The 143,767-nt window shown below is 46.7% G+C and overlaps 2 protein-coding genes and 2 long non-coding RNA genes across 5 annotated transcripts; 2 read left to right on the top strand and 2 right to left on the bottom strand.

The window, feature by feature from the left end:
* Positions 1-832: 832 nt before the first annotated feature.
* LOC135231517 (uncharacterized) lies at positions 833-7,390 on the bottom strand. The gene is made up of 2 exons (XR_010322208.1): positions 3,504-7,390; positions 833-1,040 (listed from the first exon to the last, which is right to left on the bottom strand). It is a non-coding gene; the product is annotated as an uncharacterized LOC135231517 (long non-coding RNA).
* A 39,681-nt stretch (positions 7,391-47,071) lies between these two features.
* On the top strand, positions 47,072-51,910 carry PTMA (prothymosin alpha). 2 transcript variants are annotated; one of them, XM_064286553.1, is made up of 5 exons: positions 47,072-47,312; positions 49,933-50,004; positions 50,235-50,331; positions 50,844-50,917; positions 51,169-51,910. In XM_064286553.1, the coding sequence occupies exons 1-5, from the start codon at positions 47,268-47,270 to the stop codon at positions 51,214-51,216; spliced, it is 336 nt and encodes a 111-aa protein (XP_064142623.1). In that variant the 5' UTR covers positions 47,072-47,267; the 3' UTR covers positions 51,217-51,910. The 2 variants fall into 2 exon arrangements, with proteins under 2 accessions (XP_064142623.1, XP_064142624.1); XM_064286554.1 differs by having other exon boundaries at positions 47,074-47,312; positions 50,238-50,331.
* Positions 51,911-81,842: 29,932 nt separating this feature from the next.
* PDE6D (phosphodiesterase 6D) lies at positions 81,843-135,909 on the bottom strand. The gene is made up of 5 exons (XM_003417914.4): positions 135,704-135,909; positions 86,409-86,497; positions 85,667-85,792; positions 84,885-84,990; positions 81,843-82,426 (listed from the first exon to the last, which is right to left on the bottom strand). The coding sequence occupies exons 1-5, from the start codon at positions 135,751-135,753 to the stop codon at positions 82,345-82,347; spliced, it is 453 nt and encodes a 150-aa protein (XP_003417962.2). The 5' UTR covers positions 135,754-135,909; the 3' UTR covers positions 81,843-82,344.
* Positions 135,910-135,953: 44 nt separating this feature from the next.
* Positions 135,954-142,674, top strand: LOC135231516 (uncharacterized). The gene is made up of 3 exons (XR_010322207.1): positions 135,954-136,504; positions 138,660-138,826; positions 139,673-142,674. It is a non-coding gene; the product is annotated as an uncharacterized LOC135231516 (long non-coding RNA).
* The last annotated feature ends 1,093 nt before the right edge of the window (positions 142,675-143,767 follow it).

Below are 143,767 nucleotides of genomic sequence, written 5' to 3'. Positions count from 1 at the left end.
TCAGTTAAAGGGGAGTTCCCTTGGGGGTATGGCCTGCAACCAATATGCATGGATTTTCTGGCAAAGCTCGCTTGCTGGCTTTTGCTCTGCTCTGGATCCTGCATTTGGCTCATCATCATCTGAACTCCAGTTCTTGGGACTTCAGCCAGTATCCTGCCATCCTACCTGTTGATCTTGGGTTCATCTGCCCCTGCAGCTATGTAAGTCAGAGCCCAAGGCCTGACCCACAGACTTGGGACTCTCTAGCCTTTAAGACCATGTGAGCTGTTTCTTTGTATGAATTTGTCTCTCTATATATACATAAACTTCACTGATTTTGCTGGAGAACTTGGGCAAGAATCAGAACATTAAGCCTCAGCTGCTCCATCTGTAAATGCTCAGTCACAGGCTCAAAGAAGCTTGGCCAACTAAATTAAGGCAATGACAAGAATAGCTACAGAATCTCCAGACCCAGTAGAAAAACAAACAAAAAGAGGGGAAGGTATAAGAAGGCTTTTCCTCTCAAGCCTCAGCAACAGTCACGTGATCACATGTTGTTGTTAGTTGCCATCTAGTGGATTCCAGCTCACACATGTCATGTGGATTCTTCTGATCACTAGATGCTTCCATCATACTGGGGCTGGAAAGTGCCTCAGACATCACCTAACCAGTTAGCCAGTTCTGTGTCACTTATGACATAGAACTCTGCTCCACAGCATTTTCTTTTTCCTTTGTAGTATTTTTTTCATGTTTTGTGTGTATGATAAAAACATAACAAAACATATGCTCATTCAATGATTTCTACATACATAACTCAGTGTCCACTGTTTTCAATGGCTGATTTTGTTGGAAATCATCAGGCCTTTCTTCTGAGTTGCATGTGGGTGGACTTGAACCTCCAACGTTTCACAAGTTAATCATTTGCACCACCCAGGGACTCCTCTGACATCAGCAAGACATGAGGAAGCTTGCCCAGAGACCCAGGGCCACAACGACAAAGTGAGCAGTTCCTGGCTCCTCTGAGCCTGCGAAGCTTTCCACTCGCCCAGCTACCGCTCGCCCTGTTAATCATAAAAAACGTTACGAACAGCAAGTATAACACAAACCAAAACTCTAACACATACAAGAAGACTCGTAGGAACCGTGCCAATTTTTCTAAACAGTAGTTGTCTTTGGATGGTGGATTTACTATTTTTTTCCATTTTCACAGGCTGTAAGTAATTTTGTGTTCTTAACCTCCCTATACTTCTGCTTCTCCATCTCTACCTGGTTATGAAAATTAAAGACACTTAAAACAAGGCCTGGTGTAGTATAGTCAATGAATGTCAGCTGTTATTTTTCACCAAAAAAAGTGTTATTTTAACAAAAATATTTTAAAATGTTTTACTGATCATTGCTCTTAATGAACGTCTCTTCAATGGAAAAAATACTTCTTCGAATCAGAGTCCTTACCCCTCACCGTAATCCGCATTCCTAAAGTGGAGTAGCAAGTTGCAAAATATTAATTTGCGGAGGGGGTCTGCCCTTTCCTTTTCCATGAAAAACTGGGAATCACACCCCAAAACCCGAAGACACTTTCTAAAGATCGACATCTTCTTGTAAGGAAGTTGGTTTGTTAAGTCGGGCTTTCCCAAAGGCGAGCTCTTCTCTCCGCAGAAAACAAAACGCGCCCGCCTCCGCCATTACGGCGCACGAAGAAAAATGGAGGCGCGGCGTCTTCCTTGCTGCGGCCGCCCGCGCGGCGCCTGCGCCCTGCACGCCCCACTCGCCCCGCCCCCAGCCCCGAGGCCGTTATGCCCTTGAGGGAGGTGAGGGAGCGCTCTTCAGCGCCCCCTTTCCCCTTCGGAGAGCTTGGTTCCGGCGAGCCCAGCTCCGGCCCTGGCAGTCCGCTCCGGGCCACCCCGGGCCGCGAGCCGCTCCGCAGGTGTAATCCGAGCTCCGGGCTTTCCCTCCAGCCCTTTGTGTCCCGGCGCGCGTCAGAGGGAACGCGGGAACGCGCGCCGCGCCGTGCGCCTGCGCAAGGGGGCGGGCGGTACGCCCTGCCGGGAGTCGGGAGTGGGCGCCTCTGCGGCCTCCCCGCCCCTCGCCCCGCCCAGCCCGCCATTTCGTGCTCTGGCGCCTCGCTCTCCAGGCTCGCGGCCTCCGCGTGATGGACGCCCGGAAGCCGGGGCAACAAAGGCCCGAGCGCGGGGGTTGTGCGGGCTACGGGTTCCTACGCTGCCCGCCGGGCGAAGATGGCGCCTTGAGCCGGAAGCTGTGCCGAATTTGGGGGAAACGGGTGCCTCTCCCAGTCGGAATGGGCCTTCAGGCTGGCCCCGGGTTTGCGTGGCCTCGTGCGTGCAGAGCCCCAGGGGTGCACCCTTCGTGTTTTCGCAACCTTGGGGACGTGCACACACCCTAGTGTACCGAAACACGTGTGAGCATACTCAGGCTGTTTGCACAGACATCCGGGGACGTAGATGTACGGGCTCCCGACTTGTTCAGCGCAGGAGTGTGCACGAACTTGGGGTGTGCACGAACCTGGGGCGCGTGCGGCTTCTTGCATGCATCAACCAGGGTTTTTTCACGTGTTGGTGTGTGCACGGACCTCGAAGATGTTCTCGGACCCGAAAAATCCGCCCTCGTGTTTACACTCCCTGGCTGTTCACACAGGTCCGGGTATCCATGGGCGCGTGCATTCCCGAACCTAGTGTGCGCTTGAACCGTGTTTGCATGGCCCCGGGGGTGTGCACCGACCTGCGAGTACAGGCCCCGCCTCCGCAGCCTGGGGCTCCCGCGAAAACTCCCGTTTCTGTCCTTTCTTGGAATCCCCTCTTTTCCCTGTTAACATCCAAAGCATAACCTGCCAGGCCCCCTGCACAATTTTTAAGCTTTAGTCTTCCCTAATCGCTTATCGGTCTTCTGCATCGGACCCGACTTTGCACCCGGGGCACGGAGTGACGGTGACACGGAGCGCGTGGCTCGCCGGTTGGGGGAAGCAGACCGAGGCAAGGCGATGCAGCTGTGATGGACCGCAGCCCGGTCGGGGAGGCCAGGGAAGGCTTCCTCAGGAAGTCCTGCGTCAAGGACAGTCCAGCTGCCAGCGCTTGGCGAGGAGAGCGAGGGGGTCAAGACCCACGTGGTGCTCAGGAGTGTGAACTTTTTTCTGGGAAGTATTGAAACAGGAAATGCAACCAAACTCGCATTTGAGAGAAAGCAGGGGACGGAAAAGAGTGGAGAGCCGAAACCCCGGGTAGAAAGCGCCCCGGGTAGAAAGCGCCGCAACAGTCTGAGGGGAGGGAGCCCTGAGCAGGGAACTGGCAGGCTGGGGAGGGAATGGGAGGAAAAGCCTGTTGGGCGCATGGTCGTTGAGCCTGCAAATCCATCCCCCTGGGAGCCCGTGCTGCCCTACACCCCACCGTTTACACTTTCCCGAGGCCTCAGCACACTCCTCCCCTCCCAGGAGAGGAACACATACCCCACCCCCAGCAGTGTCTGTTACCAGCTGGGTGCCTGGGCAAGTTGTTGGAGATAACAGTACTCACCTCAGTGCAGGTGGAGGGAGATACCGCACCGGAGAACAGGGCAGAATTCCTCTTTGTCTATCAAAGAAGCACCACCTCAGCGCGCACTTTACATAGGGCTACAGATTTACTCCTGTTGGAGTCCCTGGATGGTACAAACGCCTAATGGCTCTTGGCTGCTTACCAAGGTTGGCAGTTTGAATCCATCCAGAGGCACCTTGGAAGAAAGGCCTGGCGATCTACTTATGAAAAATCAGCTACTGAAAACCCTCTATGGCACAGTTCTACACTGACACACATGGGGTCGCCATGAGTCAGAATCGACTGGATGGCAAGTGGTTTTTATGCTTGTGGTACATAGGTACACTTGAAGGACGTAAAAGTCCGTCTCCAATGACGTACCTTTACATTCCCAATGCGAGCCGCTCCACAACATCCCCAAGACGGATCACGGAGCCCCTGTTTGAATGGCTCATGATGGAAAACAGCCCTTTCACAGGGCACCTTAGGTGGTATTGACCACCTTTTTTCAGGCCCAGATCTTGGTCCACTGCAGCGGAAGATCTGTTCTGTCATCCAGAAGGTATTTTTTGAGCACTTGCTATGTGAGGGGGTTGGGAGTTAGAGCTATCAACACAGTTCCTGCCTCTAGGGGCCCATAGACCCTAGTCACAGGACCTCAGGACCCACCCAGTAGGCTCTTCGTCCTGGCTGTAATAATGCGCCTGGGTTACAGTGCTGCAGGGGCTAGAGGCAGATGGGCAACGTGACCCCTGCCAACATGGAGAGCTGTATGATTGGGCACAGTTGCCTCAGCCTGGGGCAGGTCCAGTTAAGGCTGCCAGGGTGGGGAATGCAGAGCTGACACACCCTCAGGAGCACCCCGGACTTTAAGTAAAAAGACCCACAGGGACAGCCTGTCAGGTTGGGTGTCTCTGCTGAGCACTCTGCAGCCACATTTGGGCAGCTCTGCCAGCCTGGGAGGTGGGGCCTTAGGCCAGTGGACTTCTTGTTTCTGTGTCACTCAGGTTTTGCCACCGAGTTTGGTTTGGTTTGGTTTCAGTCCACCAGCAGGGTCATGGGTTGGGTCCTCCTAGGAAACCAGGCTTGGAGATGTGATCTAAATAAAGTCTGTGTACCTGGAAGCAGGTGAGGCGGTCCCACCCTCCTACTGCTGACAGGTAGTACCGGCTCACAGCTCCACCTTTCACACTTCCCAAAAGGCCGGGGATGAATTACCCAGTAAGCAAGGTAAGTACCTGCTTAGGGAATCAACAAAATAGGGGCACCAGTTGTCCAAAGACCCATAGATGCGAAGCAACAGGGCACAAGGAAAAGCAAGCGCTGCAGCGGGAGGGAACTGGCAGGGCACTAAATGAAACTGGTACCAGTTCCAGTGTGTGAGAACGTGCTGGCTGGAAATAAAGTGCACACAGGGTCATGAGGGCACCCACACACAAGGTTGTTTAAGCTGTGAGATCCCTACCACTTTAACACCTTCGTTGATACTTGTCCCCTATGGGCCCCTCCTTTATAATTGAAGCTCCTTATCTCCACTGGTCTCTTGGGAGTATACTCTTTCTTTCTAATAAACAAGAGGTAGAGGGTTGGTTGTGGAGTCTAACTCTTGCTACCTCCACCCAATCTGCAACTGGATCCAACTTGATCATTACTGGGAAAGGATGAATTATATTAACAGATAACAGGCCTCTATCCATTTTGAGGGAACTGTTTTTTACATCCATGTCTGCTGATCCAGCAACTCCAGCCAGGAGGGCCAGCAGTACATACATACATATACATATCATAACTCACATGTCCTGTTCAAATGTGTGAGTAAGCACAAGAGGGACACCACAGAGTATCAGTGTTTAGGGCCCTCCCATGCCTTAATCTGGCCCTGCAAAAGGCCCAAGAACCTGGGTGGTGTCATCCTCCCTCACCCACCCTGCCCTTTACCTACCACCCAAGCGGGGAACAGAACTGTCCCTCTGAGTGCCTCACTGGGCACGGGGTCCGTGCCCAGGAAGCACCTGCTGGGGAATCTCTGGCCTCCAATAGTAACCTCAGGGGCATCAAAGGTGCCACCCTTGGCAGCTTCTTTCTTACCTCTAGGGGGCCACATTTAAGAGAGGAAGGGTCCCTTGAGAAATGAGACTTTGCAGAAGGATAAATGCACCTTGTGCCCGCCAACTTCCTTCAGAGGTCTGTGGGCTTGTTCACGGCCAGTGTGACTTGTAAATAATTTAATGGAAAACTCCAGAAGGAAGGCAGCCCACGTGAGCCTGAACTTGCCCGCCAGAAGCAGGTTGTGAAATGTTTCTCTAAGCAGTGGCTGGGGGGGTCAGGACGCCTCCATTACAACCCAGGGAAGTGGCATTGCTCTGGGCTCCCTGGGGAACCACACTGTGGGTGGAGTTTCTTTAGGAAGATCAGTCTCCATGCCACTCCACAGGAACCCAAAGTCAGGGGTCTCTTTGACCCCAAATGTATCCTGCCCTCCTCCCTCGCCCCCAGCCCAGAGAAGGTCAGGGCGCTCTCTGGGCCTCAGAGCAAATGATGAGTCCCCACACCACCTGCCCTCCCTACTCCCCCGCCCCGGCCTCAGGGCGGTGCCTCTGGTCCCCACAGCCGCCGGTCTGGGAGGCAGCCTGGGCGGGGAGGGAGACAGAGGGAGGGAGCAAGCAAGCCGAGCTGCTGCCCAAAGGCACAAACATTTCCTTATGTGGTGGCTGTAAGGGCCGGGGCGGTACCCAGGGGGTTGCTGGGGACAGTAGGAGGCTGGACACGCCCAGGGTGATCAGAGACCCAGGCTCACAGAGGCAGGGCCGCTGCCAAACAGGATTTCAACCTTATGTCAGGGTCCAGACAAAGGAGGAAGGCCCCCTGCCCTGATGCTTTTGTCCCCCAGGAGGAAGTGGTCCTGGCGCCCATCCAGACCCTCTCCCAGAATTCCCCAGTGCACAAGGGCAAGTGACCCTGAGAGCGGTGCAGGCAGAGACCCCAGGCCTGGGCAAGGAGGTAGGGGTGACCAGACCTCTCCTACCCCTTACCTCCCCACCCCTGCTCTGGCTCCCAGGACAAGGCGGCAGCACCCTCATTTCCGGCTGGCCTCTGGAGCGATATTTGGATGAGGTGGTGAGCCAGTGACTCAGGGAGGGGTGGCATCCCTGGCAATGGGGCCATTTCTGTTCCCAGGCCCCTCTGGCCCTGGCTCCCAGACTCCATGACATCTGAGCATGAGGGCAGACGGGCCTTCCCACAGCCCGGGCAGGTCCAGGGCCCCTGGGCTGCCACGGTGTGGAACCTTGATCTCAGCGGACACCAGAGCTGCCCAGAGCCTGGTTAGCGTACCTCAGCTCTGACCCTTCATCTGGAATTCGGGGGGATCTACTCTGACCCTGAACTGCCTGCAGATCTCATTCTCCAGTATTACAGCCTTTATACAGACTAATATCTGAGAGTCCGGGCCCAGTGAAATTTTTTTTTTTAATTGTACTTTAGATGAAGGTTTACAGAACTAGCTTCTCATTAAACAGTTAGTACACACATTGTTTTATGACGTTGGTTAACAACCCCATGACATGTCAACAGTCTCCCTTCTCGACCTTGGGTTCCCTATTCCCAGCTTTCCTGTCCCCTCCTGCCTTCTAGTCCTTGCCCCTGGGCTGGTGGGCCCCTTTAGTCTCGTTTTGTTTTATGGGCTTGTCTAATCTTTGGCTGAAGGGTGAACCTCAGAAGTGACTGCATTACTGAGCTAAAAGGGTGTCCATGGGCCATACTCCCAGGGTTTCTCCAGTCTCTGTCAGGCCAGCAAGTCTGGTCTTTCTTTTTGAGTTAGAATTTTGTTCTACATTTTTCTCCAGTTCTGTCAGGACCCTCTATTGTGATCGCTGTCAGAGCAGTCAGTGGTGATAGCCAGATACCATCTAGTTATACTGGACTCGGTCTGGTGGAGGTTGTGGTAGATGTGGTCCATTAGTTCTTTGGACTAATCTTTCCCTGTGTCTTTGGTTTTCTTTATTCTCTCTTGCTCCCAAAGGGGTAAGACAAGTGGATAGCCACTCATAGGCTTTTAAGACCCCAGACGCTACTCACCAAAGTAGAATGTAGAACGTTTTCTTTATAAACTATGTTATGCCAATTGAGCTAGGTGTTCCCTGAGCCAGTGGTGTATTTTTTAAGTGGGGCTTTTAATGGGAAATGTGCTTACCCCATAAATCACTAATTGGTCTAATTTCAGGGAGTCTAACTAGAGGCTGCAACCCAGAGATAATCCCGGGCCAGAAGGCCCTTGGCATGCCTGTACCCCTTCACCCCCTCACCAGCCAGTCAAGCAAGTAGAAAGCTCCCAGTACTGGCTCCGGCCCTCCCGGGTGGAGGAAGCTTAGGTGTTGTTGGGTGTTGTCAATTCAATCTATGACAGAGGGTGTACTGGAGTGGGAGTCCCTGCATGGAGCAAACAGTTAAGTGCTCCGCTAGTAACCAAAAGGTTGTAGGTTTGAGCCCACCCAAAGGCACCTTGGAAGAAAGGCCTGGCAACCTACTTCCAAAAGATCACAGCCATTGAAAACCCTGTGAACACAGTTCTACTCTGACACACATGAAGTTGCGAGGAGTTGGAGTCAACTAGACAGGATACTGGAGTAAGGTGGGTCCTAGTGCCAAAGAAAGGTGATCCAACAGAAGGCAGTAATTACTGCACTATGTCGTTGATACCACTCACATGTTAAATTTTGCTGAAGATACATCAAAAGCAGTTGCAGCAGTACGTTGAAAGAGAACTGCCAGAAATTAAAGCCAGATTCAGAAGAGGATGTGGAACAAGGGATATCATTGCTGATGTCAGATGGATCCTGGCTGAAAGCAGAGAATACCAGGATGTTTACCTGTGTTTTATTGACTATGCAAAGGCATTTGTTTGTGTAGATCATAAGAAATTATGGATAATGTTGCAAAGAATGGAGATTCCAGAACACTTAATTGTGCTTATGAAGAACCTGTGCGTAGACCAAGAGGCAGTCTTTCAAAGCGCACGAGGGGATACTGCATGGTTTAAAGTCAGGAAAGTTATGCATCAGGGCTGTATCCTTTCACCATACATAGTCAGTCTGTATGCTGAGCAAATAATCAAAGAAGCTGGACTACATGAAGAAGAATGGGGCATCAGGATTAGAAGAAGTCTCATTAACAACCTGCATTATGCAGGTGATACTACCTTGCTTGCTGAAAGTGAAGAGGACTTGAAGCACTTACTGATGAAGATCAAAGACTACAGCTTTCAGTATGGATCGCACTTCAAATTAAAGAAAACAAAAATCCTTGAAACTGGCCCAATTAACAACATCATGATAAACAGAGAAAAGACTGAAGTTGTCAAGGATTTCATTTTACTTGGATCTACAATCAACATCCATGGAAGCAGCAGTCAAGAAATCAAAGCACACATTGCATTGATCAAATCTGCAGCAAAAGATCTCTTTAAAGTGTTAAAAAGCAAAGATGTCGCTTTGAAGACTAAGGTGCACCTGACCCAAGCCATGGTGTTTTCCATTGCCTCGTGTGCATGCAAAAGCTGGACAGTGAATTAGGAAGACCGAAGAACTGAAGCCTTTGAGTTATGGTGTTGGCAAAGAATATTGAATACACCATGAACTGCCACAAGAACAAAAAAATTTGCCTTAGAAGAAGCACAACTAGAAATGCTCCTTAGAAGCAAGGATGGCGAGACTACATCTCACATACTTTGGACATGTTATTAGAAGGGATCAGTCCTTGGAGAAGGACATCATGCTTGGTAAAGGGTCAGGGAAAAAGAGGAAGACCCTCAGAGAAATGGATTGACACAGTGGCTGTAACGATGGGCTCAAACATAGCAACGATTGTGAGAATAGCCCAGGACCAGGCAGTGTTTCGTTCTGTTGTACATAGATAGGGTCGCTATGAGTCGGAACTGACTTGACAGCACCTAACAACAAAAATGCAATATGAGTGATGTCATTATAAAAAAAGAGACACAGAAGGAAGATGGCCATGTGAAGATGGAGGCAGAGATTGTGTGATGCTGCCACAGGTCAAGGGGTACCTGAGGCTACCAGACTCTAGGAGATATGAGAAAGAATCTTACCCTAAAGGCTTCAGACTCCTAGCCTCCAGAATTGTGAGACAATAAATTTCCGTTGTTTTAAGCCACCCAGTTTGTGGTATTTTGATACAGCAGCTCTAGGAAATGACTACAGTAGTCATCTCATTCAACCCAACTACCCAAAGCAGGGAAACTCTGGTGGTGCAGTGGTTAAGAACTATAGTTGCTAACTGAAGGGTTAGCAGTTCAAATCCACCGGGTGCTCCTTAGAAACTCTATGGGGCAGTTCTACTCTGACACGATGGCAATGGGTTTGGGGTTTTTTTTTTTTTTTTTCGGACCTAAAGCAAAAATCTCTTCTACAGCGTTCTTTGTTTATGCCTCTAAACCAAAAACAAAAACAAAAAGAACAACCCATGGCCTTGGAGTCTATTCCAACTCATAGCTGTAACCTTTATGGAAGCAGATTGCTACATCTTTCTCTCGCGGAGCTGCTGGTGGGTTTGAACCTATGACCTTTCAGTTAGCACTGAGTGCTTAACCACTGTACCACCAGGCCTCCAGAGGCTGAGAGGCAGGAAACTTATTACATAGAGCAGCAGTGCGTTACATTTTATGTGGAATTTAAATCTGTCTTCTTTGTCTATCTGATCTCATGGTCCTACTTCTGCCTGCGTCCTATGAAGGCAGAGTCCAGGTGTGGGTTTATGCCCCACTGAACCCCAGTGCCTCCCACAGTACTGGAACACACTGATGTTTGATGATACGCGTGGACAGAATGAATGACTGAATTCTGAACATTAGCCAAGGTGCCACCTTGAGGCTATCTACTCTAAGCTAAACATCATTCTTTCTTTCCCACCATTTCCACATATGTCAGCTTTCGGAACATTCTTCCTCCTTCCTACCCTGCTACGACATCCAGTTTGCAGTGTCTCTTCTAAGCAGTGGGCCCGTGGGTGAGCTGCATTCTCCAGGTGCACCCTGAACGCACAGGAGGAGAGTGGGATGTGCCCTCCTCAGTCTGGTCTCTGCTTCTGTCCCTGCAGCTTGACCTGGAGAGGCCATATTTTTAGCATCAGGCCGTGGTTGCATTCTCTGAGCCCCAGGCTGCTCCTTTGTGTGCCACAGCTGTGGCTTTAACTTGCACAATTTTAACAAAAAGGAGGGCCCCTTGTTCCATATGGCAGTAATTCTGTGCCCTAGGATGGCCCTTGGTCCCAACTGGCAACACAGGAGTCCTGAGCCAGGGCCAGCTCCCTGGGGCCAAGACTCTGGTTGTGAGCAGAGAAGAAGATGCTGGCGCGCCCTCACGCTCAGCTTTCTCAGTGAGCAAGACCTGGCTGTGGGACTCTCCCTCAGCCCCCAACTAAGATCTATCACCAGGTAAGGAGCAGGCCCCTGATAGGGGTTGATGGAGACCCCAGGGACGTCTGGGTGCAGCGGCCCAGCATTGGCCTCCCACACAACCAATGCGGGCAACTGTGAACACACAGCTGAGGTGACTCTTAGATGGTCAACGGTGGGGAAAAGCTCAGGCCCATGGCTCGCAGACTTCCTTCATACCTGGACACCTGCCCCCGCCCTCCTCTGCTGTTTGGGGCCAGGTCAGACTGGCACCCCTTGTCCCAGCCCTCAGGTTGTGGATATGATGAAGAGTGCTGAAGTGGGAGGAAGGTCCGCTCCCGAGGCTGCCCTGGGTGGGCTCCTGTTTGTGGCCTGGACCAGGCCTGGCCTGAACTTGCAGACCACAAGGTGGTGGAGGGTGAGGTTCACAGAGAGTTCCTGAAGGGACCTGGGACTTGCGCCCAGAGAGGCTGTCCTCCCTGAAGAGGCTTCATGCCCACGCCCAGCAACCGCCCCCTCCTCAGAATGCCCTTTTTAGGGAGCGGGAAAGGACATCATTCCAGGCTGCATCAGGGGCCTCAGGCTGGTGGCGGGGGGTGTGTCCAGGCGTGAGGACATGAGATATGGTGAGGAAAGGAGACACCAGAAATCAACAAGGTCAGGGCAGGGCAACGGAAAGGAACATAAAATTAGCCCAAGACTGAAAAGGAGAGGCAGGCTTCTCAGGATTGAGGCCTTGTGATGGGATTTTCCTTGAACTTCAAGCTCCACAGGCTCCCATGGATGCCACTTCAAAGTTCTGTGTGGCCAAGGTCACTCAGGTCAGCAGAGTCCAGCTGTGTCCTAGGGCAGGGAGGGCATTGGGCACCTGGCTCAGCTTGCCCCCAGCCCCCACCACCACAGGGCTCACCAGGTGGCCGAGAAGGCCCCTGCCCACATGTGCCAAGGCAAACAGTACCCCACGCTGGCCCCCTCACATCAGGGTGGCTCCTACCCCTCACACCTGCCCCCAGCTCTGCCATGCATATACACACACACAGACACAGGTGTGTACCTCAGACCAAGCATGCACGAACACATATTCATTCCATCTTCTCTGCTCTGCTGACTTCAAATTAGAGGCAGGTGGCCCACGGCCCTTAATTGCTGCCAGCGGTGCCGATCTGCAGGTCCAGCTACTCCAAGGAGCTGCCTTTTAGACCCAGGCCTCAGGGCTGTAGACCCTTGGGTCCTGCTCCAGGCCTTAGTGAGGAGGGGGCTCTGCCAGATGCCCACAGCCCCCGGAACGCACCTACCTTCCGTGTAAGGCTGGCTGTAGGTGTGGGAACCGAGCCCTGGATGGTTCTCCAGGATTGGGTTCAGGTCCAGCGAAAGGCTGGCAGTTTGAACCCGCTAGGGGCTCCACGGGAAAAGATGTGAGTCTGCTTCCATAAAGATTTACAGCTTTGGAAACCCTATGGGGCAGTTCTACTCTGTCCTATAGGGTCCCTATGAGTTGGAATCAACTCAACGGCAATTAGATATAAAACAATATGCCCCCAAATATTGATAAACGTTACCTCTGAGTGATGAAATTGAGTGGTTTTTACTGTTTGTTTTCCTTTTTTGTAGTTTTTCAGCTTTCAGCTATGGTAGGTGGAATTCTAAGGTGGCCCTCAAGAGCTCTACCCCCAGTGTAAAAAACCCCCAGTGTACACACCCCAGAAGTGCCTGTGACCTGGTGCCTGCCATTCGCAGAGGGGAGCAGACTGGGGATACAGGAGCACTGACCTGCCCCTGACAGTGACACTCAGGGCATTCTGCCCCTTGGTCTCAGTTCTTGTGTCCTGTGTCAACCCACAGATTGTTGGTGGCGTCCATCCCCCCAGGCCCAGAGCAGAATGTCTTTCAGTGGGGCTGAGTCAGCCCTTTGGGTCTGGGGGCTGATGTGGCAAAGATGTCTGAGGAGCCAGCTGGTGACTCCCTGTCAGGGGGACTGCATGGCTTTGGGCAGGGTTCTCTGTAGGCCAGGCCTACAGGCTCTTTCTTGCATAGAAAACCCTGGGGTGGGAGAGGAGTGGGCTTGGGACCCTGCCTCAAAGGATGCTGGGCAGGGTGGCACCAGCATTGGGGGCAGGGGTGGCCAGCCCCTGAGGCTGCTGGTAGGCAGCTGGACCAGTGGGGCCCTGGGGACACCCAGATGTTGTCTCTTTTCAGCTCACTGCTTCCCAGGAGGAGGCTGGGGAGGCCACAAGGAGGAGTCAAGAGGCCCCCCGGGATTTACTGAGGAGCGGTCAGGAGGGAGATCTGACCATCTGTTCCCCAGGCTGCAGGCTTCAAGGAGCAGAACAGGACTGCGGGGAGGGGCTCGCAGCCCTTCCCCCTTCCCAGTGCCAGCACCGGGATGCCCTCCAGGTGGAGCTCCAGACAGCCAGGTGGTTCGTAGGGCTGAGTGGACTGAGCAGTCAGGTAGCAAAGTGAGCCTCAGTGGAACCTTGGGAACCAGGAAGTGGGGAACAGGAGGACCTGAAGGGAGGGTTGGTTTCCAAGGGCAGATGGGGGCCCACCCCAAGCGCCTCCCCTCCCCCCGCCTGCTGTGAGCCAAAAGCACCTTAGGCATGGACCCACCTCACAGTTTCAAAGCCCCTTCAGGCCTTCGGCAGGGGCAGAGGTACCCATTTTACTGAAACCCTGGTTTTCCTCCCAAACCAAAGAGCCTGGTTCTTGAGGGCCCTTGAAATCCCTTCCCCAACAAGAGCTGTTGAGGAAGGCGGCATGGGGGGTACAGATCTTCGGTACCCCAGGACCCAGCCCCTGAAAAAAAAAAAAAAAAAAAAGAGGCATGCAAATCTCCTGAAGGGCTGTTTCAGGGCACTGCCCCCCAATCTGCCCCCTCAACCCTATGGCCTGTGGATTTCACCACTCTCTCCCTTCCCCCACCCCTGACTCCCTATCCCACCATTCAGGTCCCTGAAGAGGAGAGCCCTCTCCCCTTTAGGGCATCCCACTTCCTGCCTCTACCACCTGCAGACAGCTGCCCAGGCCTGTCCCCATCCCCCTTCCCCAGTGAGGAAGTGGAGGTGTGATATGACCCCTCCTACCCAGGCTCTCCCCACTCCTCCCAGCCCCCCCACCCCAGGTTTCGGTCACCTGATTCCACCTGGCTTCTTCCCATCAACAAGGGAGCCCACCTCAGTCCCTCAAGTTAACATGAGGTGCCTGAGCCTACCTCCTTCCTGGCTCCCTTCCTTCACAGCCACCCTCCCCCCTTCCTCATTGCTTAGCCATGGCTGTGGGGGAAAACTGCTCATAGGATCTCTTTGGCAGCACTGCCTCCCGTGAATCCCCATTTCTCAGGTAGCCACCTCTCTGGCCACTCCTGTCTTCACCATACACCCCTCTACCTGCCCGTGCCTTGGTGCTGGTGCCCCCCCTCGGTGGGCGGCAGAGGATGGGTGGCTAGTGACTTTCGCTGGGTTCAAAGAGGCCTCACTAGCTACCAGCTGGGTGGCCTTGGTAAATTCCTTCACCCTGTGCCTCAGTTTCCTCAGCTGTAAAATGGGGATGATACCATGGAAGCATTCTGTGAGGGCTTGGCAGCACGTGTGCACACTCCCATATGGCACCATTCTGAGCTCTGCCCACCAGACCCTGGCACCAGTGCGCTCTTCAACAGCCAACCGGCCAGATGACCAAGCCTAAGTTTTGACGGATGAGGTTTTGCAGCTCTTTCAGGCATTTTCACTCCTCTGGGACTCCTGAGGGAGGATGTGAGAGGCTGTCACGTGAACACTCACAGGCCCCAGCACACTCCCCTTCCTGGGTGGGCATGGGTGGGAACATTTCAAGGGACTCGGTCATTTGGAGGAGACACCATGTTCTCCCTCTGCTGCCAAGGCTCCCAGGCTCCCAAGTAGGTCAAACCCCCCCACCTCCACCCTACCCTGGGCGTCTCCACTTACAACTCCAGGCCTCTGGGCTTAAGGGGTAGAGGACAGGCAACAGATGGGTTAATGCTTGGCCTGACTCCTCTAAGCCATGCCTCATGGGCACACAAGGTCACCAGGAATCCTGACCTTTCCTTGGGCCTCAGAGTCACGGGCGCCCCTCCCCTCATCATACCCCCGATTAGCTCCCTGGGACTGAATGGGACAGAGAGCTCCCCCAGGTGGCCAAATGTGCCAAGGCCAGAAGCAGGAGAATCTTGCAAGCCTGGCTGCAAACATCTTGCCCCTTTGGCCCCATAAATACATTTGCCTGATCAGACCAGGTGTTCCGATTGGAGTTTGAAAAACCAGGTCACCTGTATGTGTAGTGATGTGTGTATGAAATGGCAGTGTTGTGTCTAGGTGTTGCAAAGCAATCTTTGCCAGGCCATGGGGAACTGCTCACAGCTCTTCCAAATGTGGGTGAGGGATTATCTGCAGGCCAGGCTGTGACACTCTGCCTTGTGTCAGGTATCACAGGTGTTATGGGTGGACAGCACTGGGTTCTGGGATGGGTGAAATCGTGTTCCCCCAAAATTTGTGTTTTACATTACTAAAAATGACGAAGAGAAACCAGATAACTGAAAGCTCCTAAAAATCAAACACCTACGCTCATCTAAAGACTTCACCAAAAGAGTAAAAGACACCTACAGATTGGGAAAAAATTTTCAGCTATGACATCTCTGACCAGTGCCTGATCTCTAAAATCTATATGATTCTGTTAAAACTCAACCACAAAAAGACAAATAACTCAATCAAAAAGTGGGCAAAGGATATGAACACGCACTTCACTAAAGAAGATATTCAGGCAGCTAACAGATACATGAGAAAATGCTCTCGATCATTAGCCATTAGAGAAATGCAAATTAAAACTACGACGCGATTCCATCTCACTCCAACGAGGCTGGCATTAATACAAAAAACACAAAATAATAAATGTTGGAGGGGCTGAGGAGAGATTGAACTCTTATACACTGCTGGTGGGAATGTAAAATGGTACAACACTTTGGAAATCTATCTGGGGTTTTCTTAAAAAGTTAGAAATAGAACTACCATACAACCCAGAAATCCCACTCCTCGGAATATACCCTAGAGAAATAAGAGCCTTTACACGAACAGATAGATGCACACCCATGTTTATTGAAGCTCTGTTTACAATAGCAAAAAGCTGGAAGCAACCAAGATGTCCATCAACGGATGAATGGTTAAATAAATTGTGGTACATTCACACAATGGAATACAACGCATCGATAAAGAACAGTGATGAATCTGTGAAACATTTCACAACGTGGAGGAACCTGAAAGGCACTATGCTGAGTGAAATTAGTCAGATGCAAAAGGACAAATACCGTATAAGATCACTATTATAAGATCTTGAGAAATAGTATAAACTGAGAAGAACACATTCTTTTGTGGTTACAAGGGGGGAGGGAGGGAGGGTGGGAGAGAGTTATTTACTGATTAGTTAGTAGATAAGAACTACTTTAGGTGAGGGGAAGGACAATACTCAATACATGGAAGGTCAGCTCAACTGGACTGGACCAAAAGCAAAGAAGTTTCTGGAATAAACTGAATGCTTCAAAGGTCAGCGGAGCAAGGGTGGGGGTTTGGGGACTATGGCTCAAGGGGACTTCTAAGTCAATTAGCATAATAAATTCTATTATGAAAACATTCTGCATCCCACTTTGAAGTGTGGCGTCTGGAGTCTTAAATGCTAACAAGCGGCCATCTAAGATGCATCAATTGGTCTCAACCCACCTGGATCAAAGGAGAATGAAGAACACCAAGGTCACATGATAACTATGAGCCTGAGACAGAAAGGGCCACATGAACTAGAGACTTACATCATCCTGAGACCAGAAGAACTAGATGGTGCCCGGCCACAACCGATGACTGCCCTGACAGGGAGCACAACAGAGAACTCCTGAGAGAGCAGGAGAACAGTAGGATGCAGAGCCCCAATTCTCATAAAAAGACCAGACTTAATGGTCTGACTGAGACTAGAAGAATACCGGCAGTCGTGGTCCCCAAACCTTCTGTTGGCCCAGGACAGGAACCATTCCCGAAGACTACTCATCAGACATGGAAGGGACTGGACAATGGGTTGGAGAGAGATGCTGATGAAGAGTGAGCTACTTGTATCAGGTGGACACTTGAGACTGTGTTGGCATCTCCTGTCTGGAGGGGAGATGGGAGGGTAGAGAGGGTTAGAAACTGGCAGAACGGTCACGAAAGGAGAGACCGGAAGAACAGAGCGGGTTGACTCATTAGGGGGAGAGTAAATGGGAGTATGTAATAAGGTATATATAAGCGTATATGTGACAGGCTGACTTGATTTGTAAACTTTCACTTAAAGCACAATAAATATTATTAAAAAAAAAATCTGTGTTTTAAATCATGACCTCTATGCCTGTGTTTATAATCCCATTTGGGAATGGGCTATCTTTGTTACGTTAATGAGGCAGGATTAGTGTAGCCATGTATCTTGAGCCAATCTATTTGGAGATATAAAAGAGATTAAACAAGCCAGCAGAGGAGAGAGATTGGATAAGATAGATGCCAAGACACATGGAGATCTCCAAGGAACCAGGAAGCAAAAGCTGAAGAGACAAAGATGTTCCTCCGGAGCTGACAGAGAAAATCTCTCTTCCCCTAGAGCCAGCGCTCTGAATTTGGAGTTTTAGCCTCCTAAACTGTGAGAAGATAAATTTCTGTTTGTTAAAGCCATCCACTTGTGGTATTTCTGTTACAGCAGCACAGGATAACTAAGACAACAGGACACAGAGACACACGGACAGGAAGGCCAGCAGAGGCCCAGCTAGAAGGCCAAAACACCAGCAACCACCATCATTCATTAGATGCTTTCTGTGTGGCTGTTACCACGCTCAAAGCTCTCCATCCTTCGTTTCATTAACTTCTCACAACAGCCTAGGAGGCCGGCATTATTACTATCCCCATATAACACATGAGGAAATGGAGGCTCAGTGAGGTTAAACACCTTGTCTAACCTCACATAACCAAGTGAAGCCCAAATTAGAATTCGGACATGCCTGACTCCAAATTCCTTGGTCTTATGCAAGCCTGCCTATACACAGGGAGATGATCTGACAAAATAACCAGGAGAGACATGAGTTTGATCATGATATGCTTATGAATGTTGTCATGGATAGAATTTTGTCCCCCAAAAACTCTTGTCAACTTGGGTAAACCACGATTCCCAATATTGTGCGGTTGTGCACCATTTTGTGATCTGATGTGATTATCCTATGTGTTGTAAATCCTGGTGTAGTGGTTAAGTGCTACAGCTGCTAACCAAAGGGTCGGCAGTTCGAATCCACCAGGCGCTCCTTGGAAAGTCTGTGAGGCAGTTCTACTCTGTCCTATAGGGTCGCTATGAGTCGGAATCGACTCGACGGCACTGGGTTCTGGATTTTTCTGGTTATTATGTTAACGAGGCAGGATTAGAGGCAGTTATGGTAATGAGGCAGCACACAGTCTACAGGATTAGGTTGTATTTTGAGTCAATCTCTTTTGAGATATAAGAGAGAAGGGAGCAGAGAGGAGAGGGACCTTATTATCATCAAGAAAGGAGCGCTGGGAGCAGAGCACATCTTTTGGACCTGGGGTCCCTGCGCTAAGAAGCTCCTAGATCAGGGGAAGATTGATGACAAGGACCTTCTCCCCAGAGCCAACAGACAGAGAAAGGCTTCCCCTGGAGCTGGTCCCCTGAATTCGGACTTGTAGCCTCCTAGACTGTGAGAGAATAAATTTCTGTTTGTTATAGCCATCCACTTGCAGTATTTCCATTATAGCAGCACTAATGGTTAAGAGCTATGGCTGCTAACCAAAGGGTCGGCAGTTCGAATCCACCAGGCGCTCCTTGGAAACTCTATGGGGCAGTTCTACTCTGTCCTGTAGGGTCGCTATGAGTCGGAATCGACGGCAGTGGGTATAGATAAGTAAAATAAATGAGAACGCACCACTGCTGCTTACCCCGGAGCACACACTTCGGGTGCTGAGCAGAGGCGTGTGACTGACAGACCAGTTACACAAGCACAGTAAACACATACACGTGAGACAAAGGGAGAGTACACCCAGCCTCCCTTGCAGGTACACACACGGGCATCCATGTGGCCTGAGACCTGAGGACAGCAAGCTGTGTGCAAGAAGACTTGGGCCTTAAGTATTGGTCCTTTTAGATCATGGAGATCCCTAGGCATCGGTGTGTGCACTAAGATCCAGAAAGTTCCAGTGATGGGCTGTGGCCCAGTCTCTGCTCATTGACAAGGTGAGTTCCAGCACGCTAAGACCCAGACAGGTTACCAGGGACAGCCATAAGCAAGCAGGGGACACTTACATAAACATGAGCTCAAGCTCACCGGCCCCACCCACACATATATTTTCCCAGGACAGAATCTGCTCCTCCATCTGTTCTGGACACAGTTGAACACTTGGCGTCTCGGTCACACAGTCCAGCCCACACTGACAAGCACACAAACACACATACCGCTACTATCAGAAAGGAGGGGAGAGAAAACTCAAGCTGGCTGAGTGGCCAAAAGTCCCTGTAGCCCCGTAGACCTTTGGCGCCTAAGCCCTGAGACATCTTCCTGGGTTGCAAACTCTGGCTCACGGTGCAGCCTCCTACCTTCCCACGCCCTGGGATCTCTTCAGCCCTCTCATTTTCAAGGTTGGGGCAAGACCCGGAATGCCCATAGTGACCACCAGGGGGCGCATGAGCATTGAGTAATCCCCTCTGCCCAGCTTTCTTCCGAAAACCTCCTCATTCATTCCTAAATATGTATTATGCACCCACTTTGTGCCAAGTGCTAGGACACAGAAAAGAAAGGTAGGGAGGTGGGGGGAAGGTGGTTAGAGCTTGAGCTTATAGTTTGATGGAACTGGAGTTTAGATTGTGGGGAAGGTGTTGGCAAGGGGGCTGGGTCAAAAATAACACTAGCCTGTGCTGAGTAGCTTGGAATCCCTGGTGGCATAGCAGTTAAGAGCTGGGCTGCTAACCAAAAAGTCAGTAGTTGGAATCCACCAGGTGCTCCCTGGAAACCATATGGGTCAGTTCTAATCTGTCCTATAGGGTCGCTATGAGTTGGAATTGACTCACTGGCAACACGTTTGGTGTCGTTTCATTTGGTGCTGAGTACCAGCTGTTTCAGGCTATTCCACATGTTTGCCACGCATTAACTCACGTCACCCACAGCTGTATGAACTAGGTACTGACATTATTCTACTAGTATTATGGATGCAGTAAGACAGGCATAATGGTACTAATGGTTCCTACCTCATAGTGTCGTTGTGATAGTGTTGTTGTGAGGGTTAAACAGGCCAATATCAATATGTATAAAGCATTCAAGGTGCCCTGGTGGAGCAACGGTTAAGCGATTGCTGCTAATCAAAAGGTTGGTGGTTCAAACCCACCCAGTGGCTCTGTGGGAGAAAGACCTGGCGATCTGCTTCCACAAAGATTACAAAAAAACCCAAACCCTGGCTGTCAAGTCAATTCTGACTCATAGCGACCCCACAGGACAGAATAGAACCGCCCTATAGAGTTTCCAAGGAAGGGCTGATGGATTCCAACTACTGACCTTTTGGTGAGCAGCCATAGTAGCTCTTAACCGCTACATCGCCAGGGCTCCTTTGTAAAGATTACAGCCTAGGAACCCCTTTGAGGAAGTTCTACTCTGTCACATAGTGTTACTATGAGTCAAAATCGCCTCCACAGTACTTAAACACAACATAAAGCATCAGAACTCTGCTGAGCTGTTAACATCATTCCCCATTTTACAGACGGGGAAACCAAGGCACAGCTACTAAGGAGCGGAGCCAGGATTCAGTCCTGAGCAGACTGGCTCCAGAGCGTGTATGAGCTCTTCTCCAGTTGCCAGATCCCCCGGCAGGTCCAACATCAGGGGTCCTGGGGGCAGTGGGAGCCACTGGAGAATTTTAGCAGGGGAGACAAAATCCAGTTTGCATTTCACACTGGTTGCAGTGTGGGCCAGCGTGATGGCAGGGAGACTGGTCAGCTGGGATGCTGTCGCCAAAGTCCAGCTGTAACCAGGGTGGTAGTGGAGGGGCAGAGAGGAAAAGGCAGATTTGAGAGACATGAAGTCCTGCAGCTATGAGTCAGAATCCACTTGAAGGCAATGGGTTTTTAAGTCCTGCAGGCCTTGGTGACCAATTTTATGCTAGAGCTTGGGGGCAGGGAGGAGGCAGGAAGTAGTCGATGGGGCTGCAGAGTGGGGAACGGTAGGGGCTGGTTTGAGGGGTCCCTGACCTGCCCTCTGGCCTTGACCTCAGAGAGGGAGAGGAGCTCCACACCCCCAGGGCTGAAGATAAAGGAAAGGCAGCCCCTAGGTCTCTCTGCCCCATCTTTCTTGGAGAGCCTGGGGACGGTGTGAGCGTCAAACAAAACAAAACACAAGCCTGTTGCCACAGAGTTGATTCCAACTCCTGGCGATCTCACGTTAGAGTTGAACTACTCCACGGGAGCCCTGGTCGCACTGTGGTTAAAGTGCTCAGCCACTAACCAAAACGTTGGCGGTTTGAATCCACCAGCTGCTCCACGGGAGAAAGAGGTGACAGTCTGCTTCTGTAAAGGTTACAGCCTTGGAAATGCTACGGGGCAGTTCTGCTCTGTTCTACAGGGTGACTAGGAATCAGAATCGACCTGAGAGCAACGTTTTTTTTCGGTTAATCTTTTGGAAGTAGATTGCCAGGACTTTCTTCCAGAGTGCCGCTGGGTGGGTTCGAACCTCCAACCTTTAGGTTAGTAGTTGAGTGCATACCTTTTGTGCCACCCAGGGACCTTGGTTTGAGGGCCAGATCAAAACTAAACCAAACGCCTTGCCTTCGAGTCAATTCTGACTCATAGCGACCCTACAGGACAGAGTAGTACTGCCCCATAGTTTCCAAGCAGCTCTGGGCGGTTTCGAACTGCTGACCTTTTGGTTAGCAGCGGTAGCTCTTAACCACTAAGCCACCAGGGCTTCCGTTTGAGGGCGGGGAACCCTAAATTCTGGGCACACAGCCTTAGGCCTTCTCCGGCCAGCAAGCTCAGTCAGACATCCAGATCACGTGTTTTCTTCCGGCAGGGCCAATGGGGTCTAGGCTCCATGAGGGCTGATGCTGTGCTGGTCGATCTTGTCCCGATCTTGTCTCTTTTGCCCACACGCAGTACCCAAGGACTCCCTGTACTCCCTGGCTGCCAGCCCCTGGGCATGGAGGCAGAGTGATAACATCCCCCCAACACGCGCGCGCGCGCGCGCGCGCACACACACACACACACACACACACACGCTGAGGCTTTACTCTCAAAGCCTTCTCCTCTGCAGGAGCTCATTTAATCCTCCCAACAACCTGGGAGATAGGCCCTTATTATCTTGGTTTTAACAGCCTAGCCCACTTCCAGACTTTTGCTGCAAATTCTTGGCTCTCTTCCCTCCTCACATCATAGGCTCTAGGTGGCCCTCGTGGGGAGGTGGAGGCCTAGGGAGGGTCATGGGGGCAGAGCCAGGGTCCGGCTTCCATCCAGGAGTGGGGGAGCAAGGGGAGGAAGGGAACCGGCTGGGTGGGGCTCCGAGCCTTCTGGAGGGTGGGGGTGGAATGGGGCGTGCCTGGGCAGGCAGTGGGGACAAAGAGGTTGCCAGCACACCTGGCAGCCCGCAGCCCGCGCCCGCCAGCCCAGATTCAAAGTGGCAGCTGAGGCTGTGATTGGTGGCCGGCCCCTCGCCCCACCCCTTCTCCCTCACCTCCCAGGCAGCTGGGGGAGAGGGATGGAGCTGAGAAGGCCGCTCATCTTAAGTCTTTAAGTACGGAGCAGTGGTCTGGCCCTCAGTTAACTCCCTCTCGTGTCCAAGCCCTGCTGGGGCCCTCTGTCCGGCGTCCTGGCGTCGCCAGCAGCCCCCCTGAGTACCTGACCTACCAGGCCTAGGTGGCCCGGGCCTCCCGCCATGCAACCACGCCTCCTCTGGGCCGTCCTCCGGCCTGCGGCCTCCCTCCACTTACTCCTTTCACCCCCAGCCCGCCCTCTCCCAGTGCAGCCACCAGGTCTGGGTCAGGTCCCCGGGAGAGTCAGCTTCCTGGGCTCTCGTCCCTTTCCACCTGTACACCCGGCCCTCCCGTGCCCGGCGACCCCGGCCCCGGGGGACCCCGCGCAGCTGGGCCGGGGGCAGCGAGAGGACTTTGGGCGGGGAGGAGGCAGTGGGGGAGGCCCGAGCCCAGGTTGCGGGGCTCCTCGCGGGGTCGACGCGGGGACTGGGCAGGAACCCGACCCCGCCCGCGCCCCGCCCCCGGCGCAGATGGCGCGGGTAGGGGGTGGGTCTGGGCCGGCTCCGGACTCAGGTTTCGGCCGCGAGGGGCGGGGCGAGGGTGGGAGGGACCCGCGGGGCCGCGGCCAATCAGCGGCCGCCCCCACCGCCGCCGCGTCCTTTGTTCCCGCTCGCCCCGCGGCCCCCGGAGCGCCCCCTGCCGCCCGGCTCCCAGCCCTGTGACTTCCGGCCGCACTGACCGGGGTGTGTGCACGCGCGTGTGCATTCGAGGGTGTGCGCGGGGTGTGTGCACCGAAGCATCACGGGTCCCCGCCGGCAGGCATAGGTCCTCTCACGGCCTTGCATACTCGCGCTGCAGCTCCCTAGGGCCCCCGGAGGGCCGGCCAAAGCTCCGGAAAGCGACTTTGCGAGGCTGAGCGTTACCACAGTGGGAAGGGGCGGAGCTCTGGGCGCTCTACTCACTCCTAATCCTCTTTACCCGCTGCCTTTCCTGATCAATCCCCCTAATGAGCACGAAATCTTCTTCCAGACCCAACATAGAGGTTGCCGCCTCTGGGAGCCTCACGTGCCTGCCCCCTGGTGCCAGTACCCCGCAATGGCCCCTCTTGGCTTCTGTTGGCATCCCCAGCAGTGAACTTCCTGAGGAGCAAGGGGCTCTGAGCTTGGGGGGGCAGCACACAGTGGGGCTCCCTGCGAAGTTATGGGAAGGAAGGAGGAGCACGACTGATGGCGGTTCACACAGCTGGTTCAGAACTCACCAAGCTGAAGCCACGGTTTTCTCATCTGTGAAATGGGAAAGTTTGTAGTACTGGTGTGCACTTGTTAACCCAGGGTTGTTATAAGGATTAAAAGAGCTAAAACCCGGGAAGGACAGCGAGTGCACCACACGGGCCCTGGCAGCGCTGTGGACTTGCTCTCCCAGCGCCCCCTGCCACTTCCTGATCCCTAAATCGAGTAGACATTCCTGGTACCCGCTGCTCTCCCTCCTCCTTGGAGTCCCCACCCTTGGTTTCTAGACTTTCTGCAAGGACTCTGGCCTCAGCCCCCTTCTCCCCTCCTTCCCTCATCCACCCCCAGACCTCCACCTGCCCTGCTGGACCTCATTCCTGGGGCGCGTTCCAAAGCTGGAGGCCACCTGGGCATCCTGCAAGCACCTCAAGCCCCGTTTATCCCAAACTCAAGGTCCTCATCACCACCCAAACCCCAAACCTGCTCCTGTCTCTGTGAAGGCTGCCATCCTCACCATAGCCAGACCAGAGACCTGAGGGGCTCTTGTCAGGTCCCCATCCCCACTCCACTTTGCCCCAGCATCCACCGTGACCAAGTCTGGAGCTCCCAGACCTGGCCTCCCAGGGCCACAGCCTCGGCCTAGCTATTTTTTTTTTAATTATATTTTATTGTGTTTTTGGTGAAAGCTAGTCTGATCACCTACCTAACTGGCCTCCTAGATCTCCCCTCCTCCTCTGAGTGCAGGACCTGCTGCCGGCTGAGTTCCTCCACCCCTCACCCTTGGCATCCAGTCCCGACTTCTGCGTCCAACCGACAGCACCCTACCATCTGGCCCTGCCTGCCTTTCTTGTCTCAGTCAAAGACACACAAAAGTAGTGGCCACAGACACACAGGGCCCCCTAATGGAAGCAGATGTCAGGAGGCACTGTGGTGACTGGAGGAGCAGCCAAGGCTGGGGAGCATACTGGCTCTGCAAACCGGCACCACTGAGTCTGGGTCCTGGCTCTGCACTTGCCTGTTCTGATTTTGGGTCAGTTACTCATCCTCTCTGGATTTTGTTACTCACCCTCTTGCCTCTTCAAAGGGCTGGAGGGGAATTTAGGGGCCACAGGTGGAGGTTGTGCAGGGGACACTTCCCTCCCAGGGGACACCCCAGGGCTGTAGCTTCTAAATCAGCTGGGAGTGGGTAGGGGGGTAGGCTTGAAGGTGGAAGAGCCAGTTGGGCAGGCTTGGGAAGGAGGGAAGGGGCAGGAGGGAGAAGGGGGAGGGGAGGCCAACAAAAGAGGCCAGCTGCTGTTTGCACACAAACCCCAAGTTGATAATGAGTAGAGGACGGGGGCGGGGTGGGGAACGTCTTGGCAGGAGCCTCTGCCAGCTGAAGGGTCTGCCCAGAGTGGTGCCCCTCCCCCACTCCCACCCAGGGCCCTCACCACCCACCCCCAACGCATAAATCTGCTCCCTGAGGACCTTGAGCAAGACTGAAACCCCAGAGAGCAGGAAGGGCCCAGTGCCCCTCGGCCCAAGGCTGGAATCCTCCTCCTTGGGCCACATGGGTTGGTGTCCCCCCCGCCCCCGCAGGAGCACCCGTGCCACAGCCGGCTTCTGCCACCCGGCTGCGGGCAAAGCTGCAGGCTGTGTGTGTACAAAAGTGCTGCTCTTCGGTTCAAGTTATCCAAGAGGGGGTGGGGGGGCAGCTCTCAGGCACTCCCTCTGCCCCGCGCCTCCTCTGCCCTGCTGCTCAAGCTCCTGCCAACACTTGTTCCGGGAGAAGCAGTCAGGTGCTGGGCTCCCAGGAAAGCGGCGGGACCATGGCACCTGTGCAACGGGGCTGAGCTTTGTGGGGAGAAGCAGGGAGGAACCCCAGGGCAGAGCAGAAGAGCAGGACCGGTCCTGTCCTGTTAGGTCCCTTTTCCATAGATGAGACGAGGTGAGCAGGTGGGAGGTGGGAGGCCAAGTGGCCCAGGAGTGGGGGCTCACACCGAGGGTAGCGGAGGGCCGGGTTGGGGGGGCTTGATCACCGGGGTGAGCGGGGATGTGTCCTCGAGTCAATGGAGCCACGAGTTGGGCAGGGTGATGGGAAGACCACGGGCAGTGAGGAGGGCAAGTGGGACTGGACAGGGGGCAGAGCAGCCGCCACGGGATAGGGGAGCCTTGGGGTCCATGGGGTCAGATGGGCCAGGTCTGAGCTCCAGTTCTGACCCGGAGCCTGTGACCGAGGTCTCCGGGCCTCGGTTCCCTCCATGTAGTTTGGGGACCAGAGAATGACCGGCCTGTCTCTCAGGTTTGTTGGGAGGGTTGGATGATGTGTGTGACCCCGTTCCCGTCAGCACACACCTGGCATGCGGGAAGCTCTCCTGAAAGGGGACTGTTGTCACAAGGGGGAAGGAAGGCGGGCTTGGGCTCCTGTCTTGCTGGGATGACTCTCGGAGGAGGTGTACATAGTGCTTGCTTCCCTTCTTGGGGGGCCGCCACTGAGAATGTTGATGGGCTCCCCAGGGGATCCTGCAACAGGATGGCCCATGGCCGTGCCCCCCTCCCCAGGATGAGTCCCTGAGCGCAAGGGGGTCCAGTGGTGAAGGGTGGGGTCACCAGAGTGGATGTGTGGGAGGGAAGATAGGGGTGCTGAAGCAGGCCCTGCAGAGGGCCCCCAGAGCTCCCACATGAGGCCTGGGCACCACCAGGGAAAAAGCAGGATGGGCCAAAGAGCCTACTCCACAAGGTTCTAGATCGTTTCTGCCACCTTGGCAGAGTGGGGGCTTGGTGTAAAAAGGCCGTTGGAGTCTAGAAAAATCAAGCTGTCCTTCTGTAATATGCACCACGGGTAGGGCCTGTCTGAGCGTGTGTTCAGGGACAATTCACTACAGCCCCCAGCCTCGGCGGGGGCTTAGGAGCAGCCAGGCCCCCAGGATGGAGAATGCCCACTTTAGACCCCGAGGCCAGTGCCACCCTGTGAGGGGACCAGGCTGGCCTGGGCCCAAGGACTTCCCGGCCCACCCTCCCAGGCCACAGAGGAGGCATTGATGGGAAAAGAGGCGCCAGAGGCCACTGCAGCTGGCACAGCGTGGGCATCACTGGGCTTTGGAAGGGGGAGCCAGGACGGCCCCTGCAGCACCCAGGCCTCCACCCGGCTCAGGGGACCAGCTCTGCGTGCCCGTGGTCAGCATTGGCGCCCTCTGTATCCTCTTCCGGAGATGGCTGTCTGTGGTAGGCAGGGGTGCCTGAGTCGGTGTTTGGACACCCTGGAAGGCAAAGCCATGGGCCCTCTTTCCCGGGGTGTTGGCAGGAGGCAGAGGGCCCCCCATCCACCCTGGACCCCCCCAGCGGAGGTCTCCAACCTGCCCAGGCTTCTTCCGTGTCCACCCTCCGCCATCTGTGCCCAACCTGCCTCTCTGGCCTTGCTTCTCACTACTGGATTCCCAGCAGACCCCGCCCCCCCTGGCTCCCCCTCTGGGTGCCCAAGCCCAGTGGGCTCCCCACTCTCCCCCAGCCCAGGCTGCCTGCCTGCCCAAGTCTCAAGCTCGTACTGGCCCCTCAAGGCTCAGCACAGGCTTGGCTCCTCTGTGAGCCGTCCAGGATTGTTCCAAGCTGAGTGCCCCCACCCCCTGCATTTTGCAGGCACATCCAGTGTAATCAGCATCTTAATTATCATGCTAGGTTATAACTGTTCACTTGCAAAGCTCCTTGGAAGCTGCAACTCAACTCATTTCCTCCCTTTCTCCTAGTAGACACCAAATAAGCATCAACAGGGCCAGTGGGCGACCCTGCCCCTCCCTTCCGCCCCCACCCCCTACAACCCACTTGAGCTGCCTACTCCAGTGACCACCTCACCAAGATGCTTTTGGTTGAACAAACGAAGGTTCAGGTAAACAAGACCCTGCACCGTCCTAAGCCCAGCTCCATTCACACCCCACACACTGGAGCCCAGGTGCAAGGAACATGCACACCCACGCGACACGCCCAGAAATGCAGGCACACAGATACTGACACACGCATACACAGACAAATATAGACATGAATGTGCACACACACTGATTCATGCACCCACACACAGACATGAGCACACACCCACACAGACACGTGCACACATACTCACACATGCACACCAACAAACAAGTGCACACACATACATTCATATAGACACTTGTGCGCACTCACAAACACATGCGAACACCTAGGCACCCACCAGCACACACCCGGCTGAGGAACTGCTGAGCCGAGGCCCGCAGCTGCCACCTCTTCCCTTGAGGAGTTCCCAGGCCGGCAGAGGGCGCCCGAGGCCCCTCCCGCCAGGCCCAGCCACAGCGGCAGGAAGGCAGCACGTGGTCACCACCCGCCCTCCCCAGCCGGGTCCCCTTTGTTCCCCCTGCCTGGGAGGAGGCGGCTGCACCTGGGGACTGCCCATCTGCAGAGTCCTCCAGGCCCTGCCTGGTGGCACTGGTCTCGGCCCGAGATGAACCCGGGAGCCACCTCAGCCACAAGGGCTGAGAGCCCACACATCACCCATTGCCCAGGGCCCCTAGGCCCTGCAAGCTTCCAGCCCACATAGGCCAGCAGCTGAGGTCAGGTGCTTAGGTCCCCTGCTGCCCTAGTGTCTCTCCAAGAGCCTGTTAACCTGTTCTCCCCTGGGAGGGGACCAGGAACACTGAAATGGGAGCCCAGGAAGTCAGAGGCAGCTGTGTCTCACCTGCTGAGCCTCCCAACGCGCCCTTCTCACCAGGGCCCAGCTCTCCGGCCCCACTGAGCTGTTGGTGAGGCCTTTGATCTCTTCAGGACAGAAGGCCTTGGTCCCCTCACAACCTGGAGTCCTGGAGCCTAAGTGAGAGTCCGACAACCCCGTCTCCAAGACCTGCCTCTGCCTGGGATGAGTGACTTACCTTCTAAGCCTCAGTTTTCTCATCTGTAAAATGGGCATCCTAACAGTGGCTGCCTGGAAGGTGGATGCCTGGGAGGACAGGGCGGTGGGTGCAGATCCCGGTTTGGGGCTGGGTAGGAGCTCAGTACAGGTGGCGGTGATCTCTGTGCTGAGCCCTTTGCTGCTGAGCCCTTGGGACAGAGCTCAGACCCCAGCAGAGAGCCGCACAGTACCTGACAAGGATAGAGGTCAGCTCGGGAATGCCACATCTGTGCCACCAGCAAATAGCAGGTGTTGGGAGGGCTGGCAAGATACCAGGCCTTGTTTCCCAAAGGCCTGTTTCTTGAGACTCAAGTTTCTATTCCTGGAGGTACCTGGCCACACACCTGAGCCAGGTTCCTCCTTCTCCTTCTCCCACCAGGAAGGACCAAGCTGTCTCCCTTCCCCCCAACATGTACATCCACCTCCCAGGTGCCCCTCCATAATCAGGCCCTTTGCAGCTAGAAGGGATTGTCTTGCCTTCTCTCCTTCCCTAGCCTCAGTTGGGCCAGTTGGGGAGTTTCCTCTCCCTCAGAGGCATTCCTAAGCCCCCCTCAAGTGTGTGGGGGGCCCTGGCCCAGCCTGTGGCAGGGTGGGACCCCTGTCTGCCTGCTGTCCCCAGCCGCTTGCCCAGTGGTCACCAGGGCCCTGCCTCCAAGTGAATTAGCATGTCCTGGGGGACGAGCCCCTGGTGGTGCAGTGGTTAAGAGCTCTGCTGGTAACCAAGAGGTTGGCAGTTTGAATCTACCAACTTCTCCTTGGAAACCCTATGGGGCAGCTCTACTCTGTCCTATAGGGTCGCTATGAGTTGGAATCAGCTCTATAGCAGTGAGTTTGGTGGTTTGGGGAATGAGCACTGAGGCCTGAGGCCCCTGGTTCTGGCCTGTGATTCATCAACCACGGCCTCACTCCCCCTCCCCCCTCCAGGGGGCAGCGGCGTCCCTGCCCCCAGCCCACCAGGCTGCCTGGCGGCCAGGAGCGGGATGCTGGTGCCCAGCAAGTCCCTGGCTTCCAGTTCCTGGCTGCCTGTCCATCTGCCCCCATTGCCCTATTAATCAGGCTGTTGATTGCTCCCTCGGCCTGGGTCCTTCCGCCTGCCCCTCCCCCATGCAAGCCTGGTGGCCCTGGGGCTGCCCCCAGCCCTGCTCTCCTGCTTCCGCCCACCTGGCCCACCTCTGCTAGGCTCTTGCTCCCTCTATCCCCTGGAGACCTTGAGTGACCCCAGGAATGCCCTCCTTCTACCCCTCCCCCTCTCTCGGCGCCTTCCCGCACCCTCTGCTGAAGCCCTAGGATCCATTTAGCTGGTCTTGATGGAAAGCAGACCCTGCCGCTGCCGGGGAAGCACCGGTTACTGCGGGGTCTGGTCCCTGCCAGCCCCGGCTTGGCCGAGTCCCGGACTCACAGGGGCAAGGAAGGCAGCACCTGGGACTCTGCCCCAAAAGCCCTTAGGAACCCTCCTCCGTGTCCACGTACTCAACAGGAGATGTTGTTAGGTGCCTTTGAGTCACCTTCGACTCATAGTGACCCCATGTACGACAGAATGAAACACTGCCTGGTCCCTCACCGTCCTCACAAACGTTGCTATGTTTGAGCCCATTGTTGCAGCTACTGTGTCAACCCATCTCATTGAGGGTCTTCCTCTTTTTTGCTGACCCTCTACCAAGCATGATGTCCTTCTTCCGGGACTGGTCCCTCATAATAACATGTCCAAAGTAAATGAGATGAAGTCTCGCCATCTCGCTTCTAAGGAGTATTCTGGTTGTACTTCTTCCAAGACAGATCTGTTTCTTCTTCGGGCAGTCCACAGTATATTCAATATTCTTCTCCGGCACTATAATTCAAATGCATCCACCCTTCGGTCTTCCCTATTCATTGTCCAGCTTTCACATGCATATGAGGGAGTTGAAAAGACCATGGCTTGGGTTAGGCGCACCTTAGCCCTCAAAGTGACGTCTTTGCTTTTTAACACTTTAAAGAGGTCTTTTGCAGCAGATCAATAGGAGATAAACCAAAACAAAAAAAGCAAACCCGTTGCTCTTGAGTCAGATTCCAACTCATAGCGACCCTATAGGATTCAAACCGCTGACCTTTTGGTTAGCAGCCATAGTTCTTAACCACTACGCCCCCAGGGTTTCCCAATAGGAGATAACCCCATTGCCATTGAGTCGATTCTGAATCATAGCGACCCTGTAGGACAGAGTAGAACTACCCCATAGTTTCCAAGGAGCACCTGGTGGATTTGAACTGCCAACCTTTTGGTTAGCAGCTGTAGCACTTAACCACTGCACCACCAGGGTTTCCGTCAATAGGAGATAGGGGCTCATTAATCCTACAAGCAGGTTGTACCCAGCTACTACGCTAAAGATTGGTGGTTCAAACCTACCCATCTGCTTCCCTAAAGATTACATCTGAGAAAACCCTATGGAGCAGTTCTAGTCAGTAATACAAAGGATTGCCATGAGTTGGAATAGACTCGACAGCAACGGGTTTGGTTTTGATTTTTTAAAAAGGTATTGAATGAATGAATCAGTGAATGAATAAATGCCTTCCCCCTAAGAGCAAAAGCGACTTTTCTTCATCAACTCATGTAATTCACGTCTTCTAAGATCTCTCTGGTTAAAAACTGGCCCACTGCAGCTATGAGTGCAAAACCAAAAATCTAAACCCGCTGCTGCCAAGTTGGGGCCAGAGGAGCTGAATTCCATGGCAGAGGAGCTGTGTGACCGTGGGCAGGTTGCTTCACGGCTCTGAGCCACACCATCCTCATGGCCACATGGGCTGATACCTGCACCCAGGCTGGATTTGAGGACTGAGCGAATTTATCTTGTGCAGGAAAGCCGGCCTTAGAGATGCTGCTACCACCATGGGACTCTGCTCCAAGTGCTCCTTCTTGGGGGCCCCCTTGGCACATATGTGTGCCTCCCCCCTCCCCCGCATTGTTCTATAATCCTTGATGTGTTGCTCTGTAATTGCTCTCAAATGGTCGCATCATAATAGATAGCGGCTGCAGAGCAGCAACCTACAGTTTGCTAAGTGTTTTTCTGCGTCCCATTCCCACCTTCACAGGAAGAACCAGGCTCAGAGAAGTTCAGTGATTTCTCTGAGACACACAGTGAGGAGGGTGCAGAGCCCCCCACCTCCCGCCCAAGGGATCTGCTGGTCCCGAGCCCACTGGGTCCATCATAACCAGATGTGCCAAGTTCCAGGCGGGGGATGGAGGCTGGAAGGGAGCTGGGCTGGAGGGAAGGCCACTTGGGATGCTGACTGCCAATGTGGGGAGGCAGGTGTTTCTCTCAGGGAAATGAGGTGTGATGCCTTGGGTGGTATGTGTAATTGTGTGCTCACCTGTATGCACAGGTATTCAAGCCAACACCAGTGGCCCCCAACAGGGGCCTATCAAGGGGTCCTATCTCCTGGGGTGGGATATAGGACTAGGTTAGTTCCACAATCCCTTTTTGTTCTTGAGCTTAGGTGACTCAGAAACTTCTAGAAAAAGTCTGGGCCAAATGTCTCCACTGGGACCTAGCTTCTACTGTCACTCAGATAAGCACCATCATTAACCGTTTGTTTGATTTGCTTTGTTTCTGTTGTTGTTTTTGTTTTGGTCAGAAAGCAGAGACACCACAGAGGTACCTGGGCTTGTCTTGACTTGTCTTGGAGGCACTCGAAGGTGAGGATGGGGGATGAAGAGCATAAAGCAAGGAGCAACAGGAGGGAGGGCCCTGCCAGAGGAAAGGGGATGGGAACAGGGAAGCGGGAAAGCCAAGGGGACCCAGACCTCTGGGCCCTCAGAGCCAGGGCCGAGCTGCGGAGGAATCCTAAAGCCAGACTGCTCTGCCTGGAGCAGCAGCAGCGTTCGTCAACTTTGAAGCCCCTCCTCGGAGGCACCTCCTCCAGGAAGCCCTCCATACTGCTCAGGCAGAAATTGTTGGCTCTCTCCTCCAGTCCCACTGCTCTGGCTCTCTGCACACATAGTGTGGACCTTCGTGACTGTACCTGCCTCGCCCACCAGATGCTGAGCAGGGCGGGGAGTCTGTATGTGTATGCTTACTTTTTTTTTCTTGAGTATGTATTTTTTTTTATTGTGGTAAACGCATATATAACAAAACATTTGATATTTTATCAATCTTCACATGCATAGTTCAATGATATGTTTACCATGCTGCTCAAACATTGCCATATCTGTTCCCACATTATACCATCACTCTTAACAGAAAAGTTCAGTGCCCCTAAGCACTGAGTCCCTCTCTCCCCCTCCTTCCTGCCCACCCCTGGTAACCACTAATAAATTTTGGTCTCAATTCACTTGACTATTCTAGATATTTCCTATAAGCTATTGTTGTTAGGTGCCATTGAATTGGTTCTGACTCATAGCAACCCTATGTACAACAGAATGGAACACTGCCTGGTCCTGCGTCATCCTCACAATCATTGTGAGCCCATTGTTGCAGCCACTGTGTCAATCCATCTCATTGAGGGTCTTCCTCTTTTTTGCTGACCCTCTACTTTACTAAGCATGATGTCCTCCTCCAGGGACTGGTCCCTCCTGATATGTCCAAAATATGTGAGCTGAAGTCTCGCCATCCTCCCTCCTAAGGAGCATTCTGGCTGTACTTTTTCCGAGACAGATTTGTTGGTTCTTCTGGCGGTCCGTGGAACATTCAATATTCTTCCACAACGCCATTATTCAAAAGCATCCACTTGAATAAGTAGAATTATACAATATTTGTCTATTTGTGACTAACTCATTTCACTCAGCATGATGTTTTCAATGTCGTTCAACCATCGCCCTTATCTGTTGCCAAATTATACCAACACCCTTATCAGCAGCTCCAAAACCAAACCAAGCCCGTTGCCATCGAGTCAATTCCGACTCATAGCGACCCTCTAGGACAGCGTAGAATTGTTCCATAGGGTTTCCAAGGAGCGGCTGGTGGATTCAAACTGCTGACGTTTTGGTTAGCAGCTGAGCTCTTAACCACTCCACCACCAGAGCTCTGTAGCCCCTAATATCCTTACATCTTGAAAAGTTAAAAATACAGAAAAGAACAAAGGAGGATGAAGCCAACACCCATGCACCTCCAGGGACTGGCTTTGTGCCCAAGCCCCTAAGTCGGGAAAGGTTGGCTGAGTGAATGTCTGCAACACAGGCACATGCACCACCACGTGTTTGGCCCACAGGAAACACGTCGTCTGACATGGGATGTGTGTTCACGGTCACACACATGAGCGCACTTGCAGAGGTCCTGGGCTGGGGGCCATGGAAGTCTGTTTCTGGCAGGAGTTTGGGGCAAGAGCACAGGTCCCAGGAGGCCAAGGCACCCAGGAGTATGGGGTCAGCGAGGCCCTGGCCAGAGACAGCAACACAACTGAGGGCCCCTGGGAGCCTTGGCACTAAGACGACTGACCTCACTGCCACCATTTCTTGCAAAGCCACAATCACCGGAGCAAGGAAAATTGTTGACCTTTCTTGTATGACCATTGACTTAGAAGTTGTGGGTTGCTTCGTCATTGACACGTGAACACAGGGACTGAGGCCAAGAGTCCTGGAAAAGCTCACGTGCTCCCTCTTCACCCTGCAGGGCAGGTCAACGCCTGGCCCCTGAGCCCAGCAGAGCCCAGGCTCACATGGCCTGCCTGCCTGGGAGCATCCAGGCCCTCCAGGTGATCTGCTGAGCAGAGAAGCCCCTTGTCCCTCTCAGCACAGGCACTCGCTGCAGCTGGGGTTTTAAAAACGGCTCCCCCTCCGCATATTACAGGGATTTGTGACTCCCTCCGGGTCCAGGGCCTCAGCAGTGGCCTGCGTAAATGACCAGGTTGATCCTCCCCGGAAAGGGGCGGGGAGGCCCTGGGGGAGGGGCGGCGAGGCCCTGGGGGAGGGGCGGTGTTTGGCGCTCCTGTGCCTTTTCCTGGGGACTGGTGAGCAGACGCTGGCGCTCTTGGGGACACCTGGTCGTGCGAGGAGACAGCCGAATCCGAATTATTTAGTGTAATTATTTGTTAGGAGTCAACCACGATTATTATTTGGTGGGGGGGGGGCTGGCTTTTCATGAACTCTAAATAATGGTGTGAATATTACAATCTTAGAAAGTCCCTCACAAGGCAAGAGACTGATACCAGGAAATGGAAGGTGGGATGGAAGAGTGAGGAGGAGCGGGAATCACCAAGCCCTGTCTGGGTGGGGGTGCTGAAAGGACTCTGAGAGTCGGGGGCGGTCACTTAGGAGGCAGGGTGGGGCAAAGTGAAGCTTTCTCCTCCCCACCCCAACTCTGGCTAAAAAAAAAACAAAAAACTGGCTAGCTCCCATGAAAACTGAAAACCACATCCATTGCTGGGGAGTGGATTCTGATTCATAGTGACCCTGTAAGACAGAGTAGAACTGCTCCATAGGGTTTCCAAGGAGCAGCTGGTGGATCCCAACTGCCAATCTTTTGGTTAGCAACCAAGCTCTTAACCACTTGGCCACCAGGGCTCTGCTAGCTCCCATGGGAGCCTCAATTATCTCTTCTGTAAAATGGGATATATATCGTATGGGTTGGGTTGAATTATGTCTCCCATAAGCTGTGTTAAGTTCTAATCCCTGGTACATGTGAATGAGACTTTATTTGGAAATAGGGTCTTTGGAGAAGTAATCAAGTTAAGATGAGATCACACTGGATTAGGGTGGACCCTAATCCCATGACTGGCATCCTTATTTTGTTGTCGTTAGTGCCATCGAGTCAGTTCCAACTCATGATGACCCTATGTACAACAGAACAAAACACTGCCTGGTCCTGCATCAGGTTTCCTTATATGAAGAGGGAAATTTGGAGACAGTCAGAGACACAGACTGGGGGACAGCATGTTACCACAGAGCCAGAGAGGGCAGTGATGCATCTACAAGGCAAAGTACGCCATGAGAAGCTAGGGAGAGGCGAGGAAGAATCCTCCCCTAGAGACTTCAGGGGCGGCACGGCCCTGCAGACACCTTGATTTCAGACTTCTGGCTTGTAGAACTAGGAGAGAATGAAGTCTAGTCTGTGGTACTTCGTCATGGCAGCCCTAGGAAACCCATACATCTACCTTGATTGGTGTGAAGTTTAAATGGTATAACCTGTGAGAAAGGGCTTTAGGCAAAAAGTGCTCTAGTTTATTAATTGATTACCGCCTAGCCTCGGTTATAAAGTTCATAGAAAGACCTAAAGAACAGCAGGGAAAAAATAAGACGTTGGACTAAGGGAATAAAATAAAACAGCCACACCAGTTGCCATCAGTTGATGCCAACTCATGGAGATCCCATGTGTGACAGAGTAGAACTGTGCTCGGTGGGGTTTTCAATGCCTGTGACCTTTCAGAGGCGGATTGCTAGGCCTTCCTTCCAAGATGTCTCTGGGTAGATTCAAATCGCCAACCTTCACGGTTAGTAGCTGAGCGCTTTACTGTCTGCACTGTCCAGGGACTTCTAAGGGAACATAGGGCAGGAAATTGGAGTCAAGAGTAAGGCTAGCCCAGCTGTAACCATTGACTGCCCTGACAGGGAACACAACAGAGAACCCGTGAGGGAGCAGGAGAGCAGTGGCATGCAGACCTCAAATTCTTGTAAAAAGACCAGACTTAATGGTTTGACTGAGACTGGAAGGACCCCAGGGGTCATGGTCCCCGGACCTTCTGTTAGCCCAAGACAGGAACCATTCCCAAAGCCAATTCTTCAGGCAGGGATTGGACTGGACTATGGGATAGAAAATGATACTGGCGAGGAGTGAGCTTCTTAGATCAAGTAGACACATGAGACTATGTGGGCATCTCCTGTCTGGAGGGGAGATGAGAGGGCAGAAGGGGTCAGAAGCTGTCCAAATGGACATGAAAATAGAGAGTGGAAGGAATGAGTGTGCTGTCTCATCAATGGGAGAGCAACTAGGGGTATATAGCAAGGTGTATATAAATTTTTGTATGAGAGAGTGACTTGATTTGTAAGGTTCCACTTAAAGCACAATTAAAGTTAATTAAAAAAAAAAAAAAAGAACAGGGCTACTTCCATCAACCTGAGGGTGTGCTGGAGAACCTCAAGGTTGGCGCTGAGCTTCCCAGCCACCAAGACAGGGAAATTGGGTTAGTTACAAGATCCTGAGGGTCTATGAGCAAAAAGTGAAACCAGTTATTCAGGAGAAAAGCCCAGCTCTTCCTGTTAATAAAAAGGGCTGGTGTTCATCAAGAGTTTTGTTGAATCTTTACACGCTCCTTAAACCAAGAAAAAACAAACCAATCAACCTGTTGCCAAGTATTATAGAATAGAACTGCTCCGTAGAGTTTTCTTGGCTGTAATCTTAACAGAAGCAAATCACCAAGCCTTTCTTCTCTGGTACCATTGGATGGGCTCAAATTGCCAATCTTTAGGTTAGTGTTGTTATTAGGTGCTGTCAGGTCAGTTCCCGCTCATACTGACCCTATGTACAACAGAACAGAACACTACCCAGTTCCGTGCCACATGCTTGAGCCCACTGTTGCAGCCTCTGTGTCAATGCACCCTGTTGAGGGTCTTCCTCTTTTCCGCTGACCCTCTACTTTACTAAGCATGATGTCCTTCTCCAGGGACTGGGCCCTCTCGATAACAAGTCCAAAGTACGTAAGACAAGTCTCCCCATTTTTGCTTCTAAGGAACATTCTGGCTGTACTTTTTCCAAGGTAGATTTGTTCGTTCTTCTGGTGGTCCATGGTATATTCGATATTCTTCACCAACACTGTAATTCAAATGCATCTGAAGAATTGATGCATTCAGTAGTAAAGTTCAAACTGTTTGTGCCACATAGGGACTTTCCCAAACTCGTTGCCATCAGCCGATTCTGACTCATAGCAACCCTATAAGACAGAGTAGAACTGCCCCATATGGTTTCCAAGGAGCACCTGGTGGGTTCAAACTGCTGAACTTTTGGTTAGCAGCCAAGCTTTTAACCACTGGACCGCCAGGGCTCCTCAAGACTTTAGGAGGTTTTTTTTTATGATTCCCATTTTACTGGTAAGCAAACTGAAGCTCATGAAGTTAGATTCGTATCTGTGGCTCAGCTCCAAGCAGTGGAGGCCAGCGAGGAGCCCTGGTCTGCTGGTTTCTTGCCCCCCACACAGGAGGGGGGACGGCTGGGAAAACAACCCCAGGCAGCCTGGAACCCAAAGCCTATGCTCTTAGCCACCAAGCCACACTGCCCTGCTGGTGCTGAGGTCCAAGAGAAATTTGTCTTGTGGGTCCCCATAAAGGGATGTTGTGCGATGTTGTGCTTCCAGACCCGTGGCTTCAGAACAAGGCTATGGTAAATGTTGGCCTGGAACAATGTTCGAAGCACATGTTACCAATTGTCTGCTGATGCCACTAAAAATTCTCAGTGGAACACTCCGGGAGCACTTAGTTTTTAGTGGGTTAACTTTCTGGTGAGCCCCTGGCGACAAGCAGTTGCAAAATGACCTCCCTTCTGGATCGCACTGGAAAAATCTTCCCTCACAACCAGAAATTACTCTGCCACCTCCCAGCCTCACCCCAGAGGAACCTGAGAGGAGGCTCTGCGGGAAGATGAAGGCATCGGCCTGAGAAAACAAATCCCTGTTACCAATCAACAAAGCAGCCCTGGTAGGTTAGTGGTTAAGCACTTGGCTGCTAACTGAAAGGTTGGTGGTCTTGGCTGCTAACTGAAAGGTTGGTGGTCTGAACCCATCAGCTGGTGGCAGTCTGCTTCTGTAAAGATTACCAAACCAAAAACCAAACCCATCGCCGTTGAGTCAATTCCGACTCATGGTGACCCTATAGGACAGAGTAGAACTGCCCCCTGGTTTTCCAAGGAGTGGCTGGTGAATTCGAACTACCAACCTTTTGGTTAGCAGCAGAGCTCTTAACCACTATGCCACCGGGGCTCCTCAGTAAAGGTTACGACCTTAGAAACCCTATGGGGCAGTTCTACTCCGTCCTACAGGGTCGCTAAGAGTCAGATCAACCCTGTAGGGCAGGTTTGTTTTTTGGACCAATCAGCAGAGGAAAACCGAGGTCCTGTCCATGCAGGGTAAGGGTAGCGGGGCCGAGGAACCCTGACACTGCTGGTGGTGCTTCAACACGGGCACTCTCCCCAGAAAGCAAAGATGGCAGCAGCAACTAAAGGTAGCACGGTTGTGTGTGGGGCTCTGGGTTCCAATTTCCACCACTTGTGTTCAGAGGTGCCAGGGTTGCAGCTCTGGGTATTTGTCAATGGAGCAGGTCTGTGGGTAGCTGTGCACCAAGGCAGAAGGGCACACCTGGATTGTCTCTGCTGTTTGGGGCAGGCCCGCCTTCAGAAGGGTACCCCTTCCCACAACCCTCCAGCCGCATGTTCTTGTTCATCTATTCCCCTTGTCTCCACCTCTGAGCTGCCCAGACTTGTACTCCCTGCTCTCCCATCTCATATCTTACCCTGGCTTCAGGGTCTTGACAAGCCCTACTTGCTCTGGAAAGCACCCTCATGACACCCCGGCCCCTCCAGTAGGCCCTGGCCTCTGAGTTTTCAGAGTAGATGTCAGCCAGGGGCTGACAATCAGCAGGGGCAGGGCAGGGTGGCATGGAGACCTGGCAGCCAGGGCTCTACTCCTGATCAGGGTCCACTCTGCTGGGTCGTCTTGGGCAAGTCAGGCCCCCTTTCTGGGCCCTAGGATCCCATATATAAAACAAGACTCTTTCCTCTCCTCCCCAGTGGATTCCACCAGGCAGTATAATTGTTTGAAGGGTGTTCCCTTTCTCTCTCCACTTACAATGCTGCAGGAGCGGGCTCAGCACCCCAGTGGGGACTTACGGGAACACTGGGTCCAGTTCCACTTGATCCAGAGCAATGTAACCTTCACTTCTTGACAAAGTATAGTGATTAACGAGGTACAGGGTCACACGGGGCGGGGGACATAACCAAACGTGCCCTCTGCCCATGCAGGGCTCAAGGGGCCAGCGGGAGGTGGGTGCTGATCCAACTGTCAGTGCTCAATAGGGAAACGTCCTCACTTCAGCCCCAGACCATGGGGATGAGGTGGGGGAAAGCAAAGGGACTTGCTTAGAACATTCAAGGATAGGCGTGAACCCTCCAGGCCTGTGAGCTCCCCACTTCCATAGCTGGCCCAGATGGAGGCCCAGTGAGGAAGGAGAGCAGAGGCTGAGGAGAGAAAACACGGAAAACCCCACTCTCACTGGGTGACAGCTTTCCATGGAGCTGAACGCTCTAAGTAACCAAAACTTCACAGCCCAGGATGTTTCTCTGGTTTGACAGAGGTTTCATTTCATGTCGGCTCACTTATTAATATTAATTTCTGTTTTCCCTTTAACTGATTTTGCAGGTATTGAGAACACATTTTACTTCCCATTGTGAATGCCCCTGCATCACCTTTGGCCTTGTTTACGAGTGGCGGTGATTTCTGAAGAACATTCTGGAACAGAGGTGTAGCAAGCAGGCGGTCAGAGGGGGGGTACCTGCACCTTGGCACAAGTCCAAGGGGGTGCCAGACAAGGTGCGGAACGACAGACATTCTGAGGCGTCACAAATATAAAAGTTTCCAGACTTGAGGCAGCCGGACAAGTGGGCGGGGCAGCGGAGGCGTTTCTGCTGATACTTCCCAGCTATCAACGTCTCTTCATCTTGAACTTGGTGGGGGCACAGCTTAAAGATTGCCCCTGGGCACTCGTTACCGTCCCTACACCCCTGTTCTGGAATACATCTTATCATTCCAAAAATCTTAATTGAGGAAACCCAACATATCACATCTGGCCCAAGTGGAGACTGATGAATACCAAGGGGATGATAACTTCGGGGTCTCAACAACATGTCTTGGTCAAGGACTTTGTGCTTTTGTGGTCCTGTGAATAGTCCAGGACAGAGTGGGGACAAGCAGCCATGCTGTGTTCACCCTGGGAGCTGGGCCATATTCCTCTTCCCATTTAGCAAGTGGAAAACTGAGCTGTTGCCAGCAGCAAAAAGTGGGTAGGGAGGTGTCTGGCCAGTGCTTTTTAGGTAAGCATCTTGGCAGCAGGAGATAGTGGCGGAGCCTGGAGAAGCTGCTGAATGGGGCTGGTAAACCAGTCACCATTCAAGGCCACACAAGCTGCTGGGCCAAAAAGAACAGTCTGAAGCTAGGGAGCTCCAGGCAGCCCTTGTGTGAGATGCCTGAGCAGCAGCTCTCCTGGGCTTTAAAGGCACACAGAGTGGGCACATCCCTAGAAAAGGTGCCACCAACCTCCCTTCTGGTGCTCTGGTGGTGCAGCAGTTAAGAGCTGGGCTGCTAACCAAAAGGTTGGCAGTTTGAATCCACCAGCCGCTGCTTGGAAGCCCTATGGAGCAGTTCTACCCTGTCCTATAAGGTCGCTATGAGTCAGAATCAACTCAATGGCCATGTTTTTTTTTAACTTCCCTTCCTGGGGAAGGTTTGGCTCTGGAGTAGTATTGCTCCATCCTGGCTTGAGACTGTCCTATGGAATTGTTCATGTGAGATTCTCAGAAAGCCTCTCAAAGGAGAGAACGCTTTTGAAAGGTTCCTCAGCAACCTCCACTCCATCTTCTAGGGACCTCTGCTCCCACTTGGATCTAGAAACCAACAGAGCTCCATGCTGGAGGCCTGAACAGGCAGCCAAAAGCACCCCCCAACCCGGCCCAGAGTGTGGGAGGTCCTCTTCCCAGGTGCCACCAGCTGCTGCTCTGTGATCAGCACTAAGCCCCTCAATCCTTCTGCTGCCATCTGCAAACCAAATGTTCCCTCAGCATCCTTCAGCGCCATGCCCCTGGGTTCTCTACGGCAAAGAGCTGCAGAAGCCAAGCTGGAGGCTGTTTTTGAGTTGAGGGCCACAAGGACCCTTCCTGGTGGCGGTTATAGATTTCCATCAGTTGAGAAAGGACTGGACTAGGGTGACCAACTCGTCCTGGTTTTTCTGGGAGGTTCCTGATTGTAGCACTGAATGTTCCGTGTCCCGGGGACCCCTCAGTCCCAGGCAAACGGTGGCGGTTTCTGCAGGACTATCCCAATTTTGGAGCCCTGCTGGTACAGTGGTTAAGAGCTGGGCTGCTAACCAAAAGGTCGGCAGTTCGAATCCACCAGCCACTCCTTGGAAACCCTGTGGGGCAGTTGTACCCTGTCCTGTAGGATCGCTGAGTCAGAATTGACTCATGGCAACAGGTTTGTTTGTTTTTTTTTGTTTTGGTCCCAATTTTAAAATGGGGAGCTTTCAGTCCCAGGTCACCCTTGAGTCTGTGTCTCCCTTTGGTAGTAAACCAAAAAAACAAAAACAAAAAAACCCATCACCATTGAATCGATTCTGACTCACAGCAATCCTATAGGACAGAATAGAACTGCCCCCACAGGGTTTCCAAGTAGCAGCTGGTGGGTTTGAACTGCGGACCTTTTGGTTAGCAGCCAAGCGCTTAACCACTGCACCACCAGGGCTCCTTTGGTAGTAAAGCATGAACAAATTCTTGCTGGTTGTGTGTTCTCCATCTGCCTGTACCCTCCATCCCTCACACCTTGTTCCCTCAAACAAGATTGGGGGGTAATTTCTCTAATAGACAAGGAAAGAGTAAGTTCCAGAACTCCAGAAAGGCTGCCTCTCCTGAACTCTAAGCTTAGCTGGGCTGGGGCTTTTGGGCTGGCATGGCACAGAGACCCTCAGCCGGGTCTGCCTGGGGTCCCTGGTCTTGCTGGGTCCCTCATGGGGCAGTGTGGCTGGGTTCCTTCAACAGGCAGAAAGAGGCAGGCGTGGAGGTGATCAGCTAAATACCTCTTCAGTCACAGGCGGATGTTTAACCTTAACTCGGGCAAAACGCTGTCACAGGCATTTACAGAGAGGGCAGCCAGGTGTGTGCTCATATACATGCCTCCCGATCCCCAATGGGCACCTCCACCCACCACGAGGCTGGGCCCACACACTCTCAAGGGTAACTGGAGCTTAAGCAAAGCACCTGTGGAGCGCGAACTATGCAAACAGGTACGTACACGTGGAGGATGCAGGGAAAACGGGCCGGGAAACAGGGTGCGCAGGCAGAGGCTTCCTGAGGGACCCAAGGGGCATGTGCACAGGAAGTCGAAAAGAAGTGGAGAAGCTGGAGTCGTCCATGCGTGAAGTGCACACATCCTCCCCACCTCCTTACCACCAGAGCCCCACAGGCCTCGAATGTTAAGTGATGGGTTCCTTGCCCTCCCCATGCCAGGCAGGAGCCTCCTGAGGCGCCCAGAAGTCGGGTCTCTGGCCCAGCTCTTCAGGAGGACAGGCAGGCCCAGGCCCGCTGGGCCTGGGAGCAGGCCTGAGGGGGACTCTTACACAATGCCACCTGGGCTCAGCACAGTGGCGGGAGAGTTGAAAGGCCCCTGGCAGGTCCCCAGGCCCTTATGCTGAACGAGGAAACCACAGCCTAAAACTCCCAGGTTCCTGAAGAGTGGGAAGACAGGAGTTTTTGAGGCCTGCTCCACTTTGCTGCCTCCCAGACTCTGTCATTCCTCTGAGGTGGAGGGGAGCCGCCAAGCACGTCAGGCACCACCACACAGACTTCCAGAAACTCAGCTAGGCCAGTGCCCTTATTTCCCACTGAATATGGGAAGAATTTGCTGAAGACACTGTTCTTTTGTCCAGAGCCCCATACACACCGTGAAACCAACCGACTTAGGTACAGATGCAAATGGCGTCCTGAAAACACCTCGGGCTTTCTGGATGTGCCAGACGGTATTCTAAGCACTTTCTGCATATTAACTCCTTACGTTTCCACAACAACCCTGGGAGATAGGCGTGTTATTGTCGTCTCTGTTTTTCACAGGTGAGGAAGTAACTTGCCCAGTGTCACATAGCTAGGGTATGGCAGGGCTGGGATTTGAACCCAGGCAGTTGTAACCAGCATTTATGTTCTTTCCGGTCTTTTGGAAACCAAGCAGAACTGTGAGATAACCCATTAGGAATAAGTTGGAAATGGTTTAGGAGCAAGGGGTTGCAACCTTAAATGCCTACAGGGCCAGGCAGGGGAAATAAGTATGTGACTCAGCCAGGCAGGGAGAGGCCTATGGCCCAACTTGAGAGTGTGTGGGAGGCCCAGAGGTGTCCCTGTGCAAATTCCTCAAAAACAAAACTTGCCTGGAGGGGCTCTTTGGGGCCCCTGGTTTAGGGGAGCTCTTAACCTAAGTCTAGTTCACCTTGGGCTGTGAACTCACCTGGGCCAGATAGCCTACCATGGGCACACCAGCTGGTTTAGTGGGGGGGGGGGTACACCTCCCGAGTAGCAGCAAAGAGCAGTGGAAGTGAACGGAGACAAGAAGACAGCCCAGTTCAGAAACAGCAAGGGAGGTAGGGAGTTGCCTGGCGTTGGAGGAATGTAGACCTTGGCCTACATAACTCAGCCACTTACGGGCATTGAGGAGATGACCTTCACTCTAGGGTCTCCTCCAACAACCTAGATTCCTTGATTTTAGGATTTTAGCCCCAGCTCCCCCAATGATTCATCTGGTAACTCCAAGTCCCTTGGTCTGCCTTTTTGACGTGTTAAAAGGAAGGTGATACCATGCTAGAGGTTGAATCTATACATTTGCTGACATGCAACTGGTTTTGACCTACAAAAACATCAATTTCATATGATGAAATTGTCCTACCCACCTTGTAAGGTAGAGAGAATAAATGAAAATGCTGAAACTATAAGCCAGAGGCTCATTGCCTTCCTTATACACAGCAGGCGCTCATGAGTGCTTGGTGAATGTAAGTGTTGGTTCCAGAAGCAGGTGGAGGTGAGTCTTTCTCACCCACTTCTAGCAGAGCCTGCTGCCTGAGAACTGGGTCAGGCAAAGCAGCTCTTTGAGGGAAATTCACATTCACGAGCTCCTCCAGGGTTGTTCGGCCTCCCTCCACATATTGGTCAAAATCCAGAAGGATCAAGTTAATTTTTCAGATGTGGATACAAAGGCGCCTGTCCAAGGCCGCCTTCCTGATTGGGAAGAAACCTCAGTTCACCTAGGTGAGGCGCAGACCAAGAGCTCCCGGCATCCGGGTTTTGTGGACTGAACAATTCCCTCGAGGGGAGCCAGAGTTTGACAAATGCGCAGCAGGTAGAAGGCTCTCTCCCGCCGAGCTTATGCGCATAGACTCTCCACCTCCATGAGGATGTGGCCCAATGGAGGGGGTCGCAGTGGCAGCGGCCCGGGAGACGCTTCCTCCTCGTCCGCGGGGGCGGCCCCAATGAAGACAGCCTATGACAGGAAGGAGGGGACCGAACAAAGAGTTGGGACGCGTGGTCCTCGGGGAAACCATTGTGAGAGTCCCTAGGATTGGCGCACGCTCACCCTGGAGAGCTCACATCCTGCCACTAGGGCGCATTGGCACAGGGTGGCCCGCGGCTCCCTCGGTCGGGGCCTCTCCCGCCTGGGCAGGCTGGAGACCCGGCGGGCGCTCCCTTCCACCACCGCCCCGCACCCGGGACAGGATGGCGACCGCTGGGCAGTGAGAAGTGGAGCGGCGCCAAGCCCTGCCCAGCACCTGGCTCACGTTTCTCCCGGCCAAAAGACAGGAAACCGCTCGCAAATCCCCACAGGCCAGCGACCAGACTGGCAGATGCGACTGGGATGCGGGCCTAGAGCGTGCGGGGTAGGAGGAGCGGGAGGGGACCAGACTCGGGGGTCCTCGGCACCCCGCACGTCTTCCCCGCGGGGCATCCGGGAGAGTACGTGGTAAGCTAATAAAAAGGGGCCTCGCAATGAGAACGGGGCCAGCTCGCTCTGACCAGGAAAACACAAGAAGGGTGACTCAGTCTCTCCTCTCGCCCCTGCCTCCTCCAAGCTCTGCTGGCCTTGGAACCCGTCCTCCCCATAATTCCAGAATCCGGGTCTTCCTCACTCCCAGATCGGGGGCCCCAAGAGAGAGACAGCAAAACCTGCCAATGGCAGGACGCAAAGCGTCAACTTTGTGTTCGCCCGCAACTCCCAGCCAGTGGGCGCTCGATTCTCCGGAGTCCCGCCTTCCGTGTCGGGCGCCCCCTTCTGGCAACACAGAGACGAACCCTATCTGTCGCCATCTTGTGTGTGGCATAATCTGGTTTTTTTTTTTTTTTTTTTAAAAACTTTCTTTCCACTTAGTCTTGTCTTTCGTCTTACACTGCCGGTTTCGTAGTTCGACAGTCAAGTACGCTGGCGATAAGGAGAGTATAAACTACGGTTTTAGATTTTCTGCGTTGGTTCGAGCGCCACGTCACGGCACACTTGCCGAGTCCAGCGCCATCTTGAGTGTGGCTTCTTAATGGTTCCCTTTTCGGGGCTCCGCGCAGTTCTCTAAATGGCGCCCTAAATTTCAAGGACCCCCCCCCCCCCAGGACTAACCCAACTGGTATAAAGAAGGACTGTTTCTCCCGATAACCTCGCAACGTAGACGCTCATGTGCCCCTTGCAGCCGCGAAGTGGGGTGGGAGACGGGTAACTCGATGGCCCGGGGCGTCTCTGAAAGGAGGCTGGCCCGAGGCTGTCGCGACGGCAGCGACCGCCCGAGGCAGGTGTTGCCCAGAGCCCTGAGGTGCGGGGACCCGTGCTCGACGCGGAGCACGGGCTGGCCTGCTCGAAGGCAGGAGCCCGCACCGGCCCTCGAGTCCCCTTGATGCATGAGTCCCCGAGTGTGTGTGCTTGGCACAGTGCCCACTCGTCGGCCGGCTGGAGCGGCGGACGCCGGAGCTTGCGGTGGGCGACGGAGTCGCCTCCCCGCGGACTCGGAGCGCCCGGGCCGGGGGTGGGGCCCCGGTGGTGGGTAAGGACGGGGCGGCCCAGGTGCGTGGGCCTCGGCCTCGCCGATCCTCGTGGGGCTTCCGCCCACTAGCACTGGGACAATTTTTGGTCGAAGGTGCCCCGGCGCAGGGGGCGGACACCGCCCCAGGCCGGAGCAGCCCAGCACCCGGGCCGTCCCCTCCCCCGCTGGCAGCCGTCGTGCGCCCCCCGCCCCCCGCCCCCCGCCCTCCCCCTCCTTCCGAGCAGCGCGGGGGGCGGGGCGGGGCGGGGCGGGGCGGGCTGCTTTGCCGCGCTTTGGCTCTCTGCGTCAGCAGCCCTAGGAAAACAGCGCGGGAGCGCGCGGCCTGAGCGCGCCCGCGCGCCCTCCCCCGGCAGGCTCGGCCCCGCAGACAGACCCGGCAAACTCAGACTCTGAATGACAGTGCGGCCGGCGACTGCGCAGCGCGGGACGCGCCAAGGCACTGCCGCTTTAAGCACGCTTGCCCATTGTTCGGAATCGAGCCAATGAGCGAGCGCCCGCTCCCTGAGCTCAGCCAATAGTGCTCGGGCAAGGGAGGCTGAGCGCCGCCCACTAATCTATATTAAAGGTTCTGGCGCCGCGTGAGTCCCCCACTGGCTGCTCTGAAAAGCCATCTTTGCATTGTTCCCGGGTCTGGCTCCGCGGTCGCTGCAGCCACCTCCGCCGCGCGCCTCCTCTGCCGCCGCGGACTCCGGCTGCCTTCTCACCAGAGTCCCCGAACTCGCGCTTTCTTTGTAATCCGCTGCATCGGATCACCAGCGTGCCCCACCATGTCAGACGCGGCCGTGGACACCAGCTCTGAGATCACCACCAAGGTGAGGCTGGACGTCGCCCGCCCCCTCGGGCTCCGCGCGCCGCCGCCGGAGCCAGGTTTGGCGCGCGGCGAGCAGCAGCCCGGGCCCGCTGCCACTCTTCCTGCGGGGAGCCCGCAGTCCCGCGCGGTGCACCCCGCCGGCCCCCTCTTTGTGTGCGCGGGGGAGGGGGCGGGCAGTGCTCGGGCACCCGTGTGCCGTCGGGGCGCGGGCCGGGCGCCGGAGCCGGGCGCGGAGGCGGGGAGGCCGGGGCCTGCTGCACGGCCCCCAAACTTGTTTGCGACTCGTCTGCGCAGCGGCGGGAGGGCCAGGCCGGGGTCGTCGGCCCGCCAGGCGCGTAAAGATAACTTTGGAACTCGAGTGCGTCGGAGTCGGAAGTGCGGGGGGCGCAGACCGGCGCCGGGCAGGGGCGGCTCGGGGGCGCCGCCGGCGGCACTGCTCTTTGTTCGGCCTTGGCGCCCCGTTTCGCGCCGTGCGGCGGCCCGGCGTGATCTGGGGCCGAGGCGATAAGGCAGCGCGGGGCCGGCGGCCGCGACGTCGAGTCCCCGCGGAGGTGTGAAGGGCCTGGCGCCCTCGGGGAGCGGGGGCGGGCGTCTTGGGGACCGCGCCGGAGCAGTCGCCGGTCGCGGTAATTCACTCGCCGCGCGCGGCTTGGCTGAGGAGACGGCAAGCCCACGCGCCTGAGGGGGAGGAAACTGAAAGTAAAGGAGCGGGGCGACGATGGGCGCCCCCCGCGGCTGCCCGGTAGCGCCGTGTGCGCGGCCGCCCCGGGGGTGATGTAGCCAAACAAAAGCTGTGGCCGCGGCGGGGCCGAGCCGGCCCCGTGGGTGGTGCTGGTTCCCGCTCCGCGCTGCGGACTCCGTGCCCTCGGTTTGGGCACCGGCGCGGCGCCGCTCCGGCTCTGCTGCCCTCGGCGGGAGAGCGGCACCTGGAGGCCAACCGGCTTCTTTACCCTTTGGCCCTGTTCTGCGCCCCTGCGGGCACCGGCGCGAGTCACCTTGGCGTTTCCTTAACCCTTCTGCGCCCGGCGTCACCTCCCGTCGGCCCCCAGGGGCGACAACCCGAGCGGCGCGGAACTCGCGGCCCCGATCCCCGTGAGGGACTCTGCCGGTTACTTCGGGACCCAGCCGGGGACCAGTGTCTGGGGTGGGTTGGGCTTCCCAACACGGGCCCACCGCACGGGCGACCCTGGGAGGTGGGTTCCAGGGGAAGGCAATGAGCCCCGCTGCGCGCGTTCCCGACGGTATCGGGCTGTGGGCTGAGAGCACCGCGGGCTTCGGGGCGCCTCCCGCGGTACTTTGCCCGCCAAATGCAGAGGCGGAGGCTTGGAGACGGAGGCGGCAGGGGGCGCCACGAGGAGGGGAGTCTGGCGCGCTGCCGGACCAGGCAGGGCAGGCGCGGCCCGCCCGTCTGCGGTCTCCGCGGGGCCGGGGCGCACTCGGCGGCCCCGGGCCACGTGCTCCGCGCGCGCAGTGCGTGCCGAGGCCCGCGCGCAAAGCCCGCCGGGCGGGGGCCGCGCGCCTGCGCGCCGTGGCCTCCCCGCCCCCATCGCTCCCCGGGGCTTTGGCCGCCAGGGGGCGGGAGCGGGCACTTCGGGGTCCCGGCTGCCCGGCTTGCCCGGCAAGGGGCCCCACAGGTGTCCTCCGGCCACTGGCCGAGCGGCGGTTTCCCACCCCGGAGGCAGTGGGTGTTGGCCGGCTCAGTCGTGCCAGTGGAAAAAGTTATAAGGCCTCGGGGCGCCCACGGCTGCGCCGCGCTGTGGGGCCGGGGCCGAGAGGGCGGGAGGGAAACGGGGCGCTCGCTCACGCCTAACAGGATGGACGCTGGTCGTCCTCGGGGCGGTGCCTCTGGGCGCAGGGAAGCCGCTGCCTTAGGGGAGCCCGCACAGCCGGCGCCCATTCCCAGCAACGGTTTTCGGTCTCTAGGGACAGCTGTCCGCTACGGGGTTGGCGGGATGTGGCGTTTCCTGCCGAATCCTGGACCCTGTGAGTTTCGGCTCCGCTTGTTGGTCGTTGGGTTAGTCCCTCCTATCGCCTTCCCAAGAGAGCCCTCCCGTGGCATTCTCCCCCCAGCGCCAGGGCGCTCCTTTTATCGCCGTATTTATTTATGGAAGTATCAGTGGGAGGCGGAGCTCGCTCTAGTAGGAAACAAGTGCGATGGGTGTGTGCGAGAGCAAGCGTTCCTGGGCCCGTCGGCCCGGCCAGACGGGTTTGGGACTGTGATGCCACATGGCTGCTTTCCTAAGAAGCACAAGGGGGGCGGGAGCTGCGGGTAGCCGCTGTGGGCCGCTGTTTTTGGTGTGTTTAGGGTTAAGGAATTATACGGAATTCTGGCCACAGACAAGCTCAGGATCTCCTGTGGCCATGTGGCTGGTTCTTCCTTCCACTGGTTCCGCTTGTAGCTCACAGCTTTTTAACTTAAGGAAGCCCTCGTGTCGCAGCGGTTAAGCGTTTGGCTGCTAACCAAAAGGTCGATAGTTTGAATCCACTAGCCGTACCTTGGAAAACCCTATGAGCTAGTCCTACTCGGTTCTGTGGGGTTTTTATGAGTCAGAATTGGTCTCTTTTTCTTTGCTGGGTTATTCGGAAGACTTACCGATTTTTTTTTCCCACCTTTTTTAAAGGACTTAAAGGAGAAGAAGGAGGTTGTGGAGGAGGCAGAGAATGGAAGAGATGCTCCCGCTAATGGGAACGCTGTGAGTGTCCGCTTTGCTCATGACCCGTGGCTGCTCCTGGCCCAGGAAGTTTCCCTTCCTCTGATTTTTGGGCAGTTCTGTTGGGAGCTTGGGGCCTTTTGATGGTCTTGCCTGGAGAAGCATCGGGCAGGATCTCGGGAGGAAGGGCGGTGGGTGACGGGGGCAGGAGTGCTCCGCCCTTATCCAGCCCCGGGCTGGTGGGCTTATGACCTGGTGTGTTTTCTGTCGAGGAGAATGAGGAAAATGGGGAACAGGAGGCTGACAATGAGGTAGACGAAGAGGAGGAAGAAGGTGGGGAGGAAGAAGAGGAGGAGGAAGAAGGTGATGGTGAGTAGCCTCCTGTTTTCTCCTTTTCTGGTACTTTTTCACAGCTTTCCTTGACAAAAAGGAAGGAATTGGGAGCTGATGGAGTTGGAGCCATGAAGTCTGGGGGCCAGTGTGTGGATGCCCACAACTGGACTTGTACTTGACTCCAAGTTGGGTGTTCCTTTATTTATCTAGTGACATAAAGAGGCTGTGTAAACACACACACACACACACACAGACACAGACACACACACACACACCCTCTGCCCCTGGGTACAGCTGTTTGGGCCCCTGGGCCTTTTCTTCTCTGAAAAAAGTACCTATATTGGAGTTGGGGGTGGGTTCTCTGCCCTTCCCAGCGTGTGAGGCAGCAGAGACAGATCAGTGGCACCCTAATTCCCCACACTGTTCTTGGGCAATCCCTGTGGAGAAGTGTACCCTCGTTTTAACTGCCACTGGGTAGGGGGTTAGAGCCCTTTCCTCGTTGGCTGAAGAGGGCACCGTGGTTGACTTGGTTCTCAATTGTTCTCCAGGTGAGGAAGAGGATGGAGATGAAGATGAGGAGGCTGAGGCAGCTACGGGCAAACGGGCAGCTGAAGATGATGAGGTGGGTTCTGGTTGGGGGGGGGGTTAGGATCTAAGGACTTCTCTTCCCCCTTGAACCCAAGTAGTATGTAGGTACTGAAGCTCTCTGGATTGCATTGTTCTGACTAGTTAAGGGTGGTCTGAAGGGGCTCGCCTTAAAGCTGGAAAGGGAGGGAACATGAGAGGGGCCCAACTCCCCAGAGGGTTTGGAGCTGCTGGTGCAAGTGGCTGGGGAGTGGGGCTGGCAGGGGATTGACCATCTTCTCTCCCCAGGATGATGATGTTGACACCAAGAAGCAGAAGACCGATGAGGATGACTAGACAACAAAAAAGGAAAAGTTAAACTTAAAAAAAAAATAAAAAAAAAAAAAGGCCATCGTGACCTATTCACCCGCCACTTCCCGTCTCAGAATCTAAACGTGGTCACCTTCGAGTAGAGAGTCCCGCCCACCCAGCTCGGGCAGCGCCACCTGCAGACGACAGGCGCTCTCCACCACCCAACCAAAACCACAACGTGAATTTGCAACGGGAGGAAAAAAGAACCAAAACCTCCAAGGCCCTGCTTTTTTTCTTAAAAGTACTTTAAAAAGGAGAATTTGTTTGTATTTTTTATTTACATTTTATATTTTTGTACATATTGTTAGGGGTCAGCCATTTTTAATGATCTCAGATGACCAAACTAGCCTTCAGAGCGTCCTCTGTCCTTCTGACTTTACTTGTGGTGTGACCATGTTCATTATAATCTCAAAGGAGAAAAAAAACCTTGTAAAAAAAGCAAAAACAACAAAATACAATCTTATTCTGAGCATTCCAGTAACTTTTGTGTATGTACTTAGCTGTACTATAAGTAGTTGGTTTGTATGAGATGGTTAAAAAGGCCAAAGATAAAAGGTTGCTTTTTTTCCTTTTTTTGTCTATGAAGTTGCTGTTTATTTTTTTTTGGCCTGTTTGATGTATGTGTGAAACAATGTTGTCCAACAATAAACCGGAATTTTATTTTGCTGAGTTGTTCTAACAAACTGTCTTGAGCCTGGTTTTTCTGTTTACAGTTTTTTTAGACCTTCCAGGGAGGGCAAGGGTGGGCTTGAAAGGGAGTGTCTTGGCTGTGGGTGTGGCCTTTGGGCAGTAGGGTGTGGTGGGTGGCTGTGCTGGTCACGGACCGAGCTTCAATATGGAACAAGTGGCTGCAGCCTCGGCCAGGGGAGGGGGGAGCTGTAAGACCCCTTGAGTGGGGCCAAGTGTGGGCCTGGTGGATTGCCCACAGATGTCTTAGAAGGAGGTATCCACTGCCCCAGGCACTCTGGAGAAGAGCTTTGTGGGGCAACCATTCTGTGGGGCCCCGGAGGTGGGCCACAAGCCAGGTGTGATCTTGGACGAAGACTCCTAAGATGGCTGCCTGCTCCCAACAGGATCATGGTGCAGCTGTGGCCTCCCTGCAGGCTCCTCCACTCTTAACTACAGAGTGGGCCCCCTGGTGGCAGCACATGATATCTGCTGGTCTCTTAGGACTGGCGAGCTTTCCTTTTCTAGAGCACTGAGACAGCCTGGCCCTCATTCTCCAAGTGCCAGCCTCTCTAGGAGGCTGGTAAGGCTCATGCCTACTTTGAGCACAGTTGGAGGTGATGGATGGGCCACTCGGTTTTCAGGCACTGGGTTGCATCCAGAAATCTAACTGGAGGAAGTGGCTGAAGCCCACAGATAAGAGGGAGCTGAGAATCTTCTGGGGCCCATTTCCTAGCCTGGGGTCCATGGATGGGCTTCAGGTGCAGACCTCTCACTGGGCTTCTAGTTTTGAGGGTGTCCACTTAAGGAGAGGGCGTGGGGACAGGGAGGGCCAAAGGTGCAGAGGTCTGCAGGACCAGCCTTTACCTGAGGCCCATGGGCCCCGGCCACCTTGTCAGGAGCTGGGGATATTTATTCACCACAGAGAATCTGAAGCCGTGAGTCCTGCTCCCAACTCTGCCACCAGCTGGGTGAACCTAGCCCTCCTTCGTCTCAGGAGGGTGACGTTCCTCAGCCTGGGGTACCCCTGACTGCAGAGCATGGGTGGCTGTTGGCTGAGGAGGGAGTGAAGATGGGAAACATGGGCAAAACCAAGAAGCTTGTGTTTGTCACGGTTACCTCACGTTGGGCCACAATCCTCACCAACTCCCACCTCCCAATGCACTGGTCACACAGGCTCTCCTTGCTTCACCGCCACGGCTTGGGAGGGGTGTGTGTGTGTTGGGGGAGCCCTTCTGATGGGGGGAGACTAGGTTATGTCACCCCCCCCCTTCTGCCTCCCTGTCCTCTCCTTCCTCCATCTTAGCCCCCACCCACCGTTTGCACACAGAGGACTTCAACGTCTGGGATTAACAATCACTTCCCAATCCTTTAACAAGCTTCTACTGCCATCCTGGCAGACAGCAGTATGTGCCAGGCCAAGGGGACGCGACACAGCAGTGAGGCTGCCCTGGGGAGGCAGAGGATAGAAAGAGGGCTGGAAAGGTCTGGTGGATGGAGCAAGGCTGGGTGGCCCTGAGGTGAGGGTGCTGAGGCGGGGCCGAGCTCAGGCAGGAGCCAAGCTGGGCACAGCCTGTGGGCAGGTACCAAGTCAAGATCTGGGGAAACCTTGGAGGGGTTTTGAGCAGGAAAACTCACCAGAGTGACATCAGAGACGGGTGGACCAGGGGAGGCGCTGGGAGGGAGAGAAATGGGCACCTTGATGACATCCATGGTGGCCAGTGTTCCTGGACTGGAGGTTGGCACAGTTCCCATCAAGGATCCTCAGCTCTGGCCTGAGCCATTTGCCAGCTCAGGGGCTGGGGTGAAGGTGGAGCTTTACTGCGTTTGAGGTGTCTGGAGGCTGTCAGATGCACAGGTCTGGAAGGCAGCAGGAAGGCCTGGGCCGCTTCGCCTGGGTAACTGAGGCAGAGGTGTAGACAAGGTGGGCCGGGGCACGGGCAGGGCGAGGGGAGACAGGGCCCGAGGAGGCGCACCAAGAGGTACGCCGCGAGGGGCTGAGCGGGCAGATGATGAAAACAGCTACTCCAGCCCCTGCTGTCCCAGGCTAAGCGCCATCCCCCCGAGTGGAAGCTCCCAGCGCCAGGGCCTCCTCTCCCTCTGCACCATGCCCACCTCCCTTGCTCACCGTGCTGTCCATTACGAGCTTAGTCCTCCGTCAGGGCCTTCGCACTTGCTGCTTCCGCCACAGCAATGTTTCACTCCTTGTCGGGTCTCAGGGCCAACATTCTTGCTGAGAGCCCTCCCCAGTGGTCTCCTTCCCAACTGGTTTCCCTCCCCGTGATCTCCCTTCCAGGTGGTCTCCTTCGCAGGTGGTCTCCCTCCCCATTTGTCTCCTTCCCAGGTGGTCTCCCTCCCCATTTGTCTCCTTCCCAGGTGGTCTCCCTCCCCATTCGTCTCCTTCCCAGGTGGTCTCCCTCCCCATTTGTCTCCTTCCCAGGTGGTCTCCCTTCTTGGTGGTCTTCCTCTCCTTTGAGCTTGTTTCCTTCAGAGCCATTCTGATGATATGTATTTACATATTCACCTGCTCTTGTGGCTTTTGACTGTATCCCACTGAGGCCACCATGTTTCCCAGAATATGGTAAATCCATTCCATTCACTAGTTCATTCATGCACATATTTATTGAATGCTCCTTCTGTGCCAGGCACCATTCTAGGCCCCAAACCAGCTGCCCTCAGTGGGTTCCTACTCACAGAGATTCCACAGATGTCATAGGGTTTTCAAGGCTGCAAACTTTTGGAAGCAGATCATTAGGCCTTTCTTCTCAGGTGCCTTTGATGGGTTTGAATTGCTAACCTATAGGTCAGTATTCAAGTGCTTAGCTGATGGCACCACTTAGGACTCCATTTGAGACTCCAAGGATACAGACAGGAGCTAGATACACACGGTCCCTAGACTCCTGCAGTGCCCCGCCCCATGCGTGGGCCAGGGCCACACATTTTCTCCCTTACCTTTGTGGCTTACATCAGGTGCCCTGCTCTGGGAGGGCCTTGCCCCACAGGGGCTGGAGACCAGCTGTCTTCACCTATGCCCCAAGCTACCCTCTCAGCACGGTCCCACCTCTAACAGCTGCAGCTATGATCAGGCCAGGCGGAGGCCTCGGTAGGAGGAACGTTCTGGCCCCAGGTACCCGCTCCACACCCAGCACAGGCTCCTTGCCTCTTGACTCCTCCAGGGAAGCCAGGAGACTCCTTGGTCCTACTGCCCAGGCTCCAGTCCTGTGGGATGTTCCTGGCTCCCTCAGGCTGCGGCCCGTGGTCAACCACTTAGGCCCACAGCCCCCAGACAGGAGGTGGGACGCTTAGCCCAGTTCAGACCCTGATATGGTGGCCATGTTGATATGGGACAAGTGACAGAACCTTGGGGAGACTCAGTTTCTTCCTGTGAAAAATGGGAACACAAGACATAGCCAGGGCTAAGGGCAGCCAGGCAGGGTTCCCTGAGACATCGGTGAGCTTGCTGCATCCTTGTCCCAGCCTCACCTTCTCACCACTGCCAGCTTTTTCCAGCAGAATACTTTCCTCTAGTCCTGAACTAAAAAAAAAAAAGAACTAGCTCACGATTAACCACTGCCTGGTGGTCTGTCCCACTCCCACAGTCTCCTTAAGAGCAAGGACAGGGCTTCCCAAAGAGCCAAGGCTGGAAGATTTGTGAGGGATGGGCGCCCTCTGGTGGAGAAGAGGAAAGGCACGTGCTCCCCTAGGTTCTGTCAGCCCACGAAAGAGCTCTTTCAGGGTCTCCCTGGAATGCCTGCCTCCCTCCCCTGCTGGAACTCCAGTCAGACATGAGAGTCAGTGATCATTTGCCAGGACTTCCCTCTGGCTCAGCTAACAGGACCTGCCCTTCTTTTCCTGTCAGAGACGTACCAGGCCTCCTCAGAGCCAGAGCCAGAGCCGGAGCCGGAGCCCCAGGTCAGCTCCTCAGGGTCTGCCCTCCTCTGGGTTCCAGCCTCCTGAGCTCCTTCAGTGCCTGGCACTGCCGCTGTGTTAACTCTTGCTCAGTTCTGTTCACATTGTTGTGTGCATAGCACTTTCCCTAGGCAGGCCTGCTTTTGGTCATCTCTGGGCCCAGTATAGCCCATGGTGGGCCGCGGCGGTTGGGGGGAGACACTCCACGATGTTTAAGGCCCTGCTGTGGAACTCACACTTCCTGACTGTGCTCTCAGCTGCTGGAGTTGAGGCTGGGGTGGGGTCTCCCAGCTTCCTTCTCCCCTGCACCCAGCACTCTCTGAGCTGCCTGCCAGGCTATTCCAGTCCCTAGTGCCAGGATCCAAAGCCACCTGTCCTACACTGCCGTCACTGGCTTGGGGTCCAGATCTTCCACCTCTGGCCTTTCCTAAGTCCTCTGAAATCCTAGTCCCACTCACACCTCACCGCCCACACTGCTTGTGCCAGGCCACTGCAGGCTGGGAGCCTGCGTTCATTCAGTTTGCAGGCCATCCCCTGCCTGCCTCAGGCTCTTGGCCACCTGTTGTTCCCACCTGGTGGGAGCTGCTTCATGAAAATGGAAACCTTGGTCCTTGCTTGGAGCCTTGGTGGCACAGTGGTTAAAAGCTACAGCTGCTAATAACCAAAAGGTTAACAGTTCAAATCCACCAGCCACTCCTTGGAGATCCTATGGGCCAGTTCTATTCTGTCCTATAGGGTTGCTATGAGTTGGAATAGAATCAATGGCAATGGGTTCGGTTTTGGTTTGGGTCCCAGCTTACCTCAGAGTCTGCCTTGGCCTGGCTGGGTCTCCTGGCCTCCTCTGCCCACCCTGATTCAGGGGAGGCCCCATTTTGTAGTGGGGCTGCTTGTCCTCCCTCCACCCAAGCCCTTGCAGGCAAAGGCTGACAGTGTGGAGAGCCTTTTAACTCTCTGGCGGCCTGGGGGGCCCAAGTGAGGGCCAGTCCTGAGCTGCTGGGACAAAAGGTACTTTTCAAGGCTGGGTAGGGGAAGAGGTGGTGTGAGGGGGCAGCTGAAGGGCAGAGGCACTGGGGCAGAAAGAGCTAGTCTGGTGAGGAGTTTGACTCTGCTCTGAATTTGCCTCCTGTGATCATACAAAATCTTCAGTAAGATCTCTCTTGCTGCTGAGCTGTGGCTTTGCCTCTAGTCTGAGCCTGGAGAAGTGATGAAAAACTCATATCAGGAAACGTGGTTGAAACCTTTTAAGGCCCCTGGCACATTGACCATGTACACTGGGCCATACGCACATTATTTATGGAGAAGGCCTTGTGCCAGTGGCTGGTGTGGATTCCGTGAGGTCCCGAGCACAGACACCATGGCCTCGAGGGTTCTCCAGCAAGACTGCTGCCCATGGCAACAACGAGTGCCAGGTGTTCACTTGAGACAAGCTCATTCCACAGGCACCTGTGCTGGGGGCCTAGCTACAAGGCTGTTGAAGGGAGCAGGGGCCTTGCAGTAAGACCTGCTGGTGAGGATTCTGGCAGCTACCAGGGGACATCTGTTGTTTTTGCCACCAGCAATCACCCCTTCACTTGTCTCTTGGCAATGATGTCCCCCTCTCCCACTCTCAGTCAAGCCCTGGGGTAGAACATGTGACTTGATCCTAGCCAATAAATGCCCTGAGGCCCCCTTGCCCCCCCCATTGGTTTGGAGTTGGCACATGATCCAAGTTGGCCCAATCAGAGCGAGCCCTGGGATTTTAAACATTTATTTATTTATTTTGCCCTGGGATTTTTGATGGAGTTGCTGGGGAGAGAAGAGACACTTACTTTTGTGAACTTAGGAGGCCAAGAAGCTGAGGCTACAGCCCACACAGAAGGGAGTAGAGATGAGCCAATAGGCAGGGGAACCCCATGTATTGACGACATTGCTTGAGCCCCTGAGTCTAGCTGGGCCTGAAGCAAGCTTGACTTCTGGACTTTACAATTTTCCAAGCCAGTATATTTCCCCCTAGCTTAGGCTGGTTCAGATTGGGGCTTCTGTCATCCGTAAGTGAAAGAGTCCCAGCTAGTAAACATGGAGAACACACGGTTCCAGGCTCCATTCACCAAAACCAACCAGGCCTCCATGAAGGACAGCTTAAAGAGTGGGGAGTGTGGCAGTGCAGGGGGCTGTTCTCTGGTGTGGTTTCTAAGTAGAGGGGCACAGAGGTGAATTGGCCTCAGAAGAGGTGTTCACTGTCTATCTCCCACCAGAACCCCACAGAGTCCAGCCTGAATCATATCAGCCAGGTTGGAGGGATGGCCCAGGGTCATCTGAATACCACCTTGCATGCTCTGCCTAGAGCCCCCCTTTCCTTCTTCTCCAGTCTGCAGTGACCTCTGGTCCTCTGACCTCCCAGGGGATTCACTGAATGAACAGCCTTCCCACCCAACCTTACAGCCACACACAGTCTCACCAAACCAACTCCATGACCCTTAGAGGTTCCTGGACAAGGGATGAGTGTTAGGAGGCCAAGACCCCCACCTTCATGAAGTCCAGAGACTCCCAATTGTCTCTCTGGCCCAAGGTGGGTCTGAGAAAGAAGAGGACATGTGATCCATCCTGTATGGTAAACTGGGCTTTCTTTCTGCAGGACTCCCTGGACCTTTAGTATACCAAGGGCACCATGAGTCTCCAAAAGAGACTCGTCCCAAATTGATCTAACCTGGATTTTTTTTCACAGAGAGGCTATTAACATATTGAAGGACATGCGTGTCCAGAAAGAGCTGACCGTGCACAATGAGGCTTTCATCAGGGCGCAGGGAATATTTGCTGAGCCAAACAGTTGATGGAAAAGGATCCCTTTGGGAGCTGGCTCTTGAAACCCTTGTCCTTCCATGGCTGCAGGCCATCTGGGGGCCCAGGCTCATGGGGGGTATGCCTTGGCGACACTGCACAGGAAGGAGGTGTGCACTTGACCAAGGAAGTAACTGGCATTAGTAGTTGAGGGAACAGCAAAGGGTGGAAACTGGTACAGACCTTTCTGGAAACATCTCATCCTCTTTCCCAGCCCCTTCAGAGCAGGGGAAGGACATCACTGTCAGAGGAGTGAGCTCCTAGGTTTTGTCACTTTAGTGAGCTGAGTTCTGGGCTTACCCACCACCTTTCCTGCACTGGGTCTGGGGCTCCCTCCTGCTTAACAAGATCAAGGAAATCAGTGGGGCCACAGTGGAAACCAGCCTCAGAATGAGGTCAATGACAGCAGAGCAGAGGGTTGAAAATATAATCAGCTGGGTTCTCGACACCATTGAATTGGAGCCCACCCAACTTCTGGGTTTCTAGCTATCAGGTAGAGTCAACGTCTTTATGGATTAAGCCAGCTGGGTTGTTTTCTATTTCTTGCAGCACAAAGTATCATAACGGACTCAGAGAATGTTAAAGGGGGGAATGATGGATAGGGTGGTGGGCAAAGTCCTTCTGAGGAAAAGATGTTTATGGCTGAATGACAAGAAGGAGCCAAACTGAGGAAGCACTGGCGGTTTTGGCAAAGGACTAAGAAAGTGCAGAAGCACTGAGGTACACATGAGCTTGGTATGTTTCAGGAACAGAGAGAAGACCCAGTCTCTGGAGTGTGGGGAGAGTGGTGAGGGTGGTGTAAGTATGGGCTAGATCATATAGTACCTGTGGGCCAAGGCAAAGAGTCTGAATTGTATTTCAAGAATGATGGGAAATCACTGACGTGTCATGCTGTATATTTTAAGAGGATCTTCAAGGCTGCTGTGAGCAGAGTGGCAACCAGAGCAGAGGCCAGTGTGGAGGCCCCACCATTGGCCAGCCTGGGGGCAATGGTGGTGTGGACTAGGTGATAGTAGTTGGGACAGCAAGAAGCAGGAGTGATCAAGATACAGGTGGGAGGAAGTGCTCACAGGATTGATGGATTGATTGGGAGGTAGCAAGGGAAAGAGAGGAGGCAAGGATGACTCCCAGGGAATGCTGGGATTTTTTTTTCTAGTCAGATTTTTTTTAAGTGAAAATTTACAGCTTAAGTTAGTTTCTCATATAAAAATTTATATACACATTTTTATGTGACCCTAGTTGTTCTCTCTATAATGTAACAGCACACTCCTCCTTTCCACCCCAGATTTCTCGTGTCCATTCAACCAGCTCCTGTCATTTTCTGCCTTCTTATCTCACCTCTGGACAGGAGGTGCCCATTTAGTCTCATGTATCTACTTGAACTAAGAAGCACACTCTTCACGAGTATTATTTTATGTCTTAAGTTGTTGTTAGGTGCCATCAAGTTGATTCTGACTCATAGTGACCCTATGCACAACGGAATGAAACACTGCCTGGTCCTGAGCGATCCTTATAATCGTTGTTATGCTTGAGTTCATTGTTGTAGGCACTGTGTCAATCCATCTCGTTGAGGGTCTTCCTCTTTTCCACTGACCCTGTACTTTGCCAAACATGATGTCCTTCTCCAGGGACTGATCCCTCCTGACAACATGTCCAAAGTATGTAAGATGCAGTCTCGCCATCCTTGGTTCTAAGGAGCGTTTTAGTTGTACTTCTTCTAAGACAGATTTGTTCTTTCTTTTGGCAGTCCATGGTATGTTCGATATTCTTCGCCAACACCACAATTCAAAGGCATCAATTCTTCTTCGATCTTCCTTATTCATCGTCCAAGTTTCACATGCATACGATGTGACTGAAAATACCATGGCTTGGGTCAGGCGCACCTTAGTCTTCAAGGTGACATCTTTGCTCTTCAACACTTTAAAGAGGTCCTTTGCAGCAGATTTACCCAATGTAATACGTCTTTTGATTTCTTGACTGCTGCTTCCATGGCTGTTGATTGATTGTTGATGAAATCCGTGACAACTTCAATCTTTTCTCCATTTATCATGATGTTGCTCATTGGTCCAGTTGTGAGGGTTTTTTTTTTTTTTTTTTATGTTGTGGTGTAATCCATACTGAAGGTTGTGGTCTTTGATCTTCGTTAGTAAGTGCTTCAAGTCCTTTTCACTTTCAGCAAGCAAGGTTGTGTCATCTGCATAATGCAGGTTGTTAACGAGTCTTCCTCCAATCCTGATGCCCAGTTCTTCTTCATATAATCCAGCTTCTCGTATTATTTGCTCAGCATACAGATTGAATAGGTATGGTGAAAGAATACAACCCTGACGCACACCTTTCCTGACTTTAAACCAATCAGTATCCCCTTGTTCTGTCTGAACAACTGCCTCTTGATCTATGTAAAGGTTCCTCTGCTTTCAGCCAGGATCCATCTGACATCAGCAATGATATCCCTGGTTCCACGTCCTCTTCTGAAACCAGCCTGAATTTCTGGCAGTTCCCTGTTGATATACTGCTGCAGCCGTTTTTGAATGATCTTCAGCAAAATTTTGCTTGTGTGTGATATAAATGATACTGTTCTATAATTTCCACATTTGGTTGGATCACCTTTCTTAGGAAGAGGCATAAATATGGATCTCTTCCAGTCAGTTGGCCAGGAACAGCTGCAAACATCTATTAATAATCAGAACCTGGAATGTACGAAGTACGAATCTAGGAAAATTGGAAATCATCAAAAATGAAATGGAACGCATAAACATCGATATCCTAGGCATTAGCGAGCTGAAAGGGACTTGTATTGGCCATTTTGAATTGACAATCATGTAGTCTACTATGCTGGGAATGACAACTTGAAGAGGAATGGTGTTGCATTCATTGTTAAAAAGAACATTTCAAGATCTATCCTGAAGTACAATGCTGTCAGTGATAGGATAATATCTATACGCCTACAAGGAAGACCAGTTAATACAACTTATTCAAATTTACACACCAACAACTAGGGCCAAAGATGAAGAAATAGAAGATTTTTATCAGCTGCTGCAGTCTGAAATTGATCGAACATGCAATCAGGGTGCATTGATAATTACTGGTGATTGGAATGTGAAAGTTGGAAACAAAGAAGGATCAATAGTTGGAAAATATGGCCTTGGTGATAGAAAAAATGCCAGAGATTGAATGATAGAATTTTGCAAGACCAACGACTTCTTCATTGCAAATACCTTCTTTCACCAACTTAAATGGTGACTATACACATGGACCTCACGAGGTGGAACACACAGAAATCAAATTGACTACATCTGTGGAAAGAGATGATGGAAAAGCTCAATATCATCAGTCAGAACAAGGCCAGGAGGTGTCTGTGGAACAGACCATCAACTGTTCATATGCACGTTCAAGCTGAAACTGAAGAAAATCAGAGCAAGTCCACAGAGCCAAAATATGACCTTGAGTATATCCCACTTATGTCTTATAGTCCAGTCTAATCTTTGTCTGAAGAGTTGGCTTTGGGAATGGTTTTAGTTCTGGATTAACAGAGAGTCTGGGGCCATGTCTTCTGGGGTTCTCCACTCTCAGTCAGACCATTCAGTCTGGCCTTTTTACTACGAATTTGAGTTCTGCACCACACTTTTCTCCTACCCATCAGGGACTCTCTGTTGTGTTCCCTGTCAGGGTAGTCATTGGTGGTAGCCGAGTTCCATCTAGTTCTTCTGGTCTCAGGCTGATGGAGTCTCTGGTTTATGTGGCCATTTTTGTGTCTTGGGCTAATATTTTCTTTGTGTCTTTGGTGTGCTTCATTCTTCTTTGCTCCAGGTAGGCTGGGACCAATTGATGCATCTTAGATCACCACTCACTAGCTTTTTTAAAATCTTGATTTATTTTTGTGATTTCCCTATCTGGGTTGACATCTAGTTGCTCTGTCCTATGTTCTAATCTTGGGTTGATATCTGATATTATTGATTTTCTAACCAGAGAAATCCCTTCAGTATTTCTTGTAGTTTTGGTTTGGTTTTTATGAATTCCCTAAACTCCTGTTTATCTGGAAATGTCCTAATTTCACCTTCATATTTGAGAGACAGTTTTGCTGGATATATGATTCTTGGCTGGCAATTTTTTTCCTTCAGTGTTTATATAAGTCATCCCATTGCCTTCTTGTCTGCGTGGTTTCTGCTGAGTAGTCCGAGATTATTCTTACTGACTCTGCTTTGTACGTAACTTTTCATTTATCCCTAGCTGATCTTAAAATTCTCTCTTTATCTTTGGTTTTGGCTAGTTTGATTATGTCTTGGTGACTGTCTTTTGAGATCTACCTTATGTGGAGTTTGATGAGCATCTTGGGTAGATATCTTCTCATCATTCATGGTATCAGGGAAGTTTTCTGCCAACAAATCTTCAACAATTCTCTCTGTATTTTCTGTTATCCCTCCCTGTTCTGGTACTTCAATCACTAGTAGGTTATTTCTCTTGATAGAGTCCCACATGATTCTTAGGTTTCTTCATTGTTTTAAATTCTTTTATCCAATTTTTCTTCGAATATGTTGGCGCCAAGTGTTTTGTCTTCAAACTCACTAATTCTGCCTTCTAATTCCTCAATTCTGCTCCTCTGACTTTCTATGGAGTTGTCTAATTCTGTAATATTATTGTTAATCTTCTGAATTTCTGATTGCTGTCTCTCTATGGGTTCTTGCGGCTTATTAAATTTTTCATTATGTTCTTAAATAACCTTTTTAATTTCTTAAACTGTTTTATCTGTTCCTTGGCTTGTTCTGCATTTTGCCTGATCTCCTTCCTGATCTAGTTCCTGATGTTTTGAAGAGTTCTGTATATTAATCTTTTGTATTCTGCATCTGGGAATTCCAGGAAGTCACCTTCATCCAGAAGATCCTTTGAATCTTTGTTCTGAGAGCTTGTTGAAGCAATCATGGTCTGCTTCTTTATGTGATTTGATTCTGACTGTTGTCTCCAAGCCATCTATAAGTTATTGTATTAGTTTATCTTATATTTGCTTACTGTATCCTAGTTTCTTGCTTTGTTTTGTTTTGATATGCCCAGGTAGGCTGCTTGAGTGAGCTAGCTTGGTTATTTTTACCTTTGAAGCTCTAACACCCTGTCACTAGATGACTAGAGCTGTTACCAGGTATATGAGCCTAGGAGTCCATTCGTTTTTCTTGTATTTATGCAGCTCAGGTGTCCAGGTAGCTGTTCATCAAGTATGTGGCACAGGCTCTGTCCTACAGTCTTAGAGGGACAGGGGTGATTGGTGTAGGTACAGCTATCTGGTTGCAGCATGGGATCACGTTCTGAACAAGGCAGGGGGTTGACAACTGTCTCCCAAGTGTTTGTGAGGAAAGCGTGTCTCTGTTCTCTACAGTGCATTGGTCTGCGGATTCTGCAGATGGTCCATGGGTACCCAATGCTTTTGGTTGTAAGGACTGGGAGGTACCACTTGTCCTTGGACCCCCGTTGTGGTTAGCTAGGTGACATGGATGGAGCCACCAGTCCTTAGGCCCCTGATGTGGGTATGTAAGGACCGTGTTTAATAGGGAAAGCGGTGTCAAACATCAAACACCCACCTTTCTACCACACAGCTGAAATAGCTGCAATCTGCCAACATAGGCCTAGTCTCCTGAAACGGGCCCACACAGGTCCATGCAGGGGTGAAAAGTATTCAAAGTCCACGGACCATTTATGCCTAGACAGGAGCTGCTTCTGTCCTGAGCTCCCTAGCTTAGTGGAGCTGGCAGATTATCTTTTCCCCCAGTTGTGAATTTATTCCTTTTCCAAGGCCAGAAGAATGGCTCAGGGTGCACAGCAGGACCTATGCCAGGCCCAGGAAAATTGACAGCCACTGAAGCCAGCTTGGGGGCTGGATGTGCAGTTAAATAAATGCAAGTACTTAGCTTTTGCCAGGAGCACCGTTCTTCTCTGGTCCCGGAGGTGTGAGTAGGCTTTGGGACTCCCTGTCTCTTCCTGAGGAAACCGAGTCCAGAATGCTACCATCTGCCCCACAGTGGTCACTCCAGGGGATGGTGCCTGAGGGTTCCCAGTGATTCAGGTCCGGCAAATCCTCTCCGTTTCTGAACCATCTCTGCCTCCCCCTGCCACTCAGTCTACTTTCTAACTTTGCCTTTGATGTTCAGAGCTCCTAGCTTGTCATAAATATAATCATTTCACTTGTTTTTTCAGGTCTTTGTTGTAAGAGGGATCACCAGAAGCATCCAACTACTCTGCCAACTTGGCCCTGCCTCTAGCTCACTAGCTTTTAAGACCCCAGAAGCCACACAGCAAAGTGGGATGCAGAACATTTTCTTAATAAACTTTGTTATGCCAACTGACCTAGATGTAGCTTGAAACCAATGTCCCCAGAGACACCCGCCTCTGCTACTCTGTCCCTTGAAGTGTTTGGTTTTATTCAGGAAACTTCTTAGCCTTTGGTTTAGTCCAGTTGGTTTAGTCCACTGAGCCCAGTTACCCATGCTGCTTGAAAGCCAGGTACATGCTAACTCTCCCACCTCCTCCTTGCTTGCTAGCAACTGGAGGGTCACATACACCATGTGGTTAAAACGACCAGTGACTTAAGGGTCCTAGATTTGAATTTCAATCCTGACCATGGACAAGGCTCTAAGTAAACAATACGTGTGGCCAACAGTGTATTGTGAAAGAAATGACCACTATCAACCCCTGTAATAACATAAAACAGTAAAATGGAACTTCAAGGTCTATGAATAAGTAACAATCATATATAGCTCGATTATACAGAGGTGCCCTGTGCACCATTCATATAGCATATTATATAGCTCTTATGTACACAATTTAGTTCAAAATGAAAGTAATAATTATAACATATATTAAACATTCAAGTGATGATAATTTTATTTATCCTCTTATAATTGAGAAGGGCTATTTGGGAGTGATTTGAATAATTCAAGTCACCTAAAAAGCCATTCCAAGAAATTTGCATAGATGCCTTCTTTTACTAAATCTCCTTCAATAAGTACAAGAATTCAAAATCATTCCACCAATCCAAGAGCTGCCTCAGAGTTCAGAAGTGGGTGGTCAACACCTGTTTGCTGCTGTCGCTGCCTGTGATGCTGCCTGTGTGTGTGTTTCTAACCCCCCTGAAAGTCATGTTTTAGAGCTAAGGTCTTACTGGACGGAGCGGGAGAAAATTGTAGGACAAAATATCAAATTCACAAAATATCAAATTCACCAGGCTTTCTGGTCTGACAATGACTGGAGGAACCTCTGAGATTATGGCCCTAAGACATCCTTCTGACCTGGAAGGGAAGCCATCCTTGAGACCACCTCCCAGCTAAACAACAGACAAGCACATAAGATAAACAATAACACCCAAGGGGAACATATTCCTTAGAGCAATCAATTACATGAAGTCAAAAGGGCATTATCTACCCCAAAGCAAATATGAGAAGGCAGGAAGGGATAGAAAGTCAGGACTAAAGAAAATGGGGAAACCAGGGAGGAAATGCAGAGCGTGCTGACACATCATGGGGAATGAAACCAAAGTAATGAAACACTTTTTTTTTTTTTTAATTGTGCTTTAGGTGAAAGTTTACAGCTCAAGTTAATTTCTCAAACAAAAACTCATACATACATTGTTATGTGACCCTAGTTGCAATCCCCACAATGTGACAGAACACTCTGCCTTTCCACCTCAGGTTTCCTGTATCTATTCAACAAGCTCCTATCCCCTTCTGCCCTCCCATCCTGCCTTGGGACACGAGCTGCCCATTTAGTCTCCTGTATTTACTTGAACTAAGACACACAGTCTTCATCAGTATTATTTTATGTTTTGTAGTCCAGTCCAATCTTTGTCTGAAGAGTTGGCTTCGGGGATGGTCTCAGTTCTTGGTTAACAGTCTGGGAGTCATGTCTTTTGGGGTTCCTCTAGTTTCTGTCAGACCATTAAGTCTGGTCTTTATATGTGAATTTGAGTTCTGTGCCCCATTTTCTCCTGCTCCGTCAGGAACTCTCTGTTGTGTTCCCTGTCAGGGTGGTCATTGGTGGTAGCCAGGCACCATCTAGTTCTTCTGGTTTCAGGCTGATGGAGTTTCTGGTTTATGTGGCCCCTTTTGTCTCTTGGGTTAATATTTTCCTTGTGTCTTTGGTGTTCTTGGTGGGTTGGGACCAATTGATGCATCACCAAATGTTGAGGTACAACATTTTCTTACTTTATTATGCCATTTGACCTAGATGTCCCCCAAAACCATGGTCCCCAGGCCCTGCCCCTGCTATTCTGTCCCTCAAAGTGTTTGGTTGTATTCAGGAAATTTTGTAGCTTCTGGTTTAGTCCAGTCGTGCTGACTTTCCCTGTATTGCATGTTGTCCTTCCCTTCATCTAATTCTTGTCTGCTATTTTTTTTTTTATCTAGTTAGTGAATTCCTCTCTCCCTCCCACCCCACTCTTGTAACCATCAAAGAGTGTTTCCTTCTGTGTTTAAACCTTTTCTTAAATTCTTATAAAAGTGGTCTCATACAATATTTGTCCCTTTGCAATTGACCCATTTCACTCAGCATAATGCTTTCCAGATTCATCCGTGTTGTGAGATATTTTGAGGATTCATCTTTGTTCTTTATCATTGCATAGTATTCCATTGTGTGACTATACCATAATTTGTTTATCCATTCATCTGTTGATGGGCATCTAGGTTGTTTCCATCTTTTTGCTATTGTGAACAATGCTGCAATGAACATGGGTGTGCATATGTCTATTAATGTGATGGCTCTTATTTCTTTAGGAAATATTCCTAGGAATGGGATTGCTGGATCATATGGTAGTTCTATTTCCAGCTTTTTAAATAAGTGCCAAATCAATTTCCAAAGTGGTTGTACTGGTTTACATTCCTACTAGCAGTGTGTAAGTGTTCCTGTCTCTCCACAACCTCTCCAACATTTATTATTTTGTTTTTTAGATTAATGCTAGCCTTGTTGGGGTGAGATGGTATCTCACTGTAGTTTTGATTTGCATTTCTCTAATGGCTAATGATCGTGAGCATTTCCTCATGTATGTCGTAGCTGCCTGAATGTCTTCTTTAGTGAAGTGCCTGTTCATATCCTTTGCCTATTTTTTAATTGGGTTATTTGTCTTGTTGCTGCAAAATAATGAAACGGTTTATATACAAACTATGGAATGGGAAATTAATTTGCTCTGTAAACTTTTGCCTAAAGTGCGATTAAAAAAGAAAGTCACTCTAAAAAAAAAAAAACCAAACAAAACCTAAGGGCTTACCAGAGGCCTCCAAACTCTCTCTGTGTGCAGCACCCTTGCTATTCTTGTTAGGTGCTATTGAGTCAGTTGTGACTCATAGCTACCCTATGCACAACAGAACAAAACATTACCTGGCCCTGCACCATCCTCACAATTGTTATTAAGCTTGAGCCTATTGTTGCAGTCACTGTGTCAGTCCATCTCGTTGAGAGTTTTCCCCTTTTTCACTGACCCTCTACCAAGCATGAAGTCCTTCTCCAGGGACTGACCCTTCCTGATAACTTGTCCAAAGTGTGCGAGACAAGTCTCACCATCCTTGCTTCTAACGAGCATTCTGGCTGTATTTCTTCCAAAACAGATTTGTTCATTCTTTTGGCAGTGCATGGTATATTCAATATTCTTCACCAACACTGTAATTCAAAGGCATCAGTTCTTCTTTGGTCTTCCTTATCCATTGCCCAGCTTTCACATGCATATGAGGCGACTGGCTTGGGTCAGGTGTACCTTAGTTGTTTACATGACATCTTTGCTTTTTAACACTTTAAATAGGTCTTTTACAGCAGATTTGCCCAATGCAATACATCGTTTGATTTCTTGACTGCTGCTTCCATGGGTGTTGATTGTGGATCCAACTAAATGAAATCCTCTACAACTTCAATCTTTTCTCTGTTTATCATGATGTTGCTTATTGGTTCAGTTGTAACGATTTTTGTTTTCCTTATGTTGAGGTGTAATCCATACTGAAGGTTGTAGTCTTCGATTTTCATCACTAAGTGCTTCAAATCCTGTTCACTTTCAGCAAGCAAGGCTGTGTCAGCTGCATACTGCAGGTTGTTGATGGGTCTTTTACCAATCCTGATGCTGCCTTCTTCATATAGTCCAGCTTTTTGGGTTATTTGTTCAGCATAGAGATTAAGTATGGTGAAAAGATACAACTGTGATGCACACCTTTCCTGATTTTAAACCACGCAGTATCCCCTTGTTCTGTACGAACAACTGCCTCTTGGTCTATGTATGGGTTCCTCATAGCACAATTAAGTGTTCTGGAATTCCCATTTTTCACAATGTTATCCATAATTTGTTATGATCCACACAGCCGAATGCCTTTGCATAGTCAATAAAACACAGGTAAACATCCTTCTGGTATTCTCTGCTTTTAGCCAGGATCCATCTGACATCAGCAATGATACCCTTTGTTCTACATCCTCTTCTGAATCTAGCTTGAATTTCTGGCAGTTCCCTGTCAATGTACTGCTGCAACTGCTTTTGAATGATCTTCAGCAGAATTTTACTTGTGTGTGATATTAATGATATTGTTCTATAATTTCTGCATTCTGTTGGATCACCTTTCTTTGGAATGGGTGCAAATATGGATCTCTTCCAGTTGTTTGGCTAGGTAGCTGTCTTCCAAATTTTGTGACATAGACCAGTGAGCAACTCCAGAGCTTCATTCGTTGAAACATCTCAACTGGTATTCCATCAGTTCCTGAAGGCTTGTTTTTCACCAATGCCTTCAGGGCAGCTTGGACTTCTTCCTTTAGTACCATTGATTCTTGATCATATGCTACCTCCTGAAATGGCTGAATGTCAACCAATTCTTTTTGGTACAGTGACTCTGTGTATTCCTTCCATCTTCTTTTGATTCTTCCTGCGTAGTTTAATACTTTCCCTGTAGAATCCTTCAATATTGCAACTTGGGGTTTCAATTTTTTCTTCTGTTCTTTCAGCTTGGCAAACTGACAGACATGTGGTAGACAGCATCCTTAGTGCCGCAGTAATCTTGTTCACAGTGCTTCTAGGCCAAAATAACCAAAACCAAACTAAACCCACTGCCATCAAGTTGATTCTGACTCATAGTGACCCTGTAGGGTTTCCAAGGCTGTACATCTCTACAGAAGCAGACTGCCACATCTTTCTCCTGCGGAGCTGCTGGTGGTTTCAAACCACTGACCTTTCAGTTAGCAGTTAATGGCTTTAACCACTGTGCAACCAGGCTTCCTTCAGGCCAAAATAAATATCTAACAATTCCGGTTATTAAGTAGGTACGTCCAAACAACTTAATAAGTATTTACATTCTAACTTAGTAGCTGTTGTACTATTTTGAAAAAATAAAAGTCACATAAATTGAAAGAAAAAATAACTTTATTTCATTCTTCACCACAACTACTTCCTAGTGAGGTGTGTGGCCTGGTGGGCACTGCTCAGCTTCTCAAACCTTGGAATCAGATTGGACACCTATTTCCTGTTCCATATTGATTTTGAGTATTTGATATTTACTACAGCATGCTCTGAAAAACCTAATTTCTGAAGATATCACCAAAAGAATGTAGTATGACTGACTGTAGAAACTGAACTATCTTGAGCTGATGGTTTGAGCAGCATCTGACAGATGCTCAGTGTTCCTGTATTTTTTTTGAAATTTAAAAAAATCCTGTGGCATTCCTGTGAGCTTGCTGTGGTGTCCTGAGGTGCCCTTGCACATAGTTTGGGAACCTTGGGCTTATTTAACAAATCCCTGCTTCTCACCCCACCCTACCCCCTCAATTTATACAAAGCTGCAGTTGAAGATGTCACTTTGAGGACTAAAGTGTGCCTGACTCAAGTCGTATTTTCTTTTTTCTATTGTACTTTAAATGAAGGTTTACAGAACAACTAGCTTCTCATTAAAGTTAGCACACATATTGTTTTGTGATATTGGTTGCGAACCCCCCAACATGTCAACACTCTCCCTTTCTTGACCTTGGGTTCCCTATTACCAGCTTTTCTGTCCCCTCCTGCCTTCTCATCCTTTTCCCTGAGCTGGTGCGCCCATTTAGTCTTGTTTTATTTTATGGGCCTGTCTAATCTTTGGCTGAAGGGTGAACCTCAGGAGTGACCTCATTACTGAGCTAAAAGGGTATCCAGAGGCCACACTCTCTGGGTTTTTTCAGTCTATGTCAGACCACTAAGTCTGCTCTTTTTTTTTTTTTTTTCTTGACTTAAAATTTCTTCTATATTTTTCTCCAGTTCTGTCAGGACCCTCTGTTGTGGTCCCTGTTGGGGCAGCTGGTGGTGTAGCCGGGCACCATCTAGTTGTACTGGGCTCAGTCTGATGGAGGCTGCAGTACTTATGGTCCATTAGTCATTTGGATTAATCCTTCCCTTGTATCTTTGGTTTTCTGCATTCTTCCTTGCTCCAGATGGGGTAAGACCAGTGAAGTATCTTAGATGGCTGCTCACAAGCTTTTAAGTCCCCAGAAGCTACTCATCAAAATAGAATGTAGAACATTTTATTTATAAACTATGTTAAGGCAATTGAGCTAGATGTTCCCCTAAGGCCACGGTCCGCACAGCCCTTAGCCCAGTAATTCCGTCCGTCAGGGAGTTTGGATGTGTCTATGGAGCTTCCAAGACCTTTCCTTGGACAAGTTGTGCTGGCTTCTCCAGTATTATGTACTGTCTTACCCTTCACCGAAGTTATCACTTATCCATCATCTATTTAGTGTTTTTCCACCCTACCCCTCCCAGATAATCATCAAAGATTGTTTCTTTTTGTGTGTAAACCTTTTCATGAGTTTTTAAAGCAGCGGTCTCATACAATATTTGTTCTTTTGTGATTGACTTATTTCACTCAGCATGATCCCCTCCAGATTCATCCATGTTGTGAGATGCTTCACAGATTCATCATTGTTCTCTATCATTGCGTAGTATTCCATTGTGTGTATATACCATAGTTTGTTTATCCATTCATCTATTGGTGGGCATCTAGGTTGTTTCCATCTTTTTGCTATTGTGAACAATGCTGCAATGAACATGGGTGTGCATATGTCTATTCACGTGATGGCTCTTATTTCTCTAGGATATATTCCTAGGAGTGGGATTGCTGGATCATGTGGTATTTCTAAGGAAGTGCCATATTATTTTCTAAAATGGTTCTACCATTTTGCATTTCCATCAAGCCATATTTTTAATTGCCTCACATGCATGTGAAAGCTGGACTATGACTAAGGAAGACTGAAGAAGAATTGATGCCTTTGAATTACGGTGTTGGCAAAGAATACTGAATATAACATGGACTCCAGAAGAACGAACAAGTCTGTCTTGGAAGAACTACAGCCAGAATGCTCCTTGGAAGGGAAGATGGGGAGGCTTCATCTCACATACTTTGGACATGTTATCATCCTGGAGAATGATATTAATTTGGCTGGTGTCAGAATGGTGGGTTTTGGTGCAATGGCCCAGACTCACTAGAATATGTGGTTTGGAAAAAAAGGGGATAAATGGGAGAATGAGAAACCTTTGGTTTCTAGATGAGATAAAAAACACCAGTGGCCTTGCGGGATGAAGTTCCCAGGCTCAAAGATGAAGGACCATAAACTTGGGGGACATCTACGTCAATTGGCACAACATAGTTCATAAAGACCAAGTTCTGCATCCTACTTTGGTGAGTAGCTCCTGGGATCTTAAAAACTTGTGAGATACAATTATTGGTCTCTTTCCATCTGGAGCAAGGGAGAGTGAAGAAAATCAAAGACTCAAGGGAGCAACTACTCCAAAAGACTAATGGTCCACATGAACCACAGCCTACATGACTGATACCAGAAGGACTAGACGGTGCCCAGCTACCACTATTGACTGCCCTGACCGGGATCACAACAGAGGGTCCCAGACAGAGTAAGAGAAAAATTGTGGAATAAAAAATCACATTCATAAAAAAGACCAGACTTACTGGTCCGACAGAGACTGGAGGAACTGCTGAGACTATGTATGGCCTTTTCTTAGGCTGGGTTGTCTAAAGAAGCAAAACCAGTAAAGCATATAAATATATAGTATTTATATTGATATAAATATTGTATATTTATATCAAGGAAATGGTGCAGGCCAGTTGTAGAGGCTGGAATGTCCCAAGTCTGTGGGTCAGTATAGAAGCTTCTCCTGATTCGCATAGCCACAGGGGCTGGCAAATCCAAGATCAGCAGGTCAGAGAGCAGGGCTTTTGCTCACAGGCTGCGAAGATCGATGAATCCTAAGATTGGCAGGTAAGACCACAGGTAAGCTACTAGCTCAAGTCCTAAGAACCAGAGGTCAGAAAAACAGGAGATAGCTGCAGGATCCAGCATGAGCAAAAAGCCCCCAGGCCTTGCCAAAATGTCTGCTTATATTTGATGCAGGTCACATGCCCAAGGAAACTTCCTTTCAACTAACTGATTGGCTACTCACAGCAGGTCCCATCGTGGCGGTGATCACATATCGAAGCTCGACAGGAAAGTGATCACAACATTATACGACTTCCAAAACACCGAGAATCATGGCTCAGCCAAGTTGGCACACAATCTTAACAATTATAGGCCCTAAGACACCCTTCTGAACTGAAACTGAAGCCATTCCTGGAAACCACCTTTCAGCTAAACCGTAGACAAGCCCATAAATAAACGATAACACCCAAGAGGAATGTGCTCCTTACGGCAATCAAAGGGGAGAAGATCAAAAGGGCAACATATGCCCAAAAGCAAAGACGAGAAGGCAGGAAGGGGCAGAAAGTCAGGATGAAAGGATAAAAACAAAAACCCTCTTGAAGTAGCTATTATACTGTAATTGGTTACCCAAGGCAAAAGCTATTCATGGAATTAGGAGTTGGTGGATCTAACTCCCAAGGAATTGGCTAGTTGGATCCATATGGAAATACAGAGTGATAAGGAAAGAGCAGACATACAATTCCTTGTTTTCTGCTGTCAGTAGTAGCTGCAATGGTAGGGAAAAAGAATGTAGGGGCAGACCGTAGCACTGAACCATGCCCAGATCTGGTCAGGTTGTAGCTAAGACTGCTAGTCTCAAAAAACTGACCTAAAAAAAAATCCAAACCCACTGCCGCCGAGTAGATTCCGACTCATAGCGACCCTATAGGACAGAGCTGACCTAGAAACGAAAAATTATGCCAGAACAACATGAAGTACCCCTATGACTGCTGGTCACCAAGAAAGTAGTCTGAGAGGGGAATGCGCAAAATCAACAAACTATTGAAACCAGGGGCTATAGAGGAAAGAAGATGTTTCAATTTGTAGATCACTATCATTAGCTTCCTGAGGAACCATTACTAAAATGAATTGTGAGAGCAACTAATTTAGAGGCAGTGTCTTTAGTTTTGTGAATGCTGCAGAATGGAGGAGTATGTTTGGGTTGATGCAAGACGCACAACTCACTATGGAACAGTCATGAATGATAATACATGACCCAGTTACATGGCAGGTTAACCTGGAGGGACAGCCAGCTTAGTGGACTGGATAATACTTCCAGTGAGATTTGTTTACTCTGAGAAGGTGTCTTGGTCATCTAGGGCTGCTATAACAGAAATACCACAAGTGAAGGGCTTTCACAAAGAGAATTTTATTCTCTCACAGTCCAGTAGGTTAGAAGTCCGAATTTGGGGCACTGGCTCCAGGGGAAGGCTTTCTCTCTCTGTCAGCTCTGGAGGAAGGTCCTTGTCATCAGTCTTCCCTTGGTCTGAGAGCATCTCAGCACAGGAAGCTCAGGTCCAAAAGACATACTCTGCTCCTGGCACTGCTTTCTTGGTGGTACGAGGTCCCAATGTCTCTCTGCTCGCTTCTCTCTTTTATATGTTAAAAGAGATTGGCTTAAGACACTCTCTAATCTTGTAGGGCTCATCAACATAACCTGCTACTAATCCATCTCACTAACATCATAGTGATAGGATTTACAACACATAGGGAAAAATCACATCAGATGACAAAATGGTACACAATCACACAATACTGGGAATCATGACCTAGCCAAGTTGACAGATATTTTGGGGGGACACAATTCAATCCATGACAGAAGGGAAACTACTCCTCTCCCCTCTAAATACACAATGGAACACTCCAGAGGAAACAGCTGGGAGAGCTTTATGATGATCAGGATATTCATTCAATGACTATGCCCTTTACACAGATATGGTAATCAAGGGAGCCCTTGCTACTTGGGCACATCATGTAACCTTGCTACTGCAAAACAAAGCAACATTTGAGAAGCCTTGTTGGATCTGTTGACACAGCTTCCCCACATGGGTCTTAGAGATGCTAAAAACATAAGATTGATTCATAGAAGAATGGGAAGAGGCAATGGGGAAAGACTTACCCCAGCAGGACAGATATTTTTAGATGGTTACTAAGAAATGGGATGAATATACTGGACATTGATAGAGTTGAGACAAAGGTTCTAACATAGCTCTACGGAAGGTTGGCTGGACTGATGGAAACTCCTGCTGGTCCCCAAACATTAAAGAGGGCCTAAACAAATCTGTTCTGTTTGCCCAAGTCAGGAAGAATTTAATGATGGGAAGTCCCATCTGGGACCATTTGAAGCAGAGGCTCAGCTAGTAGATAAGGTTGATGAGGGAGCCAGGGTCTTCTAGTTCAGCCTCCAGCAGGGGACCCAAGTTCCATATGCACATGTGTGGGTAAAATGGCCCAGGGGTGGGGAAGAGAAATTCTTGGGGTTCCTGGACACAGGAGCCCAATGTACTGTAATCCCAAAACCTGTTAATAAAATCTTGAAGGGGCCTAAGGTTAGACAGGGGGGATATGGGGATGTAACGGTTGATGGCACTAAGTGAAAGTTTGGCTAAGAATTGGAAGATTAAACAGATCTTATATGAAGTAGTTGCATCTCCCTTAGCTGAATATATTATTGGTATGGATATTATGTCTAGTTGCGCAACACTCCCTCTACCTGATGTTGTAAAACTGAAGATGTGTAAGTCTGCCCTTAGGCCAGTATTGATTGGAGATGCTAAATGGGAACCATTAAAATTGCCTGAACCCACTCAGGTTATTAATTTGAAACAATACAAGATACCTGGTGGATGAAAAGAGATTATTGCTTTGATTAAAGACACGGTAAAAGCTGGAGTGTTAGTGCCAACAAATTCTCTGTATCACAGCCCTGTATGGCCCATGAAAAAGGCAGATGACTCACGGAGGCTGACAGTAGACTATCGAGGCCTAAACAAAGTAGTGCCATCTCTGGCTTCAGCTGTTCCAGAGATGGTATCAATGGTGCAGAAAATACAGCAAGCTAAAGGAGACTGGTACACAGTGATTGATCTTGCAAATGTCTCTTTCTCAATCCCAATCTCAGAAAAAAGCCAGACGTAGTTTGCTTTCATGTGGGAAGGACCCCAAATTACTTCCACTGTATTGCTACAGGGTTACTTGTATTCACCGTTTTACTGTCATAACTTGGTTGGAAGAGACTTTGACTTGGTGCAGATCTCAAGTGTAATGATATATTACACTGATGATATTATGTTAATATCAACACTGAAGAACAGGCTAGGGCTGACTTGAATATAGTGGTGGCCCACAGGACCAACAGAGACTGGTTAATAAATCCACCAAAAATCCAGGGCCCTGCTCAAATGGTGGAATTCTTGGGGATAACTTGGGCAGGAGTCACCTGTGACATTCTGCAGGTAACCAAGAATAAGTTGCTGTTGCTACCTACTCTTAAGACTAAGCAGAAGGCCCAATGTTTGGTTGGTCTGTTTGGGTTTTGGAGTCACATATTCCACATATGGGAATTTCGCTAGCTCCCATCCATAAAACCACTCGGAAGAAAACTGCATTCAAATGGGGGCCAAAGCAATGGCAGGCTAAGTCCGAATTACAGAAAGTGGTCTCACTTTCCATGCGTTTAGGCCCTTATGGTCCACATTCAGACAGGATTTTGGAGGTGTCTGCTACACATGCTTATGCAGATCGGAGCTTATGGCGAAAACCTGAAACACTGCCCTATGGCAACCACTGGGATTCTGGACTAGAAAGTGTCCAGATACTGCAGCACGATACATGCCATTTGAAAGGCAATTTCTCACCTGCTATCGGGCATTGAGACTGCCTCAAAGACAGAAGGACATAAAATCATCTTGAGACATGAAATACCCATAATATCTTATGTGATGTCAGAGAAACACTCTAATAAGGAAGGTGGTGCCCAAAATAGCTCCATAGTAAAATGAAAATGGTTCATACAAGAACAAGCTACAGGGAGAATGCAGGGAGGCACCCACCATGTCCACAAGTAGGTAGCCTCTTTTCCCATAGGTCCTACCCTGGAACCACCTGGGAAGCTGTGAGAGCCCACTGCCACATGGACAGTGCCCTGTGAACAACTTTCCGCTGGCCAGCAGAAGGCTGCTTGGTTTATGGATGGCAGTTCCAGGGTACATGAGCAACACTGGATGTGGAAAGCTACTACATTAAGACCAGCAGGTGGAAAGACCCTGATTGAAGACAGTAAGAACAGGTCAGCTGAGCTGCATGCTGCCTTCCTAGCTGTGATGGAAGAATCGGGCAATAGTGAGAGCCCACATATATGGATTTTTACCAATTCATGGGCAGTGGCCAACAGCCTGGCTATATGGTTAGGCAAATGGGCAATGAAAAATTGGACTATTGAGACACTTGTGTGGGGCATGAACCTACAGAAAACATTCTGGAATTTAGAGGATGCCTTAGAATAGGATGTGTTGATGTCCATCAGAAGAATACCTTCCTGGATCAGAAGGCAATTGGAATGAGCAAACGGACCTGTTAGTATGCTCACTTGAGGTCACCAATTGGGTCCATGAAATGAGCAGACATGGTAGTGCTGCAGCAATGCAGAGATGGGCGGAATCTAGACACGTCCCCCTTGCATCCTCTGAGGTACAAAATGCCAGTAAGCAGTGCTCTATTTACCAGCAAGAAAGACAGAGGTTGCAGATGGCTATTGGGCCCATTCCCCAGGGGGAACGGCCTGCACATAGCTGGCAAGTTGATTATATTGGACCAACGACGCTGGTGGCACTGGGTGGCTACAAATGGGCTCTCACAGGCATAGATACTTGCTCTGGACTGGGCTTTGCATATCCTGTGACAGATGCAAATACCAAAAACACCATTAAGAGACTGGAACAAAAGATACTCTGCCAATTTGGGCCACTCAGTTATATTTCATCAGACCAAGGAAAACACAGCCCACAGGCCAAGAACATCGTATTCAATGGACATACCATATTGCATAATACCACCCTCGGTGTAATGGTTTGATAGAGAATTGGAATGCACAATTGAAACATTTGTTATCTAAAACGGGGAGATAAAGGCATGAAGGGCTGGCTCACATGCTTTCATGAGGATGGGCTCACACTCAACATGGGGGTGCAAAGGGAGGGTCATCACTGGACAGATTTCTAAGCTTCTCTGGTAGATTTGGGGAAGAGTGGTGGGGGAGGACGCTGCTGCCACTGTACAGTTCTTCCCCACATCACCTAAAATTGTGTTTTTTCCTGCTGGATGCTGCAATTCCAGGGCCAGGGATGCAGCTCCGGGTGCTAGAAGCAGGGGTGATCCCTAAGCAAGAGACTTTAACTATATCCTTAGACTTATTCCCAAGGGCCTGATGGGATGGATTGTACTTCCCCCCATCTGGCAAATGGGGGTTGACAGTGAATACTGCCATATTGCCTGCTGGTTGAGATAGCCCACTAGTGTTGTACCTATGTAACCCTATACAATATGAATGGGAGTGGACTGAGGGGGATGCACTTGCTAGACTGGTCTTGCTACCAGCAATCTAGAATGACACAGCAGCTGAATCTGATGACCCTTCCCAAGGTGAAAAAATTTGGGTAAAAATAAATGACAATTGGAAGGAAGGAGAAATGAATAGCTCAAAGGAAAGGAATGAATAAATAGGACATGCAGGGAGGAAAATCCAACATCATGCTGCTACCTAGAGAGAAATTCAGAAGCCAGAGAGGGTGAAGCTGAGATGACTTTTGAAGAGCCTGACCAGATCAGATGAATATCTGCAGTAGACCTGAATGGCTGGTACCTAAGTAACCTCACTCTGAGGACTCTTTGCCCCACTGAAAGATTAATTGTTAATGACTGCTTTGGACTGGTAAAATGATTGAAAGGGAGAAGTTAATCCTTCAGGTATGAAAAAGCCAATGTTTAGAAGAACTAGGGGTTGGCCTAGGTGCAGTGAATTCCTTAATATGGCCCTTCTAGCCATAGTCTTTGTAACTCCCAGCAAATGACTGGGTGAAACTATGCAAATGAGGTGCTTGTGGCCCACCAAGGGGATTGGATAGCTTGCTAATAATGTAAATAAGGTACCTGGCACCATTGTGGGAGTGCAACTGTGCAGAAATGTGTATGGAACCCTAACAAGGGGATTGGTCAGTTTTGCCATCCTGCTGGGCTTAAAAGGAGACATGGAGAGAGAGAGAAAGAGAGGGAGAGAGAGAGGAGATAATAACATGGAAGACAGTGAGAGACAGCAGGAACCAGGAGACCAGCATGACATGGCTGTGGTGGGGCTTGCCAACCCACAAAGCTAAGAGGTGTAATACTTGCCCAAGAAGGCCCCAGCAGGGTCTGGCAGCAGAGGGTGAGAAGCTGTCCTGATCGAGGAACTGTGTCCCGAGTTGTACTGTTACTTCCTTAATAAACCACTTAACTGTAAGTACGGTTCATGAGTTCTGATAAAGAGGGAGTTGTACAGCAGTTTGGAAAAGTTGGACATTTGGGACATCTGTAACCTCTACCTCATAGAAACTAGCTTTGTGCTGATCCTTATAAAAGAAATTATTCATTTATGTACACAGGGTTGCTGAGTCGGAACTGACTCGATGGCACCTAACAACATTGGTCCTATCTCCCTCCTAGAGACTAAGCTCGGTAAAGCAGGGCCTGGGCCTGAGCTGTGCCCTGCAGCTCCTCACACATCTTACCGATACACAGAGAAGGTCTGGAAGTGTGTGTGGCCAGATCCCCTTTGGGAGGCTGCTTTCCCGACCCCCTCATGCCTAGCTAGGGCCTATCTCAGTCCTGTACCACATTCCCCATCACAAAAGCCGGATACCCAAAGCACTGGCCAGTAACATAAATGGGAGATGGATGAGAGGGCTTACTGCGTGTTTACTGTAAACCTTAACCAAAATTCTTGAAACGTGTTCTTTCTCCCAAGTCTCCTCTCTTTCAGGCCCTGCTGTCTGGGATTCTTCTCTCCTCTCCTCTTCTGCATGGCCTCTCAAGACCCCTGGATTATCCTGAGCAACTGAACTCTTCCCCTCAGCTCACACTGGCCAGCGCTGGGACCACCCTTTGTTCCTTAAGCCTGCTGCTGTTTATCCTGCGGCCATTCCGGTGTACCCATGCATGTGTCTAACATTTATTAAACATCTCTACCAGTCTTTCTTAAAGTATGGTTCAGAGACAGTTGTGTCAGAATCACCTGGGATGCCTTAGTACGCAGTTCCTGAGCCCCACATCTACTGACTCAGACTCTGGGGGCAGGACAGCACCCACCAGTGCTTGAGAGCCAGTGGCATACATGGTGCCAGGCATGGTCTGCATGCTTCCCTTTCAACAACGCTCAGCAGCCTTCAGCGGGTCCAGGAAAAAGCTCAGATCTTCAGGCGTTTGGGCCTGCATCCATCCTGTAAGAGCTGACCTTGACCCACCAGGGGTCCTAGTCCAGCCGGCCACGTCTCCCCAGTTGGTCCCCACAGCTCTGTGTTCTCTCCTTTTCACCTGTGCTCATCCCTGGCCTTTCAGTAGGCCCCTCATCCTCCTCCCACTATTCAGAATTGGGCTGTCTCCTGGTCACCTCAAATCCTACCAGCACTGCTTGGAGCCCCTGGGCTGGCACTGTCCCTGAATCACACACTTCTTCATTGCTTGTTTCATGATAAAAGTGATCATTATTTCCTGAGTGTACGTATTGTTACTCCAAAGAGATGGCAAGTGTCTATGAACAACGGGGCTATCGCTCTTTTAGTATTCCTCGTAGCAGCTACCAAAACTGTGCCTGACAGTTCTGGGGCTGAGGGAGCGGAGGGAGGGTGCGGGAGGAGGCTAGCAGCGGGGACGCGCCCCTGAGAAGCTCTGTCCCCACTGGATGTGTCTGTCCCCACAGGGCTCCTGGATGGGATTCTGTGGAGCAGATATGGTTTGGGCCAAGGGAAGGAGACAGGCCCACTCTCTGAGAAAAAAGATGGCAGTCCAAGGGAGCAAGAGGAAATCCTGACTCATTTTCCTCGCGGGTTTTTTTAATCCAGTCTTTGGTACTTAAAAACTAGACAGGCTGTAAAAGCAACAGATCTAATGTGAGGACGGCCTCACTGACAGATGATGGTGCACAAAGGACGCACGGCTTCTCCTCCCCGCCACAGCTTCAAACAGATCCTGAGGTAACGGACAGAGAGGTGAGCAGGAACCTGGGAGCCAGGGCCACACCACAGAAGGTCTGTCTCTCCGGTGTACTCTCCTGCCCTCTAGCCTCAGACCTCACTACTTTAGTAACTAGAAAACCATTTATTGTTGGTGTTTTATAAAGGACAGTGAAGGCTACTGGCAGCTCAGTGGTAAGTTCCTAAAAGAGAACTCTATCGTTTCCTCTCCATGTCAGACTTGAAGGCAGTGCATATATTTTCACTTCTCTTCCATGCCGACGTTCTCCGAACACTGTTTTCAGACCTCGGTTTCAAAGACCTCCCCAGTACTGCTCCCCACCCCCAATTCTTCACCATGGCTCTGCAGTTAAGCAGATGGAGGTTGCCTTTTCATTTTGTAACTTCAATTCTCCCACTTAGGAATAGAGGGGCCCCTACTCTACCAACTTAGAACGTCTACCCTTCCTGGAACTCTCTGAATAAATGAACACTGTAAAGGAATGGAAAATGTTACGAACAACAAGAAGCAAAGGACGCACGTGGGCTGTGGAGGAGAAACATGAAACATCAGGTCTCAGAGACAGACGTTAAGGTCTCGGGTCTTGTTCAGGTGCGTGGTATATTTTTGGAAAGCAGCATCTGAGGTACTCAGGAACCACAAGAGCTACCAGCTGATCTCTAGAGTGAAATATAGTTGTGATCCTAGGGTCTGATAAATTTCCTTCTCCCGTCATGCGTCCAGGTTCTTGTTCCAGAAAAGGAGAAAAGAAAGCATTGCCATGCTAAAGACTGTAGGAATATTTTAATTCATATGTTTTAATTATATTATGTAATAATAATATCAGAGTCTATTTTACAAGTTAAATGCAGAGAATGTATGAAATAGAAATGGGGAAAAAACTAAACATGGGTCAGGAACATGAATTTTTCCAAAACCAGGGGCCAAAGGAAGGTGTGTAGCCAGCCCGCAGGGTCCAAGGAGGAGGCAGGGGCAGGTACAGGATTGGCTCATGGTATGTGTTTGCTCCTCTGTGTTTGCACCGGGAAGGGGTCAAGGCACCCCTCCCTGACCTGGTCTGGGGTTGGATGTTTAGTCTGGTCGGTGGAAGATGGCTGTTTGGGACAAAAAAAGCCATCTGGTTACCTACACAGAGCTGGTCCCCTGGTGGCCACAGGTAGTTTTTGCCGTAGAGGGAATCGGGGGTGGAACTGTCAAAAATCGAATGTGTGGAGGAAAGAGTAAACGGTTTCCTCCTCCCCCCAAAAACCCAAACTCTTGAAATGCACACACATTCTTCTCTCAAATGTAGAAAAGTCTCACTCTGGATGTGCTCACAAGAAGATCATCGTCAAAAAATTTTGTTTCTATGATAACATTCCCACTGTAAGAAGAGAAACAGAGGGCAAAAGAAAGAGGGTGTGTCAGGCAACGAGACTGCATTTCCACAAGTGGTTTCTATCTGGGTTTGCTGGGCCCATGGGCATGCACCCCACCTAGATCCGTGGCTTGCGGACATTGAAATCTGACTCCACATGGGGTTAGACATCCTATTTAATCGGATCACGTGACTAGGCTTGACCTCTTCCCGTTCAGGAATCAGAAGAGAGAGCATGTCTTCGTTCCTGGGTACACTCTAAAGCCCTTAGTAGAGTGCTCTGCACACAGGGCGCTTAATAAACACGACTGACTTTCTGATACCCCACTGGAGGCCATACCTGCTAGACTACACACAGAACCTGCAGACATGGGGGCGGGGTGGTATTCCCCCATCACACCTCTCATACCTACTATAGTGGCCAGCTGTGGTCTGGCCTGCCTGTCCGGCATTTGCTCTCCTTTCTTTGGGTAACAGCACCTGGCTCTTCACTTGGGGAGCCATCCTCCCCCAGTCCCTGGGTCAATCAAGTGGCACAGGATGTAATGTGGGCCAAAACTCTCCTCTAAGGAGGATCCTTCCTGCGGCAGCTCCTTGAAGAAACCATCCTGGGATTCCCACCACCTGCATCTCCCGAGCTACCCCTGGTCTCACCCTCGTGCCTTCAACTCTGTTTTGTTCACGTTAGCCAGAGTCTGTCTCTATAGCTTGTAACCAAAAAGCTCTAAACGATACACCTATACTCTGCAGGCTACTGCAGGCAGAGAGAGGGCAAATAGGATCTTGGTGGGTAGGTACCTTGGTGCTCTCATCTGTAAAATGGGAAAGACTGTGAACTCAGTTGAGGCAACTTAAGAATTGTTTTCTGAGGTTCTAAAAAGTGAGATATGGCTTAAATAACCTAAATATGTTATCACAGACTTACTGGTTTTAGTACCTGAGAGAAATCAGGCCTGGCCAGCAGAAGTCAAATGAAGGTTAATAAAATCCTAAAAAACACCCTTCTATACTACACTGGTGGTGTAGTGGCTAAGTGCAACGGCTACTAATCAAAAGGTTGGCAGTTTGAATCCACCAGGTGCTCCTTGAAAACTCTGTGGAGCAGTTCTGCTCTCTTATAGGGTTGCTATGAGTCAAAATTGACCCAATGGTAATAGGTTTTTTTAAAAAAAGTTTTTTTATATTACACTGTGGAGCCCTGGTGCACATGGTTAAGAGCTACAGCTGCTAACCACAAGGTCAGCTGTTTGAATCCACCAGCGGCTCCTTGGAAACCCTATGGGGCAGTTATACTCTGTACTCTCGGGTCGCTATGAGTTGGAATCAAGTCAACAGCAGTGGGTTTATGCTACACTGTACTTTTCCAAGGTAATTAATAACCAGCAGATACACTTTTGCTCATCATTAATTATGAAACAAGTAAATCTGGTACTCAAGATCTCACTGGCTGATTGTTGTTGTTAGCTGCCACTGAGCTGGCTCTGACTCACGGCACCTTTGCATACAGTGGGCCGACATGCGGCCCAGCCCTGCGCCTCCTTCACGGTTGCTGGGCCGACACGCGGCCCGGCCCTGCGCCTCCTTCACGGTTGCCGGTATGTTGAGTCTACTGTAGTGGCTGGCTATCGTGTCCATCCATCTCACTGAGGGTTCTCCTTGTTAGAACGGAAAAATACCCACTGTTGTAATTAAATATCTATTAGATAAAAAGCTACTGAAGACTTAAAAACTAAATAACCTCTATTTATAAATTTAGTGTGGCTTTCACAAAGGATGTGTTTAAAAAGACTATGCAATATTATGTAATTATCTGTGCAAGTAACTCCTTTTTAGGGACTGTTACAAAAACATCTGAAAGACTAACGCATTTTTCCAAGAGAAAATGATAGGTGGGAAGTTACTGACGATGTTTTTGGACAAAGGACAAACTAACTGTTGTTTGGGCAGGAAACATAGATATTGAAATGGTAAATTTTTCTCTGAAACTCTGTAACCGAATATCATCCTCCAAAACGCCATCAGGACTTACCAGATTCTGTCAAAGGCAATCACAGTACAGGGGCTCCCCAAGTGCAGCTGGCAGGTGAGGGGCAAATTAGCATGCTTTGGGTACATATATGGCAGATTTTTCCCACATCACCTTGTTTAATAGAGAGAATTACTAATTTTAAGTTTAAAAATGAGAAGATTAAGGCTTCAAGAGCTAAAGTATATTGCCCAAGATGACACCTAGTCAGGGTGAAATAGGGATTTAAAACCTGGTCTAACCTGAAGTTTTTGACTCTTTCCACTCTAGCATACTGATGCTTCCACATGACAAAAGTCAGTACCTTGTAGAGTAGGATTCCCCAGATACTCTTTTACCCCATTCCTCAACCGGGTCCCTGCCTGCTGAGCTGGCCGAGAGGCCCACCTGCCTGATTTTTAGACATGCTCCGCAATTTCCTGAGACCTGCTCACTCACGTTAAGACGCTCGCTGGCATCATCTGGGACTCGGGTGCTGCCTCTATCAAGGACTGCCAGGTATTTGTGGAGTTAGGGATCACAAAGCCAAACTCGAAGAACCATTCTGAAGGAAGAAGGAAAAGCCGGAGTGAGCAGGAACCCCAGTATAAAGCAGAAGGGCTCTTTGTGCCCCTCCCTAGAGTGAGCCTCTTCTTACCCAGGTGAGAGCCACCCAAGGAAGCTGTCAGAAACCTCCCAGACCAGAGACATAAACATGGGCACAGATGCCCCCTTCGGGCTGTCCTCTGAACCACACCAGGGGCTCGGTTCTTGTGCTTTGGGGTTTGACCGACTGGGACCAGGGAGCTGGATACAGGGTAAGCAAATTTTCTTAAAAGTAGGCTGGGTGTAAATTATAAACAGCAGTACAGAATAGGTCTTTTTCACTTGGAATTTTAGCTCTAAAATACAGCTGTGCACTCTCAGACTTCATGGACTTGCCAGTCAGATCTGTACAATACTGTATGTAGAGCACTGTACTAGGCCCTGATCATAGCCGCGTCCTCCACAGCCACATAAGCCAATGACAACGCCCAGGTCACGGGCATCAGAAATCCTTTGTGGAGGGCCTCACAGCATCTTGTGTTGCCAGCTTTGTTTGTTTTCATTGGGGGGTAGGAATGTTATTACAATCCAAGTTGTGAAATGAATGGTATCAAAGCACTGCTTTGGTTCACTGGGTCCTGCCTTTGTCCCCGCCAAACTAAGCCCTGACTTTAGGGATATTAGCGGCAGAATACCTTCTAGGCATTGCCCTTTGAAGTAAACTTTTTGTTCCAGGCGGAACTTTTCCATTTGCTCTGCTGAAGAGAAGTTCAACTCTCGAGAGACTGCCTTGCACTTGAGGATTTTCTTGGGAACACGGGCTGTAAGAGAAAAGTAAACACTGAAGCCATTCTCAATGAAAACCATACAACCAAGGTGCTTAATGTTTCTGGGGGCCTCTTGCCAGCTGTTTACAGAACACGTCACATGTGTTAAATTCCCATCGAAATCAGATAATATTTTGGTAACTGTCCTTTCCTTTTTAGTTGAAGGCAGAAGTTCCCAATTGGTCAGCTATGTTTGACTGAAAGATCCTCAAGGAACACCAGGTTTAGGGCACCTAAGGGCCTCACTTTGCCTCTCTCATCAGGAAGGTGCTGAATTGGTACCCTCTCTCTGCTCTATTCTGCTGGTTTTAACCCCTTACTTTTCTTTTTCCTTCAGGGAGATAAATGTTCAAACTTTCTTTTGGAAAAAAAAAGGTGACATCTTAGTCTGTATCTTTGGGTATGGACTAATGCTAAAATTTCAGCACAAAGTGAGTTTTGGGAAGTGGAAGAAAGAAACATAAGGAAGGAAGTAGAAATATCAAGCAGCTCAGTGAACCTTGGTGCTGTGCCTTCAGGGTCTCACCCACTATCAGGTCTGCACTAATGATGCCCAAGCACTGCTCCGGCACTGGTCACGCCCCTGTGCAGACAAAGGATTGCAAAGTACCTTCATGCTCCACTCCAGGGACAGACAGGTCTTCTGTTCCTTGCCAGAGTATCTTCCCTGTCTCAGCATCCCGAAGGTTCATCCAATTTCTGATCAAATATGGTTGAAGAAAAATAAGGTACTGAAAGTGACCCCTACTTTGTATTCTGGGTGTCTCACATTTGCTCCTATTAACACTTGTTTACTTTTTATCAAGTCTGCCAAACTGTTACGTACTATGAAAGCAGATAAGAATGTGAAGGAGAGCCCAACAGACATCTAAGGAAAGAAACAGAGACCTAGAGAAGATATTTTAATCTACAATGTAAGAACCGAAAGACTGGATATACCTAGAAATTACAAGAAAGGGGTCGGAAACAGTGCAAAATTTTAAATTCCCTGACAGAATCTGATCAACCAAGATAAAAGACCTAAAGGAACAGACAGCAGAGATACCTGAAGGAAACAACCCAGGCAGATCACCCCCCAGGAAAGACCACAGTTCATAAGCTTCATGCCCAGGCACAGACCTTTCAAACAGCTTTTTAGTGCCCTGCTTTTAAATACGAGAAAACAGCCAAGGACCACCAGAAACTCAAGGAAAGCATTTACTAGGAAGACAGACCAAAACAAAGGGAAAAAAGCAACTAGAGAAAAAAAAAAACTTAGAGGAAGATTGTTGTTGTAGTTGCTGTCAAGTCGGCTTCGACTCTGGCAGTCCTGTGTACAACAGAACAAAACACTGCCCATTCCTGCACTGTCCTCGCCATCACTGGTATGGCTGAGTCCATAGTTGTGGCCCCTGTGTATTCTGAGTGCTGTTCAATCTAGAGGGCTCATCTTCCAGCACTTTACTGGGCAATATTCTGTTGTGACCCACAGGGTTTTCAGTGGCTAATATTCAGAAGTAGATAATCAGACCTTTCTTTGTAGTCTGTCCTAGTCTGGGAGCTCCACTGAAACCTGGCCACCATGAATGGCCCTAGTGGTATTTGAAATACTGGTGGCATAGCTTTCAGTGTCATAGCAACACGCAAGCTGCCACAGTACAACCAACTGATAGACAAGTGGTGGAGAGGAAAATACAGATTTTTTAAAAGGAGCATTAAAAAAAAAACAGACATAGCCTTTACAGACAGAATATAACATACAACCGGATTTTGTCTATTTTGTATGATTCTGATCTTCCTCTGGCTTGATGTTACAACTTAGGAGGCTGGTCAGCTGATACTCTCTTTAGTCAGAAAATGCCTTCTAACTTTAGTAGTTCTATTTTCTAGTTTCTGTATTGTTCATTGATATAGTGAGTGAGTCAATAATACCAATTAAAAAAGGAACTTACAGAGAACAACAACAACAAAAAAAACCTCTTGAAAAGTATACATTTTGATAGCAGAACTGAACAAGTCAACACAAAGGTTGAGTTGAGGAACACTCAGAAAAGGAAAAAGACAACAAGGATAGAAAATAAGAGAGGAAAGGTATAAAAACCAGATGACAGTTTAAGAGGTCTAACATCTAACTATTAGGAGTTCTAGAAAGAACAGAGAACACCATTAATGAATTAATTCAAGAAAAATTTCCAGATTGAAAAGGTCCAGCAAGTGCCCAAGTCATAGTAAACTTGCAGAACACTGAGGATAAAGAGAAGCTTTCAGGAAGGAAAACAGTGAGTCATGTAAATGGTCAAAATCAGGATGGGGAAATAAAATAAGAATGGATCAGACTTTCAACATGAGCCCTGGAGGACTGAAGAAAATAGAGCAGAACCAAACTGAACCATTCCTGAATCAAACTATCTAAAAAACACCAATTTTCTCAAGAAGCAAATGATGATATACTCCATCAAAATGACAAGGAAACTAAGAAGCAAGAGATCTAAACCAAGAGACAGGTGAAGGGAGTCCCCAGAATGATGGTGAAGGAAGATCCCAAGACAACAGCTCGTCAGCAAGCCTGGAGACAGTCCAGGGTCCAGACTAGAGCAGGTCAGAAAGCCCAGGGATATTCACAGAATATCTAATGTGTTTATATTGAAAAGAGATTCATATAACTAGGGGAAAGTCTGGAGTCAAATTAGTGAGAAGTGCCCATGGATTGACAGAGTGGCTGCAACAATGGGCTCAAGCGTTAACAGCGATTGTGAGGATGACACAGGACCGGGCGGTGCTTCATTCTGTTGTACACAGGGTCGCTATGAGTTGGAACCAATTCGACGGCACCTAACAACAACAGAAAACCTACGCAAATGAATTGAAAAAAAAAATTAACAGGGAAAATCAAAAGGGTACTGAAAGGAAAAAGTAGTCACCGTATACTATACAGCTTCATTAAAAACGGTGTTGACGCAGTCAAATTAATAGCTATGGATCCAAAACCATTATCCTGGGAGGATGGGGGGATGAGAAAAGTGTGTATGTGTGATCATGCATGAAATGCTGAGAAAGAACAAAACAGTCATTTTTCCATAGTGGGAAGTCAATAAATAACGTTGAAAACTGAAACATTAAGACATAGTCTCTGGTGGGAACGTAAAATGGTACAACCACTATGGAAAATGATGTGGTACTTCCTCAAAAAGCTAGAAATAGAAATACCACAAGATTCAGCAATCCCACTCCTAGGTATATATCCTAGAGAATTAAGAGCTGTGACACGAATAGACATATGCACACTGTTTCAGTCATTTAGTGGTGCTACAACAGAAATACCACAAGTGGATGGCTTTAACAAAGAGAAATTTATTCTCTCACAGTTTAGGAGGCTAGAAATCCAAATTCAGGGTGCCAGCTCCCGGGGAAGGCTTTCCCTCTATGTTGGCTCTGGGGGAAGGTCCTTGTCATCAATCTCTCCCTGGTCTAGGAGCTTTTCAGTGCAGGAGCCCCGGGTCCAAAGGAGGTGCGCTCCTGGCTCTGCTTTCTTGGTGGTATGAGGTCCCCATGTCTCTCTGCTGGCTTCTCTCTTTTATATTTCAAAAGAGATTGACTTAAAACACAACCTCATTTTGTAGATTGAGTCCTGCCTCATTAATGTAACTGCCGCTAAACTCACCTTATTAACATCATAGAGGTAGGATTAACAACCCAGAAGAAAATCATATCAGATGACAAAGTGGTGGACAATCATACAATAATCATGGACTAGTCAAGTTAACACACATTTTTAGGGGACACAATTCAATCTATAACACACCCATGTTCACTGTAGCATTATTTACAATAGCAAAAAGATGGAAACAGCCTAAGTGCCCATCAACAGACGAATGGATAAACAAACTATGGTACATACATACAAGGAATACTACGCAACATTAAAGAATAACGAATCCGAGAAACATCTCACAACATGGATGAACCTGGAAGACATTATGCTGAGTGAAATAAGTCAAACACAAAAGGACAAATATTTTATGAGACCACTATTGTAAAAAGTCAAGAAAAGGTGTTCACACAGACAGAAACACTCTTTGATGGTTACCAGGGATGGGGGAGTAGGGAAAACCATTAACTAGATAGTAGATACGTACTAACTTTGGTGAAGGGAGAGATAACACACAATATGGAGGAAGTCAGCACAACATAATCAAGGTAAAGGAAGACACTGAAAGGTTTGCAAGGGTAAAAGGCAATGGTAAATACTAATACATATAGAATCCTGCAACAACAGTAATAACAAACAATAATGTACGAGTGGATACATAGGTAGATACGTAAACTGAACACGGGTGGGAGGGCGTACGGAAGTACTCCCATGTATATACATAAGTGTGCACGCTGTAAACGTACCCATGTACGCAATAGTGCACACAGGAAACAGAGACATGCAAACTTCTTAGCCGTAACCACACACATCCAGGGACTGAGTTATGGGGCTTGAGGGCTAAGGACTATAGTCTTGGGGGACATCTAGGTCAACTGGAATATCATAATCCATACGGACAATGTTCTGCATCCTACCTTGGTGAGTAGCAACTGGGGTCCTAAAAGCTTTCGAGTGGTCATCTAAGATACAACAATTGGTCTCTTACTGTCCAGAGCAAAGAAGAGAGAAGAAAACCAAAGACTCAAGGAAATGATCGGCCCAGAAGACTAATGGCTCACATGAACTACAGCCTCCACTAACCTGAGACCAGAACCAGATGGTGCCTGGCTACAACTACCTACTGCTTTGACCAGGACCACAATAGTAGGTAAAGGACAGAGTAGGGGAGAAATACAGTACAAAATTCAAACTCATAAATAAGACCAGACCTACTGGTCTGATAGACACTGGTGGAACCCCCAAGACCACGGCCCTTAGACACCCTTCAAACTTGGAACTGAAATCGCTCCCAGAGATCATATCATAGCCATACAAAAGGTAGGTCTATAAAATGAACAATAACACCAGTGAGGAATGTATATCTCAGAACAATCAACTATAGGAGACCTAAAGGGCATATCTGCCCAAAAGTAAACTTCAGAAGGACGTAGGGGTAGGAAGCTGGGCAAATGGATGTGGGGAACCCAGGGAGGAACGGAGGAGAATGCTGACACAGTCAGGGGTTTGCAACCAATGTCGCAAAACAAGCTGTGTATAAATTGTTGAATGGGAAACGAATTTGCTCTATAAATTTTCACCTAAACAATAATAATAATAAAAAGATGTAGCCCCAGTGTGCTATTTAGAAATATCAAGATAAATACTAAAGAAATCAGTTAAAAATAATTGAAAATATTTTTCTCTGGGGAGCCAAAAATAGGGATGAGAAGTCAGGGAGTGCTGCTTTTCATTAGAAACTGGGTAGAACTATGAACTCTTTAAATGAAGTACTTACATAACTTTGATTTAAAAAAAAAGGACTAAATTAAAAAGATATTTCCAAGTTTTTTTTTAAACAATAAACAAACCATTAAAGGAAAATATTAATAAACTACGCAGAGAGGCTAAGTCTGAGAAAGATGGTTGATATTTGTAAAGAGATTGAGCGTCAGATAAATACAGTCGATATAGTTTACATGCCCTTCTCCTCCCTCCACCCCAGCAACCACACCCTCTTCCTGGCAGCACTCTGGCTCCTCCCCTCATACTACAGCAGTACAAAGAGCAGGGGGTGAGCACACGACCTAGGCTTGGACACCTGGATGCTTTGGTACAGTACCCTGAGGCTCTAGTCACACCAGGACTTGAGGAGCAAGTCAGCAGTTCTTCAGGGTGGGGCAGTAGGGCATGCCAACCTGACCTTCCCTGCTGTGTGGTCATTGCTACAGGTCCCGGTCCTCCAGCTTCCAGTCAGTTCTGAGAGCCCCAGACAGCCTTCCAGTACTTTTCCATTGTTTGGGTAGTTTGCAGTGCAGAACCCTGAGCACTGGTATCACAACTGTAATGGTATTACATCTGGCCCCCTAGAGAGATTCTCTCTAGTTTTTGCTGCTGTATTAGAAAAGTCACAAAGGATAACCAAGGATATCCAGTAGAGTGCCTTGGAACTAACAACACTCTAACTTCCTGTGTCCTCGACCTTCTTGTGCACCATTTGCCTGCATGAACGTACTGTTGCTGTGAGGCTGGTTGTGTGACTGTGCCACGCTCCTCACAGTGTGTGCATATCCTAACATACTGTCCTCATATGCTCATTTCAGCTCCGGATGCTGCTGGTCCTCAACACCCAGTGCTTTCTGTCCTCAGCTTTATACTTCCAAACTCCACATTTTTTGTACAGCCAAATTCAAATGCAAGTCAAAACTTTACATACTTGGCTGAGGCTGTATCTTACAATTCTAATTCCTACAAACATGCTTACCAAGACTGGAGTCATATTAAGAGAAAGTTTCCCCACCAGGAGAAATAAAACAACAGAAACAATCCCTGCTCTATAAAATCCTCTCTGAGCTTGTATCTCAACAGAACCGCCTTCAACATCTAACCTCAAAGTTTTCAGAAGACACAATACTCATTCAACCTGCTTTTTATATACTTTTTACTCTTTCTCTCCAGATAGTCTCCTACCTTCTAGTACAGCAGCATGGACAATATCAGACTTTCCCCAATTAAACAACATAACAAATACACTTCCAAGGTTCTAGGCTCACATCCAGGCAGGGCATTCTAGCAAAACTAATGTGAGAAAAATCCTGTAGACAGGGCTTCCTGCACAAGGCAGCCAACTTTAAGAAAAAGCATTACTGCTACTGGTCTGGGTCTGCAAAGAAATGCTTAGGGCTGGGGCTTACTCTTTAATCTATTAGGTGATAAAAAGAAGAAAGGAAGTCTTACAGCCTTCTCTGATTACTTGGTGGGTAGTGAATGTAAGGTTCCTCCATTTCACAGCAAGGAAGAGAGGCTGCTAAACAGACATGACACTCACAGCCTCTTCTCTTTACAAAGAATCAGGTTAAGGACTAGTTAACTGTCTTCACGGGAAATACGTATTTTTAAAAAATATCCTTGGCTTTCAATGATTAGGCATTCCCTGCAATGAACCCTTACCTGGAAAACTGTCTATTATTGATCTCATTCTAAATCACATACTATTTGATAATCCTAACAAGATTTATAAGTTTTTTATCCTTAATAAATAATACAAAATTGGAGTAATGCAAACAGAGCTCCATTCAGGATATTGAGATGCAGACTACTTAAGACCCCTCTGAGTTCTATAACTTTAGGGGTGAAAAGAAAGGCTCTCAGTTCACAGGAGGGTTGCAGTCCTTTGGGAACAGTTTCATAAACCATAAAAATGCAAATCCATGACAGTCTATTAGCACAAAGAAATAGAAACTAAAGTAGGTGTCTTAACAACGAGAAAAGCTGGTCCTCAAGAGGAAATGAATTTGGTTAAAAATGTTAGAAATGAAAGGCAAATTCTGATGACAGGTAATTATCTGGTTGAACACTTTTGTTTTAGCAGCTTTTTGCTAACCGGATTTTTCAGAGGAAAAGAGAGCCTGAGTTTTAAGACTCAAAGGTCAAGTCACTTCCAATCTGGAGAGGAGAGGATTAGGTGGACAAGCTTTAAAGGAGGGGGTTGGAGAACTATTTATAAATACTACCTTCTGGGTCAGCCAGGTCTTTTCTCATTTCAAAGCTCCCTGGTCGTTTATGTGTAGGGTGAGCACAGAGGAACACAATTATTTTGTTATTTCACTACAGGCTGCCCCTGAATCACAAACGAGTTCCCTTCCTAAATCTGTCCTTAAGTGGAATTTGTACATAAGTCAGAATAGTTAGGTACCGTTGGTATCTAATATCAGTTAGTCAAATGTTTGTCTTGGTATACAGCATATAGTGTACCTTTCTATGGATAAAAAACATTTAAGAAACACTTCCAGATACACTAAAATGCTTCTAACATTATACAGTAATAACAACAATAATATAATGTTTTGATGCACGTTGCAAAGTAGTGCCTGTTTGTTATTATGAACCATTGTATGTACCTCGAATTTTTAATACAATAGGCTTTTTGGGGGTTGGTTACTACGGGATGCACATAAACCAGATATTCGTAACCTAGGGACTCCCTGTATTTCCTTCGCTCTAGGAAGCCTCCTTGCTGAGGGTGAGCTGGCCCTGGCACTCTCTGGTTCGGACCCAGGCAGACACAACGAAGCACTCTCATACATAAAAATGCGAGCATCTCAAAAATAAGCTTCAGAGAGAAATCAAGAGTTTGCAAAATATCAAGCCTTGGGAAAGGTAAAAAAGGAAGTAAACGAAGATAAATATTAAGAAAGGATGAGAGACACTTGGCTCAATGTGGAAGGTTACCTAAGTCCTCCTAGGTTTGTAAAGAATGGACGTGATCTGGCATGATTTAGGTGCAGTCCAGTGTAGGAGTTGGGGACAGACTTTACATTGAGGGCAATGAGAGAGACGGGCTGTGGAGTAGAAAGAGAGAGCATGGGGATAGGGATAAACCAGTTAGATCAACAGGGCACTAGGGAAATTTCCTTGAGACCTGTGAATGCAGGAGATGGGATAAAAATATTTCGAATATTTTGTAATAATCTAGAAGCATTTTGGAATGAACACACTAGCTTTCGCAGTCTTAATCTTAAATTGCAATGGGCAACATCAATTTTTATATAATAAGTAGGATAGATACGCTGTACATGCCAGTACCTCATTGGTCAGTTAAGGGAGGAAGAAAAGACGAAAGAGTGATTAGGGGAAGGGAAGAGAGTGGAAAGTAAGAGGAAATTGGGAAGGCAAAGAGGGGAAAGAGAAAAAAAGAAAGGACACACACATAGAGGGAAAGAGAAAGACACAATGGAGGGAGTGAAGAAACAACAATAACAACAACACTCAGAAAAAGACTCAAATAGAAATGTCCATATGGAACTCAGAATCCAGAGAAATGGCCAGGGCAGACAGGGAAAAAAAGCAGGAGGCCCAGGAAGTCTGGAGATGAGATCCCATACAGTTTTTTCCTCATTTAATATTGTGTTGGTTAGCAGCTTTCACAGACTGGTTTGAAACTCACGGACAGAGGAGGAAGACTGAGCATTCCAATGGTTAAACCCCTCTGAAAATGTTAATTGGCTGATTCACAGTTTTGTGTAATTTATCATCCAAACTGTAATTAATCATTCAAACTGAGAATGAAAGGGACTGCTAACTGGATAGCACGCCTGAACGAGTTGGGCAGTGCTTTGTGAGGATTAAATGAGTCGGTTCGTGCAAGGTGCGTAGAAGAGTGCCTGAGCGTTTAGTGAATACAGAGCATTGGCTGTTATTGTTATTATTCATTATCATCTCCTATCTCGCCTCCTGTCTGGTTTTCCTTGCTTCCGTTCTTCCCTCCTCCTACCCATCCCCACTACAAGAAGGAAGTGGCCTTTTAAAACTATAAATTCGATTTCAACCCCTGCTTTCCTCTGTATTAAAAACGACAAAAAAATCCAGTCCTTTTCAAGGCCCCCAGTCACTACGCTCCTCCAGCCACCAAGGCCTCCAATTTCTCTCCAACATGCTAGAGCCTCTCCTGGCCTGCACCAGTCTTTCTGGAATGCTCTTCCCCTTACACAGCTGGCTGCTTCTCAGCCTTCAGGTGCTGGCTTCACTGGTGCCTCCTCAGAGACACTCCTGGGACCTGGTTCTACAGTTTTTTTTTTTTTTTTTATTGTACTTTAGATGAAGGTTTACAGAACAACCTAGTTTCTCCTTAAACAGTACGCATATTATTTTATGACATTGGTTAATTACCCCATGACATGTCAACACTCTCCCTTCTCTATCTTGGGTTCCCTATTGCCAGCTTTCCTGTCCCCTCCAGCCTTCTAGTCCTTGCCCCTGAGCTGGTGTGCCCCTTTAGTCTCGTTTTATTTTATGGGCCTGTCTAATCTTTGGCAGAAGGGTGAACCTCAGCAGTGACTTCATTACTGAACTAATAGGGTGACTGGGGGCCATACTCTTGGGGTTTCTCCAGTCCTGTCTGGTCTTTTTTTTTCCTACAGAGGCTTTTGAATCCAGATTGGCCTGCCTCCTAAGTTGGCTCCTTCTGTGCCCTCAAGCCAATACCTGGCCACACCCTGGGCTCCTCTTAGCAGATGTTTTGTAATATCTCCACCTGCTCTGAAAAGAGCCTCAACACCACTCCACCTTGGTGTCTTACTGCCTGATCAAAGACCTTCAGTGGGTCCTCACAGGCTGGTCCAGGGCTCTCCATATGTGATTCATTCAAGAAATGTTTACTGACAACCTCCTATGTGTCTTGTATTGATACTAAAGCAGCATGTAAAAAATTAGGGTAAAATTATTTTATAAAAAGTGAGAGGTGTGTGTGGGGGGGACAAGATTTATAAATTCATGTATTATTTTATAAAATCTGGTTTTCAGTATGTACGTGAATACATTTGTCTATTTCATTCACATCGCTTTTAAAAAATATGTTTTCATGAGAAAGATAATCAGGGTCATCTTACAGTTTGGCAGATTCTGCTAATTTTATTGGTTCCCTTCTAGTTTAAACCAAGTAACTTTTCTCCTCATTTTCTTCAAAACAATTCCTAGTCATGCATGATAATTCTCAATGATATTTCGATAATTCTCTCATGATATTAACCCAAATCCTGACTATCAATCCAGGATAGGTGATGTGTAACATTTCAACAAATCACCAAAAAGGGAACTGGTTTATCAAGTGTTAATCTAGTCTAGTCTTTTTTTTTTTCCCCCAAATAAACTTTATTTTAGAATAGTTTTAGATTTACAGAAAAGTTGTAAGATAGTACTGAGCTCCCATATACCCCCCACACCCAGCTTCTCTTATTATTAATATCGTATATTAGTATCTTACATTTACTACAACTAATGGACCAATACTAATAATTATTAAGGGCTAAAATTTTTTTTCTTAAAGTCCATATGGAAACTCTGGTGGCGGAGTGGTTAAGTGCTACGGCTGCTAACCAAGAGGTCAGCAGTTTCAATCTGCCAGGTGCTCCTTGGAAACTTTATTGGGTAGCTCTACTTTGTCCTATAGGGTCGCTATGAGTCAGAATCAACTCGACGGCAGTGGGTTTGTTTTTTTTGTTTTTGGTTTGAAGTCCATACTTAATTCAGATTTCCTTAGTTGCACCTAATGTCCTTTTTCTATTCCAGGATCCCAACCAGGATATCACATTACATTTAGTCGTCATGTCTCCTGAGGTTTCTCTAGACTGTGATAGTTTCTAGGGCTTTCCTTGTTTTTAGTGACCTTGACAGTTTTGAAGGGTGCTGGTCAGATATTCTGTAGAAGCTTGTTAGAAGTGAGGATGGTGAGATTTTATCTTGTGTACTTTGGACACGTTACCAGGAGGGACCAGTCCCTGTAGAAGGAAATCATGGTTGGTAAAATAAGGGTCAGTGAAAAACAGGAAGACCCTCAATGAGATGGACTGACACAGTGGCTGCAACAATGGGCTCAAGCATAGCAACAATTGTGAAGATGGTGCAGGACCAGGCAGTATTTCATTCTGTTATGTGTAGGGTTGCTATGAGTTGAAACTGACTCGATGGCACTTAACAACAACAATAACTTCTTATAGGACATTTCAAATTCTCTAATAAAAGCACATATTATCTTAAATGCTCTCTCTATAATCTTCAATAAGGGAAAAAGAACCTGAAAACTTAATTATATTAATTAATGTTTGACCTCGGTTTTAATTCACTTAAAACCTTATAATTCCTAGAAAATCTGCTGCTATCCTTTGTTGCTCATACATTAACCTCCATCCCATTCCTTATCCTCATTCATTTAAGAGTACTGACAAGACCTGATTCTACTTTTATGTTTGTAAGTACTTAATTGCTAAATATTAGATAAATATAAACAGAGCAGAAATTGTATTTGAAAGATTTGAGCATTTTAATCTGAAAACAAATTAAAGGAAGAACTGGCTCCTTTACTTTTAGCATTTCAAAAAAACCTAACTTTAATTCCTTCTGGTTTTCTACTTTCCCGACATTCCACACAGAACTCAGGACTGATAGGTAATAACTAAAATTAACAGTGAGGTAGACTTTTTGAGAAAAATCACTAGAAAATTAAAATTTTTTTTTTCTATTTTTGGCCCTTGGTGTTAAGCTAGTTCTCTTAATACATATATTTTTTCGTTTATATTGGTGGCTCCATAGCCTCCCAACTTATTTCCCTCTTTCAAATCCAATGTTTCTCAAAATGTGGCTCAATGCTGTTATTAAAAATGCCATTTCCAGTGCTTCATCTCAGACCTACTTAATCCAAATCTCTCCAGGTAAGTCCAGAGTGTTCATTTAAAACAATGAGTCTTACGTGCAGTAAAGTTGAAGGTAGGTGAATCTATGCTCTCTAATCAGCTCGGTGCAGTAAAGTTGAAGGTAGGTGAATTTATGCTCTCTAATCAGCTCGGACACTCATTTGAAACTTCTTAACCGAGAAGACCAAACCTAAAACCTATTGCCATCCAGTCGATTCCGACTCATAGCGGCCTTATGGGACAGACTAGAACTGCCCCATCGGATTTTCAAGGAGCGGCTGGTGGATTTGAACTGCCGACCTTTTGGTTACCCGCCAAAGGTGTAACCACCGCACCAACAGAGAAGACAGCAAATTCAAATTAGTTGAGTGGCCTTTTAGGGACCCAATCAAGTGTTATGATTACCATAAGACCACACCGGCCAAAGATAATAAAATGAGGTGGGAAGAAACCTATCCCGAACTTAGAGCTCCATGTGGAGGCAATGGTTGCAGAGGAAAACAGAAGGAACAAAGCCACAGTTAATTGTCATCAGCAGTGGCAGGCTGTAATACAAGGTTGCCCCTGATGTACGAACTGCAGAGCAAAACCACCCAAGAAAATATCTCTAAAACACATCGAGGCTGACTGGTCTTCACTTCCATCACTGAGATGAGGAAATAGCCTTTGTTTTTTTCATTCAAGAAAGTTATAAATGCTATGCAGCAAAGCTTGTTTCAAAGAATGGCCGAGTTTCTCACTGAGTGAAGAGCTAAGGGAAGGGCAATAAAGCAGAGCTGTTAAGCAGCTTGGCCAAGGTCACACAGCTAGAAGGAGCGGACCAGGATTTGGGATTTGGAATCTTGGCTCAGCTCCAAAGCTAGAGCTTCTTCTACTACCCCTGCTGTCACCTCATGCGTGATAAAGAATAAAACAATTATAAAACGACAACCTTATTCTTCTAGCTCTGCCCATCACCTTTCTTAATCTCTCCTTCAATGATTAAAATTCACTCCGTTTCTATTGCAACTTTTAAAATTACTCCATTTTTTGCCTTAATGAAATGAAAAACAACTTATTTGTAAAAAGACCTGGAAAAACTAAGTCTTTAGCACTTCTATATATATACACCAAGCTGGTCAAATCAGTGACGATTCTGATTTCAGCCACAGGCTTCCACTTTTGACAAAGCTGATGGCTTATGAAAGTGATTCACAGATAAAATACAGCTCTTAATCCTTTCAACCAACAGCAGTTCAGGTATCCCTTAGTTTGCTCATTCTTGTAGGTCCTGAGTTTTTATGGTCTTTGGATGCTGAAGAATTGAAGACTCTTGAATGTTAGGTGATGGAGCAGGAATGTAAATTTTTAACAATGGTTGAAAAAAAAAAAAAACATTTTGTACTTAAGGAAGAGAATGGTCCAAGAAATGGTGAGTAACGAAGAATACAGATGCTTCGTATAAGTGAACCATAATTCATGATTGCTGGGGAACCACGAGAAGCATTTCCTTCAAAGTCAGAAGAAAGACAAAGAGAGTTTGTCTAAAAGCACTACTATTATTTAACATTATTCTGGAGGTACTAGGCAATATCATTATAAGGGAAAGGAATAAGAAACATAAAATTCAAAAAAGAGGAGAAAAATTATCATTATTTACAAGTGATCTGATTGTACATACACCTGGAAAACCTACTGTAAGCAATAAATAAGTAAGGATGCTTGGCTTAAAACTAATATACAAAAATTGATAAATATCCTATATATAAACAGAAATCAGAAAATACAATGGAATAAAAATCTCATTTGGAAAAGCAATAAAAAAGTTAAATACTTAGCAAGAAAGTTATAAGCTGTACAAGAAAAAAACTTTAAATGCTGAGGCTCACAAAATAAAAAGTAAATGGAAAGGAATATCCTATTTTTGGATAGAAGACAGTGTCATAAAAATGCAATCCCAATAAATGCACCTATAGGAGTTTTTCGAAACCGGATAAGCTGATTCTAAAGTTCATATGGAAAGTACGAGAAAAACGAGGAAAATTCTGAAAAGAAGAGTAACAAGAAGAAACAGCCTCCCAGATGTTAAAACTTACAAAGCTACGGTAATTAAAATACTGCGTGGTACTGGATATAACTAAACAGATCAATGGAACAGAATAGAAAGTTACCTAGAAATGAAATCATATGGAATTTAGTATACGTTAATGGGTAAATTTTAAAACAGTAGTGAAAAGATGAACTATTAAATAAAGTGTTGGTCCAACACAATAGTCTCTGGTTAAAAATTAAATTGAGTGTCTACTTCAGTCTTTCCACTAAAATATGTTTTAGATAGATTGGAGATGGGAGGGGGACCCAAGAAAATACTAGGGAAAAAAATGGAATTTTTAAAAATAATCCTGGGAAGGTCTGATAGGACAGAAAATCCAGACTCCTTTATAGTCAGTCTCTTCCCTCTCTGACCAAACCTACAGACTGCCAGAACAGTGTTACTTAAATGCCATTGTCACTATGCTACTCCCCACTTAAAGTTTATGAAGGCTCCCCCGCCTTTTTTAAATTGTTGTAAATCTATGTGTAACAAAAACATTTGCCAATTTGACATTTTTTACATGTATAATTCTGTGACATTAACTACGTTCATCTTGTTGTTTAATCATCAACACCATCCATTTCCAAATTCTCCCATCACCCTTTACAGAAGCTCGATGTCCTCTGACCTTCCCTCCCACCTCCCTTGGTAACCACTAATAAACTTTGGTTTCCATGCACTTGCCTATTCTAAATATATCACAGATGTGGCATCATACAATAAGTGGGATCATATTCAGTCCTTTTGTGACTGCCTTATTTTACTCCGCATGATGTTTGCAAGGTTCATCCATGTTGTAGCATGTATCAGGACTTCATTTCTCTTTATGTTTGGGTAACATTTCATTGTATGTACGCTCTATATTTTGTTTATCCATTCATCTGTTGATGGACAGATGTTTCTACCTTTTGGCTACTGTAAATAGTGCTGTAATGAACACCAGTGTACAAACATGTTTGCGTTCCTGCTTTCAATTCTTTTGGTTATATACCTAGGAGTGGTACTGCTGGGTCATATGGTAGTTCTAACGAGCCCTGGTGGCACAATGGTTAAGCTTCCAGCTGTTAACCCAAATGTTAGCTGTTTGAACCCACCAGCAGCTCCTCAGGAGAAAAGACCTAGTGATCTGCTCCCATAAAGATTACATCTAGGAAATCCTATGAGGCAGTTTTACTCTGTCCCATATGGTCACTATGAGTCGGAATCAATTCGACAGTATATAACAACGACGGTAGTTCTGTGTTTAACTTTTTGAGGACCTGCCACCCTGTTTTCCATAGCAGCTGTACTATTTTACAGTCCACCAGCTACGGATGAAGGTTCCAATTTCTCCACATCCTTGCCAACACCTGTTGTTTTCCGTTTTTTTTTTTTTAAATCATAGCCACCTTAGTGGGTGTGGCTCCCCGTTTCTTTTAATATATAATTTCTTTGTCTGATTTAAAAAAAAAACATAGTCCAGCTTTTAAAATGAACAAAAAAAAAAAAAATGGGAGAGGTAGGGGAAGACTTAGTTTTCACTGTATAACCTTTTATACTGTTAGAAAATTTAAAACTGTTACTTAAAAATAGAAGCATAAATAACTTTGAGAAAAAATGTTTCTTAGGTCTCTTGAATGTCTTTCTTTCATTGGGAGCTTTTCTCTTTTGTGAAGACTCAGGCCTAGGTTCCTCGTTACTCTAAGATACAGCAGGATCTTCCTACTGAAGGAGAGGGCTTCAGCAGGGTCTTCTGAATTTCAGCAGATTACTCTGTACAGCAGCTTCTGCTATGTTAACTCTGGGGTCATCTGGTTTCAGTTCACTAAAGGCAGAAGTGCTCAACTTCTTTTTAAACAGAGAGGCATAATTACCAGGCCACACATTTAGGCCTCCTGGCTAAAAGACACTATAATCCTCCATTTCTGAACTCATCAATATCTAAAAATAAGCTTCCACTTGCAAATGCCCCCTCCTCAGTGCCTATTTCTTTTCTCACTCTTGTCTGGTTTTCTAGGGCTTACTCCCCATTATGCTTCCTCTCTTCTGAACTCACATACTATACTGATTTTAGTGGGTCTTTCTCGTACTAGTTACAGTCTAATTGGACTGTAAGAGTCCTTGGGTGGCCCAAGTGGTTAAGCTCTTAACGACTAGCTGAAAGGTTGGTGGTTCAAAGGAAGGCCAGGTGATCTGCTCCCAAAAGGTCACAGTCAGGAAACCCTATGGAGTGCAGTTCTACTCTGCACACATGCGGTTGCCATGAGTCGGAATCCACTGACAGCAGCTATTCTTCTTCTTCTTTTTTTATTATAGGCTCTTGAGGGCAGAGGTATTTCCTCTCCTTGAGATAACAGCAAAATGCCAGGGTCTTCTGTCATTTGGTCACATCAGATCAGTAAAACTCTCTAGTATACCAGAAGTACTTAGTAAAGATTTTGTTTTAAAAAAAAAAAAAATGAAAAATGGAGAAACTGCTTGCGAATGATTAGATTTGGCGTGCTTTGTATATAAAACCCAGTGCCAGTGCCGTTGAGTCGATTCTGACTCATAGCGACCCTACAGCACAGAGTAGAACTGCCCCATAGAGTTTCCAAGGAGCACCTGGCGGATTTGAACTGCCGACCCTTTGGTTAGCAGCCGTAGCAATGATAGCCAAAGTTGGTTCTTCTAAAGTTCATTTTCTTAGGAAGATTTTTTACTTCAGAATTATGTTTGAATTAAGGCAAAAAAGGGGACTAATTTCTTAATCAGTATTTTATTTTTATTCTACTTTGTAAAGTACAAATTAAATGATCTCTTTCTCATGACACTTACTAATAGGTACCTTAGAGCTGCTGCGTAGTCCTTACTTATCTAGGACTGCTTCTTATTTTCAGCCTATTTAAAAAATAATCCTATTTCAGAAACAATTTTTTTCCTGTCATTTCAAGAGCAGTTTAGAATTATAAGCCTTTGAAAACAGAATCTCTTAAAGATGCAACCCAAATCAAAACAGGGCAAATTACTAAATCAATGCCAGAAAAACAAAGGCCCCATTAGATCTATTAGCATGAAACTTTTCCACGTGTAAATAAATCGTTTAAATGGAATATTATTATTATAATTAAGTAGCTGAGTCTCCTTTATACTTCATACTATTTTTAGAGATTTGCTAGTTTTTTAAAATAAGTGAGTATATCTGCTTGCTGGTCATTTAAATGCATAATAATATCACATTAAACTAAAAATAATATCACGTTAAATTAAAACAGGCACCAGATCTAAGGTTCTGTGAGAGATGCCTTAATTTAAGCGCACAGAGGGAGCACTTTTCTAAAGTTTCTGAGGTTTTGAAATTTAGAATATGTAAAATGCTGAGATCTCTATACAAGTAAATTTAATTTTAGCAATTAAAAACTGTTGCATGAAAATAATTTTTGGTAAATTAAATGATTTAAAAAGTTCTACATCAATTTACTGTTTTAAAAGTACCAAGTGAGTTACCTGATAAATGGAATAAATCTTCTATCAATGTCTGAAAAACCTAATTTAAGAATTGTAAGTGAATTGTTGTTTACTGAATTTTTTAGGGCAGGGCACACCTAGGATAAGTAGTTTAGGAAAGAATTTGACTCCTGTCAGGTGGTAACCACTTCTAAAGATTATACCCACTCAGAACTAATCACATTTTGAATACTGACCCCCTAAAAAGCTGAAATTTAACTTGCTACACCACCACCACCACAATATCATCTTTTCCTACCACACAAGACCTCTTTGTTTCTTTTCATTCCTCTGACATCTTCATAAAGTTACTTTTTTTTTTTTTTAAGTCAAAGAACCTGAAATATCTTGTCTATGGCACCTTATAATAAGCACACATTTTCAATATAGCCTCAGGCAAGGGCCAAGACTGAACTATCTGTGTATGAAACCACTTCCGGGGCAGCACTAACTCTGTACAACTAGAGAAGCTGAAATCTTATGACATACTAGTAATTACTGGAAGAGGTTGCCTCTGTCAATTAGTTCCTGCCACATTGTTTTCCTCTGTCTCAGTCAGAAGCCACGAGGGAGGGTTACAGGATTTGCTTTTGACTTGTAACAACAGCAGAGGCGATGGAGTCCCTCCCTGCCTAACTTGACTCTTTGCTCCTCCCCTAGAAACCAGGTAAAACTAGAGACAGAACACACCAAACAGGAGGAGTCACCTACTATCCCACCAGACTTCTGGTTGGCTACTTGGGTAACATGGAAACGTCTGTCAGAGGAAGGAACAAAAGGAAATTATTCTATTGAGTTGCTTTTGACAGGAAAGTTGGCTAGGGTCCCTTTATTCTTTGTTTCTTTGATCAATTTCTCACTTCTATTTTCTTTGAACACATACAGCTGAGTCTGAGTGTAAATAAGGTAGCTCAAAAGCTGGTTCTGCAGCTCTTTTGCCTGGTTATTCATCATATGAACTCTCAGAGTAAATACAGAATATGTTAGCCAGGAAAACAGTAGTTAATAGTATTGTACCTGTACCTGGTATGGATTAAGTTGTGTCCCCAAAAATGTGTGTCAACCTGGCTAGTCCATGATTCCCAGGATCATGTGATTGTCCACCATTTTGTCATCTGATATGATTTTCGTATGTGTTGTAAATCCTACCTCTATGATGTTAACGAGGTGGGATTAACAGCAGTTATGTTAATGAGGCAGGACTCAATCTACAAGATTAGGTTGTGGTTTAAATCAATCTCTTTTGAGATATAAAAGAGAGAAGCAGTAGAGAGACATGGGGACCTCAGAGCACCAAGAAACAAGAGCCAGGAGAATAGTGCATTGCATCCTTTGGACCTGGTGTCCCTGTGCTGAGGAGCTCCTAGACCAAGGGAAGATTGATGACAAACACCTTTCCCCAGAACTGACAGAGAGAGAAAGACTTCCCCTGGAGCTGGCACTCTGAATTCAGATATCTAGCCTCTTAGGCTGTGAGAGAATAAATTTCTGTTTGTTAAAGCCACCCGCTTGTGGCATTTCTGTTACCGCATTACCAGATAACTAAGACACCACCTCTTTAGGGGATAGTCTGGTTTCAGTGAGGGCAGGCAGATGGGAGGCAGGGCTCTGTGGAGAGGTCCAGGAAGGAGGAGATTTGGTTTACAACGGAAAAGTGCTTTCTGATAGGGCACAGCCAGGAGAATAGTGCATCCTTTGGACCTGGTGTCCCTGTGCTGAGAAGATCCTAGACCAGGGGAAGACTGATGAGTTGGGAAAGGACCTGGGTGAAGTATAACTCAAGGGGATGAGACCACTAGAAAGGACTGGTACCTGGAGGCACCTACATTTTGGGAGGTGCTGAAGTTTATGGGAACGAGAGTCAACGTGTCATTTATAGCCTATCCTCAAGGATTCCAACTATGACAAAATTATTTTGATGCCAAAACTGCCTGAGGGCTTTGTCTCTTTGAGGATTGCCTTTTATAACCTCTCGTGACCTTCCTTTTCAGTCATTCACCAAGTCTGGATATTTCTTCCACTGAAGTGCATGTTCACTTTTCCACATAATGGCTGGACTTCTGCAAGGACTTCCTGATTTCCCTCTCTCAAGTCTCTCTCCATTTCCATCTAGTCTGCACACTGCTGACAGACTAAGTTTTCCTTAAATATCGTCTGGTTTATGTCACCTCCCTGCTCAAAAACCTTTCAGTGCCTTCCACTGACACCTGATCAAGTCTAGACACCCTAGTCCAATATCCTTAACTCTGCAAGTTGGCTCCAGTTCATTTAAAAAACATCTACTCCAGCCAAAGTGGTTCAGTCCCTGACATGTCCCAAACATTTTTTATGCTCCTCGGATTATATTGATTTTCCACTTGAAACACCCTTTTCTCTCTACTTATCCATATTTTAGAATTCTTTCTTACTCAGTTTAATTCCCTCCCTCCCATAAGTACAGCAATGTGGTTAAGGCACACAGGCTTGGAAGCCTCTGCCATTTAATTGTTTTGTGATCTTGGGCTTAGTTTCTTAAGGCTGAGTTTGCCTCAACTTTAAAATTTGATACTTACCTCATATGATTTTTGTGAAGCTTCAATGAGAATTAATGTATGTAAAACGAACACAGTAAGTACTTACTAGTATTAATATTATTGTTCAAATGTACTCTTTTCTCTGGGTGTAAAGTCTTTTTTAACTACCTTGTTATAGCTGTGTGTACTGTTATTTTATCTCATACATTTAAACTTTATATTGAGGTCTTGTTTCCTCACGCTTTATATATTCCATCTCATTAACAGTCAATATGCCAAGCCCTGTGTTAGGTGCTTTACATACAACCAAACCCTGTGAGTTAGGTATTGACTATTACTGCACTTTCTGAATGGGAAAACTAAGCTTTAAGTTCGGGAGATATCAAAAATCTTGTTGTAGTTATTGCCGGGTGCCATTGAGTCGATTGCAACTCATAGTGACCCCATGTGATAAAGCAAAACTGCCCCCTAAGGTTTTCTAGGCTGTAATCTTTACGGGAGCAGATTGCCAGGTCTTTGTGATGAAGATGCACATCATCTTTTTTTTTTTTTTTTTTGGTTGATTCACTTTTAGGATTTAGAATTTCCTAGGATTTCTATGAATTATCATCGGGCAGTTCTAAAGAGCCGGTTCTATGTCTTCCCTTACCAGGAGATGCCTCCCCGGGAGAATTGAGCACTGTCACTAGCCTAGCTTCAACATCACACCACAAACAGCCAGAGCCTGTTCTTTCCTCCAGGGACTGCTGCTGTCCTTTGACTTTCCAAAAGAAAGCATACTGGAAGCTCCATGTTTTGTTATAAGAAGAGAGGACAATCATATCCAGAGTCAAAAACCGTGCCATCAGGAGTCAAGAACAAAATCCAAGTTTTTATCAGCAAAAAGCACCCTTTATCCTCCACTAGTTTTCTGAGAGAAAAAAAGTGATGGGCTCTTACTAGAAAGAGCCAAGCCTTCTGAGTACAAACAAGGCCAATGTTTCCCAAAGGTAACACTGAAAAGAATGAGTCTTAAGAGTCAGAGAGACAAAAAGCTAAAGGGCATGGGAAGCACAGACCCCATCACTGTTTATTCTTTAGTCTGGTCCATTAAATGAGAGTGCAACTATATACAACTAGAACATTTTTAAAAGCGCATTGAAGGAACACAAAAACAAACCAGGGTATGTTAACTGATATTGAACTATGTTTACAAATGGCTCTTCAATGGAATAATCACATTTTAAGGCCTCCTTAGGAGTCTGTAGTTTCCTGACTGAGAGAACATGTGCCTTTCCAAAAGCATGGCCTCTGAGCTAAACCTGGCAACTTTATCTTGCCAACTCTCAAACTGTTTTGGCTGATAAAGTTTAAATAATTCCTCCAAAATAGCCAAACAAACCAACAACCATAAAACAAAACAAAAAGCAAAGTTCTATGTTCAGGAAAACTGAAAGCTTAAAGAACACAAAAAACTATAGGTTCATCTACATAAGGAACAAACATGCCTTCCCTGCTACACTGTCTCTCACCACCTGGGATATTTTACAGGTCAGAGGAGTGGAATAGACAGCCCCATCAATGGGAGGCTAGGATTCTCTAAGGCATGGTATAAGTAACTCCCTGAATTGGGAGACTGGAGTCGATGACTAACAGGGGTTCTGAGGTTTCCCCATTTGTTTATCCACTTGTCAAATTCCTCCAGAATCTCTTTACTTGCGGTAGGAGGGCAAAGAACTTTATTCACAGTGCCTTTCGTTATTCTCTCCTACAGGTTAAAAAAAAAAAATACAATACATGCATTGGACTAATTAATATTGTTAAGATGGCACAACTTTCTAAATTGGTCCACAGATTCAAATGAATCCCTATCAAAATCCCAGCCAGCTTCTTTGCAGAAATCGACAAGCTGATCCTAAAATTCATGAGGAAATTCAAGGGACCCACAAGAGCCAAACAATCTTGAAAAATAAGAACAAAGTTGGAGGACTTACACTTCCCAGTTTCAGAACTTACAACAAAGCTATAGTAATCAAGATTGTATGGTACTGGCATAAGGAAAGACATGTAGATAAAGGAATAGAATTGAGAGTCCAGAAACAAACCCAAACATCTATGGTCGACTGGTTTTTGACAACGGTGCCAAAATAATCAAATGGGGAAGGAATACCTAATTTTTCAACAAATGGTGCTGGAATTGGATATTCACATGCCACCAAAAAATGAAGTTAAACTTCTACCTCATGCTATATACAAGAATTAACTCAAAATGAAACACAGACCTAAACGTAGGAGCTAAATTTATAAGACTCTTGGAAGCAGGAGTAAATCTTTGTGACCTTGGGTTAGGCAAAGCCTTCTTCAGTATGACACCAAAAACACAAGTGAAAAAAGAAAAGTTGGATTTCATCAAAATTATGGTTCAAAGTACACCATCAACAAAGTGGAAAGACAATCCACTGAATGGAAGAAAATATTTGCAAAACATGTATCTGATAAGGGAATTGTATCTAGAATACATATAAAAAAAAACCCTTACAACTCAATAATAAAAAGACAACCTGATTAAAAACGGTCAAAGACTGACAGGGAATGCAACAGAGAATTCTGACAGCAGAACAGTGGGATGCAGACATCTAATTCTAGCAAAAAGACCAGACTTAATGGTCTGACTGAGACTGGAGGGACCCGGAGGTTATGGTCCTGGACCTTCTGTTAGTCCAAGACTGGAGTCATTCCCAAAGCCAACTCTTTAGATAGGGACTGAATTGGACTATGGGATAGAAAATGATACTGGTGATGAGTGAGAATCTAGGATCAAGTACACACATGAGACTATGTGGGCATCTCCTGTCTGGAGGGGAGATGAGGGGGCAGAGGGGGTCAGAAACCGGCCGAATGGACACAAAAACAGAGAGTGGAGGGAAGGAGTGTGCTGTCTCATTAGAGGGAAAGCAACTACGAGTATACAACAAAGTGTATATAAGTTTTTGTATGAGAGACTGGCTTGGTTTGTAAACTTTCACTTAAAGCACACAAAAAAAAGTTTAAAAAAATGGGCAAAGAATTTTCATATATATTTTCCTAAAGAAAAATCTAAAGGAGCCCTGGTGATGCAGTGGTTGAGCACGCAGCTTCTAACCAAAAAGTTGGTGGTTCAAACCCACCAGCTGCTCCCTGGGAGAAAGATGTAGCAGTCTGCTTCTGTAAAGATTATAGCCTCGGAAGCCCTATGGGGGCAGTTCTGCTCTGACCTATAGGGTCACTATGAGTTGGAATTGACTCAAGGGCAAGATGTTTTTATAGAAAAATCTAGGAATGGCCAATAAGCACATGAAAAGATGCTCAATATCATTTGTCTTCAGGGAAACGCAAATCAAAACCACAGTGAGATGCCGCTTCACACCCACTAGGATGGCCATTTTCAAACAGACAAGTGTTGGTGAGGATGTGGAGAAGTTGGAACACTTATATACTGTTGGTAGGAATGTAAAATGGTGTACCCATTTTGGAAAATAGTGTGGCAGTTCCTAAAAAGGTTAAACAGACTTACCATATGACCCAGTGATTCCAGTCTTAGGTATACATTCAAGACAACTTGAAAATATACAATCACACAAAAATTTCAACATGCATGTTCATAGCAGCATTATACATAATAGTCAAATAGCGAAAACAACCCAAATGTCCATCAACTGATGAATGAATAAGTAAAATGTGGTATATCCATACAATGTAATATCATTTGGCAATAAAAAAGGAATAAAGTACTGATGGACAACAGGCATAGACCTTCAAAACATTATGCTTAGTGAAAGAAGCCAGTGACAAAAAAGCACATATTCTATGATTCCATTGCTATGAAATGTCCAGAATAGGCAAATACATAATATAAAGATAGAAAGTAGATTAATGGTTGCCTAGGGCTGGGGTAGGTTGGGGTAGGTTGGGGTAGGAGGAAATGAGAAGTGACTGCTAATAGGTAGGAATGGGGTAAGGTGTGATTCTTTTCAGGGTGATAAAAATGTTCTAAAAGTGATTGTATTGATGGTTGTACAATATTGTGAATATATTAGAAAATCAGTGAATCACACACTTTAAATGGGCGAATTGTATGGTATGTGAATTGTATCTCAATAAAGCTGTTATAGATAAGAAAGAATCACACAAATAATCTAGAAAGGGCCTTCAAAATTAAAAAAAGGGTTATAAAATATTTCAAAAGCAAAAATCTAATAAAAGATCAGAGAGATAGTTGGTAATCACATGAAAAAAAGAATAGCAATAGAAAGGATATAATACAAAACTGGACCAATAAACATCACGATAAACAGAGAAAATACTGAAATTGTCAAGGATTTCATTTTATTTGGATCCACAACCAACGCCCATGGAAGCAGTAGTCAAGAAATCAAACAACATATCGCATTGGGAAAATCCAGTGCAAAAGACTTCTTTAAAGTGTTAAAAAGCAAAGGTATCACTTTGAGGACTAAAGAACACCTGACCCAAGCCATGGTATTTTCAATAGCCTCATATACATGCAAAAGTTAGACAATGAATAAGGAAGACCAAAGAAGACTTGATGCCTTCAAATTCTGGTGTTGGCGAAGAATACTAAATATACCACAGCCTTCCAGAAGAACAAACAAACCTATCTTGGAAGAACTACAGCCAGAATGCTCCTTAGAAGCAAAGATGGTGAGACTTTGTCTCATGTACTTTGGACATTGTCTTAGTTATTTGGTGCTGCTATGACAGAAATACAAGTAGATGGCTTTAACAAACAGAAATGTATTCTCTCACAGTCTAGGAGGCTAGAAGTCCAAATTCAGGGTGCCAGCTCTAGGAGAAGGTTTTCTCTGCCAGCTCTGGCGGAAGGTCCTTGTCATCAAGCTTCCCTTGGATCTAGGAGTTTCTCAGTGCAGGGATCCCAGGCCCAAAAGATGTGCTCTGTTCCTGTCTCTTCTTTCTAGTGGTATGAGGTCCCTCTCCTCTCTGCTCACTTCTCTCTTTCATATCTCAAATGAGACTGATTCAAAATACAACCTAATCCTGTAGATTGTATCTTGCCTCATTAAAATAACTGCCTCTAATCCTGCCTCATTAACATCATAACCCCAAAACCAAACCAAACCCATTGGCATCAAGTCGATTCCAACTCAAAGCAGCCTTATAGATCAGAGCAGAACTGCCCCATATGGATTCCAAGGAGCAGCTGGTGAATTTGAACTGCTGATATTTGGTCAGCAGCTGAACTCTTTACCATGTGCCACCAGGGCTCTCATTAACATCACTAAGGTTAGAATTTACCACACATAGGATAATCACATCAGATCACAAAATGGAGGACAACCACACAATACTGGGAATCATAGCCTAGCCAAGTTGACACACATTGTTGGGTGACACAATTCAATCCATAACACGTTATCTAGTCCTTAGAGAAGAAGATTATGCTTGGTAAAGCAGAGGGTCAGGGAAAAAAAAGGAGGCAGAATGAGATGGATTTGGCTGCAACAATGGGCTCAAACATGGCAATGATTGTGAGACTGGCACAGGGCCGGGCAGTGTTTCATTCTGTTGTTCATAGGGTTGCTATGAGTCAGAACCAATTTGACTGCAGCTAACAACAAGAATACAAAAATCAAATGTATTCTTGGTTTTTTCTGAAAAACAAGCAAAAGCCAAAACCACTAGGGAGAGTCTAACATATCCCGTTCCACTTCTTTCCATTTTCATTGTATAAATGACCTAAAAAGTCTGGTCTATGCATAAACTCTGCAGATACATGAAATGCTTAATAGTTATTTTTCATATCCAAGTAAGCCTCTATCCTAATGTTTTCTAAATCATTGCTTTAGTAATAATAAAAAGATAAAGAGCTGGGTTACAAAATCTACTAAAGATATCAATGAAATCCATAATTCATTTGTATAGCACCTTAAAGTTCATAAATCACTTTTATACATATTATCTCAGCTGACCCTCTTGAAATAGGTAGGTATCATTCCTATTTTATAGATGAAGAAACAGCTTCAGAGACATTAACAGACTTACCTAAAGCCTCATAACTAGTGAGAGGTAGAGAAAGGTAGAACCTAGGTCTTGCTTATACTATGCTACCTTCTAAGCTTATAAAGAAATTCTTCTTTTGTATAGAATATTCTTTTTGAAAGCTACTTTTTCATAGGAGTAAAATTTCATGTTACTTGACTTCAATTTTTTCATCGGTGAATTTTTCCTTATTTACAGAGTTTGAAACTCCTTTTTAATAGTAATTGGGTATATACTAACACAGCTTAATATACAGTTTACCCATACTCTACAGTAATATTTAATCATATATTTTATTTAAAAAATTAAAAATACTATTACTTAGGATGAAACAAATTCTAAGCTGACTACCACAGACAGTTTCTGACTAATGGTTAAGACAGTAACTTTGCTTGGCATCTGTCATGGATTGAATTATGTCCCCCCCAAAAATGTGTGTATTGACTTGGTTAGGCCATGATTCCCAGTATTCTGTGGTTGTCCTCCATTTTGTGATTGTAATTTTATGTTAAAGAGGATTAGGGGGGATTGTAACACCCTTACCAGGTCACATCCCTGATCCAATGGAAAGGGAGTTTCCCTGGTGTGTGGCCTGTACCACCTTTTATCTTTCAAGAGATAAAAGGAAAGGAAAGCTAGCAGAGAGAGGGGACCTCATATCACCAAGGGATAAGCACCGGAAGCAGAGGGCATCCTTTGGACCCAGGGTTCCTGTGCAGAGAAGCTCCTAGTACAGGGGAAGATTGATGAGAAGGACCTTCCTCCAGAGCCAATAGAGAGAGAAAGCCTTCCCCTGGAGCTGACACCCTGAATTTAGACTTCTAGCCTACTAGACTGTAAGAAAATAAATTTCTCTTTGTTAAAGCCGTCCGTTTGTGGTATTTCTGTTATAGCAGCACTAGATGACAAAGACAGCATCCAAATATCAAACGTATGTCACATCCATTTAATTTACCCAGTATATCGGCACTGGGTTTTTGGGTCAGCAGCAGTATCCAGAGAAATACCCTTTGCTTAGCTTGTGTTTCATCTTATTTAAGAGTCAAGGCACTATGATGACAGACAGTATAGTGTGTACACATCCCCAAACATGGAATCATTCTAAAATAAACAAACATAGCCTACAATTCTGGTCTCAAGATTTTGGATATAATTTTAGATTAAAAGTTTAGTTGTTTTTACACAACAGAGACCCCCTGAAGGAGGAGAGCAATGGGATGCAGACCCCAAATTCTTATAAAAAGGCCAGACTTAATGGTCTGACTGAGACTAGAAAGACCCTGGTGGGGTCCCCAGACCTCCTGTTAGGCCAAGACAGGAACCATTCTCAAAGCCAACTCTTCAGCTAGGGATTGGACTGGACAATGGGATAGAAAATGATACTGGTGAAGAATGAGCTTCTTGGATCAAGTAGGGACATAAAGCTATGTTGGCATCTCCTATCTGGAAGGGAGATGAGAGGGCAGAGGGGGTCAGAAGCTGGCGGAACGCACACAAAAAAAGAGAGTATGGGGAAGGACTATGCTGTCTCATTGGGGGAGAGCAATTAGGAGTATATAGCAAGGTGTGTATAAATTTTTGTATGAGAGACTGACTTGATTTGTAAACTTTCATTTAAAGCACAATCAAAATCAAAAGAAAAAATTTAGCTGTTTTTCCCCATCTTCTATCCAGAGTGTAAGAATAATCTATAGCGTTAAACACTTATTGGTGTTAAGTAATTATCAACTTTTAATTGGTTAAAAATAATGAAGTTAACCCAAATTTAATTATGACCAAAGGGTTTTTGATTATGGCAAGGCTGGTTTGGACATTTCATTTCTTCAACATTTATTGAACACTTATGAGCACTGGGCTCAGGGCTAGGATATACTATGATTAATAAAACATGGTCACTGCCCATCGTCCCTGGAATTCTCCAGGTAGGGAAAACCACCAGGTTAAAGAATAATTACAATGCAACGTGAGAAGGGCTATCTATAATGGAGGCTTGTACAAAGTACCATCTTCGGCTTGCCTGTGATCAGGCCTTGTGAGGTAAGTATCGGTGTCTAAAACATGCCTGTGAAGCTGAATATCCACGCACTAACGTGTATCACCTTTCAATACCATACCATACCCAGGAGTCTCATCTCTTCCTCATTTGCATACGCAGACTAGATGGCCAGGGTCGATAAGATTATGGTCTCCAGTTAAGACACAAACTCAGATCAAACAATACTCAAAGGCGCACACACCCTGCCATTACTTATTCAATAGGTAAAGCTCCCAAAGTCTTTAGGCAGTGAAGTGCCTTGGAATCTTTCTCCTCAGAAGAAATGCTAAGTTTAAAATCTCTTTAAATTACAACTTCAGCTCTATTTCTTTGGAACTAAAAATTGCACATTTCGGAGCCCTTTATGTACAGATACAGGTAGAGAAAAGGTGAAGCAGGACAAAGACATGACAAATAGAGTTTTTCTTTTTTAGTCATTAGTCTTGATTGATGTACATACACATGATATTCTTAGAATATAGGACAAATGATAAGACTCATGGGCAAGAGTGGTTCTCAACCTTGGCTGCATGTTAGGATCACCTGAGGAACTTGAAAAATCCCAGCGCCTAGACTACTCTCCAGGCCAATTAAATCAGAATCTCTGGAGATGGAACCTAGGTATCAGTATTTTTCAAAGTTCACCAGGTCATTGATTCCACTGCAGAACCAGAATTGAGAACCATTACTTGAAAGAAACTTTCCCCCTTTGAACATACCCTGAATTAACAGCTCTCTTAAACTTTCATGTGCATATAAACCCCCTGGGGACCTTGTTCAAATACAGATCCTGGTTCAGTCAGTCTGGGGTGCAACACGATATTCTGCATTTCTAAGCAGTTTCCAGGTAATGCCAATGTTACTGGCCCGGGACAACACTTTGTGTAGCTTTAGAATTCTTGGAAAGAAAACTCAAAGAATGAAAGGAAAAAATTATAGCCACTGAAGCCCATATTCTACAGGAGGGGTGGTGAGGCTGGGAGGTAAAAGATGTTTCTAGGAAATAAGATTTTAGGGATCTGAAAGAAGGTCTGGAATAACCACACATATTTTTCAGGTGAAAAACCATCATTGGAGCATATGCATTTGTGTGTACAAAGGAAAGCAAGTGAACATGGGGGGAAGAGACGTGGTTATGGTTGATTCTGACTCATAGCGACCCACAGTGACAGAGCAGAACTGCCCCATAGGCTTCCTAGGCTGAAATTGGTTTACAGGAGTAGATTGCCAGGTCTTTTCTACCACTGAGCGTCTGGTGGGTTCGAACCACCGACCTTTTGGTTAGCAGCCAAATGCTTAACCATTGTGCCACCAGGACTACATAAGAGAGATGGACAGTGAGAGAAAAAGAATCAAATGCCTAAAAATCACTGTGAAAACAATAAAACCCTTGGCTACAATGCAGGAAAGAGAGAAGCACAATAATGGGAGGACCAGCACAATCTCTGCCAAAAACATGTTTGGGAACCACTCTGGCTAATAAGCTGAGGGTGGTGTAGATTAATAACCATCTTCCAGCAACTCCCTCTTGGGGACACAGGAGGAGACCCAGGAGTTTGTCTCCCCTGACAGTGCTTTAGGAACCAACAACAAACAGTGAACTATCCGCCCTGCTGCTTCTCTTTGTCTGCAGAAAGAACAGGCTCAAAAAGCTCAGAGATGGAACTCCTTGGCAGTTGCTTGGCAATACCTGTCTTTGCATTTTTAAACTTTAAAACAGCCCTCACTAGAGATGTAACAGAAAGGGTGTGGGGGGGGGGGAGGGGAGGCACGGCACTTTCCCTTTTTTTCCTGAAGACTTTCCTGTGGAAGTTGGAAGTGGTTAGTATGTTTTTTAAATGATAAATATTTAATACAGAAATATTCCTGAGTTACCACCAGACCTTTATTCCTCCACAATGATTTCTAAAAACAATAGGAAAACCTTCATACAAAATGACTTGGAACAATCACACCTGTCAGCCTGCATTCTATCACATATTCCTTATCAAATGGGCCACATCTAAGTAAATTTCTGTTTACATGAGCAGAGGAAAACAAAAGGGGAAGACTTTACCAAGAAACAGAAAGAATTCTCTTCTCAGATTATTCATGCTACATATCTTTTTTTTTTTTTGGTACCTTGGATGAAGGTTTACAGAGCAAATTAGTTTCTCATTAAACAATTAATACACATATTGTTTTGCAACACTGGTTGCCAATCCGACGGCATGTCAACACTCTCCCCTTCGTGACCTTGGGTTCCCTGTTATCAGCTTTCCTGTCCCCACCTCTCTTCTCATCCTTGCCCTTGAGCTGGTGTGCCCAGTCTCCTTTTGTTTTATGGGCCTGTCTAATCTTTGGCTGAAGGGTGAACCTCAGGAGTGACTTCACTACTGAGTTCAAAGGGTGGCTGGGGGTCATTTCTCAGGGTTTCTCCAGTCTCTGTCAGACCAGCAGGACTTTTTTTTTGTGAATTTGAATTTTGTTCTACATATTCCTCCCACTCTGTCTGAGACCCTCTACTGTGATCCCTGTCAGAGCAGTCAGTGGTAGCCGGTCAACAGCTCGTTATGCTGGACTTAGTCTGGTGGAGCCTGTGGTAGTTGTGGCCCATTACACGCTACACATCTTTTGGACATAAGAACCTCTCGCAAAAATGTATGCAATCATAACAATACCACTGATTTTTATGCTTAGCACCTATTTACTGTATAGTGAGGATGGCTAACCTTTACTGAGTGCCGGACATTGTGACAGTGCCTTATCCACATCTAAAGTAATCCTCACAACCCTATGAGATAGGCATTATAATTACAGCCTTTATATGGACGAGGAATCTGGTTTCTGATGTCAAATACCTTGCCCAAAGACCATGAAGTCAGTAAGTAGTAAAGTGGGCTCTTTTTATACACTTCCAGCTATCCTGCACATCCCGTTTGTACCAGGAAGAGATCACACTTGAGACTGGGGATATAAGATGAACAGGTCATGATCCCTAAACTCATGGTGCAAGCAAGCAGTCCTTCCAGGACATGAGGCTAGGAAAAAACAAAACAAAACAAAACAAAACAAAGCAAGCTGTTGCCATCCACTCAATTCCGACTCCCAGTGACCCTACAGGACAGAGTAGAACTGCCCCATAGGGTTTCCAAGGAGCGGCTGGTGGATTTGAACTGCTGACCTTTTGGTTAGCACCTGAGCTCTTAATCACTGTGCCACCAGGGCTCCTAAGGCCAGAAAAAAAAAAAAAAAAGGCACTTCCAAATACTGCAGGATACAAAACGCCTCTTGGTGCTGTGGAAGGCCTACTCAGATGAAGCCGAACATATCCAATACGGTAGCTTGATTTTTGCCTAAGACAACATTTCATGATTCTTAATTCTGATCCTAATCATTCCATGTTCTGCAGCATGAGAAGAAAATAACTTTCTATATTTAAAAATATTTATACCAAATCAAGATATAAACCAATATGCTAAAGGATAAAGAAATTTCATATTTGGGAAGCTTGCTTCAGGTTTGGGAAACATGAAGATGATAAAATCAAGTGTGTAGCAAAAGAGAAGACATCAATGAGAGTTAAGAAAATTAGGCAGGGTAGACAATACACTATAAAGCAAAATTTATACTCAATGACACAGAGGGTCACTACAAGTTGGAATCGACTCAGCAACAACTAACAACATACTTAATATTTTCTCCATTTTTGTTTTTCTCAGCTTTATTTCTAATAAAAGAAAAACTATTTGCTTGAGATCGTATGGGATACTAATTTCAGGATATATTAATAATGCTGAGTAACTTTTTGTTCTATTAGACTCCTCAGCATTTCTTTTATATTTAAGATTCTGCCTCATACAAGTGGTCAAAACTAAGGGACCCAGTGTCTCTTAAAACTTCAGCAGCTTATACTGGCTCCATTTTTAATAAAATTTTAAAAAGTAGTAGTAAATTTAATTAGTAATCTAGAAACATTGATCAAATACATGGATGATACTTTCAACTTAATATTTAATATTAAGAACATAGTAATCTTTTGCACAAACTAAATTATACCCAAACATTTATTCCTTACAACTGTGAGTGCATTAAGAAAAGGGGCTCTGTCCTGTTCATCTCTGTATTCCCAGCACCTGCACAGTGCCTGATATGTCTTGGTACATGATAAATGTTTGGTGAATGAATGAATGAATAATATAATTTCATATTTCTAAATCGATAGAATTTAAAATACTCTAAAAATATTTGTTTTCCTACATTTTCAATTGCCGGGTGGATGAAGGAATGACATTCACATACTGCATTAATCTTTCTTACTCTCTCAACAATTTGGCCTAACAATCTTTAGAATTAACTTTCTAGTTTGTACACTTTCTAAGAAACCGTTAGCACAGCTTCACTGAAATTTCCTCTTCCCTTCCTTGGAAACCCTAGTGGTGTAGTGGTTAAGAGCCATGGCTGCTAACCAAAAGGTCAGCAGTTTGAATCCACCAGCTCCTTGGTAACCCTATGGGGCAGTTCAACTCTGTCCTGTAGGGTCACTGTGAGTCGAAATCGACTCCACGGCAATGGGTGTTTTGGTTTTCCTTGTCAAGGATTAAGTAAAAAATCAAAAGAATCAAAGATGTAAGAGCTACCAGAAAAAGCCTATGTCCCAGGTGTCTCCAGGGCATTTTTAGCAACAAAGACTGGAGAAAGGATGCATTTATTGCACTTGCTCTACACAGCTACACACCTATGCACAGAATCACCTCTGGCTCCTAAGCTAATTTGGAATTCATTTTCTTTTAAACCGCAATTTACATCATTGATACATCTGGGAAGCAACAGTATCTACCCCTGCAGTTTCCTAATGCTGTAAGTGTATTCCACTGGTCAAAATTCATGTACTTTCGGGTCTCTGGTTCTTGATCTTTCACATATTCTTCATGGGTGAAAGACATATCTACAAGAAAAACACATTGCATGGCCAGAGACACTATTTTCTATTTCAGGCAAGCTTTGCGGAACCTGCTGAACCTAATATTGCTGAACCACCTAAAAGTACATAAATATCAATTCTTAAAGCCACAACAGAACAGATCTAGTACGAGTTGAGGGTTTGGTCTCTTTCACATTCAAATAGTAAAGAGTGTTGCCTGATGGCTTGAACACATCAGGATTAATTTGTTGCCATCAAGTTGCTTCTGACTCCCAGCAACCCTATAGGACAGAGTAGAACTGTCCCATAGGGTTTCCATTGAGTGGCTGGTGGATTTGAAATGCTGACATTTTGCTTAGCAGCCATTGCTCTTAACCACTGTGCCACCCGGGCTCCACATCAGGATTGGGAGAATAAAAATCAGCCTAAGATTGAGGTTCTGGTCTTTCTTCTGAGTTTCTACAAAATCTCCAAAAAGTATGGGAAACCTGTTGATTGTATTAACCTAGCAATGGCTGTGAAGGTCAATAATTCTTAACCTAGGGTTTATTATCAATGCAGATACAGAAAGTCTTAACTTTTCACACTTCAGTCTTGAGTTCTTTTTCTGTAGGCTAGCTTCCAAAGAGTCCTCTTTCACTTGATAATTGTAGGCAGCATAAGGCTAAGGAAAAGGTGAACGTATTTCCAGCCTTATCTGGCACCTGCCTACGTTCATGGCTTAAAGGCAATTCTCAAAGGAAGAGGTGGCAAGGTAAAACAACTAGTATTTGAGTACTTACGTATAATGTTGTTCCTAGGTGCCGTAAAGTTGGTCCCTACTCACAGCGATCCTACATACAACAGAATGAAACACTGCCCAGTCCTGCGCCATCCTCACGATCATTATACTTGAGCCCATTGGCGCAGCCACTGTGTCAATACATCTCGTTGGGGGTCTTCTTCTTTTTCCCTGACCTTCTATTTTACCAAGCATCATGTCCTTCTCCAAGGACTGGTTCCTTCAGAAAACGTGTCCAAAGTATGTGAGATGAAGTCTTGCCATCCTCGCTTCTGAGAACATTCTGGTTGCATTTGTTCCAAGACATTTATTTGTTCTTCTGGTATATTCAATATTCTTCACCAATACCATAATTCAAGGGCATCAATTCTTCTCCAGTCTTCCTTACTTATTGTCCAGCTTTTGCAGGCCTATCAGGCAACTGAAGATATCATGGCCTGGGTCGGGCTCACCTTTGTCCTCAAAGTGACACTTCTGCTTTTTAACACTTTAAAGAGGTCTTTTGGAGCAGATCTGCCCAATGCAATACATTGTCTGATTTACTGACTGTGGCTTCCATAGGCGTTGATTGTGGATCCAAGAAAAATGAAATTCTTGACAACTTCAATATTTTCTCCATTAATCATGATGCTGCTTATTGGTCCAGTTGTGAGGATTTTTGTCTTCTTTATGTGGAGGTACAATCTCTAATTGAGGTTGTAGTCTTTGATCTTCATCAGTAAGTGCTTCAAGTCCTCTTCACTTTCAGTAAGCAAGGTTGTGTCATCTGTATATCACAGGTGGTTAATGAGTCTTCCTCCAATCCTGATGCCCCATACTTCTTCATATAGCCCAGCTCCTCAGATTATTATTTGCTCAGCATACAGACTGAATAAGCATGGTGAAAGGATATAACCCTGACACACACCCTTCCTGATTTTAAACCATGTGGTATCCCCTTGTTCTGTTCGAACGACTGCCTCTTCGTCTATGTACAGGTTCCTCATGAGCACGAGCAAGTGTTCTGGAATTCCTATTTTTCACAATGTTATTTATAATTTGTTATGATCCACACAGTCAAATGCCTTTGCATAGTCAACAAAACACAGGTAAACATCTTTCTGGTATTCTCTGCTTTCAGCCAAGATCCATTTGACATCAGCAATGATATCCCTGGTTCCACCTCCTCTTCTGAATCTGGCTTGAACTTCTGTCAGTTCCCTGTTGATGTATTGCTGCAACTCCTTTTGAATAATCTTCAGCAAAATTTCACTTGTGTGTGATAATATTGTTCCATAATTTCTGCATTCTGTTGGACCATCTTTCTTTGGAATGGGCACAAATACGGATCTCTTCCAGTTGGTTGGCCAGGTAGGTATCTTCCAAATTTCTTGACATAAACCAGTGAGTACCTCTAGTGCTGCACCTGTTTGTTGAAACATCTCAACTGGTATTCTGTCAATTCCTGGAGCCTTGTTTTTCACCAATGCCTTCAGTGCAGCTTGGAATTTTTCCTTCAATACCATCAGTTCTTGATCATAAGCTACCTCCTTAAATGGTTGAACGTGAATCAATTTTTTTTGGTACAATGACCCTGTGTATTCCTTCCATCTTCTTTTGACACTTTCTGCGTTGTTCAGTATTTTCCCCGTAGAATTCTGGGAATTAAATATTTTTCTCAAGAGCTCACAGCTAGTAAATAACAGCTAGCATTCAGACAGAGGTCTATCTACTACATACCCTGGGGAAAACAGAATAAGAGCTGACAAAACTGATGAGAGAGTAAGAAAGGCAAGTAGATGCTCAAATACACCATGGAAATGGTCCTTTTGCCCTTCCTATCAGTGTTCTCTTGGGACATGGGTAGTACAGAATGAAGATGATGTACTGAGTTATTGCTGCTGCATGGATTCACTCCATAAACAAAATTCTACTTATGACAATAAATTCTCCCTCTTACAAGTTACATTTAAATATTATTTCAGCTTAAATTTTCAAAGAATGATCCCCTTCAAGTACAGCTATGATTCAAAACTTATGTCTGATGATATGGTCTACGTGTTTGAATATTAAAAAGTTAGTACCCCTATGAAGGAGATTCAAGACCTTACCATTTTTTTTTTAACTTGTTAGATCCCTTTTTTTAAAGAAGCACTGTTCTGGGGGATAGAAAGAAATAAACCCCTTCCTCCTGATAAGGTCTCAGTCTTGCCTTATGAGAGTATCCAATAATAAAAACCTCAAATCTGAGACGTATATATTTTTGAGGAACATATAAATTTTAGGCTTTGTAAATGGTTTAGGGAATACTGATTAAAAAAAAAAAAGTGTCATGAATTACTGATGGGTTAAAAGGACAATGGAGAAAGGTGAAATAGGAAAGCAGTGCCAAATATACAGAAAGAGTTGACAAGAAAAAGGAAATCAGCAGGCAACCAGGAAGGCAGTAGGTATAAGAAATTGCTATATGCCTGGGGTGAAGAAATCAAGGCTTACTGGAGGGAGGAAGAGACCTAGTCCAGTCTCTGCCATCCATCCATTTTCTAGATTACCCTCTGTTCCAGCCTCAACTCCTATCCCACATCTAGATACACCATACCCTCCAGTTTCACTTACTTGCCCAGTTCCCAAAGACATAATGTTCTTGAGCCTCAGTGCTTAGCTCCCTGCTTCTTTTGGCTTAGAATGTGGATCCAATTCTCAGCATTCTCCTTAAAGACCCAGTGCCATGTCAACCGCCTCTCTGACTGTGGCCCTTGAGCCACCCCTAGGCAAAGATACATGATCCCTCAGTGCGCCTGTACACTTGTACCTGCATCATAGAACTAATTAGAATCTGTTAAGTTTGCAAGTCAAATTCCACTGGCATGGTATTATTTATCTTTATATTCTCAGTGCTCAGCACATAATCAGTTCTCACATATGTGTTGAACCACAGAGTAAAATCAGAAGGGTTAATTAAAACTCTTTCAGGCTGAGCAATAAGAAAGCCTTATCAAAGGGTGTCTTACAGTCATTTGGGATTCAGCAGGCTGTGGAAAGGGCAACCTAGAGCCGGAGTTCAACAAAAAAGAAAAAACAAAAAGCAAACAACAAACAAAACCCCCACTCTCCCTAAGGAGCAAAGTTAAGATAGTTAGTCAAATTATAGGTAAAACCAACTAGAATTTAAAAGCCTATTTTGCATTAAACTGAATTCAATGACTTAGAGTACCAGAAACCCTGGTGGCCTAGTGGTTAAGTGCTAGGGCTGCTAACCAAAGGGTCGGCAGTTCAAATCCGCCAGGCGCTCCTTGGAAACTCTATGGGACTGTTGTACTCTGTCCTATAGGGTTGCTATGAGTTGGAAGTGACTCGATGGCACTGGGTTTGGTTTGGTTTGGTTTTGGGCTCAGTAGAGTACCTGTAAATTACATATGAGCATGTGGCTCATTGGATTCAGACTCATAGCGACCCTATATGACTAAAGAACTGCCCCATAGGGTTTCCAAGGCTGTAAATGTTTATGGAAGCAGACTGTCACATCTCTCTCCCGCACAGTGGCTGGTGGCTTCGAACCACCAACCTTTAGGTTAGCAATCAAGAAGTTTAACCACTGCACTATCAGCGCTCCTCTCATTACCTGTAGTCTGAGGAATTGCAGGGTAAGTAGATTTTCCAGGCACAATGGCTGACTAAGCATATAATGGTACATGCTAATGTCTATGGTGGCAGAGCAGAGCAATATGAGGCAAAGCTTTCACACCAAGGTAGAAAGAAGCCCTTTCCCTTCCCATTCCTTTGGGGTAAAAGCAGCAACAATGACTATCGGTAAACAAAAAGAGCTTCTATTTAGTGGTATCCTGAGTACTGTCAATACAGGAAAGCTTTTTTTGCTCTGCTTTCCCAGTTTTTGGTTGGGGTTTTTCTTGTCTCTCTGCCTTTATGATCTCTCCCCTCTCAATACTCTCCCCTCCTTGCTCACTTTCTACCTGAGCCCTTCATTTCCTTCTCTACTTCCACCATTATTAATTCTTAAATACCCCTTGGGTCACAGCCCTCCTTGTAAACATCCTTTGCCCCAGCATTGGTAATCCAGAACACCAGCCTTTAGTAAGTTCTTAACAACCCATCCTTAAGTTTGCCAAATTCATGGATGTGCAAACATCTTCCTTCACACAGTAATTTCCCAGTGGTATTCTTCTCTCTATGGGGGACAAGGTGAGAAAATATCAATGGTTCCCTGAGAAACCAGGTTTCACTATCCTTGAAACATAATATGCAGCACTGTAATCAGTGGAGATATCCCCGTGAAATACTACCCTGGCCCTGGCAAAGGTGCTGTGCTCGGAAAGCGTACAATCGAAATTCAAACTGGCCTGGGAAAGAGCGGAGGCAAGTAATTTAGTAATGAGAAAAAGATCACAATTTGAAACAAAACCCAGTCTCTCACTAGCAAAGTCAAACAATAAAACAAACCTTTCCTTTTCTAGTAGGTCCATTATTCTACTAATATATGCAGTTATGGGCCTGAAGCTGAGCAGAAACAAGCTGGAATAGACATATCCAAAAGGGTTCTTTGAGACTCACTTTTCATTTTTATTTCATTCACAGCATCTTCTGATTGAAGGGGAGAAGAGACAGGCCCTTTCTCAAGGACGTGTTCCCAGAAGGACTGGCCACTGTCTCTTTGTTATTTGGAGGCATAGGGATAGTACCTTAAATCCGATCAAAACCCACATTTAGCTTTCTTAATTTTACCTAGTTTTAAAAAAATGCTACAGTACTCAGAGGGAAATCAACTTCCTCAAACTATAACCCACTTAAAAAACTAAAAGCTAAACCAAAGATGATTTTTGTTTTCAAATGGGACATATGTGTCATCCTGGGGACTTCCTTTTTTGCCATTCCAACAGCCTCAATTACTTACCAGAATTGTGAAAAAGGGCTTCTGATGTTTAAGCTGGGGTAAAAAGGAATCACCGAGACTCTGGCTTTTCAGACACTCAGAAATTAGCAAAATAGAAAGTAACCCTGAACTTCAAAGCAAGGACAGATAGATAATTGTCATAATACATTAACAAGCATAAAGCATTTGAAGAGTTATGGTTGGCATGTATTGTGTCATTCAAATTTCTTACCGTCTCTGTAAGGCAGATGGAGCCAGCACTACCCTTCTCTTACAGACGTTAAGCAACTTGCACAAAGTCAGGCAGGTTAAATATGTGATTCCTGTTCTTTAAAATTCCTGGGACACTGGATTTCTTGAAAGAATAATCTACTCGTGCTGACTTTATTCCCTCATCTAGTACCCATTTTCTAATCTTGGCAAATTATAATTTGTTTTTTCAGCTATACAGCATTCTTGAAAAGATCACTAATGGTCTATAAGGTATCATGGAACTCTCAGTAGAGTCTCAAATATTCGCAAATGAATGAAATTTCCAGCAATTCCAAGGATTTGTTTCTGGTCCTCATTCTTCTCATTCTCAAGCCAGCTCCCCCTTGAAACACTCTCCTCCCTCATCTTCATGACATCACTTTCCTTCCTCTCTGTTCCTCCCATGTATCTCGAAGATTAAAATGCTGAACACCTACTCATCCTCAAGATGCTACTCAAACGACAATCCTGAAGTCTTCCACAAGCCTGCAGCAGTAGTCATTCTTTTTCTGAGATTTCACAGCACTTTAAACTACCAGGCACTTACCACCTTGTATTCTGACTGTTACTGCCTTTTTCTCTCTCTCTCTTATATAAAAAAGGTTCTCTGGGCACGGACACTGGCTTATTATTTTGTATCTCCTGGGTTTAGCAGAGTATCTGGCACTTACAGATTCAGCTAATAAATGCCTGAATGCACGGCCAGTAAGTGGCAGTATTAGGACCAGACCCCAGCTCTGCTTCTGCTCTTTGCACAGAAGATGGCTCAAAAGCAATTAGGGCTTAAGGTTACATTTTTCACTTTTTATGCTGTGAAAGTGTTCAGGCTGGATTCTCAGATTTAGCTCCTTTTTCTGAATCTGTCATTTAGCAGTGACCTGTCCAAGAGCCGTACTTTCTACATAGAACTGTCACCCTAGTAACAGTACCACACATGGTGTAGTAATGACTGCCATACCATTTGCTACTCCACATTTTTTATCATACAATTACAGAGAAAAGTGCTACATTCTCATCTTAGTCCATAGTATTTAAAGGAAATCTTTAAAACTAACCCTAAATGCATAATATCACTCTATAATAGGAACCTTAGAGCTGGTTCTAAAACTTAGCCACAACATACTTTCACTTGATATCTTCATAAAGGTTAAAGGAAAAGGTTCCAGAATGAAACTGAAATATATTAAGCTAGTCACAAGGAAACCTTGTCTATTCTGAACAAAGCCAGGAAATATTTGCCTATATGTGCCGAGGTCCAAAGGGATCATACCAGACATTCTCTCTCCTTTTCCTACAAATGACAAGAACTGAATTGCTCATCTGAAGACCACTTATTTGTGGGATACATTTTGTGAGTAATTTTATTGGACAAAGTCATACAGATACAATCTTGTGCTCATCAGACTTAGGTAACATTCTCCTGTGTTTGACCGTGATCAGTTGCTAATCAGATTCCTATGAGTGGTCATCTTTTCACTACAGAGGAACTGTGTTTAAAATAAAAAAATATGAAATTCATTCATGTATTGTTTAAATGCTTTCCGGAAAGTGTATTAATTCTTCCTTAAACTGAGTAAAACTATCCCCTACATCTAAGAGCTAAGGAAAACAAGAATATGGACATGACCACAATGGAAAAGAATAATTTTCAAGTGAAAAATAAATCTCACTGTGACTTAAATACCAAGGAAAAATTTCTAACTCATCATCAATAATACAGCAACAAAAATAAATTCCCCAGAGAGGCCTCATGGTAGACTGGAGAGAATGTGAATTTTGTAGAAAGACAAACCAGGCTTTAGATTAAGGGTCTACCTTTATCTGAGTAACAACTTTGTTGATCCTCAATTCCCTCATCTATATTGTTGTTGTCGCTAGTTGCCTTCTAGTCGGTTCTGACTCATAGTGACCCTATGTATAATAGCAGGAAACATGACCAGTCCTGCACTGTCCTCACAATCGTTGTTATGCTTGAGCCCACTGTTGCAGCCACTATGTCAATCCATCTCATTGAGGGTCTGCTTCTTTTTCACTGACCCTCTATTTTAGCAAGCATGATGTCCCTCATTTATAAAATGGGGATACTAATATACAGGTTGTTATGATACAGCAATACTGTATTAAAGTGCTTTGAAAAATTGAAAAGCACTATAGGAATATCAGAGCCCTGGTGGCATAGTAGTTAAGAGCTTGGCTGCTAACCAAAAGGTGAGCAGTTCGAACACAGCAGAAATGCCATGGACACCCTATAAGGCAGTTTTGCTCTGTCCTTTAGGTCACTATTAGTTGGAATCGACTTGACAGCAATGAGGTTGATTTTTTTTCTTTATAAGAAAATCAGATATTACTGTTGTTGCTAGGTGCCATTAAGATGGTTCCGACTTATAGCAACTCTATGTACAAAAGAATGAAACACTGTGCCATTCTCACAAACTTTGCTATGTTTGAACCCATCATTGCAGCCACTGTGTTAATCCATTTTGTTGAGGGTCTTCCTCTTTTTTGCGGACCCTCTACTTTACCAAGCATGATGTTCTTCTTAGGGACTGGTCCCTCCTGATAACTTGTCCAAAGTACATGAGATGAAGTCTCACCATCCTTGCTTCTAAGGAGCATTCTGGCTGTACTTCTTCCAAGACAGATTTTATTGTTGTTGTTGTTAGGTGCCATTGAGTTGGTTCTGACTCACAGCGACGCTATGCACAACAAAACAAAGCACTGCCCAGTCCTGTGCCATCCTCACAATCGTTGTCGTGCTTACTTAGGCCCACTGTTGCAGCCACTGTGTCAATCCATCTCCTTGAGGGTCTTCCTCTTTTTTGCTGACCCTCTACTTTACGGGTAGTGGTAGTGGTGTCTCCTTTACCAAGCATGATGTCCTTCTCCTGGGGCTGATCCCTCCCGACAATGTGTCCAAAGTACGTGAGACATAGTCTTGCCATCCTTGCTTCTAAGGAGCATTCTGGTTGTACTTCTTCCACAACAGATTTGTTCGTTCTTTTGGCAGTCCATGGTATATTCCATATTCTTTGCCAACATCATACTTCAAAGGCGTCAATTCTTCTTCGGTCTTTATTTATCATCCAGCTTTTACATGCATAGGAGATGACTGAAAACACCATGGCTTCGGTCAGGTGCACCTTAGTCTTCAAGGTGACATCTTTGCTTTTCAACATGTTAAAGAGGTCTTTTGCAACAGATCTGTCCAATGCAACACATCTTTTGATTTCTTGACTGCTGCTTCCACAGGTGTTGATTGTGGATCCAAGTAAAATGTAATCTTTGACAACTTCGGTCTTTTCCCCGTTTGTCATGATGTTGCTTATTGGTCCAGTTGTGAGGGTTTTTTTCTTTATATTGAGGTATAATCCATACTGAAGGTTGTCATCTTTGATCTTCATCAGTAAATGCTTCAAGTCCTTTTCACTTTCAGCAAGCAAGGTTGTGTCATCTGCATAATTCAGGTTGTTAATAAGTCTTCCTCCAATCCTAATGCCCTGTTCTTCTTCAGATTTTATTAGTCCATCCATTTTCTTGTGGCTATATTTACAGTGTTATTTCTATTAGAGCTATTTATGTTTAGTTCTCCAGACTTTACCTAAATTCAGAGGCAATAACTGCTCACCTAGATTATGAATTAATATTGCCAAAATGCACTAAACAAATACTTCATCCATATTGAGTACTTAAGAAAGAGTTGTCTGAAAAGCTAAAAGTTATTTGAAATCATATGCTTTTATTACATTAAATCACAAAAAAAATGTTTTGCCTATTTTAGGCACGGAACATATCTCAATAGACATAATGGCTGAAAACAGTCCTTGTTAACCAAGAAAGGTTATTACCACCCCAAAGAATTGTAGTGTTGGAAAAGGATTTGGGTTCTTTTGGAGTTCATCTACTCTAATACCTTATCTGGTTTCATACATAATTTTCCTCTCCAACACACCTGACTGACAGGTGTCCATCTGCTGCCTAAACACTTTCCGGAAAGTATCTTTTTTTGGGGGGGGGGGCGTGCGAGAACTCTGTTAGAAACCAGGCTAAACACTGTCCCTTAGGACTTCTACCCTTGAGTCTTGTACTTCCTCTGAGAGCCACGCAGAACACATTTAATGCCTCCTCTTTAGAACAGCTTTTTAAACTTTGGAAGAGAACATTCATTCGTATCCCTTACCCAACTCTTTTTATCCTTAAGTTAAACTTTCATTAGTTCTCCAATTGTTGTATGTATGGCACATTTCCAGTGCCTTTCCTCTCCTCCAACTTGTCCCTGCCCCTCTTCACTGGAAACTAAACAAGTTCCCTGTATGTGCTCCTCAAAACAACAAACAACCCAGTGGTGTCGAGTCGATGGTGGTATTAATACTTTCTTTGCCAAAAACAATGTATTTCTTTTAGTCCAATCCACTGAGATCTTTTACAGTACTGGACTGTAAGAAAATATATTTGTTTTTCTTCCCAACTTCAAAATTACCAGTAGGTCAAAAGCAAAAAAGAATGCTGTTCTTAATATCTTGACAATTTGATTTTAAGCATTCAAGAATTGATTGGAACAGCTGGACCTCTGGACAAGATGACCTTTAAAATTCTTTCCTATGATGCTAAATCTCAGGAATAGGGACAAACATTCCGAAGGTAAGTCTTCTCATACCATAGGAGTGCTGACAAGTGAGGCCTGAGAGGCAAAAGAGGTCAAGCCTAACCAGAACCTGGAGCTGCCTGCCCTAGCACCACTGCTGGTACTTAATCAAATACAGTAATGACACAACCTGAATTTTCCATGGGAGTCTTACCATGTTCTGTCCCATTTCTCCAAAAGTTACTATAATGTTTCTCCTTAAACTATACTATATACTCCTGGAAAGAAACTCTGAAGTCTGAAGAAGACTATATCTAGTTATATTTCAAATTCCCCTCAAAAATGCAAAAGTAGGACTACCTGTTTAAAAATCCGAAGTAACAACAACAAAAAATCCTAAGTAACAACCCAGTAGGACATTGTACTCATTTAATCCATTCACGATAGCAATAATAACTTCTCAGAGCCCATTTGTGAGGATGCTAGAAAGACGAGCTACCAATCACAATCTCCATGAAATCCATGACTAGGCAATCTGTGATCAAACAGTGTTGAGTGGCTATATGGAAGCTGCTTGTTTTGGTTCCTTTTCCGGAATTTGGGTTGATAAGCAAAAACTGGAGACCCTGGTGGCATAGTGGTTAAGTGCTACGGCTGCTAACCAAGAGGTCGGTAGTTCAAATCCTCCAGGCGCTCCTTGGAAACTCTATTGGGCAGTTCTACTCTGTCACATAGGGTCGCTACGAGTTGGAATCAACTCGACGGCAGTGGGTTTGGTTTTTTTGGTTTAAGCAAAAACTGTATTTTAGGAAATCAAAAACTTCACTTTAACACTTGGCCAAGGCAATTTTATTGGGCAACTGTGACATTCAAGAAAAGTTCAACAGTCTTCTATTCCTAATAAGGAAACCTACGTGAACAGAAGATGTAAAGTCAACTATTTTTGACTGGAAGTTAAGTCAAAGATCAAGGTGCTATGAAAAAGAGAATATGGGGGATCCGGGACCAAACTATGGCGAGAGGATGTAAGACCACAAATGACAGTGCTTTCAGAAAACTTCTGAGCCAAACTAGTTCTTTTTGCTAACCTACCATAAACTGGAGTGTGATTACTTACTAGACAACAAAATAAATACTACGTATATATCAGTGCTTATTAATGGAATCATTTCTTCAAAGAGGCAAAGCAGAAATATTATAATTTCTTGGTAGGAGAATAGTGTGAAGGTACCAGTTATACCTCAGAGAGATAAACGGCTTTGCAGTAATATTAATCCCATTGTTATTATTCAAAATATTATTCATAAAATGAATACTAAAAGCAGCTAACATTACTTACTATGTGCCAGGCACTGTATTCAGTTTTTTATATGCAATCTCGCTTAATTCTCATAACAACCCTCTGAGGTTGTCTTTCATTTTACAGATATGGAAACTCAAGCTCAAAGAGACTGGGTGCTCTGCACAGGATCACAATGGTGGAGGCAGGTAGTCTGAACCCACCACCCATGCTCGTAACTACTATGCTGTACTGTAGTTTTATGTCAACTTTTGATAGACACTAGTTACTCTTCATAAAGGCTAAACACACACACACACACACACAGAGTGAGAGTGACCCTTTCTCCCAAAAGTTGCACTGTATATTATTAATCTTTTAAATTTTTGTCAATTAATTGGGAGAAAAGGAATAACTTGTTTTAGTAAGGTTGAGCATCCCTTTATTTATTGGTCATCTGTATTTTTCTTCTGTGAACTGTTTGTATCTTTTGTCCGTTTTGAGTTCATTATCTTATTGATTTGCAGGAAGTGATTTATGTTTTGGATATTATATAAATATCTGGAATATAGATAAAGACATGGGGGAAAATTAGCTAACTATTAAAAAAAGTTAGATCACTACTTCATATTATACAAATAAAACAAATTCCAGATGAATTAAAGAAAATGAAACCATAAAAGCATAATTCTTTCTTAAGCCTATCTGTCAGTTTCTTGATACTAATTTGTAAAAGTTATATATTTATGTTGAGGAAAAAGTAATTTGAATAGTAAATAGGCAACACAGTGCAGTATAAGAGGACTGTGACAAATGCGTCACTCTATCCCTGAAAATTATGAACATGTCAAATGTATTAAGTAAAAAAAGCAAGTTATAAAATAATATTTATGATCCCATATTTATAAAAGCAAATATATTATATATTAGCTATATTAAGACATTAAAATGTTAACAATGGTTATTACTGGGTGGCTGGAATTTGTATTAGAAATATTAAATACTGTTTTTAAAAATGCATTGCATTTGAAGATATCCCTCCCAAAATGACATAAAAATGGTTAAACTTCTAGAAGGAGGGGACAGTGACCAAATGACTTTTGTATCCTTCAAGTACACAGTGTCCTGTACATAATCATCACCCAACAGATAACTGCTGAATGTAATGATATGAAGAAAGGAGGATACAAACATCAATCTCTATATCAGCTACTTAAGATAATCAAATCCAAAACCTTTGCAGGAAAATCACATTTCATTTATAACTTTAATTTACAATTTAGGAAATGTTATGCTTTTAACAAACAAGAAAGAAATATAAGACTTTTAACGTGTACAAGCTGGGGTGGGGTGAAGGCGATATAAGAAAGAAATCTTAAAAATGATGTATTTTTGAAATAACTTAGGCAAGTATAAAAGCTTATACTGAATTCTCTCAGACACAAAGACAATATCTGATTAAGACACTGTTATTCATACTTTTTGAGTATCTACTATGGGCATATAGGCAAGGCTCTGTGTGAATAATAGAGACATAAACGCTTACAAAGACCTTACAATATGACTTTAAACACACACTTTGCTCATACTGTTAACTATACTAAAACATATAATAAAACTGTAATAATTAAGCCAATGTGTACGGGCACAGGAAGAGACAAATGGATCAATGAAACAAAAATAATCCAAAAATAAAACCATGCCTACGGCTGCTAACCAAAAGGTCAGCAGTTCAAATCCACCAGGTGTTCCTTGGAAACTCTATGAGGCAGTTCTGCTCTGTCCTATAGGGTTCTTATGAATCAGAATCGACTGGATGGCAAGGGGTTTGGTTTGGTTTTTGGTTTTATGGAAATTTAGTATATGATAAAGATGGCATTTCAAAGCTGTGGGCAGACAATGGACTAATTACTTAGCAAACAGTATTGGACAATTGGCTATCTAAACAGCAGAAAAAGTTAGATTTTTACCATGTACCACACATACAAAGACATTGCAAACAGATTAAAGAGCTAATTAAAAAGAGAAGAAAACATAAGAGCATATTTCATTAATACTGGGATAAGGAAGGTTGTCTTAAACAAGACACAAAAATGCAGAAGCCATATGGAAAATATTGATAAATCTGACAACAACTTAAAAATTTTGTTCAACAATAACAAAAAAGAGACAAACAATACATTGAGAGAAGATATTTGCACCACCACCTAACAGGCAAAGGATTAATACTAAAACGTATAAAGAACACCTATGAAGCGATAAGAAAAATAAACAATTCAATAGTAAAATGGGCAAAAACAATACCAATAAGCAGTCAACAGAAGAAAAAGAAATGATCAAACAGATTTGCAACTTTTATAGTAATAATAACAACAATGGCACATATTGCCTACTACGCACCAAGTACTTTTCTAAAAGGTTTAGACACCAACTCATTTCATGTTCACAGCAACCCTATGAGGTGGGTACTATTATTTATCCTCATTTTCAGTCGACGAAATTGAGGCAGAGGTTATAAAAGTTGCTCAGGGACACATAACCAGGGGTGCAGGCCTGAGATTCCAACGCAGTGTATCTCTAGAGTAGTTCGGGCTCTTAAACCTTACTTAAATTACTTTCCCAGGGATCTAGAAATCCAGTGAAATATACTCTAAAACAAGGTATCATTTATTGTCCGAATTGGGGGAAAATAAAGACCGACAGAGTGGATATGGGAAAATGAGAACCACCAACACTGTTGCTGGGAGAATACAATGGAGCTTTTCTACTGTAGTAATAAAACTTACTAAAACATTAATTTTATTCTTTCTTGAAGGTACTACCAAATCCTAAAACCCCTTCTTTCTTTTTCTCTCTTAATCCTCAGATGCCAATAAAAGCTACCAAAGGATAAGTAAAGCATCACTCCCATGCTAACATTTTTATGTGGCTGTTTCCTTTGAGCTTCAGGATTTTGTCAGCACAGGTCAAACTTTCCCTGAAAGCCTTTTTCTAGATGCACTGATGTCATCACTGAATTGGTTAATCCACTTTTTCTTTTAGTGGCTGACACAGGTTCTGCTTTCTACTATTTTCCCATATTTGTCTCTCAGTCTCTTTCTCAACAGGTTCAAGGGCCAACACTGAAGGTGACAAGCTCAAACTTTCCCTTTCCACATTGTTCAGAAGTCATTAAAAAGACCCTTTCTTGTTTTCAGCATTAAGCTAATTCCAATCAGACAAAAGTATTGTTTCTGAGATCTGTCAACTTTCCATACCCTCTGGCTTACTGTCTACAACATACATGTTAAAGAACAATATAAATTACTTAAGGGAAAAACAAAACTCACGTCCGGGCTTTTCTAACACTACAGTCATCCTTATCTACTTACAGGCTTCGTTAACAAGAGAAAGGTACATGGAGCATATAAGAAAAGGCTGTCACTAAACATCACTATGGAAAAGTAATAAAAATTTATCATGAACAGCAGCACGCAAAAGTGATACAGCATTCAATTAAAAAAAAAAAGCATACTGGGTCCACTTCCATTTAAAAAATGTCATTTGTACATCCAAGACTTCCTGTACCTTTTTCTCATTTTGTGTCCTAAAAATTACTACCAACTTGTCTTCTGATGATGATCAAACAATTCAAATTTGCAGGGGTGAAATGGGCATTGAGAAAATACACCAGGCAGCTCAGAGAACAGTGCTCCATTAAACCTCCCAGGTGGGGGGAGCCCTGAAGTGATGACTACATTTTTCAATGAGAGAGAAATTTTACACTATTTCACATTGTATGGATTAGATGTAAGGACACTTTAAGGTCAGCAGGAAAACGTAAAATTGCCACATACAAGAATGCATTTTTTTCATCCGCATCATATAGTTACAGATTAATACTCCATGAAAACACAAAGCTTCTTTACTGCACGAAAGAGAGAAGGTGACGAAAGGGGTGTCACAACTGGCCTGTGGCAATGATTTCTATACCCTACTATAGCCTACGGTATCCCCAAAGTCATCAAATCATTGCTGGACAGCTCCACCATGCCTACGCATTTCGGAAACACAGGAGCAAGCCAAGATACCTTTGCTAGGAGTCCCAGGGCAAACCCCAAAGCACATCCAGTTATCTCACACACAGTTTAGGGTCCTCATTTTTTCTGGAAAGAAAACGGAAGAGTTGAGGGGAGAAGCAGTGGCCATCCAGCGCCTCAAAAGGCCAAGACAGAGTTAGATGAGGTCGATGTAGGACTTCTCCTGCCCCACCTTCCTCTCCTCCGGCCCTGGGAGAAGCCACAAGTGAGGAAGAGAAGTTGTGGAAACAAGGCGGGGGCGGGGAAGGGCAGGGGGCTCGGAGAGTGGAACACAAGCCTTCGCATTTGTCCCACACCAGGGCACTCGCTCCAAGTCACTTTCCGCGTCCCCCCGTGGGCTTCCCGCCAACGAGACTCCTGGGCTTCGAAGGGGCCCACCGCGTCCCCACCCGCTGCGGGCCGCGGCCCCTGTCCGACCTCGGGGTCCCGGCTGGAGCTCAGAACCCAGCGGGCCTTCCCGAAACCCGTTTCCGACGCCCGGAGCCTCCCCCGGCCCAATTCCCGGGGCTCCCGCGCCTCCACCCCCGGGCTCCCGTCAACGTCCCCTTCTTCCCTCAGGACGCCCCTCGGCCCGCCTCCAGCGCCGGTCCCCGCCGGGGTCCGGGACGCCGGTCCTGTGCTCGCCCCTCCCGCGCCCTTCTCCTCAGGTGCCCACCCGGCGCGGCCCCCGCGCGGCTGGTCTCCTCAGGGGGCGGCCGCCTCCCGGTCCTCCCGGCCCCGCCCCGCCCCGCTCCCGGGCGGATACAGTTTGAAGCCCCTCAGGATCTCCCTGGCCCGCTCGTCCTCGGTTGACATGATGCGGCGGCCGCCGCCCGCGGCTCTCACACGCTGGCCCGGCGGAGCCTCGGAGATGATGCCGAGGAGCCGAGGACGGAGCCGCAGCCCGGCCTGGAGACCTCGGGCGAGCAGCGGCAGCGGCCAGATCCGGACCGGCCTCTCTCTCCCCTCAGCTCCCGCTCCTTATCCCTTCTTCTTCCCCGTAGCCTCCGACCGCCCGCCCCTCCGCCAATGGAAAGCCCGCCTCGGCGATTGGCATCCTGATCAACCAATAATAACATCCAGCGGCTTCGCAGGGGGATGGGGAGCGCCAGTGGGAAGAGCCCTCCCGGGGACGTCCCTTAGGACAAATATTTCACTTGGAGTTGTTGCCTGGAGTTTGTCCCAGGGGAATGTTGGCTTCAGAGACTCCAGGGGCCTGCTCTTGCCGCTGGGTACAGCAGGGCTTTGAGATGAAGGCAGGTTGCACTAAGCGATGCGGCTGAGACTACATTTCCCAGCAGTCCAGGGGTACTCCCGGGAACCACAGATCCCGGCACGCAACAAAGAGGCCCAGGGACTACAAATCCCAGCATTCCCTGCACCCCGTTCGTCTGTATGCCCCTCTTAGGGTTTGCAAATTCATAAATTCGCCGTCAGGACTCTCTGGTTTTGGAATCGGAGACTGTAGACCAGGCAGGAAGACCCTCTTCCCCTTGAAATGAAAATGACAGCCCACAAAGAACTAACTTCTCTTTACGTGAAACTCAGCATTCTCCTGCAAATCACGGTAAGGCTGCAAACAACAAACAAAAACACTGATTTAACCATGAGACTAACGAAATGACTCCTTCAAATTGTGCTTGTATGTTGGTCTGGGGTGCCTTTTACGTGGTTTGCAGGGGATTCTGGTGTGTTCGTGCACTGGCCTGGGAAATATATGGATTGTAAACTCAGAATATCGATACAGTTAGTGACTTTAGAGAATTTGCTAATCTAACCCCTGTTGTTTTACATGTGAGGAAACTGAGGCCCAGAGAGGTGAAGACAATGGCCAGAGGTCATAGCAAGCTGGGACAGAGTTAGATTGGCCCTGAGTCCAGGGCCGCGTTAAGGCATATGAGGGCCCTGAATGCTGACAATCTGTGGTGCACCTTCCTCTGTTTACTCACACATTCTATCGGGATATGTGATTTATATCTATATATGATAGAGCCCTGGAGGCACAGTGATTAAAGCGCTGGGCTGTTAATCAAAAGTTTGGTGATTTGAACTCACCAGCCGCTCCTCAGGAGAAAGATGTGATACTCTGCAGATCTACTTTGTCCTGCAGAGTCGCTATAAGTCAGAATCCATTTGAGGGCAATGGGTATATATATATGTCCAAGCTGCACTGAAAGCATTGGCGAAAAACAAGACTCCCGGAATTGATGGAATACGAATTGAGATGTTTCAAGACACGGACGCAGCGCTGGAAGTGCTAATTCGTCTATGCCAAGAAATTTGTTTGACAGCTATTGGGCCAACCAACTGGAGGAGATCCATATTTGTACCCATTCCAAAGAAAGGTAATCAAACAGAATGTGGAAATTATCAAACAATATCATTAATATCACACTAAAGTAAAATTTTGCTGAAGATCATTCAAAAGCGGTTGCAGCAATACATGGACAGGGAACTGTCGGAAATTCAAGCCGGATTCAGAAGAGGGTGTAAAACAAGGGATATCATTGCTGATGTCAGGTGTATCTTGGCTGAAAGCAGAGAATACCAGAAAGATGTTTACCTGTGTTTTATTGACTATGCAAAGGCATTTGACTGTGTGGATCATAACAAATTATGGATAATATTGTGAAGAATGAGAATTCCAGAAAACTTAATTGTGCTCGTGAGCAACCTGTACTTAGACCAAGAGGCAGTTGTTTGAACCAAACAAGGAGATACTGCATGGTTTAAAGCCAGAAAAAGTGTGCATCAGGGTTATATCCTTTCACCATGCTTATTCAATCTGTATGCTGAGCAAATAATCCAAGAAGCTGAACTATATGAAGGAGAGCAGGGAATCAGGATTGGAGGAAGATTCTTTAACAACCTGAGATATGCAGATGACACAACCTTGCTTGCTAAAAGTGAAGAAGACTTGAAGCACTTACTGATGAAGATCAAAGATTACAGCCTTCAGTATGGACTACACCTCAAAGAAAGCAAAAATCCTCACAGCTGGACCAATAAGCAACATCACAATAAACAGGGAAAAGATTGAAGTTGTCAAGGATTTCATTTTACTTGGATCCACAGTCAACACCCATGGAAGCAGCAGTCAGGAAATCAAAAGACGCTTTACATTGGGCAGATCTGCAAAAGATCTCTTCAAAGTGTTAAAAAGCAAAGATGTCACTTTAAGGACTAAGGTGCACCTGAACCACACCATGGTGTTTTCAATCATCTCATATGCATGTGAAATCTGGTCAGTGAATAAGGAAGACCAAAGAAGAATTGATGCCTTTGAATTATGGTGTTAGTAAAGAAATATTGAATATACCATGTACTGCCAGAAGGACAAATTTGTCTTGGAAGTAGTATAGTCATGATGCTCACTAGAAGCAAGGATGGCGAGACTTTGTCTCACATACTTTGGGAGTATTATCAGGAGGGACCAGTCACTGGAGAAGGACATCATGCTTGGTAGAATAGCACGTCAGTGAAAAAGAGGAAGACCTTCAACGAGATGGATTGACACAGTGGCTGCAACATTGGGCTCAAGCATAAAGATTGTGAGGATGGTGCAGGACTGGGGAGTGTTTTGTTCTGTTGTACATAGGGTTGCTGTCTTGGTTATCGAGTACTGGTTGTAACAGAAACACCACAAGTGGATGGCTTTAACAAAGAGAAATTTATTTTCTCACAGTCTAGTAAAAAAAAAAAAAATTTTTTTTTTTTTTTAGTAGGCTACCTGTCCAAATTCAGGGCATCGGTTCCAGGGGAAGCCTCTCTCCCTGTCGGCTCTGGAGGAAGGCCCTTCTCATCAATCTTCCCCTGGACTAGGAGCTTCTCCATGCAGGAACCCTGGGTCCAAAGGCCACATTCTGATCCTGGTGCTGCTTTCTTGGTGGTATGAGGTCCCCCATTCTCTGCTCAATTCCCTTTCCGTTTATCTCTTGAGAGATACAATGTGGTGCAGATCACACCCCAGGGGAACTCCCTTTACATGGATCAGGAATGTGACCTGGGTAAGGGTATTACACCCTATCCTAATCCTTTTTAACGTAATCTAATCATGCTTCATTAACCCCAGGCAGAGATTAGGATTTACAACGTATAGGAAAATTATATCAATCACAAAATGGAGGACAACCACACAATACTGGGAATCATGGCATAACCAAGTTAATATACATTTTTTGGGGACACAATTCAATCCATGACAGTTGCTGTGAGTTGAAACCGACTAGACGGCACTTAAAAATAACAATATCTGTGTGTGTGTCTTAGCTATCCATGATGTAATTTCTTTTTAAATGCGACTATAATATGGAGTGCAGAAGTGGCGTATGCCATTTTAATGGAATGAGATGAGCTGGATTATAAAATATTGAGTGGTTGTGGGGAACTAAGATTTATACTATATACCACATTTTCTACAAAAAGAATATGCCACGTACTTTACAACAAAGAAAATAAGTCAGTGAGCTTAGTTGTTTCAACAATCAATGTAAAATTCTGTTGATCTCCCACAATGAAAAATTGACTTATTAATTTTGCTTTAAATGCCTCATACTTCAATTCTGATGCTTGTTTTGTTATAAATGGTATAATTATAAATGAACAAATGAAAAGATGTCATAAAAGAAAATTTAACGATCAGAAAACATATTACAACAAATTATTTTATTTTTAGATAGATATTTCACCTCTAAAATGTTATAATTAGAAACATTTCTATTCTTTGCTCTTACAGATTCTTCAATGATTTCATCACAATTAAGCTGCTGAACAATATCTACTTCCATACATAATAAGAATAATGAATCGTGCCTTTCTTGAACCATTGTTGTATGCTGAGGGGTTTTGAGTCTCTTTAAGGATGAAAATGAGCATTCTGTTGTACAGTTTGGGATCATTAAAGTTAGGAATATGTGTAAAGAATTTTCAACATTGGCAAATATGCATTGTATTTTATCTTCTATTATGGAATCATACATGCCTACGTGAGTAAAATTTGTCTTTCCCGAATCTGTAAACTTAGTTCTCATGTAAGAATGAGATTGTCATGCTTCTCTGTAAAGGTTTGTATTTTAGTCATTGGGATAAGCCTGCATTAATTTCTTGGATGCCTCCATGCATTCTTCCTCAGGTATATCCATGTTGTTTAAGAAGAAAAATCTATTTGAAAGAACTTCCTATACTTTCACCCTTCTTTTCTTGCAAGATTCAAGTTTGTCAATGATGGTGTAGTGTGTGGTCACATGAAATTGATCTCTGGCACTCAACAATATTTTGGAACACTTCCATCATTTATTTGTTTCTTGCTAATGCTTCTGCAACAGTGAACTGCTTGATAATCAATATTCAGTAGGATTTGTTTTGTTGTGTTGTCAAAATTTTCTCTTAAATTACGTAAATTCCCTGTTAATGACTGGTAGAGAGCTGTGCGTGTCTTTAAATTTACTTCTAAATCTTGGAGAGCTTGACTTGTCCAATGAAAATGATGCAATATATTAGTCCACATAACCAACATAAATACATACTCTAGCATTTGCATTTTATTGGCGATGTTTTCAGTTTCTCTTTTGGTACCTCCTTTTTGTGTCTGGTCTTCAGCAATATTTTCTAAGACATCTAGAATCTGAGTGTATGATTCCTAGGTCAATGAATCCAGGCTATGGGAGAAACAGCAGCATATATGGGATGCTAGTTTAGAGCATGTACAGCTTCCTGGAGAACATTGCCCCAACCCTGCAAGGTATTGCCACCTAGCTGGCACCGTAATTGTGTGTTTAGAAGGCCATTCAACCATTCTATCAAACCAGCTGCTTCAGGATGATGGGGGAACATTATAAGACCAGTGAATTCCATGAGCATGGGCCCACTGCCACACTTCATTAGCTGTGAAGTGAGTCCTTTGATCCAAGGCGATGTTTTGTGGGGTACCATGATAGTGGATAAGTTTTCTGTAAGTCACTGGTGGTAGTTTTGGCAGAAGCTTTACATGCAGGGAAGGCAAATTCATATCCAGAGTAAGTGTCTATTCCAATAAGAACGAAGCGCTGCCCTTTCCATGATGGAAGCGGCCCAATGTAATCAACCTGCCCCCAGATCACCAGGAGGAATGATGCCGCACCGAAGACTCAGTGTTGGTCTCTGCTACTGGCAAATTGGGTACTGTGGTGTGATGGATCTCTTTTGTGTGGCCTTTTTCGCCATGGTCTGGTAACTCCCACCTAAGTGATTGGGTGGGATTGTGGAAGTAGGGTAATTGTGGCCCACCAAGGGGATCGGTCAGTTTTGCCATCCCACTGGGCTTGAAATGAGCCATCCCAGAAGCAGGAAGGAGAGGATCCCACCACCACCAGTAAAGAACAGTCAAGAGCGGAGTATGTCCTTTGAACCTGGAATTCCTGCACTGAGAAGTTCCTGGAACTAGGAGACTGACTTCGAGAAGTCACTAACACTGAAGTCAGCAAGAAGTGGTGGCAGAGAAGTGGCAACAGGAGAGATTGGCAGGAGACAGTGTGGTGGGCTTCCCAGCCTACAGAGCAAGAAAGCTGGCTTGCTGGTGGAGTGGAGTGCTTCTAGGCACTTACCAGCAGAGCTAAAAGAGCTTTGTAACACTTGCCTGAGCAGGGCAGAGGCCGAGGGCCAGGCAGAGGCCTGCCTGAGAGCACAGCTAGGAAGAGGCTGCCCTGACCAAAGAACCGTATCCTGAGCATTCCTGAACCTGAACTGTAACCTGTTACTTCCCTAATAAACCCCATAATCGAGAGTATTGTCTGTGAGTTCTGTGTGGCCGTTGCAGTGAATTATCAAACCCAGTAGAGAAGTAGAGACTGCTGTGGGAGGGACAACTGGTGTCAGAATTGGTAAAGATGGTGGAGAGAAGGGTCATGTCTGACCTCTGCCTCATGGGAATCAGTCTTGGGCTGTTGATCTTTATTTTTCTTCTTCCTTGTGAAGTTAGAGGAGGTCAGACACTGCCCCTGTACCATTTGTACAGGCACTCAGTAGTGGCTGTATCCAAGTCAACCTAGGTGAGTGGAAGTCCATGTTGCTGAGCCCATGCATAACCTCCATCCCTGCTACCATGGCCACTTTGTTCATGAGTCCATTGGGCAATGACGGGAGTGTCTGGGGAAAGAAGATAACTGGTTTCCATGGAATGCGTCATTCTATCCACTTGATAAAATCCTCCTCTGCTGAGTTCACCCTTTGATGAGCATTCACATGAGACACAAATATCTTGACTTCTTTGGCCCACTTAGAGAGGTCTAGCCACATACCTCTGCCCTATACCTCCTTGTAAAAACAGCTTGGGGGCACTGTCTGACCTCCTCTTACTTCACAAGGGGAAAGGAGAATCAAGATTAACAGCCCAAGGCTGATTCCCATGAGGTGGAGGTCAGACATGCCTCCTCTCTCTGCCATCTTTATTAATTCTGACACCAGCCATCCCTCCCATGGCACTCTTTACTGGGTGGCACTCTTTACTGGGTGGCACTCTCTACTGGGTTTGATAATTTATTGCGATAGCCACAAAGCACTCACAGACCATACTCACAATTATGGAGTTTATTAGGGAAGCAACAGTTACAATTCAGGCTCAAGAATACTCAGGATACAGTTTTTCCATCAGGATAGCCTCTCTGCAGCTGTGTTCACAGGCATGCCTCTCCTTGGCCCTCAGTCTCTGCTTAAAGGCACTTGGCTTTCTCTCACCATGGGCCAGGAAGCCTACCACGCCATCTTCTGCTACCAGGTCTCTGCTGCTGGGTCTCTCCTGCTGGTCTCTCCTCCCTTAGTGGTGGGTTCCTCCTCTCTGCTCTGGAATTGGCTCTCTTTTAAGGCAAAACTGGATAATTCCCTTGGTAGGACACAACTACCCTATCACACAATCATCTGGTGGGAGTTACAAGACCATGTTTAGAAAGGCCACATAAAAGTAATCAATGAGTAATCAATTGCACTTCATTCCTTGTCACCAATTTTCCAATCACGTTCCTTCCAAGTCCCTGACCATCCAGCCAAACCACTGACCACAGCCCATGAATCAGTATACAGTTGCACACCTGGCCATTTCTCCTTTCAAGCAAAGTGAACAACCAGCTGCACTGCTTGAAGTTCTGCCCACTGGGGAATCTCCCTTCACTACTGTCCTTCAGGGAAGTCCCAGAAAGGAGCTGTAGTGCTGCCACTGTCCACTTTTGAGTGGTGCCTGCATATTGTGCAGAACCATCTGTAAACCAGGCACAAATTTTCTCTCCCTCAGTCAACTGACAGTAAGGAACTCTCCATGAGACCATAGGTGCAGACTGGGAGAGGGCAGATAATGTGACAGCAGTGAAGACCATAGTCATTTGGGCCACTTCCTCATACACCTTACTTGTGCCTTCAGGTCATGCTTTTACACTGCCTGGTCCTGATTTCGTATATACCACTTCCATTTAATGATGGAGTGCTGCTGTGCATGTCTGACATATGACTCTGTGGGTCAGACAATACTCACTTCATGATGGACAGCTCAGGCTGCATGTGACTTAGTGTCCCATGGTTAAGCGTTCAGTCTCTGCTAAGGCCCTGTAACAAGCCAAAAGCTGTTTCTCAAAAGAAGAGTAGTTATCTGCAGAGGATGGCAGGGCTTTCCTCTAAAATCCTAGGGGTCTGCCCTTTGATTCACCAATAGGGTCCTGCCAAAGATACCAAACAGCATCTCTATCTGCCACTGAGACTTAACGCACCATTGGATGAGCTGGATCATATGACCCAAGTGTCAGAGCTGCTGGCAAGGCAGCTGGAACCTGTTGCAGAGCCCTCTTTTGGTCTGGGCCCCACTCAAAAC

The sequence above is a fragment of the Loxodonta africana genome, chromosome 6 (assembly GCF_030014295.1).
Source record: "Loxodonta africana isolate mLoxAfr1 chromosome 6, mLoxAfr1.hap2, whole genome shotgun sequence".
NCBI classification, from domain to species: domain Eukaryota; kingdom Metazoa; phylum Chordata; class Mammalia; order Proboscidea; family Elephantidae; genus Loxodonta; species Loxodonta africana.
This window is presented reverse-complemented; position numbering and strand designations above follow the sequence as displayed.

What these genes read in the sequence shown, in the direction of transcription:
- PDE6D (XM_003417914.4), bottom strand. Translation starts at nt 135,753, where the DNA reads ATGTCAACCGAGGACGAGCGGGCCAGGGAGATCCTGAGGGGCTTCAAA. An exon ending in CCCTGGAGTGGAGCATGAAG is followed by an intron (nt 85,793 to 86,408) that starts GTACTTTGCAAT and finishes TTTCTCTTACAG; the next exon opens with CCCGTGTTCCCAAGAAAATC. An exon ending in ATGCCAGCGAGCGTCTTAAC is followed by an intron (nt 82,427 to 84,884) that starts GTGAGTGAGCAG and finishes CTCTTCTTACAG; the next exon opens with TGGGAATGTTATCATAGAAA.
- PTMA (XM_064286553.1), top strand. Translation starts at nt 47,268, where the DNA reads ATGTCAGACGCGGCCGTGGACACCAGCTCTGAGATCACCACCAAG. An exon ending in CTCCCGCTAATGGGAACGCT is followed by an intron (nt 50,005 to 50,234) that starts GTGAGTGTCCGC and finishes TTTTCTGTCGAG; the next exon opens with GAGAATGAGGAAAATGGGGA. An exon ending in GGGCAGCTGAAGATGATGAG is followed by an intron (nt 50,918 to 51,168) that starts GTGGGTTCTGGT and finishes TTCTCTCCCCAG; the next exon opens with GATGATGATGTTGACACCAA.